Source organism: Hyperolius riggenbachi, chromosome 3, assembly GCF_040937935.1.
Source record: "Hyperolius riggenbachi isolate aHypRig1 chromosome 3, aHypRig1.pri, whole genome shotgun sequence".
Taxonomy (NCBI): Eukaryota; Metazoa; Chordata; class Amphibia; order Anura; family Hyperoliidae; genus Hyperolius; species Hyperolius riggenbachi.
The window spans coordinates 493,475,466-493,576,671 of record NC_090648.1 but is presented as its reverse complement, the minus strand read 5'-3'; the positions used below and the strand labels follow the sequence as shown (position 1 = coordinate 493,576,671).

The 101,206-nt window shown below is 45.9% G+C and overlaps 1 protein-coding gene across 2 annotated transcripts; it reads right to left on the bottom strand.

The window, feature by feature from the left end:
* Positions 1 to 10,383: 10,383 nt before the first annotated feature.
* On the bottom strand, positions 10,384 to 62,741 carry PPARA (peroxisome proliferator activated receptor alpha). 2 transcript variants are annotated; one of them, XM_068278213.1, is made up of 8 exons: positions 62,702 to 62,741; positions 56,609 to 56,696; positions 40,790 to 41,047; positions 37,568 to 37,725; positions 33,899 to 34,037; positions 30,701 to 30,900; positions 22,711 to 23,158; positions 10,384 to 13,685 (listed from the first exon to the last, which is right to left on the bottom strand). In XM_068278213.1, the coding sequence occupies exons 3-8, from the start codon at positions 41,019 to 41,021 to the stop codon at positions 13,438 to 13,440; spliced, it is 1,425 nt and encodes a 474-aa protein (XP_068134314.1). In that variant the 5' UTR covers positions 41,022 to 41,047; positions 56,609 to 56,696; positions 62,702 to 62,741; the 3' UTR covers positions 10,384 to 13,437. The 2 variants fall into 2 exon arrangements, with proteins under 2 accessions (XP_068134314.1, XP_068134313.1); XM_068278212.1 differs by lacking the exon at positions 62,702 to 62,741 and adding an exon at positions 57,249 to 57,331.
* Positions 62,742 to 101,206: the final 38,465 nt, after the last annotated feature.

The following is a 101,206-nucleotide window of genomic DNA, read 5'->3' as shown; positions in this document are numbered from 1 at the left end:
ACGGATTTATAGGTTAACATTGGATCTATTTGCATCTGTTCCAATCCAGAAACAGACCGTTTAACGCTACATGTGTACCATGCCTAAACTGTGGTCTCCTACAATGCATCATTAATGAATATGCAAATTGTCTCTTTATGCCTCTAAAGCCAGGCTTACATCCAGAACCTCTGGTGTATAGCAAGCCTATAGCTTATAAATCTCACATCAGCCACATCAACCCCTCATGCAGGCAGCCTGTTTCGGACGTTTAGTCCTCCTCAGTGCATAGTAGGGATTGATATGGCTCTATGGGATAGGGGCTTGGGCCAGAACCACTGAATATCCAAGCAGTTCAGGGTGACTTAGAACCACTAGCATTGTTGGTAACCACAGTTGCTCACTAAGGGCCCATTTCCACTAGCTGCATTGCTATGCGGAAACCTGCAACGCAAGGAAACTGCAACCAATTCACGTCAATGGAGTGGTTTCCATTGACACGAATTTACCTACGCAATGCGACGTGGGGGAAATTATGGATAGCACGCTGCTGTTTTCCGCAATATGCATCCGAGTCCCCATAGCCGCCGACGGGAAGCCGCATGACGCCACATCTGGTTGTACGGATGGTAACCGGTAGTACCTGCAGAAGGATGCAAGGCGATGGGGTGATTGCCTCACATCCTAAACGCTAGTGGAAACGGGCCTTTAAAGCTGAATTATCATCCAAAATCATATAAAAGATGGATACCACTTAGGTTTCTCATATACCATATTTTTCGGACTGTAAGACACAATTTTTCTCCACCAAAAGTGGGGAGAAAGTCAGTGCGTCTTATGGTCCGAATACAGGGTGTCCACAACATACAATCGCCTGCCATTACGAACCACCGATTTGCGATATCGGCGAATACCTGCACTCCCCAGTGTCCTCCTGCACTGTCTCTGTATTAGCGGCAGCTGCTGTCACCTCAACCTGGGAGCCGGCAGCGGCCAGCTGCTGTCCCCCTCGTATCGTCCTCCGAGGCCCTGGTGTCCTGCTCCACTCCCCCTTTGTGAATGTAAGTAGCGGTGGCACCACTCACCTGATCTTTGGAGCCCGCTTGATCAGGAAGTGCCGGCACTAGGGGAAAAAGTGAGAGACAAAAGCAGTAGATCCCACGGGCTCCAAGGATCAGATGAGTGATGCCCATGCCTGCCACCGCTACTTACATTAACAGAGGGATAGCAGCTGCAGCTAATTACATTTACACGAGGGGACACGAGACATGGAGGGAGACATTAGTAGGACACCAAGGGGGACAGGAGGACACAATAATTGGGGGAGAACATCTACAAGATGCCCCTGGACCATAGACGCATCAGGTTTAGTATATTTTTCCCCCAGGTTTTTGTCCTCTAAATGTGTCTTGTAGTCTGAAAAATAAGGTAATCACTTTGATAAAAAGGAAAACAAAAGTTTGCTTTCTTAAAACAGAAAGAATTTGCAATAATTCAGGTTGGAGTGAGCTTGAGAGGTCTCCCATGACTGCTGAATATATGCAAATTAACCATTGTACCCTTAGAAGCTAAACACACCTCCAGAACCTCTGGAATGCAATGATGTGTCAGCTTGTTAATTTGTACAGAGCAGTGTTGCATTGTGGGAGACATCTCAAGCTCACTCCAAACTTAGTATTTTAGTTAGGGGGCTTTTAGGACCATTGTAGTCCCTCACACACTCCAATGAGTTCTGGTTCACCATGAGCTTGCTGGTTAGTCTGTACTTCACTTTGATAAACTTCACAAAAAGCAGTAAAATGGCGATTGAACATGCTTGAGGTAATAATTTCCAACAGAAATCGGAGAGAATAATAGATACATGTACGATCAGCATTACCTAGATTTGACATGAAAAATCGAACCTTGTTTTAAGAATAAACTCCAAACACCGGATTCATTAGAAATGGATAATTTTACTAATGTAACTGAAATAAGATTTGAACTGATTGAAGGATTGGCCCCCCAATGATACTTGTGGTTCCCCCTCACATTTACAGTTACAAGTTTTAAACATGTGTTAAAGTTACAGATTTGTTTCTTACAGTTGGATGTTGACAAGACATTTGTAACCATAGAAATCTTTATTTTTAGTGTTATAGTTTAGAACTCACAAAAGCAGCATAAAGTCTTTGTTAGTTTACAATGAAACTTCTTAAACATAAATCTATATCGTCAGTAATAACAAATAACGAGAGTTGTCGTATTTTGTGGAAGACGGATAAGAATTCCATTCGCTACATAGAAATGAAGTCCTAACGCTGGAGGAGGAAGGATAGAGTAATGCCCAACGTGTCCAGCTTAGAGTATTTATACTCGCCTCATCCCTGGCGGGGGCGTGTCCAATCACTGCTCCGCCTCTCTGTTACATAGACATGAAGTTAAGTTGTCAGAGGTGGAAGCCTAGAGTAATGCCCAACATACACAGTTTAGAGTATTTATATTCACCTCATCCCTGAAACAGAGGGGCGGAGCAGTGATGGGACACACCCCGTGTCCATCACTGCTTCGCCTCTCCGTTACATAGACATGAAGTTATATTGTCAGAGGTGGAAGGATAAAGTAATGCCTAACATAAGAATTTAGAATATTTATACTTGAGAGAGAATAATGGTACTCACTAGACTTTCACCCGAAATGATCACACAGAATTGCTTGTGCAATCACATAAGATTCAACTCGATAAAGGTGGCCACTATTGATCCAATTTCTAGCGAAAAATCTTTTGAGCGATCAGAAATTCTGATCGGAAGTGAAATCGTTCACTACACCATCAACGAACCAATCTTTGCTTCCTATCTACCACAACCAACAAGAAAATTCAAATTTTGGTTCGTGGAAAATCCAATCGGACGACTGATCTATAATCGTCTGTAATTGATTGTGCCCATCAATGGAGATTATTTACAACCAATCCGATCAGAATTTGATCGCTCGAACGATTTTTTGCTAGAAATTGGACAGTTAGTGGCCACTTTTAGAGCAACATTTCCGGCCTTCCTTTTCTTGACAATCTAACTCCGTGCTGCCCATCTTCATGGGCGGGGGCGTGGCTAACCTCAGATTTTTCAGCTGGAGGGGGCAAAGCATCAATGTCCTGGCTTTGGGGGTGGAGACAATCACAAACCAGAGGTGAGCCTGCCAGAGGAGAGGGACGGACACAAAAAGTAGTCCCGGCAAGCAAGTCCGGCCCACAGGCTAGATTTGGCCTGCGGGCCACCAAATGAACGCCACTGATCTAACTAAAAAAACAATCAAATTTCTCAGATTACGCTTCTATATTTCCTATGTCCTTTTTCTCGAATTGAACACAACTTTTTGCTAGAACGATTGATTTAACAATTGAATCACAAAGAACATTTAAAGATTTTTTTTCGTTCATTGACATTGCACAAAATTTTAATAGATTGCACAATACATAATCAACATTTCCATTTGAAGAAGTGTGTTTCAGTATAAAAGCTCTTTTGCTTGTGATGACATATTCAATGGATTATAGTTTAACTTTTAACCATTCTGATTGAATCATTATCGTTTGAAGGATCACGGCACACATGGCTGCCTTTAGAGATCTGTGTATAAACACTCCTTGTTACCGGTAAATATATGTGTGTGTGTGGCCAGAGTTGACTGGTAGCTGAGATTAGGGGTGGTCAGTGATATGCAAATAATTTCGAGGAGGATTATGCAAATTTTGTATGCCAATTTGTGCAGCTTGAAAATGGACCAATGGAATATTACTTCAGCAGGATTTGATTGGTTCATCTTCAAGCTGCATACGTTTGCATAATGCTGCATCAACTTGAAATTATTTGCATGTAATTGACCATCCCTAGCTGCTATACTGACCTAGAATCATCACTGACTCATACCTGCCCATATCCTAAAGCTCTGTGTCACAAACAAAGAGATCTCCTAAGAAGCATCATCAACCTCCTGACAGTTCCAGCTGATCATCTGATCTGCACTGAGAATAGGCAGCGGGAGGGAGCTTTGTTGACAGAAAGCTGCAGCTGAATCCTCCAGCCTCGAGGGCGTAGGAATGCATTCACAAAGCTTTACCGCATACGGAAATGTTGACAACGTTTCGTATTTACCGATTTTTATGTTAAATAACAAGCGTGTGCATTCACAAAAGTCATTTCCTAAGAAACTTTGAATGTGATAAAGGTGTCACATTTCACAAAGCAGAAAGATAGACATGGAAGCAGTAACTACCGAATGACAATGCCGTCACCCTACATCTGCCATTATATAACGTTTGAGTGAGTTTGGTTGGTGGAAGAGTCGAGATGGAGCAGTTCGAGAGAAGGAATCCCGCCTCTCCGCAGGGTGCCGCCTTCAGTTTCTCCTCCTCCTGACATCCAGCGCCAAACTATGGCCATGTGACCGCAATGACGCCACCTGCATAAATTCCCACTATGCACGGGAACTTGTGTGCAAAATAAGGGCACGCTTGAATAATCAACGACTTTGATAAATAACTAAATCAGAATGAGCACCTGCCGAGCACAGTCCACATTTGTTGTTGTTTTTTTTTGGGGGGGGATGAATACTGCTTTCTCCTATGGACTTTGCTGAGCAAGAAGCTAATCGGTAATCTACTAAAACATTCATTATCTATACCATATGGTGATTGGCGGGAACCCCCTCCCCCCCGGTACAAGGACTTTTGCTGGCTGCAGAGTAGGGACAATGTAGGGTCACTGGTGGACATTTATCAAAAGTGTAAGTAAGAGACAAAATATTGGTAGGTTGTTAAAAATCCATGCAGAACGGTCTCAGGCATCTTAAGGAATAATTAGATAGTGCAGATTCCTTCTAAAACTGTTGTAAAATAGGAGCAGCTAGGAAGGTCTCTCAGACAGTGCAGAGTGTGAGGGAAATTGCTGTTGCTGAGGTAACCAATACACCTGCTGTATTGATAGCAGCAGGCTCTGAGGAGGAATTAAGCAGGGGAAGGAGCACCTCACAAATCATGCCTAGCCTGCACTCTGCACTATCCGTAGAACTGCTATCAAGCACCTCTTAATCTGCGAAAGTTTAGGGATGGCTTTGCACTTTTCTTAACTGTAGTGCAGCTCTAGAAATTCATGCTAAACTGCCACTATTACTAGGATTTAAAGAGACACTGAAGCGAAAAAAAATTATGATATTATAATTTGTATGTGTAGTACAGCTAAGAAATAAAACATTAAGATCAGATACATCAGTCTAATTGTTTCCAGTACAGGAAGAGTTAATAAACTCCAGTTGTTATCTCTATGCAAACAAGCCATTAAGCTCTACGACTTTCAAAGTCGTGGAGAGGGCTGTTTTCTGACTTTTATTATCTCAACTGTTCCTGGACTATATACTTTTTCTCTGCCAGAGGAGAGGTCATTAGTTCACAGACTGCTCTGAAATAATCATTTTGAATGCTGAGTGTTGTGTAATCTGCACATATTATAGAATGATGCAATGTTAGAAAAAACACTATATACCTGAAAATAAAAATATGAGAATATTTTCTTTGCTGCTAATCTTCTAGTAATTATTCATAGTACACAACCAATTCACTATATCATATATTTTTTTTTTCCGCTTTAGTGCCTCTTTAAGAAGGTTCTTATCATGCAGAACTGTCCTCCCTGCTGGTTGAAACAGATTAAGAAGAAAAAACTGTCGGTAATGTGTTGATAAATCTCCCCTACGGTGTCATTAGTTCCCGCTCTCCACATCTGCTGTAGTATGTGCATGAAGCTTCCCAGTCTGCAGACCTCCACAAAGGGAGATTGTCCTGGTCTGGGACACGCCCCCTATCCTCCGTCATGGCAGACAGGTCACTACTGTACAACCGCACCAAGGGGCAGAAAGAAGGACTAGAAGCTTAAAGTGTCAGTGTATTTATACTTAATGTAAACCCAAGGAGTTAATAAAAAAAAAAACACATACCTAAAGAGGGTGGCATGCCAGTATCTGAAATGGAGATAAAATAAATAACGCAGGGCCCGTTTTAGGACACTTTATGCACACTTACACACAAATACACACTTTAATTAAAGGACCACTATTGCAAAAATTGTCATATATAAAATACATATTTATAAAACGTAATCTTCTCTCAGGCCCAGTGCACACCAAAAACCTCTAGCAAATCTGCAAAACGCTAGAGGTTTTTGAAGCAGATTTCAGAGCGATTCCAGGCATGTTTGGAGAGGTTTTCTAAACATGCCTAGCGGTTTCTGGAGCGTTTTTGTGTAGCAGATTTTATATATTGTTACAGTAAAGCGGTTACTGAATAGCTTCTGCAACAAAAACGACTGGAAAACCGCTCTTATCTAGCGTTTTTCAGAGCCGTTTTCCACTTTCCTATACTTTAACATTGAGGCAGAAACGCATCTGCAAACCGCCAAAATTCTGCAGGAGCCACGTTTTTGGTTTGCTGAAAACCTCAAACCGCTGGTGTGCACCATCTCATTGAGATACATTAGTCAAGAGTTTTCACAGGCGGCAACGGTTTTGAAAACGCTACCAAAAACGCTTGGTGTGCACCAGGCCTTAGGCTGGTTTCACAGTGGGACGTTGCGTTTTAGGGGACGTTATGGTCGCATAACGTGCCCCTAATGCAACGCCTGGTGCTTTCTGATGTGGACGTCAGAGTGAGCCGCGTTGTGCAGCTCACTCTGGCGTCCGTGATGCGCACTCTTGGACGCATACGGCATCACGTGGTCCCGCCGGCCAATCGCCGCACAGAGCGGCCGCTCCAGGAAGTAAACACTGCACGTCACTGAGTGCAGTGAATATTAATTAGCCATGTGCCTGGCCGCTCTCCGCTCCTCCCCAACGTTACTGAGCATGTGCAAGCAGTCTAACGCGGCTGAGCCGCGTATAAAGTACTGCATGCAGTACGTTGTCTTATGGCGCAGCGTTACTAAGTAACGCAACGTCCGCACTGTGAACAGCCCATTGATTTTTCATTGCTGTGCGGTGGGGTGCGTTACAGGCTGCACTAACGTGCACCTGTAACGTCCCACTGTGAAAGCAGCCTTAGAGTGAAATGGAGTAGCAATTACTTTTTTCTTATGCTGCGATCATTTAAAGTAGCCAGTAAAAATATGACAGATTTGACAGGTTTTGGACTAGTCAATCTCCTCACAGGAAATTTCCTTTGTCTACTAGAAAAGCACTCCCTGGAAAGAATCTCTGTAGGGATGCCGACCAGCCTCCCTACTCACTTATACGCGACTGACAGTTGGTTTGAACAGCCCCATTTCAGTAAATGCTCTTAAAAGTAAAAAAAAGACAAAAAAAAAAAACTTGAGGATCACCCATGAAGAAATGGACTAGTCCAGAACATATCATATTGTTACTGTCTACTGTAAGCGACAGCGAGATGGAAAAAGTAACTTATAGTGCATTGTGCTCTGGAACAAATGTACAATTTATACATATTCATACACATGCGTTTTACATTTTTACAAATTTCCAGGATAGTGGTCCTTTAAGAAGTGTGTGTGTGGTGTGTGTGTGTGGGCTGGGGGGGACTGGGCAGGCAAGGGGGTTAGGGTGTAATGGAGGTCACAAGTTTGGGATAGAAGATGAACCCAAAGTTGAGCATTAACACTATTTTACCATTCTTGACATCTTTGCTATTCGGAGTCAGTGAGCTCATTATATATGTTACGGCCAGAACCCCAAGTCTGGCCACTTCTAGTTCTGGCCGGCCACTTCGGGTTCTGGCCGGCCAATGTGCGAAGTGGCCGCTGCGCTGCGGCCAATGTGAGAAATGGAATGAATTATGTAACATTAATGTATCTTCTGGCCCCAGCGCAGCATCCAAATGTATCGCAACTTAGTTATTTTAATGAAATTAAGCCGGCGGCAATGTAGCAGATAAAGCCGCCGGCTTTTTCTCTGCCTCTCCCCCCCCCCCATCTGGCGTGTCCCCTCCAGAGTCGTTCGTCGCGGCAGGGGAATCCTGCCGTTCTTGCAGAGCGGGTGCTGGCAGAAGCAATGTCTGCAGCCTCCCCGCTCTGCTTCCCAGGTGCGACGAACGACTCTGGAGGGGGACACGAGTGCTGCCCATAATAAGGGAAGGAGAGATAGGGGGGGGAGGCAGAGCAAAAGCCGGCGGCTTCATCTGTTTCATTGCCGCCGGCTTAATTTCATTAAAAATAACTAAGTTGGGATACATTTGGATGCTGTGCTGCGGCCAGAATATACATGAATGTTACATGATTCATGCCATTCCTCACATTGGCCGCAGCGCAGCGGCCACTTCGCACATTGGCTGGCCAGAACTAGAAGTGGCCAAACTTCGGGTTCTGGCCGAAACATATATATCGCACATATTAGCACCTCTCAGCCATCCTGTCCTGTGTTGTCTGTACAGGCTTCTGAAGTATAACACCACAGTCCCTCCCATCTCCCTACTGTCAGCTGTGACTCCTCCCAGTGTGGGGAGAGGGCATAGATCACAGGTGTGGAACTCCAGGCCTGGAGGGCCAGTTCCATGCCAGTGTTTAGGATGGACTGAGAAAGAGAGGAAAGTGTTCTACCTGATGGACCACACCTTTCCCGATTCAGACCCATCAATTAATTGGAGCTGTGTCAAAAATGTGTGAGGACCTCGGCCCTCAATGGACTGGTTTGACATCCCTGGCATAGATGGAGGACATACAGAGGAGCAAGGACAACAGGAAGCCCTCCTGAGAAGGCAAGTATAGATTGTGCATTTCAGACCAGAGAGGAGCCTTTACTGGAAAACCACTCAGCCAGTAAAAGGAGACCCAATGTGAGGAGGAGACCCAACTGAAAGGGGGAGACCCCAATGGGAGGACAGGACCCTACTGCAAGTAGAGGACCCCAAAGGGAGGTGGAGACCCAACCCGAAGGGTGAGAAACCAACGGAAGGAGACCCCAATGGGAGGACAGGACACAACTGGAAGAGGAAGACCTCCTAAGGGAAGGAGGAAGACCCCAGAGGGGAGAAGACCCAACTGGAAGGGGAGGACCCCAATGGAAGGACAGGACCCTACTGCAAGTAGAGGACCCCAAAGGGAGGAGGAGACCCAACCCGAAGGGTGAGAAACCAACGGAAGGAGACCCCAATGGGAGGACAGGACACAACTGGAAGAGGAAGACCTCCTAAGGGAAGGAGGAAGACCCCAGAGGGGAGAAGACCCAACTCAAAGGGGAGGACCCCATTGTAGAGATAAGGGATGATTTACTGTCTCAAAGTCTCGCATAAGTTGAGGCTGAAATCACTGGGCCACATTTATTAAAGGACAGCTAAAGCAAAAGGTATATGGAGGATGCCATATTTATTTCATTTTAATCAATACCAGTTGCCTGGCAGCCCTACTGTTCCTCTGCCTATACTAGTAGTGCGGGGTTTTTTTTTTTCTAACTGAAACGTTGTCATTTACACATCACTGTCTGAAGATATTGCTACTATTGGCTAAAACCATGGATGCGGGTGTGATTTGCTTGTACTGCCTTTATCTACAATCTACATGAAGGAGGGGCTGTACAGAGCCGACACCCACAAGGGAGGAACTTAACGGACTTCTGTGATTACAAAATAGAAGAGGAAAAAAAAAGTTTAAAACATCCCTGAGAAAATAAAAACATTTAAATCTAAATTACATGCGTCTTCTTCAGGGCGATGTCTACTGATTGTCAGTTTTGTTTTATTTTTATTAGGTTTGAAACTAAAAAGAAACAAATAAAAAAAAACAACAACACACAACTAAAAATAATTCTCCATTTTTTAAGTGAAGAAAATGTTGGTTTGTCTGACAAGTTATTGTGCCCAAATATTAGTGTTTTGTGAAATCTGCAGCTAAAAAAACCCCTGTGTTAAAATGCAATGGCCTGAAGCAGTGAGTTGAGGGAGCTAGCTGCAGGCATTTAAGGGTAAGGGCCTTTTCACATTGGGCGCTTGCCCGACGCTTCCCGGCGAGCATGATTTGCAATTTTCAGTGCAATTTCATCCGGCGATTAGCAAAACACTGCTACTAAGGTATCTTTATGGATACATTCACACGGCAGCGTTTGCGATTTCGATCAATCGCAAACGTGTTGCATGCAGCATCTTTGGGGCGATTGCGCGGTGATTGTCGCCTTATTGATGGGAATCACATCTATGGGGCGATTGTGCTGTGATTCTTGTTCTATTGACGGGACTCACAAGCGCCAATCATGCTGAAATCGCAAGATTTTTCTGCTGAATCTCGATCACGGACACGACCACCGGGAAGCGGCGGGAAAGTGCCCAATGTGAACCGGCCCTTAGGGGCTGCTGCTGACTGGATTGCATTGGCTGTCGCAGACTGAAATGTATAGAAAAAAACTGCAGCGTGTAACAATGAAAGTCTGTACTGGATAAATGTGGTTTATTTGACATCGGCTAATCAAGAAATTTCTACAAAAACATAGAGGGACATTTATCAAGAGTGTCTGAGACAAAACATTAGTAGGTTTCTAGAAATCCGTGCAGAACTGTCTCAGACATCCTTATACTGTTATGAATAGGAGGAGTTAGGAAGGTCTCTCAGGCAGTGCAGTGTGTGAGGGGAATTGCTGTTGCTGAGGTAACCAACACATCTGCTGTCAGCGAGCTCTGAGTGAGGGGGGAGGAGCCCTTCACAAATAACATCTAGCCTGCACTGCTGCACTATCTGGAGAACTGCTATGGAGCACTTCTTAATCTGCAGCAGGTTAGGGATGGTTTTGCACTTTTCTTAACTAGTGCAGCTCTAGAAATCCACGCTAAACTGCCGGTATTAGGTAGGATTTGAGAAGTTTCTTACTATCATGCAGAACAGTTCCTCTGCTGATTAGAATAGTTTTAGAAGAAAAAACTGCCGGTAATGCTTTGATAAATCTGGCCCATAGAAACTCTGCTACCTGTAACTAAGCAGAGCCAGCTTGTATGCAGTTCTGCTTTAATGTTCTTGCTTTACAGCTGCGTAGTAAAAGGGGGTCTGACTTGAAGGATGATGCTGAACGTCCGTATCAGAGTCCCGATATAGGTTCTTTGTCATTTCTAACCCTTATTTATTGTAAAGTGCTATTGTTGGTACTTTAGGAATTAAAAACATTATTCTGTAACTTGTCTTTTCTTACAAAAGCAGTGCAAAACAGAAGTTTTCCTTCTTAAAACAGAAGGTATTTGCCATTATTCAGGTTGGAGTGATCTTCTGAGGTGTCCCACAATGCATTACTGCTGAATATGCAAATCACCCTTTTGGTGTCCCTGAAAGCTAGACACTCCTCCACCCCAGAACCGCTGGAATGCAATGATGTGTCAGCTTGTTAACTGTACAAACCCACAATAATCCACTTCAACCAACCTGAATAATTGCAAATACCTTCTGGTATAAACAAATTCTGTTTGGCTTTTTAGTAAGAGGGCGTTTTGGTCTTTTGTAGCCCCTTACACACTCCTAAGCGTTCTGGTTCACCATGAGCTGGTTGGATATTTTGTAACTCTGGGTGTTTAAAGTCCTACCCCAAAGAGCCACATTAATCCATGCCATGCACTGATGAGGATCAACCAATCCCAAACAGACTGTACGCATGTTGGATTATTGGGGCTGTGTACAATTAACAAGCTGACATCATTGCATTCCAGCGGTTCTGGGGGCGTGGTTAGATTACAGGGACAACAAAGGACGATTTGCATATTCAGCAGTGATGCATTGTGGGAGACCTCATTTGCTTACTCCAACCTCAATCGCAAATACCTTCTGTTATAAGAAGGCAAATGTATTTCTGTTTTGCATTGCATTTTAATAAGAGGGCTTTTTGGTCCTTTGTAGCCCCTTACACTTACACACTCCTAGGAGTTCTGGTTCACCATGAGCTTGCTGTGCAATCTCTTACTAAAGCAGTAAAGATATTTTTTTCTGCTAAAAAAAAACTTGTCAGACAAACCAACAGATAAAACTAAAAAACAAAAAAACAAATTATCACCGTAAAATTACTATTTTTCCTACTTTGGTGATAAAGTATTAAAATAAAAATAATAATAATACAAAAAAAAACAAAACAAAATCAGTAGACTTCCCTCTGAACAAGCTCTAATACCGTCAAGGACAAAAGGAGTTTCATTCCTTTGTTATCGGGAAAAAAAAAATTACATCAGTTTTTTTTTTTAGTACATAAAAATCTTCTCTCTTTTCCTAAAATCTTCATTAAAAAGAATCTGTACTCTAAATATTGAGATTTCGGATGGTGAACGGACGGACTGATTATTTCGCAGTGAATTTGCCATTTCATTTTGAATTCCATCTATCATTATAAAAAAATAAAATTTACCCGACATATTGGTTGATCTTCTGGGAAACTCAGTGGTTGTGTTTGAGATGTCCGATAATTGGTGAGGAAGATTGCCTCGCCCACTTCTGTCCTGAAGGTTTTGTAGTGTTTAGGCTTTACATTTTGTTTTTGTTTTTCAATTTTATATATCAAAGTACCTTAGAAATATATTCCATAAACATTTTTAAACTATGTATCGAACATAAAATTTATAATAAAAATTTCTATTTTCGCTTAGGTTGGGGTAGGAGGCCTGAAATAAAATGCATAATAAAATGCATAATCAGGTCCGTGTGACAGTATATAGTGCCATAACCGGATCATCATCATCGTTCTCCATCGAAACTGAACAAATTTCCACCGGCGCTCCAGTAGACTATTGTCTGTACCCGTGTGCCAATTTTTGTATACCTCAGATTCCATTTTTAGGAGAAACTTCTTTACATCCTCTCTTCTTAGTCCGTCGTTGGACTGTTTACACCTCGATATCCAATGTGCTTTAAATTCTCCAATTTACGTTTCCAAAAGAGGACGGCAGTGAATTTTTTTTTTTTTTTTAGACTTTTTTGTTTTTTTGGAAAATAAATCTGTTTTTCCTATTCAGAAGGTTAAATACATCCAAAATGATATATTTTAGTCTTTACAATCCAAGACATCTGGTACCACTACCCAAATCTCCTTATTTTGACCAACAGAGACATGATAAAGTTAAAGGGTGTGTGGAGGTTGATGAGGTTGTGAGGGTTTGAGGAGTTGTACCACAATACCAAGGATGTCTCTCTCTCTCCTTGGGTTAACCTGAGATAAACCTGACTCAATATTGCTATAATTATCTTCGATGCCTACCAGAAGACTAAAATGGGTGACAAAAAAGAAAATTTCTTCATTTTGTAAGTTAAAAAGGAAGACAGAAAACCATGTAGATCCTTCCTAGACGTCATCCTTGTTTCAATTTAATACCGATGGAATATTTTTGTCTCGATGTACTGGCAATGTACAAGGCACAGACACATTCTGAAGAACTGATTGGAGGAAGATGATGTATATCACCAAGCTGCTATCCAAAAAGATGAAAATAAAACCAAACCCTTGAATATTTTCCACCCGCATCATTCAGTACATGTCCCTGTAGATCTCTTGCAGTAGTGGGTGTAGAGAGGCGTCCGTTTCAGTCTTTTTGATAGTCTGGACGAGGAGGGCGTGCTCCGTGACCAGCTGCCTCAGGTCGGCCATTTTTTGCAGGAGTTTGGGGAACAGGAAGCCGTCGTCAGGGTGGTTGGACTGGAGGTGAAGTTTCAGGACGTGGACAATGTTTTCTTGCATCCTCTCAATGCTCGGGACGTTGAGTAATCCAGGACGGTCTGTAAGAAAACAAAACAAAAAAAAAAAAAAATGAAGAAACTCAGCAATCTGGCCTTTATTAGAAATGGTCATCAACACTGAACAACCTTTTCTCCAGCTCCTGAAGGAACTAAACCATGCAAAGGTAAGTAATGCAAATAAAAATACAATGAACCATTCATCAAGTTCTAAACATTAGACCACGGGTGTCGAACTCCAGGCCTGGATGGCCAGATCCATGCCAGTGTTTATGATGGACTGAGAAAGAGAGGAATGTGTTCTCTACCTGATGGACCACACCTTTCCCGATTTAAACCTATCAATTAATTTGAGCTGTGTCAAAAATGTGTGAGGACCTCGGCCCTCAAAGGACAGGTTTGACATCCCTGCATTAGACAGAGTAACTTCATTAATGCATGGAGAATGTTTTACAAATTGGATTGGCTGTCTTGTGATGGAACTTGGGATGGAGAAAACAAAAAATACTCGGACTCAACCTGGCATATAATTTCAGGGAGATTGGAAATTAAAAAGAGATAAGGTACTAACAGGAACTGGTAACCTGACAAGTGACAAACCACAGCACTGGTGGGGAATATGATCCTAAACTCCCCCCCCCCCCCCCCCCCGAGGCAAACCTCCGACAAAAAGAGGCATACCTGCTGAAGAAGAGAGAAGCCTCTGGATGATGTAGCGGCTTCCTGCATCCTCTTCGTCGCTGCCCCAGTTTGTCTGGACCCTTCGAAAGATCCAGGCAATGCTCCGCTTCAGCCACGAGTGCTGCGTCTGCACGAGCATGACCCCCGAAGGCGTGCCTGAAGAGGAGCACCACCACCACACCTTCTTTCCAACAAGCCATTTGAAGTCGTAATTCCTCAAAGGGACTGCGCTCGGTAACCGGGACGGCATGGAAAGCCTCTATAGGATCCAGAGGCTTCCCTCTTAAAGGACAACTGAAGTGAGAGATATATGGAGGTTTCCATTTTAATTTCCTTTTAAGCAATACCAGTTGCCTGGCAAAATAGACCACCAGGACAGCCAGACAACTAGTAAAAGGAAACAAATATGACAGGCTCCTTATCCCTCTCACTTCAGATGTCCTTTAAAGAGAACCTGGGGTGTTTTTTAAGGGGCAGATGGGACACAGAGCATGTTCTCTGCCTCATGAAATGCCTTTTTGTCTCCAAACAGTCGATCTCTGCCCTCCACCCCGAGATTAGCGACAATATTTGCCCCTATTTTGGAGGTAAATATGTGGGAGAGGGATTCCCTGTTCAAAACAGGTGTTCCTGCGGGGTTTCCAGAGCTGCTATTGAGTACCTCTCTCTCCCTGGCCACGCCCCCTGCCGCTCCCCTGCACGCTGTGACAGAGAATGAATCTCTCATTCGAGCGGCGGGAAGCGGCGGTTTTGGAGTTTTTTTCCATGAGCCCACCTCGGGCTCTCTTTAAGTAGGTTATGTTTTTCAATCTGTCATGCTTCAAGAAGGAATGGATAAAAACCCAACCCACAACACCAAAGGTGGGTATATCACTGGAAGCATAAAATGCACCAAAAATGATGTATAAAAAGAAAACGTTTTAAATGAGGAAAATGGTGGAACTTCCTTCTAATGCCCACATGCGATTCTGTAGGAGTTAATCAAATCTCAAAAATTGTTCATTTCTGCAAAACAGAAAAACCATTTAGCTGCTGCACAGGTCCTAACCACCAATCTACTGGCTCCGCCTTGTTCCCTGTCCCCTCTGCAGCAGCTGAAACTCCGCCCTGTTCTGGTCATGTGATATCTGTAGTGACACAATCCATGTAGAAGGGAGGCAGGGTGTAGCCTCTCTAGCAACGGATAGCCTTATGGCGTCTGAGTCAAGGAGTAGGGGCAATTGGGGCAATTTTGGGTACCAACTCCACAGCCCTGGTAAGAATGAGAACAAGGAGTCTGAGTTATTTTGAATACATGGAGTCAGAGTCTGTGGTTTCATAAACTAAGGAGTCAGAGTTGGATGATTTTTGTACTGACCCTGCATTGGGGAGTTATTGGGAAGATATGGCTGCAGTCACAGGTACAGATGCTAAATCAGATGCTACATTTTTCTGAACTGATGCAAGTTCATCTTTAGCTTTTCTAGCAGAAGGGGCAGGAACAGGAAGACAAGTCTGAATGTAACTCTTCCTGCAAGTGGCATAGGCCAATTCCTGGGTATAAGTATTTTAAATGAAGTCCAGAATGGCAGTCCCCATATTCCCCTCACTTGAAGCTTTGTAGAATCTCCTGCAGTCACCTGGAATGACCCCATCAGCAGATGTTCCATCATACGCCAAACATCACGTCTCTGAATGTTTTCACACCAAACACTGCATATTCCATCACGTCACATGAAGCAGTCATTAAGGGGAACCTAAACTGAGAAGGATATGGATTTTTCCTTTTAAAATAATACCAGTTGCCTGACTCTCCTGCTGATCCTGTGTCTCTAATAATGCATTTCAGGTGCTCTGACTGACGTCAGACTGGACTAGCTGCATGCTTGTTTCAGGTGTGTGATTCAGCCACTAATGCAGCAAGTAGATCAGCAGAACTGCCAGGCAACTGGTATTGTTTAAAAAGAAACATCCTTATCCCTCTCAGTTTAGGTTCCCTTTAAGTATGAGGACACCGGGCATGCCTTTCGTAGGCAGTTTCCTCAAACCCCAATTAAAAACAAAAAGAAAAAACAAAACCGTTCTCCCATTATAGATTTGATTCAAGAAGGTCCAACTAGGCATTTTAAACACTTCTGGACTGTAATGCTCTGGATCTCATCACCCCTTCTCGCACTAAGTTGGAATTAAACGGTATAGACCAGGCTTTCTCAACCAGGGTTCCTTGAGGACTCTGCAGGGGTTCCTTGGCATTTTCCCCCATCGTGGGGGGGAAGTATAATAGAGCACACTATAATAGGTGGTACTGTAACAAGAAGCACTAAATCCGGGGCTCAGGAGACAGTATAATGAGTGGCAGTGTAATAGGGAGTAGTGCAATAAACAGCTACACATACTTTTAAGAACTTGCCGACCAGGGGATTTTTCAATGATCGGTGCTGCGTGGGGTCTACAGCCCGCAGCACCGATCAGGAGTGCAGCAGGGCGATCAGACTACCCCCCTTTTTTCCCCACTAGGGGGATGTCCTGCTGGGGGGGTCTGATCGCCGCTGGCTGCATTTGCTTAGCAGGGGGGCTCTTCAAAGCCCCCCTCCGCAGCGTTCTCCGCCGTCTCGCCGCTCCCTCCCTCTCCCTCCCCCTGTGAGCTGCGCAGGCATATGCCGGCGATCCCCGGCCAATCAGAGGCCGGGGATCGCCGATCTGCCTTACGGCGCTGCTGCGCAGCAGCGCCGTATGATGTAAACAGCGGGGATTTCTTCCCCGCCTGTTTACATTTTGCCGACGAGCCGCGATCGGCGGCTCTCCGGCTGTTCACGGAGACACCCTCCGTGAACTGCAGTTTCCATGGTAACCCGCAGACGACCAGTTTACGCCAATCGGCGTTAGCTGGTCGTCAAGAGGTTAAAGACCATGCCTCCTGCAAAATAACTGCAGGGGTTTCTCGAGATCAAACACTTGTTTGCAGGAGTTCCTTGAGATCCAAAAGTTATTTGCAGGGTTCCTCCAGGGTAGATAGGCTGAGAAAGGCTGGTATAGACCTTACGGATGAGGATTGGGAAGATGCATTGTCCATTAGCAGGGGGTTGATTAAGTGGACCTTGATAAGAGAATGCACAAGAGAAAGACAGGAGCCCAATATAATGTAGTAAGTTGTGACTTGGGGATAATTAAAGCGGCCCAGAACTCAGAACGTCCTCTTTGCTCTAAAAGATAAGCAACAGCATAATACCCTTTAAGATAAACCATTTCTTTGTTACAGTTGATATAAATCCTGCAATACATCTGCAGTGTGTCTGCTTCCTGCTTTCATGGAAGCAGACATAGGGTTAACATCCTGTGTTTGCAAATTAGCTGCTCTGCCGAGGTAGCCTGCTGACACAACTGAGTGATCAAATTACAGTTGTGTTTAGTCACAGATGAGGGGGGAATTAGACAGGCTAAACTCTCTAAATACATACAGGGTTCATTTCTCTGTTTTCCTTCTGTCTTGTGCAAGAGTTCAGGTCCACTTTAAATGTACGATAAAGGAGGTACTTACAAACCCAGGTTAACTACTCAGCAACCACCTTCATTTTTTTTTATAGTTACATAGTTATTTGGGTTGAAAAAGAAAAAAGGCATACGTCCATCAAGTTCAACCATTAACTTTGTGTTGATTTGTTCTATGCTTTCATTTCAATAAAAAAACCTGTAAGAAATGGGTTTTAACACACACACAGGCACGGAAAGACGCATTTACATCCTGTCATACCAATCTTCTTCTAAACAAAGCTTGTGGTGAGGAGAATAGATACTGTCACTACAGTCGACTTTAACCACTTCAGCCTCTACCGTGTTGTTTCACCTTATGCATCCGAGCAACTTTCACCTCCCATTCATTCGCCACAAACTTTATCACTACTTATCACACTGAAATGATCTAGATCTTGTTTTTTCTGCCACCAATTAGGCTTTCTTTGGGTGGTACATTTTGCTAAGAATTATTTTATTCTAAGTCTATTTTAACAGGAAGATTGAGAAAGAAATGGAAAAACTTCATTATTTCTCAGTTTTTGGCTATTATAGTTTGAAATCAATACATGCTACCATAATTAAAACCCATGTATTTTATTTGCCCATTTGTCCCGGTTATTACACCATTTAAATTATGTCCCTATCACAATGTATGGCGCCGATATTTTATTTGGAAATAAAGCTGCATTTTTTCAATTTGCGTCCATCACTATTTACAAGCTTATAATTTAAAAAATTATAGTAATATACTCTCTTGACATGCATATTAAAAAGTTCAGACCCTTAGGTAACTTTTTTTTAAATTGTATTTTTTATTTTATTTTAATAAAACATTTTATTTGGGTAATTTTTGGTGTGGGAGGTAAACAGTGAATTGTAAATGTAATAATATGTGTTTATTTACTAAAAAATGTATGTGGATGTAGTTTTACCATTTAGCCACAAGATGGCCACAGTGAAAAAACATTTTTTTTGTCCTGGGAGCAAACGCTCACGCTTCCAGGAACCATACGAGAGGACAGGAAACACTTTTTTTTGCGCAGAAAGACTACGGCCTCTGATAAGAGGCCGTCTGTTTTTCTGTCGGGGACTTAGATCAATGAATGGGAACCATGTTCCCATTCATTGATCTCGGGGCTAACGGAAGGCGGCAGGAGCGCGCGATCGGCGCAGCGGCAGCAGGTCCAGATAGACCTAAGTGGTTAAAGAAGAACTGTAGTGAGAGGTATATGGAGGCTTCCATATATATTTCCTTCGAATCAATACCAGTTGCCTGGCAGTCCTCCTGATCCTCTGCCTCTAATACTATTAGCCATAAACCCTGAACAGGCATACAGCAGATTAGGTACGCTGACTCAGGTTTTACTGTATTAGCCAACTGCTTGTTCCAGGGTTTTGACTAAGCTGCCAGGCAAATGGCATTGGAAATAAATATGGCAGCCTCCGTATAGCTCTCACCTTGGGTTTACTTTAAAGCAAATAAAAAAAACAAAAAACAAACAAAAGTTACCAACTCAATATGTAGAGGGAACGCTCTTAATCTCAGAGTCTTCCCGGTCCTTTCTCCGGGTCCTCCTTCCCCCGCTGTCCCCCATTCAAATTTGCCCCCTTCGGGGATCCTCACGAGCACTTGTGTCCGAAGCTTCCCGAAGACCGCTCCGCACTGCAAAATGAGTGAATGCATTGCTCGCGCATACGCAGTATGGAGCCGTCCATCTTTGGGCAACTCGGACACAAGTGCTTCCGAGGATCTCTGGAGGCATGTTTGACCACTTGGTTGGAAAACTTCAACGGGAGTGACAGCGCTGGAGCAAGGCTAGGGAGAGAGGTCCGGGATATGGGATCCAGAACCTTCCCTCTCCTTAGGCAAGTATGGGACTTTATGAACCCCAGCATACAAACTTGCAGGGACAACAATGTGCATACAAACCACAGAAATGTCAGTGACTTCCTGTAGCAGAGACATCAGACTGTAATCCTGTATCAGGGACACATACAGGGCAGAGGAGAGAGAGGCTCCAGCCTCGGGGCGCAGTGTAGGAGGGGGCGCACAACTCACTCAGCTATTATTCCCCTATTGTGGTTAAAGCAGAGAGAAATAAGAAAAGGGGATACATGGCAGTGACTGCAAGCCAGATAACTATGGATTATGGTGTTGGGGGGCCCTGGGGCACCTCTTAAGGTGGCCATACACTGGATGACTTGCCATCAGATCGACCAACAGATAGATCCCTCTCTGATCGAATCTCATCAGAGAGGGATCGTATGGCTGCCTTTACTGCAAACAGATTTTGAATCGATCTCAGCATGAAACGATCACAATCTGTGGAGCTGCCGCCGCCACACCCCCCGCATACATTACCTGTTCCGCCGGCGCAAGCCCCCCGGGTCTCCGCTGTCTTCTTCTCCGCACTGGGCTCCAGGTTTCGGACCGGCTGGCTTCACTTCACGTCCGGGGAAGTTTAAACAGTAGAGGGCGCTCTACTGTTTAAACTTCCTGTTGGCACAGAGAGTTCAGTGAAGCTGGAGCCCAGAGCGGAGAAGAAGACAGCACAGCAGAGACCGGGGGGGGGGGGGCAGGACTCGTGCCAGCTGGATCAGGTAATGTATTGCCGCTGTATTGCGTCGGTCGTCGGGCATTCGAACGCCGCTATCAATGCACTCCCGACCCGCCAGCGATCGAGCAAACTCTTCCGCACAGACGGATCGGCGGGAATTGACGGGAACGATTGATTTCGGACTGAAATCGATCGTTCTGTCAGCGTTTGCGCAACGATTTCACAGCAGATTCGATCACAGTGATCGAATCTGCTGTTTATCAGCAGGAAAATCGTTAGGTGTATGGGCCCCTTAAGTCTAATAGCACTCAGTGTGTGACGGCTGGGGTGGGAGGGATGGGGGGCACACTTTGGTGTCTCAGCCTTGGGTGCTGGCGGACCTTGTCCCGGCTCTGCACATACTCTGGGATGCAGAAACTACATCAATAATACATTCATGTGCAACAATAATACTAATAATAATACAGTATAATCTTGTTAGAATAAACTCGGGGATAGTAAACTACCTCTTCAGGTCCCGTCCATTCTCCATGAAAAGTCTATGGGATCAATGCCTGGTATAGTAAACCCAGATATAATAAAACTGTCACAGTAAACATTTTCCTTGGCCCCTACGTGACACTGACTCTTGATATAGTAAGCACTGGGCGGTGCATGTGTCATATGTCAGTGGGCGGTGCATGTGTCATATGTCAGTGGGCGGTGCATGCGTCATATGTCAGTGGGCGGTGCATGCGTCATATGTCAGTGGGCGGTGCATGCGTCATATGTCAGTGGGCGGTGCATGCGTCATATGTCAGTGGGCGGTGCATGCGTCATATGTCAGTGGGCGGTGCATGCGTCATATGTCAGTGGGCGGTGCATGCGTCATATGTCAGTGGGCGGTGCATGCGTCATATGTCAGTGGGCGGTGCATGCGTCATATGTCAGTGGGCGGTGCATGCGTCATATGTCAGTGGGCGGTGCATGCGTCATATGTCAGTGGGCGGTGCATGCGTCATATGTCAGTGGGCGGTGCATGCGTCATATGTCAGTGGGCGGTGCATGCGTCATATGTCAGTGGGCGGTGCATGCGTCATATGTCAGTGGGCGGTGCATGCGTCATATGTCAGTGGGCGGTGCATGCGTCATATGTCAGTGGGCGGTGCATGCGTCATATGTCAGTGGGCGGTGCATGCGTCATATGTCAGTGGGCGGTGCATGCGTCATATGTCAGTGGGCGGTGCATGCGTCATATGTCAGTGGGCGGTGCATGCGTCATATGTCAGTGGGCGGCGCATGCGTCATATGTCAGTGGGCGGCGCATGCGTCATATGTCAGTGGGCGGTGCATGCGTCATATGTCAGTGGGCGGTGCATGCGTCATATGTCAGTGGGCGGTGCATGCGTCATATGTCAGTGGGCGGTGCATGCGTCATATGTCAGTGGGCGGTGCATGCGTCATATGTCAGTGGGCGGTGCATGCGTCATATGTCAGTGGGCGGTGCATGCGTCATATGTCAGTGGGCGGTGCATGCGTCATATGTCAGTGGGCGGTGCATGCGTCATATGTCAGTGGGCGGTGCATGTGTCATGTCAGTGGGTGGTGCATGCGTCATATGTCAGTGGGCGGTGCATGCGTCATATGTCAGTGTGACACACAGGGTCAGCTGCTCTCTTCAGGCCGGTTGCCGGTGAGTTGATGCCTCATAACATTTGTAAGACAAGTAGAATGGCCCCGTCGCTGGATACACAGTACTGTACAAATAAGCAGCCTGGGGAAAATGAGGAATAATGTGAATGTAAACAAAAGAGGATGCAGCATTACCACTTCCACTTTGCAATCACCGATAAAAGTATCATTACAGTCCTCCCAGGGGATTGTACGCACTTCCAGGTATCTCTTTCCAGTGTGACACTTCTGGAAGTGTGTAGCGCTCAGAACAGGTTACTTTCACCTGTAGTGCAGAGCAGAGCAGGCCTACTTCTTGCTAAACTAAGGAGAGTGGAGAGTAAAGTGCTACGTCCCGTTATGGAGGTATCGGAGCCACTCACAGGAAGTGAGTGGTTGCCTCTATTCAGTGATGGCTGCAATTGTTAAGAAGCCCTGGATACTGTACCAGCAATTTGTCCAGCCAGGTTAGGCAGTCCTAAGTTATACTTAACCTTTTAGTACACCAAATGTGCAAGTGCTTGTACTGTACCTCTAATGGGAGGACAGAGCTGGTCCTTTGCAGCAGAGACTATACCAGGACATGCTGGGCCATTTCTAAGACAAATTCTGATATAGTAAACTTATTATATAGTAAACCCCTTTTCCTGGTGCCTTGGAGTTTACTATAAGGTACCTGGGCTTACCTCCACAGCAGATCAGCGTGGCCACAAACAGAGCGATGTCGCTGTCGTCCAGCTCCAGAGAGTTGAACTTCATGGCAAACTCAAACTTGGGTTCCATCATGTCTCCGATGGGCTTCCTCAGGCTCTTCAGGAATTCCCGCGTGATAAATCCGCTCCCGTAAGCCACCAGCATGCCGTCTTTGTTCATCACAGACGCCAGCATGGCAAACATGGCCTCGTAAACGCCGTACTTCAATAGTGTCACCTGGTCATTCAGGTCCAGTTCAGTGAAGCCCGGTATGGACTTGGCAAACTCCGTGAGCTCAGTCACTGTCTCCACAGAGGTGCACTGGCAGCAGTGGAAGATCCGCACCTCCGCCTCTTTGTTCTGGATACCGTTGGCCACCAGTTTGGCCACTAGTGTCTTCTCTGCCATGCACAGCGTCTCCATGTCGTGTATGACAAACGGCTGCAGGGAAGACACAAAGAGTATAGGTAGATCATGGCTATACCAGGTCTTATAGTCAGAGGGATATGGAAGCTGCCATATGTATTTCCCTTCTAAACAATGCAGGCCGCCCTGCTGAGACTCTGTCTCTAATACTTCTAGCCATAGCCCCTGAACAGGCATGCAGCAGATCAGGTGCTCTGACTGAAGTGTGACTAGATTATCCGCATGAAGAAAAGGAAACCAAGAGCCCGATATGGTGTAGTATGTTAGTAAAGTAATGAAAACCCCTCTCAGGTTTAAGAAGTCGCTCTCTGTAGATAGAAGAAAGTGGGGATGAACCCCTCCACCCAGGGTGGACTAGACATTTTTGTGATACAGAAACAGAGGCGCCAAGTAGAGTAAAATTAATTAAACCGTTAAAAAGGGGGAAGTGGGTGGACTCACCTCCCTTCTGGAAAAAAAAAATGGCCAGACAACGGGCAGGTTACTTATAATCTAAAGTAACATTTATTATAAGCTATAAAAGTGCAACGTGTTTCATGGGTAACAGTCCCGCTTCTTCAGGCAAACAATTTTTGGAGGGTGCAAAGTCGGGTCATAAGCCAGGTAGAGGGCCTCTGTAATCTCTACCTGGCTTATGACCCGACTTTGCACCCTCCCAAAAAATTTTTTACAGAAGGGAGGGGAGTCCACCCACTTACCCCTTAACGGTTTTAATACATTTTATTCTACTTGGCGCCTCTGTTGCTGTATCACAAATTAGATTATCTGCATGCTTGTTTCAAGTGTGTGATTCAGACAGTATCCATGCTTCAAAGGTCAGCAGGACTGCCAGGCAACTGATATTGTTTAACAGGGAATAAATATGGCAGCCTTCGTATGTCTCTCTCTCTCTCATTGGGTTCATTTGAAAGCAATCCTGCACCCTTCTTCCCTTATTATCGAATCGGATGAAAATCGGTGCCGCCGAGAGCATGCCCAATCGATGATGCAACCAATGTTGGGTTGTAATTGGTCACATGTATTGATCGCACATGCTGCGGTAGTCGAGGTCAATCGGGTGCACAGCGGTAACGGCAAGCGATATTGGGACGAGTGACGAACGCACCATGCGCTTAGCGATGGTGGAGTGTGAGACGCAAATGGAAGACAGATGGGCACCGGGGGGTGGGCGACATAGGTCAGGTAATGTAAAAATACACTGGAGGCACATTTGTACACTAGGGGTGCGGCGGTGAACTCCTGCATGCTGAAATCGATCAGGAATCGGCCTGCAGTGTATGAGCAGCCGACAGATCTCTCTCTTATCAGATTCGATTAGAGAGAGATCCGTCTCTTGGTCGAATCTGCCCATCATCGCTAGATGTATAGCTACTTGAAAGCACATCTGAAGTGGGGAGGTGGGAAGTTAGATGCCTCAGTAGTAGTGGGCAGGATTTGGATGACTGAAAGGTTTCCCAGGTCTTTGTAAAGCCCAGTTAAAGCCTAGGGAACCTCCCCATCTTCTGGCCACACCACTGGCCGTGTAAAAGCATCCGGACTGGGCATGTGTAAATAAGGTCCGCACATGCTGAGTCGTACGGAGCCACTTGTGCATTGCTATTTTTACTCCATTGAAGAGATAGAGACTCCGTGAGCTAGGAGGAGCCAAGAAGCCTGGGGACTATGTAGACAGTAGCTGAACAAGTTATTAAAAATGGGGGGGGGGGGGGGGGGAGCAGGCAACATTGGATGCAGTCCTCATGTCCACTGCTCCCCCCTTTGTCCTCCGTCCCCTCCTTTCTACTCTAAATCACCATTGCAGCTCAGCCCTGGTCCTCTGGGTCGGATGGTAGTGGGCAGGAGCCCGTGGCAAGGAGCGCTCTGTGCATGTGCACAACGGCACAATGATGTCAATGTGCAATTGTGCGCACACAGAGCGCTCCTGGCCAGGGGCGCCTGCGCACTACCAAGACTGAGCTGAGATGGTGATTTAGGGTAGAAATGAGGGGGACGGTGGAGAAAGGGGAGAGCGGTGGGCATGACTGCATTCAATACATGCCTTCTCTGCCATTTTTAATAACTCGTCCAGCTCTAGTAAAAATTATATAAAAATAAGTTAAAACTGGTACCCCCCCCCCTCCCCCCCCCCCCCCCCCCCACACACACACACAAAACACACACACACAAACACAAAACACACACACACACACACACACACACGCCAGGCTTCTCACTATACAGCCTCTTAAAGTAAATGGCAGCGGTGCTTGCTGGGTGTGCTTATCTTGCATAATGCTGCTGTCACGCTATGGTTGTACTTTGTGCTGCTTGTTGGATAATATTTGCCGTGCGGAGCTCTGCAGCCTATAGGTCGGCCTGAAGTGCTTGTGGGTCAGCGAGTGCATGCCGCGAGTGCATGCCTTCCACCTACTGAACTTTGTCTATTGACTCTCTGTATCCATTAACCAGTCGCTGACTGAGTACAGAGGCTCCACACAAGCGGGCGGATGTAACGCGAGTGTTCCAGAGCCTCGCTGATATCCTGCAGCCGCTCGTAAAACGATCACCTCTATACATCACAAGGGATATTTCACATGTTTTTAGTTTGTCACCCTGAGTTTACCTGCAGAAAGTGCCACACAGGGCCAGGTCACACCCAATAGCGTTTTTGAGATCATTTTTGTTCTTTTTTTTTTTTTTTTAAATGCCTCCATTGACTTACATTCAAATCGTAATAAAATTGCAGTGCCCGCAATTTTTCAAAAATCGCGAGCATGGCAATTTTACCACGAGTTTAACGCAAGTCAATGGAGGAGTTTTTAAAAAAACCGAAAACGACCTCAAAGACACTATTTTGTGTGATAGGGTCCTTCCTGCCAGCACAGTACTGGCTGTGTCAGCATTTCTCTAGATTACTACAGCACAGGCCCCTTTGTGAAGGACTGCTAGTACCCCCCCCCCTATTTTGGGTGACGCATCAAGTACCCCCTTAGCGCATTTGTGAAAAGATTTTCATCATGGTGTATAGAGGTATTTTAAGCATTATGTTATTCTTTTATATAAATACTTTGTTTATGTATCATTTAGTAGGTTTTTTTTTTGTAAATCTCAGAACATCCAATTACGTATTGACTACGACAGCTTCAAGTACCCCCTGACTTCAGCAAAAGTACCCAAATGCAGTGTCCTCTGCGCAGCAAATTACACATGCAGGAAGAGGGGAATGACTGGGCAAGCCTGGACTTTAAAAAGTACCTAAAGTAAAAAAAACAGAGCTTGCCATGCCAAGCTTTGTCTTAATGATAATGAAAAGGTACTCTTGGACCACACTTGTCTAAAGCACGTAGCTACCGGTGAGGGTTGTACCAAGGCAGCATTCCATTGCATTTTGCCATCATCCACGCATCGATACTGAGTGCCTACCCAACCTCTCCTGTTTTTTATCTTAATGATGCAGAACTTGGGGGTCTCAGGGTTGATTGCACTGCACACCCCCCGAACTGCGGCCATGGCAGGTCTTTAACAAAATTTCTGCTGAGGCTCTGGTCATGCAGTTTGTGTGGTCTTGACCCGCCTCCAGCTTGGTAGCCACACCCTAATTGGTGGCAGCACTGACAACGCAGGCGGAGGTGTCCGAAGAGCTTCAGCAGACTTCAGAAACATGGCCCTGACTACGTTCCCGAGGAGGCGGAGCATCGCATCCCAAAGACGTTGAATCAGGCAAGTATTTAACCCCTTAAACCCCATAAAGAATGAAATATGCATCCTCCCTATCCCTCTCACTACAGGTGTGCTTTAATAGTCCAATTCAAATGAGTCACAGGGCCAGATTTATCAAAGCATTACAGACAGTTTTTCTTCTAAAACTGTTCTAACCAGCAGGGGGGACTGTTCTGCACGATACTAAGAAACTTCTCAAATCCTATGTAATAGCTGCAGTTTATCGTGGATTTCTAGAGCTGCACTACAGTTAAAAAGAGTGCAAATCCATCCCTAAACTGCTGCAGATTAACCACGGTCTCTGCCCCCTTAAGGAGCAGAGACCACTGGTACAATATAGACGGAATACCGACAAATCGCCGCACATACCCGCCGCACACCGGGATCCTCTTGACATAGACTCTGCCGTCTCTATGACGACAGAGTCATGTGAGCCGGTCAGGAGCCGCTTTCATTGGCTTCTGACCGTGTCTATCAATGTAAGCCAATGGGAGTTTCTTACATTGAAAGACATGGCCAGGAGCCATTGAAATCGCCTCCTGACCAGCTCACATGACTCTGCCGTCATAGAGACAGGCAGAGCCAGTGAGCTGCAGCGAGAGACGTCAGGTTTGAGCGGTGCGATCTGTGGATAGCGATGGAAACGGCAATTGCGTACTGCGGACGGTGATTGAAATCTACACCCTGCCAGCCAGGGGACCACCAAATCAGGGCGTAGATTTCAATCACCTCGGTCCTTTAGTTAAGAAGTGCTCATTAGCAGTTCTCCCGATAGTGCAGGCAAGATGTGATTTGTGAAGGGCTCCTCCCCCCTCACTCAGAGCCTGCTGACAGCAGGTGTGTTGGTTACCTCAGCAACAGCAATTCCACTCACACACTGCACTGCCTGAGAGACCTTCCTAGGTCCTCCTATTCCTAACAGTTTAAGAAGGAATCTGCACTATTTAGTGATTTCTTAGGATGTCTGAGACAATTCTGCACGGATTTCTAAAAAAACTACCAATATTTTGCCTCTGACACTCTTGATAAATGTCCCCCAGAGAATCCTATTCCTATAAATAATAAATTAGCATTGTGGGTAGAGTCTCACTGCAGCAAGCATTTCATACTCTGGTGAGCGGGGCAGCGACCCATCTTATGCAGTTTAAACTGACTTAGACACTGAAGGGAAAAAAAAATATATGATATAGTGAATTGGTTGTGTAGTACGGATAATTACTAGAACATTAGTAGCAAAAAAATATTCTCATATTTGTATTTTCAGTTATATAGTTGTTGTTTTTTTGTTTTGTTTGTTTTTTACAACATTGCATCATTCTCTAACTCAGTGGTTTGCAAAAGTATTCGGCCTCCTTGAAGTTTTCCACATTTTGTCACATTACTGCCACAAACATGAATCAATTTTATTGGAATTCCACATGAAAGACCAATACAAAGTGGTGAACACGTGAGAAGTGGAATGAAAATCATACATGATTCCAAACATGTTTTACAAATAAATAACTGCAAAGTGGGGTGTGCGTAATTATTCAGCCCCCTTTGGTCTGAGTGCAGTCAGTTGCCCATAGACATTGCCTGATGAGTGCTAATGGTTAAATAGAGTGCACCTGTGTGTAATCTAATGTCAGAACAAATACAGCTGCTCTGTGATGGCCTCAGAGGTTGTCTAAGAGAATATTGGGAGCAACAACACCATGAAGTCCAAAGAACACACAAGACAGGTCAGGGATAAAGTTATTGAGAAATTTAAAGCAGGCTTAGGCTACAAAAAGATTTCCAAAACCTTGAACATCCCATGGAGCACTGTTCAAGCGATCATTCAGAAATGGAAGGAGTATGGCACAACTGTAAACCTACCAATACAAGGCCATCTACCTAAACTCACAGGCCGAACAAGGAGAGCGCTGATCAGAAATGCAGTCAAGAGGCCCATGGTGACTCTGGATGAGCTGCAGAGATCTACAGCTCAGGTGGGGGAATCTGTCCATAGGACAACTATTAGTCATGCACTGTACAAAGTTGGCCTTTATGGAAGAGTGGCAAGAAGAAAGTCATTGTTAACAGAAAAGCATAAGAAGTCCCGTTTGGAGTTGCCACAAGCCATGTGGGGGACACAGCAAACATGTGGAAGAAGGTGCTCTGGTCAGATGAGACCAACATGGAACTTTTTGGCCAAAATGCAAACCGCTAAAGGTGGCCATACACTCGTTAGATTAGCAGCAGATAGATCATCAGATAGATTTCTGATCTATCTGATGTGTTTAGGAACATTTTTTTACTAGGAACAGATTTCCAATAGATTTCAGTTTGAAATCTATTGAAAATCGATCTGATGGCATTTTTTTGCCATCAGATTTCCATTAGGGCCAATGCAAAATGATAAGCAAACTCAACAGATCGACCTAGATTTTCCAGCCTGCCAGATCGATTGAAATCGTTCGAAATCTGCCGCAAATCGGTCGATTGAAAATCGATTGACCAATCGATCAAAAATCGGCTGAGTGTATGGGCCCCTTTAGTGTGGCGGAAAACTAACACTGCACATCACTCTGAACACACCATCCCCACTGTCAAATATGGTGGGGCAGCATCATGCTCGGGGGGTGCATCTCTTCAGCAGGGACAGGGAAGCTGGTCAAAGTTGATAGGAAGGTGGATGGAGCCAAATACAGGGCAATCTTGGAAGAAAACCTCTTGGAGTCTGCAAAAGACTTGAGACTGGGGCGGAGGTTCACCTTCCAGCAGCACAACGACCCTAAATATAAAGCCATGGCAACAATGGAATGGTTTAAAACAAAACAAAACATATCCATGTGTTAGAATGGCCCAGCCAAAGTCCAGATCTAAATCCAACCGAGAATCTGTGGCAAGATCTGAAAACTACTGTTCACAAACACTGTCCATCTAATCTGACTGAGCTGGAGCTGTTTTGCAAAGAAGAATGGGCAAGGATTTCAGTCTCTAGATGTGCAAAGCTGGTAGAGACATACCCTAAAAGACTGGCAGCTGTAATTGCAGCAAAAGGTGGTTCTACAAAGTATTGACTCGGGGGGCTGAATAATTATGCACACCCCACTTTGCAGTTATTTTTTTTTAAATGTTTGGAATCATGTATGATTTTCGTTCCACTTCTCACGTGTACACCACTTTGTATTGGTCTTTCATGTGGAATTCCAATAAAATTGATTCATGTTTGTGGCAGTAATATGACAACATGTGGAAAACTTCAAGAGGGCCGAATACTTTTGCAAACCACTGTATTTGCAGTTTAAACACTACTCAACATTCTAAATGATTTTACAGAGCAGGCTATTGAACTATTGGCCTGTCCTCCTGGGAGAAAAAAAAAATACAGTGACTGTTGAGATAACAAGTTGAGATAACAAGCTTCAGAAGACAGAGCGCTCTGCGACTTTGAAAGTGGTGGAGCTCAATGGCTCTTTTGCATAGATAACAACTGGAGTTTCTTAACTCTTCCTGTACTGGAAACAATATTAGACTTATGTCCCTGCTCCTAATGTTTTATTTCTTAGTTGTACTACACATACAAATCATATCAATTTTTTTTTCACTTCAGGGTCTCTTTAAAAAGATGGCCACACACACACACACAATACACACAATGGGCACCGCTATAGCCGCAATGGTATACTGCGTGGCCCGTGTAGCTGTAATTTAGGGTTTGGCGATTGTAGGACCTTGAATTACTTCTCTCTGAGTTGATACGATAGTAATTAACACCGCCTGGAATTTCACCGGAAGCAGGGTGAACCGTCATTCGGCTCAGCCTGCGCCAAAGTGACCGGTCGGCAACTGACATGTACGCCTCTGGGACGATGTAACAAGCAGGACACTCACGGGGTTGTTGCCTCTTCCTGTGAGAATGGCCCGCGCTTTTGATTTGTTCATGTTGAAGTTTTTCTGATAGGCGTCATAGAGGAGTTTCGCCAGAGTCAGGAGGTCGGCCATCTTGGTGTCTTTCACGTCCTGCTCGCTGGTTTGTATCTCTGCCGTCAGCTTTGCTTTTTCTGACCGAGGCATCCTTCCAAACCGAATGGCTGAAAAGGTGACCAGAAACAATGTGAATATCGTCCATAGAACCAAAACATAAGTCATTTATCAAACCACCTGCAGTGCAAACTGCCCTACTGCTCATACTTCACAAGACATTTAAACAGGTCCTAAATTATAAATAAATTTGCTTTAAACCTAATAAGTTGCCAAGATATAGTAAATCGCACATAATAAAGTGTGATTTTCTCACCCCCAGGGTCCGTATTCCACATATGGTCTTAAAATCCCCACCCCCAGTGTGAAATTGCACCAGGGCAATTTTTTCCCCCCAAAACTATAGGTGAAAAGGATGCTGGGGTATTGCTGTCATAACTCCTCCCCCATGTCCTGCTCCTAGCCGACAACTACTGTGAAAAGAGATGTTATCTAATCCAGGCAGGCTGACAAGACTTCTGAAATAAGCAAAATTATAGCAAACATACATGGTAAGACAGGCTGCAGCTGTTCTGTCTCCTACACAAAGAAATGCAATTTGATCCAGGCAGGCAGAGGAGGGAGGGGCAGGGGCGGGCACCAGGCTGGAGAAGAGGGCACAATACTGAGGTGTACTTGCAAGGCATCAGCATGAGGAGAAATATGGAGGTGCTACTACAGATATAATAATGTTTATCTAACTGTACACAGTGCATAGACTACATACAAGTAATGCCAAAAAATTTTCGGCCAGAGGTTGTTTTAAGGTGCCCATTAAAAGAACAATATTTCCTCACATGCGATAACATTTGCGGGCTAGTAAGTAATCAGAAGGTAATTATTGATTAATTCCATAAACAGATCAATAAGGTAACCTTCTCATCTTCAACATTCCAATCGCCAAAAAACTATTTCAACAAACTATAGAATCCTTTCACGTTCAATTTCTCCACATACTGCATGTTGTTTTTTTGTACAATTTGATTGACAAAATCTGATCAAATGATGGCAGCTGTGGAAAATATTGTACTGATAATGGAGTGGGCAACGCAAAATGGAGGACACAGTGGAGGAACGGAGGGGCCCAGGAGAACGGGGATGAAGCCCATGGCTGGCATGAGGCTGCAGGAAGCCCCAGGTAAGTATAAAAGCTAGACGAAATCAGAGCGCTCCATAGTGTAATATTGTCCAGAAGCTTAAAGTAGAACTTTTAAAGCTTTGATTAAACTTCTTGACGATATTACACCATGGAGCGCTCTGATTTCATCTAGATTCTTACACCAAAAGCAAAAAAATGACCAGCACTTGCCGAATTGTTAAAAAGCAGATTATTTATTCACAAAAATTGTGAACAAAATGTAGCTATAACATCCGGTCTTCCAGAATGTAATTATAGCTCAGTAGTAGTGATAGCTCTTAGCTGCATACAGATGCATGAAGATCTCCTCAGGTAGCATGCTATGTCAAGTGATAGCATGCTATCACTTGACAAAGAACGGTTGGCGACAGTCCGTTGTGAGCAGAATTGGGCTACAATGAAGGCGTAACCTATACCGGAGGAGATTTTCATGCATCTGTATGCAGCTAAGAGCTATCACTACTACTGAGCTATAGTTACATTCCGGAAGTCCGGATGTCATGGCTATACTTTGTTCACATTTTTTTTGTGAATAAATCTGCTTTTTAAAGAATTTGGCAAGTGCTGGTCATTTTTTGCTTTTGGTCTATATCAAGTCTGTGCTAGCCACATGGACTAGACCTGGCACAGCCATTGAAGCAAGATAGGTGTGCTGTCCGAGAAGTTGAAATCTAGATTCTTACACACACTCCCAAGAGTTGAGGTGCACCAGAAAATAACGTCGGGAACGTTTTAGTTCTGTGGATTGTCCTGCTGGTTTGAGCGCAAGAAATGCTCTTTAAGTATAAAAGCTGGTAATTTAAACATCTCTGGTTTCCTTTAAAGCTGGCCATACAACGTATAGTTTTTTTTCTTGAGATCTTTAAAATTAATTAGTTTTCTTGATGGATTGTATGGTTTCAAAAATCTATCAAAATCCACCAATATTATCCATTTTTTTCCCCTAAAAAAATATCTATCTAAATTTTCAATCAAGGAAGTCGTTATGGCAAACTCTATACCTGCATTTAAAGGGGGCTTAGATGCTTTCCTTGCGTTGAAAGACATCCATGGCTACAATTACTAGGTAATGCCTAATGATGTTGATCCAGGGATTTTATCTGATTGCCATCTGGAGTCAGGAAGGAATTTTTCCCTTTTGGGGCTAATTGGACCATGCCTTGTGGGAGTTTTTTCGCCTTCCTCTGAATCAACAGGGATATGTGAGGGAGCAGGCTGGTGTTGTACTTTGTACTGGTTGAACTCGATGGACGTATGTCTTTTTTCAACCAAAATAACTATGTAACTATGTAACATACCGCAGGGAGATCTGCGGCAGCCCTGCACTTGGGTCCCTTTTATACCGGCTGCCTTCCATTTGGTTTTTGAAAAGGCTTGTGATTTTCCAAATGTAAGTACAGTATAGTTATAATTGGAAACGTGGGAATGCATTCATACTGAATGAAATTCCAATTTTCTAAAAATTCAATCGTAGTTCTGCTGCATTTTCCTGCGTTTTGATTGAGGCTAACAGTGAAACTCACAAAACGCAAAATGCGTTTGAAAGAAGCCACACTCACCTCTCTGGGATCCAACGCTGCAATTCTCTCTCCATCCCCCAGGTGGTGCTGTGACCCTATAGTGAGATCACGGTCTGTCATCATGATGACAAACGGCGATCTTACCAGAGGGATGCAGAGCCTTCAAGGACCAGAGGGAGAATGGCTGCCGGCATTTGGATCCCAGGGGAGGAGAGTTGAAACGCCCCGCTGCGCGCTATACTCTGCACAGACCTCCCGGCAGCTACTCCGAGTCAGGCTCGGTATTACTACTCCTGGCTTCTTTTTTCCACCCAGAGCTTGACTCAGGGTTACCGCCAAGAAGGTAAATAAGGCCAGCAATGGCAGCCTCCATGATTTTTATTCACTGAAAAACCTCGCTGGTAAGCTCACCATTATGCGACATTCCCACACTAAGGCACTTTTCAAACCGGCAAAATTGGCACTTGTTGCGATTCTTCTTCTGTATCTTACAGACCCGCTCACACTTGTCGTATGCCAGCTTCAGTCGTATCGTCCTGCGGAAAAAGCCCTGGAGAAACATCATAGGGTCAGAAACCGTCAGCACACACCATACTCCTGCCAATCACAGGGATCGATTATTACCCTACGCAGCAAGCTTCATTCCAGCAGAAATCTATCGAGCATCAAACTACAAGCGTTGTACGTAATGCAATACAGCACTAAGGCTTTAATTCATTAAAACCTGATACACATCCAATTTTGATTGGCCAAGCACTGACCTATTTTACCCCCTCCATGTTGTATGAGGGCCAACAAATAATTAATGCTGTGAACAGATTGCATAAGCGCTCATATTACATGGAGGGGGTGAAATTGGCCAAACAAAAGTGGCTGTGTGTATGCACCCTTACACATTTTTGGTAAAAAATAAACAGCATTCTGTGTTTTTCCCCAAATCCATTAAGATTTTCCCACATGCTGTAACAGTTTAGTGATTTATCCAAAAATTGCGGGACAATTCACTAAGACACCTGATGAAGTATTTCACTTGGCTTACCTCATGAAGTATTTCACTTGGCTTACCTCATGAAGTATTTCACTTGGCTTACCTCATGAAGTATTTCACTTGGCTTACCTCATGAAGTATTTCACTTGGCTTACCTCATGAAGTATTTCACTTGGCTTACCTCATGAAGTATTTCACTTGGCTTACCTCATGAAGTATTTCACTTGGCTTACCTCATGAAGTATTTCACTTGGCTTACCTCATGAAGTATTTCACTTGGCTTACCTCATGAAGTATTTCACTTGGTTTACCTCATGAAGTATCTCACTTGGTATTTCAAGGAATCACACGGCATTTCATGCTGTATTTGATGAATTATTGCAGTGCAGGAAAACTGGATGAAAGATGTGATGCAGGCAGCATTGTTTTATCATACTGATAAGAGCCCATACACACGCCTGACTTAAGTCGGCCGAAGCGGCCATGATAATCAGGGCTGAATACGGCAGCCAGCAACACCGACTCGCAAGCGATCTGACAGGCGGATCTACTCACGCCCATTAACGGTGATCATCTCACCCCCAGTGACACTGATCCCACTGTTCGTGCCGCTCCCCCTCGCCCGCCCACCGCCATGCATGTGCCCAGGCCCGGATTTACGTTACAGGAGCCTATAGGCACAGATGTCCTGGCACCCTAGACTTCCTCCTACATGGACCCCCGCCGCACCAAACCCCCCGCCGCACCGCAAGTGTGCTGGCTGACTCAGCTGCGACTTCATTCTTACTTCCCTTGCCCATCATAGGTAGTTACAGGAGTCCCTTAGCATTAGGTAGCTAGAAGTACCCTCAATATTAATAGCTAGAGGTGCCCTTGACTGAAGGGAGCCAAGTGAGTAACTTCTCATTTACACTCAGCTCAGGACTCTGTATAGGGAAGGAGGGAGAGAGACGTTCGGGGAGGGAAGCGAGCCACCTTTCCATCAGGCGTCTGTAGGCACATGCCTACAGTGCCTTATGGTAAATTCAGCCCTGCATGTGCCACTCGAGAGCCCCCGCATAGCAACACAGCGCATCGTAAGCTACACAGCCGACTTGTATGTGTGCAGCCTGGCCCAGCAATGTTGCCCAAGGGGATCAGGTCCTGCTTCCCGACAGGCAACATCTGTCAAAGGTGTTTACGCACCTTAAAGGACAACTGAAGTGAGAGGTATATGGAGGCAGCCATATTTATTTTCTTATAAACAATACCAGTTGCCTGGCTGTCCTGCTGATTTATTTGGCTGCAGTAGTGTCTGAATCACACCAGAAACAAGCATGCAGCTAATCTGGTCAGATCTGACAATAATGTCAGAAACATCTGATCTGCTGCATGCTTGTTCAGGGTCTGTGGCTAAAAGTATTAGAGGCAGAGGATCAACAGGATAGCCAGGCAACTGGTATTGTCTAAAAGGAAATAAATACGCCAGCCTCCATATTTTCCTTGATTCAGTTGTCCTTTAAGTGCAAGTCCAAGCTGCGTAGTGCAAGTCCAAACATAACATTTGTATCACCTCAAAACCATTATCTTATTAACTATGTTTAATGCCTACATAATAATATAGTGAAATTAGGGAATTCTTTTTCATTATTAACCCTCCTGGCGGTTTGTCGAAATCCGCCAGGGGGCAGCAAATACGTTTAAAAAAAAAAAAAAGAACGGGATCTCCTGGAGGGCTTCCCCCGTCGCCATGGCGATGGGGCAGGATGACGTCATTGACGTCGTGACGTCAAAGGGGACTCCGATCCACCCCACAGCGCTGCCTGGCACTGATTGGCCAGGCAGCGCACGGGGTCTGGGGGGGGGGGGAGGCGGCCCGCGCGACGCGTATAGCCGCGGATCGGCGGGTAGCGGAAGCGATCGGGCACTGCACGCAGCTAGCAAAGTGCTAGCTGCGTGCAGCAAAAAAAAAATTATGCAAATCGGCCCAGCGGGGCCTGAGCGGTGCCTCCCGGCGGCATAGCCCGTGCTCAGCACGGGCTTACCGCCAGGGAGGTTAATCTTCTTATTTTCCTGACTAGTGTAATTAGTTTTCCCCTTTTCTCTGCTCTGTTTCCTCCCTTCTATAACCTTCTGAATGGCTGTTTATTACTGACAGCTGCAGGCTGGAGACCACGAACATCTCACTTGTGTTACCGCGTGTGATAATCTCTGCGATTTTACATTTATTGAGGCATTTACCTCACAAGTCAGTAAATTACCTCACAATATACGCATATAATTCCACAGCGCTTGGTGCTTTAAATCAGCATCTGCAGTATCACCACAGTGCTCAGAGACAATATTGCATAGTGACCATCACCAGAAACAAATCCAACAGGTCACTTCTCCATCCAATAAAATGTAAGCATTTATTTAAAACTGGAATACATCACATATACAAGGACTTACTTCCAGGGTCCTTTTGACCCTTAGTAGTTAAAAGCATGTAGTCTATCAAAATACACATATAGGATCTCATACAGATTGCCCAATCTCCAGTTCCAACTGGTTTCGGCATTGCGCCGTCAGGGAACACTGGAGATTGAGCTGTGGGCAAAATATATAAAGATTACCTATGAATTGCATGTGAGGGAATACAGTCCAAGATCCACACTTCACAAGGAAATGTAGTGCACATTTATCAGCTTGAAGATGGGCTGATGCCAGAAACGGCATTAGGCCAGTGTCTGTTGCCATGTTTTGAGACACATTCTTCCAGGGAAGTGTGGATCTTGGACTCTCTTGGACTCTATTCCCTTACGGACTCTCTTTACAAGTTGGCCAGCATGCATTTGATGGACTTTGGGTGTCTTTGGTGCCTATCTACTGCAAGTTGCTGGTCCTTGTTGAACACAGTGTATTTATGGAAACTTTTTTTGTATTAAAAGAGCTTAAAGTTTTGCAACATACTACTGAGTGTGCTGATCCTTTTGCTATACAACTTTTTTTGTTTTAGGACATTAATGAGTAAACAGTTCTCCTTTAAATGACTGCCTAGATAGCCTTCTGTTGCCCCAAGGCCACCGCATGGCCCCCTTCAGTATTGGTAATTCATGTGTGGTGTGCCATACCTTGCAACCCTCGCAGGCGTGCACCCCGTAGTGGAATCCAGACGCTTTGTCGCCGCACACCCGGCATTCCAGGCTCAGCGACTTGCAGATCACCTCTTCGGAGCCGGCGGGTGCTGGGTAGGTGACGGAACATGGACTGGATGCTGGGGACAGCGTATCTACAACAAAGATGCTGAAATCAGGGAGACGAAGTGATCACAGAACCGCACAGATCGGTACTCATTAAAGTGGTCTGAAAGCCAGCATTTCTACATTGCTCTAAAGCCCCATCTACACCATACATTTTTTTGTCCGATTCGATTTGATTCATTGATTCGATTCAATCAGACATGTCCGATCGGGATTCGATTCGATTCAATTTGCCATTGTTTTGAAATGACAACTTGAATTGAATCAAATCCCGATCGGACATGTCGGATTGAATTGAATCGAATCAATGAATCGAACAAAAAAATTGAATGGTGGAGATAGGGCTTAAAAGATTCCTCACAGCTTGAAAGCTACTATCCCAGAAAACTATTCTAACAGAACATCACAGAAATGGTTAAAGAGACACTTAAGCCAGAAAAAAAAAAAAAAAAAGAATTTTACTCACCTGGGGCTTCTACCAGCCCCCTGCAGCAGTCCTGTGCCCTCGCAGCCACTCACTAATCCTCTGGTCCCCCGCTGCCAGTTAGTTTAGTTTTTGCCGACAGGCCCGTCAGGACTGGCCACGCGTAGCTTTTTCCGCATTCCCGACTGTAATTAGCGCTATTGCGGGCCGCAACGTAAATTCGCGTTGCCGCATTACGAACGCATACATATGCAGCAACGCATATTTTTGTACGCGTTGCGGCCCACAATAGCGCTAATTACAGTCGGGAATGCGGAAAAAGCTACGCGTGGCCAGTCCTGACGGGCCTGTCGGCAAAAACGAAACTAGCTGGCAGCGGGGGACCAGAGGATTAGTGAGTGGCTGCGAGGGCACAGGACGGCTGCAGGGGGCTGGTAGAAGCCCCAGGTGAGTAAAATTCTTTTTTTTTTTTCTGGCTTAAGGTTCACTTTAAACACAACATTTTCGCCTGCTATTCAGCTTCAAATCTGCATCCAAACTGTAGATAACAGTATCTCTTTTACTTGTTAAACACAAATGTATCAACTCTGGAATGTAAGCAAACACTCTCTGAGAAACTGTCTCTGCTTCAGGCACACACAGTGTTCAGCATAGCTCATTAGAAGGTTTTAATATATAATAAAAAAGTTATAATAGAAAAATAATAAAATGCAATGCCAGCTTTCAGGGCAAGAAAAACTACTTTGGAAACTTGTAATTTGAAAACAGATAATATTAGGTGTGCACAAAAGCAAATATGATAACTGTATGAGTAATAATAAGTAGGAAAACACATTTTTATTGAATGTTATGTCAGAGTTTCAGATCACTTCAATCCCTACCACAGCCAAAGCCAACTCCCTCTCATGGTTATTGCGGAAATACATTCACAACGAATGACATGTTTGTGATTTCGCAAATCTGAACCTGAGAAAATTCAGAATTCTATGCAAAATAGAATGAGAGACCCTCCAGGTGTGCAGCATGGCTGGTGACCTCCGCACAGCCTTAGTGAATGAGGCCCACTGTCCGTGTCGCCCTGTGTGACGTCAACTGTCTGGTCACTGCTGGAGCAGCCTTGGTGAATAAGACCCCCTGCCCCGGACGCTGTACTGTGGTCCTGTGTGACGAGTCACCTGTCTGGTCACTGCTGGCAGAGCCATTGGAGCCGGGGCTGTGTCCCCCTCTAGTGATAGACCTCCCCCCGCCAGGCATACCTATGAAATAGCCGCTGGGACACTTGGGTGCAGGATACAGCCAATATACAGCCTATCCTGCTCCTGCACAAGTCCCGGCGGCGTTAATTACTATTCCCCCTCCAGGTCCGTGTGGATGGTGGGTGATGATGTAATTCAGCTATTGCTGGCGGCCGAATTATAGTGTTTTAAAAGTAATTTAAGCTCAGTCTTCTGACGGGGCCGATGTTGCTCACTGAGCGCCACTACAGCCATAATTCAGATCTGTTAAAATAGCACCCAAATCGCCTGTGCTGTTTTAGCAGCGCTCGCCCCCCAGGGGTGCAGCCTTAGAGAATGAGCCACCCGCCAGTGACGCTGTACTGCAGTCCTCTCTGATGGCTTACATGTCTGGTCGGCACTGGAGCTGCATTCTCTGATGAGAGACCCTCAGAGGTGCAGGCTTAGTGCCTCCACCGCCCGTGATGCTGTACCGCAGCCTTGTGTGACGGCTCACCTGTCCAATCACTGCTGGTGGAGCCACTGGAGCCAGGGCTGTGCCTGACTCTAATGAGAGACCCCCCCAGGGATGCAGCCTTAGGCCAGGTGCACACTTCGTAGAAACGCTAGCGTTGTGGAAAATGCTGCATTTTTGGTGCATAAAACGCAATTGTAAAACACGTGAAAAACGCATATGCGTTTTGGATATGCGAACCACAAACGCATTAAAAACACACGCATGCTGCAGATTCTCGGACCCTACGCAATGGAAACTGTTCCATTGCCGTGCATTGGGTTCAGGTTACCCGCAGTGCGATGCGGCTATGTAGCCGCATTTGCACCGCTTCTAATGGAAATGGGCCCTAAGTGAATGAGCACCCCGCTCGTGACCCTGTACCGTGGGGTCCTTTGAGATGGCTAACCTGTCTGGTCAGTGCTGACATTGGAGCCGGAGCTGTGTCCCCCTCTAGTGACAGACCTCAGGGGTGCAGCATTAGTGAATGAGCCCCTCCCCACACCTGTGATGCTGCACCCCAGTCCCGTCTGATGGCTCACCTGTCTGGTCAGTGCTGACATTGGAGCCGGAGCTGTGTCCCCCTCTAGTGACAGACCTCAGGGGTGCAGCATTAATAAATGAGCCCCTCCCCACACCTGTGATGCTGCACCCCAGTCCCGTCTGATGGCTCACCTGTCTGGTCAGTGCTGACATTGGAGCCGGAGCTGTGTCCCCCTCTAGTGACAGACCTCAGGGGTGCAGCATTAATGAATGAGCCCCTCCCCACACCTGTGACGCTGCACCCCAGTCCCGTCTGATGGCTCACCTGTCTGGTCAGTGCTGACATTGGAGCCGGAGCTGTGTCCCCCTCTAGTGACAGACCTCAGGGGTGCAGCATTAATGAATGAGCCCCTCCCCACACCTGTGACGCTGCACCCCAGTCCCGTCTGATGGCTCACCTGTCTGGTCAGTGCTGACATTGGAGCCATTGGAGCCGGGGCTGTGTCCCAGGTACTGGTACTCCGCAGTGCTGAACGAGGTGGAGCCGTCCTCTCCGATGTTCTCAGAGATGTCCTGGATGTCCCCCAAGTCCTGGAAGAACTCCCGAGGCAATGGGCTGCCGATCTCGTCATCCTGCAGGGGGGTGATGGTGCAGAACTCCACGTCAGTGTCTACCGAGATGGCGGACATGGCAGGCCGGGTCTGTAACCATCACACTGCGGAAAACACAAACGCACCTCAAATACCGATCTTTTGCCACAAAATCTCTACACCAATTATACAGAAAACAGACATAGAACTGTAAATGTGGCCACTAATGCTCCAACTTCCCAAACAATCGACCGGCTTATCTGATGAATGCAATTGGTTGTTAACGATCGATAAGGTCCACTAACGGGAAGTGAAGACGTACCCAAATCAATAGAATCGTTCAGAAATGGATCAACTCCATTGATCTGATCAAAGTGGAATTGATTTCCCTTCCCGTTAGTGGACCTGATCAATCATTTCCGACTGATCTAATTAATCAGATCTGGTTGATCAATTGGGAAATTGGGCTGGGAGCCAATCAATAATTCAATAGCCCATTTTTACATGTAACAGTTTTCATCAGACTCCAAAAACTGCTGTACACAAATTCTATATCATGCAGTCTGACTCTCACTACTTATTTTTCTACAACAGGCTGTGAACACAGCAGGCCAGAGGAACACCTCTCTAGCATCATCTGCGATACCATCTGATTGTGTTTACCAAATTCTGATACCCCCTGATTTTGTTTACTGATACCCCAATTCCCTCTGACCGTGTTTACAAAACTCCCTTGTGAAGAACAATAAACACAACTAGACTGCTAAATAGTACTTGATTGCAAACAAAGGATATAAGCTTCTAAAATGTATTGCATTCAACATTATCCTGTACTAAACCCTTTTACCAGCGATGAGGTTTCCTCTGTAGATAGAGTCCCTACTTGGTGATTGCTGTAGGTAAAGTAGGGACTCCTTCTATGGAGAAAACCTCAATGCTGGTGAAAGGGTCCAGTACAGAATGTTGTTGCTTGCAATCCATTTTGGAAACTCGTATCATTCACTTTGCAACTCAATACAATTTTGTAATCTAGTTGTCTTTATCACTACTAGTGTTCAAGCAGATCCGAGATGAAAAATAAACTATAACAAGTAACTTGTCTATATATATATATCTTATCTAAAATTTAGATGGTTTACACAGCAAATCTAGCTGCAAACAGTTTTAATAGAATATGATTATTTATTCCTGTGATACAATGACAGCAGCCATGTTGTTTGTAAACATTACACACAGGCAGGCTTATCTGTATCTTGAGCCATCTGCCTAATCCCCTCTCCTCCTCCCCTCTGCCTCTGAAATCAATGGCTAGTAATACCTCCCCCTCCTCCTGCCCAGACTGAGCTACCATGAGCCTTTGCTACTGCCAAGGCTCTCTGAAAACCCGTGGGCGTGGCTTTTTTAGTTTATAGGGATTTAGAGTATTAAAACAAAAAAAAAAGTATTTGGCTTGAGGAATGCTCTATAAACAATAGGAAAGGAACACAATTATGCAATGTGTAAAAGTTCACCTCGGATCCACTTTAAGGTGCCCATACATCTAGCGATTTTGCTGTACGGTCAACCATTCAAGTCGATAATTTTATCCAATCGAGAGAGAAACTAGTGTGTTCCAGTGTGCCCAATCGATGAAAAGTGGCTGATATTTCAAACCGATCAGCTTAGTCGACTTAGCAGGATGCAAGTTATCGGTCGTGCGCACAGGAATTGCCTACTGTTTACGTATCATTTAATCAACTGAAGTGATTTTTGCATTCAGAGCAGGGAGACACAACATCTGTCAGATCGATTAGTGAAGGTCAGTCGCATAGGATATCACTTGTAGTGTGAGGGTCACTAGAAGTTCGAGTTTTGATCAACCATACTGAAGTCGATTTCCCAATAAAGTTGATCGTTTTGTCGACTGAATCAGAATCGCTAGATGTATGGCTACCTTAAAGGATACCCGAAGTGACATGTGACATGATGAGATAGATATGTGTATGTACAGTGCCTAGCACACAAAACTATGCTGTGGTTCTTTTTTTTTTTTTTTTCCCTTTCTCTGCCTTAAAGAGTAAGTGGCTGACTCAGTCCTGACTCAGACAGGAAGTGACTGCAGTGTGACCCTCACTGATGAGAAATTCCAAATATAAAACACTTTCCTAGCAGAAAAATGGCTTCTAAGAGCAAGAAAGAGATAAAAAGGGGAATTTCTTATCAGTGAGGGTCACACTGTAGTCACTTCCTGTCTGAGTCAGGACTGAGTCAGCCACTTGCATACCTGATATTTCACTCTTTCAGGCAGAGAAAGAAAAAAAGGAACACAGCCTAGTTATTTGTGTGCTAGGCACTGTACATACACATGTCTATTTCATCATGTCACATGTCACTTCGGGTATCCTTTAAGTGTCTTGAGTGCAGAGCGTTAATGACTGTTTGTATGTAAACTGACCACTCCCCTCATCACCTGCTGTCCTTTTAAAATCATAGTCCCAAGGATGAGCATAGCAGAGGACTGATAAGGCACTTTTCCTTCAATGACTTTAGGTTGCTGGAGAGGGAATTCTGAGCGGAAGGGGAGCAGAGGATATAACCTGCTGTGCTTCCTTGTGTGCTACTATGACCATCATTTTGGGTTTATAAAATGTTAATGGACTTTTTTAAGTTTGACAAATCTAAACTGTTGACTGTTTTGCAAAAGTAAGGACTAGATGTTTGGAAAAAATCTGCTGCAGCAATACTGTGAATTCTTCCCCAATCTGTACAATGCGGTCATGCTGCCTGCAGGTGTAACTATACGTCACTGTTCCTAGAATCATTCCAGTCATTATACAAAATGTCATATTCCTCAACTCCCGATACACAGTTGTGATCCTGGAAATCCTACTCTAAGCCACCAGTGCCAGGGACTGCACCATGACTCCCAGAGACAGTGTATGAGATCGCAATGGGTGTATCAGAGACTGAACATTCCATACGGTACGTTGTATTGTACAGACTGGACACTCCATACAGTACGTGGTAGTGTACAGACTGGACATTCCGTACGGTACGTTGTATTGTACAAACTGGACACTGCGTACGGTACGTTGTATTGTATAGACTGGACATTGCATACAGTACCTTGTACTGTAGGGACTGGACACTGCGTATGGTACGTTGTATTGTACAGACTGGACATTCCGAATGGACTGGACACTGTGTACGGTATGCTGTATTGTACAGACTGGACATTGCGTACGATACTTTGTATTGTACAGACTGGACATTGCGTACGGTACTTTGTATTGTACAGACTGGACATTGCATACGGTACGTAGTATTGTACAGACTGGACACTGCGTACGGTACATTGTATTGTACAGACTGGACATTCCGTATCGTATGTAGTATTGTACAGACTAGACATTCCGTATGGTACGTAGTATTGTACAGACTGGACATTCCGTACGGTACGTTGTATTGTACAGACTGGACACTGCGTATGGTACGTTGTATTGTACAGATTGGACACTGCGTACGGTACATTGTATTGTACAGACTGGACATTCCGTATCGTATGTAGTATTGTACAGACTAGACATTCCGTATGGTACGTAGTATTGTACAGACTGGACATTCCGTACGGTACGTTGTATTGTACAGACTGGACACTGCGTATGGTACATTGTATTGTACAGAATGGACATTCCGTATGGTACGTTTTATTGTACAGACTGGACACTGCGTACGGTACATTGTACTGTATAGACTGGATATCGCGTACGGTACGTTGTATTGTACAGCTTGGACAGTGTACAGTACGTTGTATTGTACAGACTGGGCATTGCGTACGGTACGTTGTATTGTATGGACTAAACATTGCGTTTGGCACATTGTATTGTACAGACTGGACATTCCGTATGGTACGTTTTGTTGTACAGACTGGACACTGTGTACGGTACATTGTACTGTATAGACTGAATATTGCGTATGGTACATTGTATTGTACAGAATGGACATTCCGTATGGTACGTTTTATTGTACAGACTGGACACTGCGTACGGTACATTGTACTGTATAGACTGGATATCGCGTACGGTACGTTGTATTGTACAGCTTGGACAGTGTACAGTACGTTGTATTGTACAGACTGGGCATTGCGTACGGTACGTTGTATTGTATGGACTAAACATTGCGTTTGGCACATTGTATTGTACAGACTGGACATTCCGTATGGTACGTTTTGTTGTACAGACTGGACACTGCGTACGGTACATTGTACTGTATAGACTGAATATTGCGTATGGTACATTGTATTGTACAGCTTGGACAGTGTACGGTACGTTGTATTGTACAGACTGGGCATTGCGTACAGTCCGTTGTATTGTACAGCTTGGACATTGTGTATGGTAAGTAGTATTGTACAGACTGGACATTGCGTACGGTACGTTTTATTGTACAGATTGGACATTGTGTACGGCACATTGAATTTTACAGAATGGACACCGTGTACGGTACGTTGCATTGTATAGACTGGACATTCTGTGCAGTACGTTGTATTGTCCCTAGTGCTGGTGACATAAAACATGTGACATGAATGACTTGCGGTTCTACTATAGTTGTGTAAACGGAACGTGGAGCGATAACAGCCCTCAAGGTCACATATGCTCCACGCAACTACAAACCAGCATTACTGCACATTATTCCCTGCTGTCATCTGTCACCAGTCACTACTCAGAAGGGACAACTTCACAACTCCCTGAAGTGTCCCTGTCACATGCAGGACAGGTCTTCCTGCATGTCACCAACACATAATTACACAGGCAGGTACAGAAACAGTAATGTTTCCCTTGAAGTGTGCAGACACTGCCTGGGGAAGAGGTCTCTGATCAGCTGATGCCAAAGAAAACCCTTTTAAATGACTTGATCAGGAGACCAGGCCCCAGCCACATCTGTGCACCCCCTCCTTGTTGTGTGAACAGCAGGATGATACAATCCAAGCAGCAGCCACGCCCACAGAAACTGAAACACTCCCTGGAGTCTGTTGACGCTGGCCATGTGATCAAAACGTCAAGACAGGATTCTTGGCTCCAGAACCTTTATTCCATGCAAGAAAATGTAACATTTGAGAACTCTTAACTACTAAGCTATCCGATATAACATTACATGTGTGTCTAGGGATGGCATTGAATTGAAATCTCCAGGTAAAATATGCTTACTTTAGTTTCCAAGAGGGTAGAAAGGGGGGTAAGAGCATATATGGGGTTTCCACAGTTCTCTGTGTGCTATTGGAGTTCCCTTTCGTCAAGGAAACACGAGGTGAAAATAAACTGATGAGAAACAATTGCATCTATCCTCCTAATAAATGGCTGTTTTATTGAAATCTGCTCATAAGTTTTTACTATTTAGTCGCCTCTGCTAGTGTGATGGGCTCACGAGTAGTTACCTACTCGAATTTGTGATTCAAATGAGGATGAATTGCCTCAGCTGTGTGCATGAGAGATGAGGGGCTAATCACCCAGAATTCCGTTGGCTTCTATGCGACCCAAACGTCTTGCATGCGGCTTTTGGGATGCGTTGCAAGACTCAATACCATGCACTTCCTCCTTCAAGCCAACGGAATTCTGGGTAAATTAACTATGCACACAGCTGAGGCAATTAAGCCTCATTTGAATCACAAATTCGAGTAGGTAACTATTCGTAACTACCTGTGAGCCCATCACTAGCCTTCACTCAATGACACATTCAATTAAGTATGCCAGAGCTAAAATCTATGAAATGTTGATACTTTTAATCTCTTCCTTGCTATCAGAAGCCATTTTCTGCCAGAAAAGTGTTTTATGGCTGTAATTCCTTGTCGGCGATGTGTAGTTGTCTCACTAGTAGGATTGGTCAATGAGATGCAAATAATTCTGCATTGACGCAGGTTTATGCAAATTTTGTATGCAAATTTAAGCACGCCCCTTGCCTATGAAATCCATTAATTTGATAAAGTGTTAAAATTGGGTTTTGGTTACTATGAATTAATTAACACAGTAGCACATATGCACTCCCCGCAGAGCTGTTGTGAATGCACTGAGAATGTTGTGCGCACTAATCGCAGAGGTGTTGTCTATCTCCCGTAAACCTGGTTCAGATTGTACATGAGGAATGTGTAATAGAGGAAGAATCTCCTCATTCTCCTGCAGAGTACCTGCACATCACTCTTACATGTACCCACAGTTACATTAGTAGGACTAGTAGAGATAAAAAACACAGGGACACTGGGAGCCCGATATCGTGTATTACCGTTGCGTAAGATGATCTAGTGTAGAAAAAATATACTCACAATTCTGGGTTGCTATCTAGGCAACCACCATCAGAACGTGTGGAGAAGTACCGTCTCCACTCGGCCTTGTCGGTCGCCGCTCCCGGAAAAAGATACTACTATAATGAACTTACAGTAAGTATAAACCCACGTAGTGGGGTATTAAAAAGTAATAACCACTGTGGGAGGCGCCCTTAAGTCTCATAATATACGGATCATATAGAGTTTATTAATAGCACTATGGACTGGACAACGCGTTTCGCGACCGCAAGTTGCTTCCTCAGGTCAAATAAAGTGCTGTATGCCAGAGATGTGCAGCGTGGGCGCCATCAACGAAATGCGTTGTCCAGTCCATAGTGCTATTAATAAACTCGATTTATATGATCCATATGTGTACGAGCCTTCATAACAGGTAAGACGCACTATGCTTATCTGTGTTCAATTGATATTTATATATTATGAGACTTAAGGGTGCCTCCCACAGTGTTTACCACAGTTACATTGCCTAGGGCCTGATAGATGTTCAGATTGTGCATGAAGAATGCATAATAGAGGAAGAATCTCCTTATTCCCCTGCAAAGTACCTGCACATCACTCTTACATGTACCCACAGTTACAGTACCTAGGGCCTGATCAATGTTCAGATTGTGCATGAAGAATGTGTAATAGAGGAAGAATCCCCCTATTCTCCTGCAGAGTACCTGCACATCACTCTTACATATACCCACAGTCACATTGCCTAGGGCCAGATAGATGTTCAGATTGTGCATGAAGAATGTGTAATAGAGGAAGAATCCACCTATTCTCCTGCAGAGTACCTGCACATCACTCTTACATATACCCACAGCTACATTGCCTAGGGCCTGATCCATGTTCAGATTGTACATGAAGAATGTGTAATAGAGGAAGAATCTCCTCATTCCCCTGCAGAGTACCTGCACATCACTCTTACATGTACCCACAGTTACAGTGCCTAGGGCCTGATAGATGTTCTTTGTTTCTGTCTGCACCTTCTACAAGTACTCTTACCAAGGACTAGGTTTTGGTTTATATTTAACAGCTTCTCTACAGCATAATCCTAAGTTTACTTAAAATGCATTTCAGGTGTACATAAAAAACACAGAGGTACACTATTGCTTTAAGAGACTCTGTAAGGAAAAAAAACCCTCTGGGAGATACCTCGGAAGTGGGAAGCCTCATTGGGACTCTGACCTGTCCTCTGAAGCTTGGGGGAATCCAGCGCTGGCTCCCCCGAAAGTCCCTTGACAAATACTGACAAGGGTGCGCAGGCGCATGTAATATTTACCTACCACGATCCTGCGCAGGCGCTCTAGCGGCTCTACGTTTGGACTAAGGCGGAAATAGCAGAGCCCGATCGATCCGCTCTACTGCGCAGGTGCAAAGGATTAGCGTGTGCGAAGTAGAGCGAACACGATCAGGCTCGGCTATTTTCGCCAAGCCCGAATGAAGAGCCGCTAGTGCACCTGCGCAGGATCGCGGTAGGTAAATAATTACCTCGCCGCTGTTTGGGGGCTGCAGCGCTGGATTGCAGGGACACCGCAGGAGAGGAATCATCGTTAGGATCCAGAGGCAAGTATTCCCCAGAGGGGTTATTTATGTTACAGGTTAACTTTAAAAGTTTGAGCATCCCAACACATTAATAGGTGGCTGGATGGTGTAATGGTTAAGGGCTCTGCCTCTGACACAGGAGACCAGGGTTCGAATCTCGGCTCTGCCTGTTCAGTAAGCCAGCACCTATTCAGTAGGAGACCTTAGGCAAGTCTCCCTAACACTGCTACTGCCTATAGAGCGCGTCCTAGTGGCTGCAGCTCTGGCGCTTTGAGTCCGCCAGGAGAAAAGCGCGATATAAATGTTATTTGTCTGGTCTAATATTGTCTGTTTAATAAGTGTCAATTCTATATGGGTTGTGAGCTCCTGCTCACTTAATCACAATCCTTCCAACATTTTCAAATTAGACATTGGGAAACTTAACACACCCCCTAGTCACGCCTACCATGAAGTTTTTTTAAAGAATTTTGTTTTTTAATTAATATTTTATCCCTTTATATTTAAAAAATAACTGTCAGGCTACAAAAGCTAATTTAAACCTCTATTCTCCTGTGTTAAACAGTTTAGAAGGAAGCCAAAAAGGCATTACTGAAGATAAAAATCTCTCTTACATTTGATGTGTGCTTATCAGCAAAGCTGTTATTCCCAAGCTCTTAAGAAGATGCAAGCCGCATACCATACTGCAAAGCATTCTGGGGCTCTCCCCTCGGCTGCTAATGAGAAGTTATAGGGTCAAGTAACAATAGCATGTAACTCAGTCCAGCGCACAGCACTGATAAATCTCCCGAGTACACTGCAGGAGTCAGCTATTGTTCCTAGCCACATGGCTAATTAACCACTTCACCACTGAGGGGTTTTACCCCCTGACCACCAGAGCAATTTTCACCTTTCAGCGCTCCTTCCATTCATTCGTCTATAACTTTATCATTACTTATCGCAATGAAATGAACTATATCTTGTTTTTTTCGCCACCAATTAGGCTTTCTTTAGGTGGGACATTATGCCAAGAATTATTTTTTTCTAAATGTGTTTTAATGGGAAAATAGGAAAAATGTGGGGAAAAAAAAAATTATTTTTCAGTTTTCGGCCATTATAGTTTTTAAATAATGCATGCTACTGTAATTAAAACCCATGAAATTTATGTGCCCTTTTGTCCCGGTTATAAAACCGTTTAAATTATGTCCCTATCACAATGTTTGGCGCCAATATTTCATTTGGAAATAAAGGTGCATTTTTTTCAGTTTTGCGTCCATCCCTAATTACAAGCCCATAGTTTATAAAGTAACAGTGTTATACCTTCTTGACTTAAATATTTAAAAAGTTCAGTCCCTAAGGTAACTAATTATGTATTTTTTTTAATTGTAAATTTTTGAATTTTTTTTTAATTACAAAAAAAAAAAAAAATGGGGAGTGTGGGAGGTAATGAGTTAATTTTTTGTGTAAAAGTCATTTATTTGTATGTGAAAAATGTGTAGGGTGTAGTTTACTATTTGGCCACAAGATGGCCACAGTAACTTTTTGCTTTATTGCGACCTCCAAGCCTCCTTCCGGAAGCTTGGAGGAAGAATAAGGAAGCTGGACACGTGAGTTTCTTCTCACAATGATCGCGCTGCCCATAGGAGAGCAGCGGGTCATTGTGGGGCTTAGATCAACGAACGGGAATGGATTTTCCCGTTCATTGATCTCCGGGCGAGCGGGCGGCGGCGGTTTTACTAGCGGCGGGCGGCGTGTTTACGAGCGGGAGCGCGGACAGCGTCGGGAACGCGGAAAGTACGTGTTTCACCGTCCCTGGTTTTTAAAGGATGGAAAAAGGGGCGGAGAAATACGTACGCGCGGGGGTAAAGTGGTTAATATTCACTGCACACTAGTGTTATTCAGTACGAGCTTTTCTGTGATCAGGAAGCAGGCAGGACATGACGACACATTTGGCTTCATAGGAGACAGACAAACATGGAACCTGCCATGAGCTGTCAGGAGCATCATTCTCTGCATATACTATATAAAAATTCTGTAAATATGTAATGTAAGTACAGCCTATATTTAGCTACTGATATATGTGTTTATTTTCTCTGAGACCTTATACCTAACAGCTCCTCTTTAATAAATATTTCCCTCATATACCCTGCCTGTGGGTGGGGAGGAGGGTAAGGGTGCCCGTGGGTGGGGAGGAGGGTAAGGGTGCCCGTGGGTGGGGAGGAGGGCGCCTGGAGAAGGCAAAAAAAAAAAAAAAAAAAAATGATCGAGGCGCCAGCCGCGCCGAAGCGGGATGCGGAATGCCGGCATGACATTTCTTCCTACCTCCCTCGGAATCTGCCCGTGTCCCCCCCCCAGAGTAAAGTGCGCAGCGGAGCGGGCTGTAATCTTACCGGCGTCCATCCATGCGTACAGACATCTGGCTTCACTCAGCTTCCTGTGACGTCACAGGAAGCAGAGTGAAGTCGGATGCCGGTGTAATGTCTGATCACGCTGCCCGGAAGCTTCCTTCCACACTGAGTAGCACGCATGCGCAGTGTGAAGTGATTTATGCTGCTGATGGTAACATAATAAATATCTCCGCTTCCACACATCCTACACTCCTCAAATTTTCAGGGAAGGGAGGGGATCCCCCAAACTACCTATATGCCAAATTGCAGTCCCCGAGCCCCGCTGGTTCAGGAGATAGATTAGAAAAACCTATCTCGGGAACCAGTGGGGCTCGGGGGCTGCAGTTTGGCATATAGGTAGTTCGGGGGATCCTCTCCCTACCCTGAAAATTTGAGGAGTGTAGGATGTGTGGAAGCGGAAATATTTATTATGTCACCATCAGCAGCATTCTGAAATAGGAAATGTGACCACACAGTCTCCTACTGCGCATGCGGGGCAGCGCAAATCCACAGGCAGCGTAATCAGACACAACACCGGTACGCATGGATGGACGCCGGTAAGATTACAGCCTGCTCCGCACTCTGCCTCCAGGGGGGACACGGGGGGCAGATTCCGAGAGAGGGAGGTAGAAATGTAATGCCAACATCCGCCATCCCCCTTCGGCGCGGTTGGCGCCTCGATCATTTTTTTCATTCTCTCTGCCCACTGCCACCCGGGACTTGGGGGTGGTCATACCGGGATAGCGGGAGAGCCCCCCAAATCTGGACATTCCCGCAGGATTCTGGACAGTTGGGGGCATGTAATCACTCTTAGGAGAGCAATATGCCAGTGCACTCCTACTGGCAGGTACAACACCCCCTGCACCACACAGTGTACAGTAAAATCTAAGTTGTAGAAGGAGGCACACCACGGGCCAGAACTTTCATTCTTGTTAATTCTTGTTAATTTGCTGTGTCAGCACACACTACATGTTACGGGCTCCGTCCTTCATCAGGTGATGAAGAGAGGAGCCCATAAAATGTAGTGTGTGCCGACAAAGTAAATAAACAAGAACGAAATTTCTGGCCTGTGGTGTGCCTCCTTCTACAACTTAGATTTTTTATAAGATTCACTGGAACCCCGAATGCTGGAACTCAGATCTGTCCTCTTGCAGTAAAAGGCCCTGTCCTTCCCTATATCAGATATAGAAAAGGCAGAGGGCTTCTTGTGCAAGGTGGTGGGCTACACACTGGAACACCCAGCTGATACAGGGCTCCACTGAATCTTTATTCACCCATACGAAAGGGCACACCCTGGATCTTATATTTCATTCCGGACTTTTAATATCACACATGGATATAAACCCAGTGGTATGGTCAGACCACCACACCATCCACTTCTCTCTGACAGCACCAGCGATAAAACACAGAGGGAAAGAACTCATAAAATACCGTTCACTGAAAGATGTCTCACCCCAGCACGTTCAGAATATCCTCAACTTCGACGCATTAACCAATCATTGCGCAGACCCAGACTCCATGGTCCTGATTTACAACCATGCAGTGTCATCTGCCTATGACGCCCTCGCTCCAGTTCGCATCAAACGATCTACACCACCTCACCATGCACGGTGGTTTGACAGCTCACTAAAGGACCTAAAGAAAGAAGTGCGCAGACTAGAAAGGAAGTGGCGAAAATCTCAGAATTCAAAAGATAAACACACCCTTGTCTCTCACCGGGAAAGCTACCAAAATGCGTTTACCAAGAAAAAATCCTCCTACCTATCACAGGAGATCGCAAAGGCCGCCAACAGACCAGCCCAACTATTCCGCACAGTTGATAGACTATGTAATCCATCCTGTCTAAAACCCACTATAACTCCCTCAAAGGAGCTATGTGAGAAATTTGCCTGCTACTTTGCTGACAAAGTATCTTCTATTCGGTCTCTCATTCAGTCCACAGCACCCAAGACTCATGCAACTAATGGAAATAGCTGCAAAAACAACCTAACACCCTGGACTGATTTCAAAAGTATTAGCGAGGAAGAGATCTCAGACACCCTCTGTCGTCTCCGCCAGACAACCTGCGACCTGGACCCTGGGCCAACTAAACATATGCTGAAATGCCCTGACCTGCTTGGTCCAGCATTTCACAAAATAGTAAATTGCTCTCTGCAAGCAGGGAGGTTTCCTACCTCTCTAAAAGAAGGAATCATCAAGCCCCTTCTCAAAAAACCTTCCATGGATCCAGATGCTATGAGCAGCTACAGACCTGTCTCCAACCTCCCCTTCTTAGGTAAAGTTATTGAAAAGGCTGTCTATCTGCAACTTGAAACCAGGCTGTCAGTAAACAACATCCTGGACCCTCTACAATCTGGCTTTAAGAAACACCACAGCTGTGAAACAGCCCTCATCCAAGTCTGCAACGATCTGCTCATGGCAAGGGACAGAGGGGAATGCTCCATCCTAATCCTGTTGGATCTCTCAGCTGCTTTTGATACAGTTGACCATGAAATCCTGCTTAACAGACTGCAGGAGTACTGTGGCATCAGTGGATCAGTCCTCCAGTGGTTCAGATCATTCCTGACTGACAGAACACAGAGAGTATCCCTAGGACCTATAATGTCCAAACCTGCACCTCTACAATTCGGAGTGCCACAAGGATCAATCCTATCCCCTCTGCTGTTTGCAATCTACATGTTGCCACTCGGTACACTTATCCAACGACATGGCCTGACGTACCACTGCTACGCCGATGACACACAGCTATACCTGTCCTTCAAACCTGGTGGAACAGACCCTACCCCAAAAATAAACTCTTGCTTAGCTGAGCTTCAGGCATGGATGAATGATAACTGGTTGAAACTGAATGCTGACAAAACTGAGGTCCTGTTTGTCCAAAGCCAGTGCTCGCCATCAAAACAGCTCTATCCTAAAGCAACACCAATCAGGATTGGGAATTCAGACATAAACAGCTCCAACCTTGTGCGCAGCCTTGGCGTACTAATCGATGGGGAATTGAGTTTCAGAAACCAAATTTCATCTGTAGTTAAATCTTCCTTCTTTCATCTGAAGAACATTGCAAAGATTAAACATCTGATTCCCCCAGAGGATCTTCAAACCCTAGTCCACGCCTTCATCACATCACGGCTGGACTACTGCAATGCCCTTTATGCTGGCCTCCCCAAAAAAGACCTGCGTCGCCTGCAATTAGTGCAGAATGCTGCTGCCAGATTGCTAACAAACCAGCCTCGCCACTGTCACATTACACCGATCCTTCGCTCACTGCACTGGCTACCAGTAGAATGGAGAATACTCTTCAAGATTGGACTGCTGACATTCAAATCCCTGCACAATCTGGGCCCTGGATACATGAAGGACTTGCTGAAGCTGCACCACACCTCTCACAACCTCAGATCAGCAAGTTCTATAAACTTGGTCACTCCCAGAGTGCACCTCAAAAAATCTGGAGACAGAGCCTTCTGTCATGCTGCCCCTACTCTTTGGAACTCCCTACCACACCCAGTAAAGACAGCACCATCCCTGGAGCTATTCAAATCCAGACTGAAAAGCCACCTGTTTAGCCTGGCATTTCCAGATTTATAAAATTCTTCCCCTGTACCACGATGGTCGGAGCCATGCTTATGCGCTTTGAGTCCCACGGGAGAAAAGCGCTTTACAAATGTTATTTGTTGTTGTTGTTGTTGTTTATTATACAGACAACATTCTTGGGCATTCATGTTGGCAATGACAATCTTGGATGGGTACACTGTCAGCTTCCTGGTCAGGAGCTTTGTTTTGTTCCCAAAAGCCGATGCCATCTTAAAAGAGCTTTAAAAATTCCTAAGCGTTGGCAGTGACGAGATGCCTTTTATCTTACATACTTTCAATCGGCAAGATTGATATATGCAAATCAGAGGAGTCGGTGGAATCCTAAACTGAGAAGTCGGAGGATTTTTGTACCGACTCCACAGCCCTGAAGCTACCGTGTTTCCCCGAAAATAAGACACTGTCTTATATTTATTTTATCTTCAAAATATGTGCTAGGGCTTATTTTCGGGGAGGTCTTGTATTTTGTTGGGGTAGCCAGATCTTCTTTAGTCTATATATAGTCAGATCGCCCCTGTATAGCCAGTGTATATATAGTCAGACCCCCCCTGCGTAGCCAGTGTATATAGTCAGATCGCACCTGTATAGCCAGTGTATATAGTCAGTCCCCCCCGTGAACAGCGTATGTATGTATGTATGTATGTATGTATGTATGTATGTATGTATGTATGTATGTATGTATGTATGTATGTATGTATGTAATATATATATATATATATTTTTTTTTTTTTTTTTTTTTTTTATGCAATTCTATGCAAGGCATGCACGCAGCGCTGGAGGTCCCCAGACTCCATAAGAAATATATAAGTACAGAGGGGCTGCAGCCCCTCTGTGTGTGTGTATATATATATATATATATACCACCCTTTATAGCCAGTGTATATAGTCAGACATCCCCTGTTCAGCCAGTGTATATATAGTCAGAGCCCCCCATGCTCGCCTGTTCGCTCAGCCGCTCACCTTACCTAATCTGCTCCCGCTCCTGGCCCCCACCTTTAAAGTCTGGATCCCCCTGCAGTTTATGCTGGCATAGCAGTGCGCACATCAGCAAAGACTTGTGGCGAAAGCAGCTATGGTAATGTATCCAGTAACAGCGCTGACAGGAAGTAAACAGAGGTCACTTCCTGTATAGGGCAACACTGTTACTGGATACATTACCGTAGCTGCTTTTGCCGCAAGTCTTCGCTGATGTGCGCACTGCTATGCCAGCATAAGCTGCAGGGGGATCCAGACTTTAAAGGGGAACTGAAGAGAGAGCTATATGGCGGCTGTCATGTTTATTTCCTTTTAAGCAATACCAGTTGCCTGGCAGCCCTGCTTGTCTATTTCTCTGCAGTAGTATCTGAATGAAACCAGAAACAAGCATGCAGCTAGTCTTGTCAGATCTGACTTTAAAGTCTGAAACACCTGATCTGCTGAATGCTTGTTCAGGGGCTATGGTTAATAGTATTAGAGGCAGAGGATCAGTAGGGCTGCCAGGCAACTGGTATTGCTTAAAAGGAAATACACATGACAGCCTCCATATACCTCTCTCTTCAGTTCCCCTTTAAGGTGGGGGCCAGGAGCGGGAGCAGATTAGGTAAAGCGGGCGGCTGAGCGAGCAGGCGAGCATGGGGGGACTGTCACTAGGTCTTATTTTCGGAGGATGTCTTATTTTAGGGGAAAGACTGTATTGGATGATATTTATACAGGTGTGCCAGGAGATGGGCTATAAATAGTTTATATTTTCTTAAGATTTTTTTTTTTAATTTGGTAGAATTCATGAACTTTGGTTGGTTTCATTTACAAATAGACCACATCCTGTTCACCTGATGTTATCTCAGCAAAAGCGAATTGTACTTTCCATTTAGGGTTCACATAAGCAACAACCAACATCCCAGAATAAATCCTCTCACCATTCTAGGTTCTGCGGAGCATGGAAGACCTGGAGGCCTCTGGCGCTCTGTCATAAAATCCCCATGTCTGGCCAGGAGTCGTGATCTTCTGCAGAGAAAGCAAAAACAAACGGAAGCATTAGCAAAGTCACAGATACATCCAGAAGACAAAGTTCCAGAGTTGTGCAAGAGGGGCGGACCCCAGACACCAGATGAGACACCTGGCAGCAAAGGACAGAGGGGCGGAGCCAGACACCAAAGGAGAGACACCTGGCAGCAAAGGACAGAGAGGCGGAGCCCCAGACCCCAGAGGAGAGACATCTGGCAGCAGAGGACAGAGGGGCGGAGCCAGACACCAGAGGAGAGACACCAGGCAGCAAAGGATAGAGGGGCAGAGCCAGACACCAGAGGAGAGACATGGCAGCAAAGTACAGAGGGGTGTAGCCCCGATATCAGAGGAGAGACTCCCGGCAACGGAGGACAGAGAGGCGGAGCAAAGACACTATAGGCGAGAGACTTGGCAGCAGAGGAGGGCAGGTACCTGGCAGCAGAGGAGGGCAGGTACCTGGCAGTAGAGGAGGGCAGGCACCTGGCAGCAGAGGAGGGCAGGCACCTGGCAGCAGAGGAGGGCAGGCACCTGGCAGCAGAGGAGGGCAGGCACCTGGCAGCAGAGGAGTGGGGTCAGTCAGCAGCTCATGGACGGACAAGAGGCTCAGTTCTCCTCCAGCCGTTCTCTGTCTCTCTCTCAGCGATTAGCAGCAGCTAATGGATTAATCATTACAGCTCTGTGTGAAATGATTAACCAGATAACACACAGCTCGACCTGGCTGATGCTCTGCAATGCTCCCGCCTGTTCCCAGGCATCACTCAGCACTTTTCCAAGATAAGCAGCCACACATACAATTCTGGTAAGAGTCAGAATGCCCACTATGACTGGGAAGTTGGACTGCTATGGGGCAGTTTCCTGTCTGGTGGGGCAGTAGGCAGTGTGAGAGCAGAGGTGTCCTGCAGTACAGGTGCTTATCTGGGGCAGTTTCCTGTCTGGTGGGGCAGTAGGCAGTGCGAGAGCAGAGGCGTCCTGCAGTACAGGTGCTTATCTGGGGCAGTTTCCTGTCTGGTGGGGCAGTCCCTTGCCTTGGTGGGGCAGTAGGCAGTGTGAGAGCAGAGGCGTCCTGCAGTACAGGTGATTATCTGGGGCAGTCCCTTGCCTTGGTGGGGCAGTAGGCACTGTGAGAGCAGAGGTGTCCTGCAGTACAGGTGCTTATCTGGGGCAGTTTCCTGTCTGGTGGGGCAGTCCCTTGCCTTGGTGGGGCAGTAGGCACTGTGAGAGCAGAGGTGTCCTGCAGTACAGGTGCTTATCTGGGGCAGTTTCCTGTCTGGTGGGGCAGTCCCTTGCCTTGGTGGGGCAGTAGGCAGTGTGAGAGCAGAGGCGTCCTGCAGTACAGGTGCTTATCTGGGGCAGTTTCCTGTCTGGTGGGGCAGTCCCTTGCCTTGGTGGGGCAGAAGGCAGTGTGAGAGCAGAGGTGTCCTGCAGTACAGGTGCTTATCTGGGGCAGTTTCCTGTCTGGTGGGGCAGTAGGCAGTGTGAGAGCAGTACTGCTAACTGACAGTAATGCCCTCCATCACTAAAACTGCATGGCGGGCCAGTCGTACACATAGAAGATCCTCAGCAGGGACTTTGCAGATCGATCGTCTAGCTCAAGTTTCCTCTAGCGTGTACAAGGTATATTAGCTGCTGATTACCATTGCGGAGTAATTGTGGTATAATAAAAACCCAAACTATCCCTAAAGAATTGAGCCTGATCCCTGGGAGCAATTGTGTGAGCACAGCCATCAGTGGGGAGGGGGTAGAGGGGATCCTGGGAGAGGACTCCAAACAGTCTTGTGAACTCTGCTAGAGAAATACAACAGTGAATTGGGTCACAGACAACAATGGTCAGATCTGGTTCTTCTTACACTACAAATATATTCAGAGATATAACTTCAGCATAGAGAATATGACAGGGAAACAGCCTGCAGCTATGAAAACACAACTACACACATTACCGATAAATGATACTTTGTCACAGAGATAAACACTTATCGTTCAGGCTCCACGATAATAAATACACAGGAATTTATGGGCAGAGATAGGTGACATTCACAGAGGTGAGACTGAAGGTGTTGTCTCAGGCAGCCAATCAGTTGTCAGCTATATAGAATAAAGTCTGTTATAGTAAACAGCAGTCTGTTGTATGCAAGAACTCTGCAATAATGATGCACACAAGTGACTAAGGCTACATCTCCCCCCACTGGCAGGGGTCTCATCATAGCCTCTGCAACGTATGACAGACATTACCAATCTATGCATGTCAGACATGACCAATCTATGCATGACAGACATTACCACCTATGTATGCCAGACATTACCAATCTCTGCATGCCAGACATTACCAATCTATGCACACCAGACATTACCAAGCTATAACAAGGTTCATCGCAGCCTCTGCGGCGCATGCCAGACATTACCAATCTGTGCATGCCAGACATTACCAAATGATAACAATGGTTCATCACAGCATCTGTGGCACATGCCAGATATTTCTAATCTATGATGATAGTTAAAGGAGTTATCAGGCACAAAAAAAAAATGGAGTTTCACTTACCTGGGGCTTCTACCAGCCCCATGAAGCCAACCTGTGCCCTCACCGTCACTCACTGCTGCTCCAGTCCCCCGCCGTACATTTTTACACATTCCCGCTGTGGTAAGATTGTTTCATTACTCAAGTTTGCTGATTGGGCCGCCTCCTCCCATTTTGTGTACAGTCATTCCCAGCGAGAAGATAAAGTACAGTAATTACACAACTGAGTCACTGTCACTCTGTACAGGTCATTGTACTCTTTAGCACTGAGATACAGCACCAATACAGGGCAAAGACCTCCACATAATAGCAGCATGGCCTCCAGCTAATGACACAAGCAGCAGGCATGAGACAGTCATCCCTATACCCCTCTCTCTGATCCGGGACACAGACCTCCATAACAACAGCACGGCTTCCAGCTAATGACAGAAGTAGCAGGCGTAGGGCAGTTACCACTATACTCTCTCTGATCCAGGACACAGACCTCCATAACAACAGCACAGCCTTCAGCTAATAACACAAGCAGCAGGCATGAGACAGTCATCCCTATACCCATCTCTCGCTCTGATCCGGGATACAGACCTCCATAACAGCAGCACGGCCTCTGGCTAGTGACACAAGCAGCAGGCGTGAGACAGTCCCCCTATACCCCTCCCTCTGATCTGGGACACAGACCTCCATAACAGCAGCACAGCCTCCAGCTAATGACACAAGCAGCAGGCATGAGACAGTGCCCCCTATACCCCCCTCTCTCTCTGATCCGAGACACAGACCTCCATAACAGCAGCATGGCCTTTGTCTCATGCCTGATGCTTGTCTCACTAGCCAGTCACTCCTATACTCCTCTCTCTGATCCGGGACACAGACCTCCATAACAGCAGCACAGTTTCCAGCTAATGACACAAGCAGCAGGCGTAGGGCAGTCACCACTATACTCCTCTCTCTGATCCAGGACACAGACCTCCATAACAGCACAGCCTCCAGCTAATGACACAAGCAGCAGGCGTGGGGTAGTCACTCCTATACTCTTTTCTCTCTCTCTATATTTATTTATTTATTTTTTTCTCCTTACACACCAGCTACAATAATACTCTTCTTTAGTATTTGCACATTTGCACAGTGGTGAGTGACTTTAGGAACGCCTGTGAAGATAAGGCGGCGGTTGCTTACAACAATCAGAGTGACAGATTGCAGTACGTGACGGCCGCAGGTAAGCGCAGACAATGCCCACTGCCCCCTCTCACCTCTATAAATACGGCTTACTCAGCACTGAGGCCCCGCAGGATGAAACCAGCCAACAGCCACCGAGAAGTGACTTTTCCTGCTGTGCAGGGTGAGGGAGCCATCATTACTGCTAAACCGCTCTATTATTACAGCAGTTACACAACGCCCCAAGACAAGGATCCAGTCTCAGCCAGACACCCGGCTATCATGTCAAACGGCAGAACGCTGCGGAAACAACTAATCACTCATGTCTCTACAGACTGCGTCAATCAACCAACCAATCAATCAATCAAGTTTCTACAGACCGCACAAAACAACCATTTTTTTTTTATTTTTTATTTTTTTTAAACAGGTGCTTTATCTTGGTAACTTTAAGGGAAGGGGGATGAAGCAGATCACTTTGGTGCCCGGTGTACAGAGTATCGAAGTGCTATGCTGTGCGCAGGACCGGGCCGAGGCAGAGGCGAGAGAGGCTCCTGCCTCAGGGCGCAGTGTAGGAGGGAGCACACAACTCACTCAGCTATCATTCCCCTATTGTGTTTGAAGCAGAGAGAAATAAGAAAAGGGGATACAGGGCAGTGACTGCAAATCAGATAGAGATTAAAGGAGAACTGTAGTGAGAGGGATATGGAGGCTGCCATATTTATTTCCTTTTAAGCAATACCAGTTGCCTGGCAGCCCTGATGGTCTATTTGCCTAAAGAAGTGTCTGAATCACACCAGAAACCAGCATGCAGCTAATCTTGTCATATCTGTCTAAATTTGTCAGAAACACCTGATCTGCTGCATGCTTGTTCAGGGCCTATGGCTGAAAGTATTAGAGGCAGAGGATTAGCTGAATAGCCAGGCAACTGGTATTGCTTAAAAGGAAATAAATATGGCAGCCTCCATATACCTCTCACTACAGTTCTCCTTTAAGGGCTCTTTTCCACTATGAAATGCGATCGTAATCGTGTTTCAATTTCCACCATGCGATTGAGCTACTATACTCATAGTCCAGCTCAATCGCATACAAAACGCAGCTGGATGACGATTGCGCTTTGACCAAAATCGCATCGCAATCGGATCGCACTAATGGAAATTGCTGCTGCAGTTTCCATTAGTTTAATGTACCTTGCGATTTGCAATCAGAAGCAAATCTCAAATCGCAGGCTAGTGGAAAAAGGCCCTAAAACCACTTAACGACCGCCTAGCACCGATAGGCGTCGGCAGGTCGCAGTGGTGTTTCCATGTCAGTTCACGGAGGGTGTCTCCGTGAACAGCCTGCGAGCCTCCGATCGTGGCTCGCAGGCGAAAAGTAAACACACGGGAAAGAAATCCCCGGTGTTTATGTCGCACGGCGCTGCTGTTGCAGCAGCGCCGTAAAGGAGATCGTCTAAAGCCTATCAGAGGCGGTACAGGACGGATCGCCGTCCTGTGCCGCCCACAGACAATAGGAGAGGGAGGGGGAATAGCGCTGCGGAGGGGGGCTTTGAGGAGCCCCCGCCCCCCCCCCCCCCCGCTAGGCACACGTGAGCAGCGGCGATTAGACCCCCCCAGCAGGACATCCCTCTAGTGGAGAAAAAAGGGGGAAGTCTGATCGCACTGCCTAAAACCGGATCTGTGATGGGGGCTGAAGAGCCCACACAGCACAGATCAACCAAAGCACCCCTGGTCCTTAAGTGGTTAAGGTGTTGGGGGGGGGCTGGAGCGCCTCTTAGTCTAATAGCAATCAGTGTGTGACGGCTGGGGTGGGAGGGATGGAGGGGCGCACTTTGGTGTCTCAGCCTTGGGTGCTGGAGGACCTTGTCCCGCCTCTGGCTGTCCGCCCTGCGCAAAAGTAATTTGGGGATCCAACGATCGTCAGACCCCAAATTACACCTCCCTCCGAGTTGCTACAACTAGGAGGGGGAATAGTATTTAGGATGGCCATGGATTTGAGCAGCAGCAGGGTGAGGTGTCATTTGGCTCTCCCTGCGCCTAGCTCACCAGCGGCGCCATAATACGTATGCGTGGGGGAGGGGGAAGAAGGGGTAAATGGCTGCAGGAGATGTATTTTTAATTGTTATCCACTAGCTGTCTCCACACTTTATCCTGTCTACTTAGAACAGTGTTCTGAGTTAACAGGAAGGGAGGGTTTTTTTGTGTTTACATTTGTGTTCGGCTCTCGCAATTAAGACAACGGATGCATTAAAGATGGACAGTTATGATCCTATAGATAACGCTGGATCCATCTGTACGTTTTTGTGTGAACCTATCAAAGAAACAGTCCTTCTGTAAACTCCACATACCTAGAGAGTTTTAAGCCAGCAACAGTAGAAAGCTTTTCGGACGTTTCCATTCACAGCCTGTGTTAAAAAAAATGCATGGTTTAGAACCTTTGGTAACAGTTTGTGTCGGCATCAGGGGAATGATTTACGGTTTGTTTCTGCCATACTTGCATACATGGCTTTCTCACATGACCTCCTCCACCCAAAACACAAAGGGATCATGCTGCAAAAAGCAGCATTTGGAGTAGACTTATACAGGAGGTCGATTTGTATTCAAGTATATACTGTACTTTTTCAGTCATATTGTTGGAGAGTGCTGGTCTCTACGCAAAAAAATAATTTTAGCCTGCCTGTGCTCTGGTGGGCCGACCGTGCTTGCACCTCGATTTGCTGCCAGAGGAGTGTGTCAGGGGACACGTCTGCCGCTTTCTCCTCCTGTAATTTGCGCTCTCCAGGTGTGATACTTTGACCCGCGCCGTACATTGGGAACATGATGTGAGGCCAGTTCAGAAGCACACAGTGAACCCTGGGCTGAATCACAGCTGAAGGTCCGGTATTAAAGGGTGAAGTCCAGCCAGCGAATCACGTTCACAGAACAAATAAACACGGAACCAGATGCAGACGCGCATCTATCACACGCTCCAATCAGAGATCCCCCAGTACATGACTCTTCCATATAAAGGTGAATTCTTACTCCTGTCTAAATAATAATATAAAGATGGGGCGATAAAAGTAGGAACCAGCAGCTACACACACACACACACACACACACACACACACACACACACACACACACACACACACACACACACCTAAATTGTATAGCTTCAGTCATTTTTCACCTTATGCATACAGGCAATTTTTACCTCCCATTCATTAGCCAATAACTTTAACACTATTTATCACAATGAATTGATCTTTATCTTGTTTTTTCAACCACCAATCAGGCTTTCTTTGGGTGGTACATTTTGCTAAGAATTATTTTTTTCTAAATGCATTTTAAACGGAATTATTAAGAACAAATGGAAGAAAAAAAAATATTATTTCTCAGTTTTCTGCCATTATAGCGTTAAAATAATACATGCTACCATAATTAAAACCTATGTATTTAATTTGCCCATTTGTCCCGGTTATTACACCATTTAAATTATGTCCCTATCACAATGTATGGCGCCAATATTTTATTTGGAAATAAAGGTGCATTTTTTTCAGTTTTGCTTCTATCACTATTTACAAGCTTATAATTTTAAAAATATTAGTAATATAACCTCTTCACATGCATATTAAAAAGTTCAGACCCTTAGGTAACTTTTTTTATTGCAAATTTTTTTTTATTTTACCATTAAAAATTTTATTTTGGTAATTTTTGGTGTGGGAGGTAAACCATTAATTTGAAATGTAATGTGTGTTTATTTAATTAAAAACTGCATTTAGATGTAGTTTTACTATTTGGCCACAAGATGGCCACAGTTTTTTTTTTTTTGTTTGTTTTTTTTGTTGTTTTTGTTTTAGTCCTAGAAGTCAGCGAGCACTCTCGCTTCCAGTATAGGGAGGAAGGGGAAACACTTTTTTTCTTCAGAAAGATCGCAGATTCTCAAAGAAGCCGTCAGTCTTTCTACCGCAAACTTAGATCAATGGATGCGAAAAATAAACTAATGAAATCTGATGCTGATCCCCTGCCTCTAATATTTTCAGCCATAGCTAATGAACAAGCATGCAGATTAGATGTTTCTCACTGAAGTGTGACTGGATTAGCTGTATGCTTGTTGCAAGTGTGTGATACAGGCACTACTGCAGCCAAAGATATAATCAGGACAGCCAGGCAACTGGTATTGTCTAAACGAAAATATATATGGCAACAGGGCTGTGGAGTCAGTACAAAAATCATCCGACTCCTCAGTTTATTGAAACCACTGACTCAGGTACCCAAACTTGCTCAGACTCCACAGCCCTGTATGGCAGCCTCTGTATACCCATCACTTCAGGTGTCCTTTAACTCAAAACACCACATTTACACTTCAATGCAAACATGGAGGCCCCTGTAATTCTTAAAGAGAACTAGAGATGAAGCACCCTCTAGTATTTTACCTTATAAATCAGTGGGGACATGACAGTAAACACCCAATCTGCTCTTTGTTTCATTGTTCTCTGTATAATCTGACTGTTATCACTTCTGATAAGAATCCTCGACTGAGCACTCAGTCTAGCTTTGCTACGGTAAGATTGTAGCTGAGTCTGTCTTCTCTGGTGTCTTTTCAAGCTCAAGCCTGCCCCTTTGTGGCTCTGCTATAATGACTCAGCTATAATTATTCCCTGCAAAGCCAGACTGAATGCTCAGTCCGGGATTCTTATCACAGCTGAGAACAGACACTTTTAGCAGTGAGGATGAAACAGAGAGCATGGTAAGTGTTTTCTCTAATGTTCTTACTGATATATATGGAAAATACACAAGGGTGCTTCGTCTCTGGTTCCCTTTAAAGAGGAACTGTAACATGAAAAGATCCCTTGGGGGGTACTCACCTCGGGTGGGGGAAGCCTCCGGATCCTAATGAGGCTTCCCACGCCGTCCTCCATCTGTCAGGGGTCTCGCTGCAGCCCTCCGTGGAGTCCGTGCAGCGGTGACGTCAATATTTACCTTCCTGGCTCCTGCGCAGGCGCTCTGACGGCTGTCGGCTCCGAACTACACGGAAATACCCAATCGCCGTCGGGTCCGCTCTACTGCGCAGGCGCAAGTGTCCTGCGCCTGCGCAGTAGAGCGGACCCGAATGAGATCGGGTATTTCCGTGTAGTTCGGAACGGAAAGCCGCCACAGCGCCCCCGCTGGAGCCAGCAAAGGTAAATATTGAACTGAGAGTCGGCACAGTCGCCGGCTGTTCGGAGGGCTGCGGCGAGACCCCCGTGGGACAGAGGACGGCGTGGGAAGCCTCATTAGGATCCGGAGGCTTCACCCACCCGAGGTGAGTACCCCCCCAGGGGATCTTTTTAATGTTACAGAGTCTCTTTAATAACACTGGTATGGATTACTCTCTTAATTAGATTAGTGTAACATATTCCAGATATATAAGGTACAGGCTTAGCGGATGTAAAAATCGGCCAAAGTGAACTACATGACCATGAACATGAGCATTTCTTTCCCGACAAAACGATAACATCTGCACAGGGTTTCTGTTACTGGTGTACCTAGATTATCTGTACATAAAATGTTACATAAATGAGCATTAGTTCACCTGATTTGTTATGAAGAAGGCACTACCATAGAGGCAAAAGGGCAACTTCCCCAGGGCCCCAGAACGTGTAGCCTCCAAGCTGTTTTCCCCAACTTAAAGAGGAACTCCAGTGAAAATAACGTAACAAAAGTGCTTCATTTTTACGATAATTAAGTATAAATGATTTAGACAGTGTTTGCCCGTTGTAAAATATTTCCTCTCCCTGATTTACAGTCTGACATTTATCACATGGTGACATTTTTACTGCTGGCAGGTGATGTAACTGGAAGGAGATGCTGCTTTTTGGCAGATGGAAACAGCTGTTATTTCCCACAATGCAACAAGGCTCCCACAGTGTGAGGTCAGTACCTCAGTGCTGTGAGGCACTGACATCACACAGTGGCAGGGGTTTCACCACGATATCAGCCACACAGAGCACCCTGATGATCCGTTTGAGAAAAGGAAAAGATTTCTCTTGGGAAAGGGGGTATCAGCTACTGACTGGGATGAAGTTCACTTCTTGGTCACGGTTTCTCTTTAAAGTAAGGCTGAGACGGAGGAAATTAAAAAAAAAAAACGGATACCTACCTGGGACTTCCTCCAGCCCCCTTCAGCCTGATTGCTCCCTCGCCTCGGTCCTCGCCTGCCTGCAGCCTCCGTAAATTGCCCCAGGAAGTCCTGTGTAGTAGGCCTCTCGGCCACAGGAGCAAGGTTGCAGGCAGCAGAGGAGCGATTAGGCCAGAGGGGGCTGGAGGAAGCTACAGGTATGTATACATTTTTTAAACCCCCTGTCTCAGGTACACTTTAAACCTACTGGCACAAAAAATATTGTAGCAGAACAGCATTCAAACAGTTTAACACAGCACTTTGTTGTGCAGTGAAAAGTCCCTTCAGCTGAGCAGATCAGGTAGTCTCCAAAACCACCTCTCCGCTGCTCCCTGCCACTCCTATGGGCCGCAATGGCCTTCTTTAACTTTGGTGACCTCTGGGTCACGACACTGGACTGAGAGAACGATTCCCTGTCATCCAGCGTGCAGGGAGGCAGGGGGCGTGGCCAGGGAGAGAGAGTTGCCCAATGGCAGCTCTGGAAACCCTGCAGGAATGCCCCTGGTGGGAGTTTTGAACAGGGAATCCTTCTCCCAAGTTTACCTCCAAGCTGAGGACAAAAATTGTCGCTAATTTCGGGGGCTATAGCGTAGCGGTGGTGGGGAGGCAGAGATCGGCCGGGGGGACACACACAGGGGCATGTCATGAGGCAGAGAGCATGCCTCGGTGTCCCATCTGCCTGCCAAAAAAGGGTTCTCTTCAAGTATTTATATAGCGCTGCACAGAGTATGTTGTCTGGTCACATAACTGTCCCTCATAACTAATCCCTACCATAGTCATGTGTCTATGTATGTATCGTGTAATGTATGTATCGTAGTCTAGGGCCAATTTTTGGGGGAAGCCAATTAACTTATCTGCATGTTTTTAGGATGTGGGAGGAAAACATAGTGCCTGGAGGAAGCCCACACAGACACGGGGAGTACATACAAACCCCCTGAAGATAGTGCCCTTGTTGGGATTCGAACCAGGGACCAATCGCTGCAAGGCGAGAGCGCTAACCACTACGCCACCATGCTCTACCGAACCGTAATGTTGCAGGGCTCAATGCAGTGAAACAATATGGGCTGTTAAGCAACAGAAAATGCAAGCAGCTCGGGGTGACCCAAAACCACAAGGAAAGTATAGGGGACTGAGAGACTGAAAAGGCCTCCTACTAAAAAGCAATGCTCAGTGTGGTTTGCCTTCTTAAAACAGAAGGTATTTGCGATAACTCAGCTTTATATGAGCGACTGTGGTCTCCCACAATGCACTGCTACTGAATATGCAAATTATCTCTTTATAAGCTAAACGCCTGCTATACACCAGCAGTTCTGGATGTAAGCTTGGCTGCAGGGGCATAAAGAGATCATTTGCATATTCAGTAGCAGTGCATTGTGGAAGACCACAATCACTCAAAGCTGAATTATTGCAGATACCTTCTGTTTTAAGAAGGTAAATCACACTAAGCATTGATTTTTAGTAGGAGGGCTTTTCAGTCTCTTTCAGTCCCCTATAAAACTTTCCTAATAGTTTTGGGTCTCCCCGAGCTGCTTGGTTACTCTGTTGTACTGATCCAAGCCCTATCCCATAGAGTCATATCAATCCCTGCCATGCACTGAGGAGGACCAAAAGTCCAAAACAGGCTGTATGTGGGGTTGGTGTGGATCTGTAAAATGTATAAGCTATAGGCTTGCTATACACCAGCAGTTCTGGATGCAAGCCTGGCTTCAGGGGCATAAAGAGATGATTTGCATATTCAGTAGTGATGCATTGTGGGAGACCACAGTTGCTCACTTAACTACCTAAAGACCGCCCCACGCCAATGGGCGTGGACGCGGCGGCAGCCCCAGGACCGCCTAACGCCAATTGGCGTCAAGTCCTGGGGCTCTGATTTGCAGGAGATCATGCGCACAGGCTGCGCGCGCATCTCCTGCTCGGGGGGGGGGGGGGGGGGGGGGGAAGCTCCGCCCCCTCTTCAGTCTCCAAGCGACGATTGCCGCTCAGGAGACTGTTAGATGGCGTGATCGCCGTCTATTTACATAGTACAGCGCTGCGATCAGCGCTGTGTGACACGGCTGTCCCCTGCATAGGCTAGGCAGTGATCGGCTGTCATAGGCTGAAGCCGATCGCAGGATTGGCCGGCTGCAGGGAGGGAGGGGAACGGGGGGGGGGGGGAACGAACATTTTGTTTCAAAAAGGACATAAATATGTATTCAAAAAACAAAAACACCTGGGGAGCGATCAGACCCCACCAACAGAGAGCTCTGTTGGTGGGGGGAAAAGGGGAGGGGGGGGGAATCACTCGTGTGCTGAGTTGAGTGGCCCTGCAGCTTGGCCTTAAAGCTGCAGTGGCCATTTTAGCTTAAATTGGCCTGGTCTTTAGGGGGGTTTACCACTGTGGTCCTTAAGTGGTTAAATTCATTGGGATTCAATTTAAAAAAAAAAAAAAGCCAGATACTTACCTAAGGAGAGGGAAGGCACTGGGTCCTATAGAGCTTTCCCTCTCCTCTGCCGGTGCCCTCGGTGCCGTGCTGGCTCCCACATTTGAATCCCCCGCCGCAGGTGACTTCGGAAAGTTTTCGGAAGCAGAGCCTCCCGAAGACAGGTGGCCCCATACTGTGCACACGGGAGTGCGCGAGAGAGGGCGTGCGTGGTATGGAGTGGCCCGTCTCCGGGAGCGCTCGGGCTCACAAAGTCTTTGAAGTTTCTATTCGGCTGCAGACACAGCAGTATTTGAACAAATACTGCTTCGGGGGATCCTGCGCTGGAACAAGCACTGGGTGAGGAAAGGGAAGGCTCATTAGGACCCAGAGCCTTCCCTCTCCTTAGGCAAGCATCTGGCTTTTTTTTAATCCAGGTTCCCATTGACTTTAAAGCTGAATTATCGCAAACCACACTAAGAAATGCTTTTTAGTAGGAGGGCTTTTTGGTCTTTTTAGTCCCCTATATACATTCTTAGGTACTCTGGTATACTGGTCCAAGCACTATCCCATAGAGCCATATCAATCCCTTAATAGAACAGATAATTTGCATATTCAGTAGTGATGTATTGTGGGTAACCACAGTCGCTCACTTAAAGCTGAATTAGCGCAAATACCTTCTGTTCTATGAAGGCAAACTACATTGTACAGAAGCACGTGACAGAATCTCAGGCGACTGCTGCTTGCAGCAAGTAATCCAGTTTTTATTCTATCAGTGAGCGTCGCAGGGTGAGAAACATTTTTGAGACCTGATATTTGGGCAGTGCAGTCCTTCCTCTCCATATAGACAGATGCTCCCTGGCAGGAGAAGTGCTATGCTGGGAATACACGGCTCGATTCTGAGCCATTTAGATGTCTCGATAGACAATTTCCGACATGTCCGATCTTCCACCCAATCGTTTCCAACAGGGCTGTGGAGTCGGTACAAAAATCTTCCAACTCCTCAGTTTATGGAACCACGACTCCAACTCCGGGTACCCGAAATAGCCCCAACTCCGACTCCTTAGTCTAATACTTAACAGAGCTGTGGATTTTTTACAAAAATCATCCGACTCAGACTCCTGACTCCGACTCCTCAGTTTATGAAATCAACGACTCAGACTCCAACTCCGGGTGCCCAAAATTGCCCCGACTCCAACTCCACAGCCCTGGTTTCCACGCTCGATTCTGCATGGAGGACAATGGAAAAAGATAAGAAAAACGAGCGGAAGAGAATCGCCTACAGAATTGAGCGTGGAAAATAATCGGGCGCGGAATCGAGCGGCAAAATTGAGCCGTGTATGCCCAGCATAAGGGTGCGGACTTGCCATTCTGTATCATACATGAGCAGAATACACGTGCGGAACACATTTGCCTTTCCTTCTTGGCATCCACATATATTTATAACGTAGCAAATTAACTATCTTTGGGTGCAGAACATGGTAAGTATAATTAGTATGTGAAGTACGTACTGGATGACTATGCAGGAAAAGGAGGGAATAAGTGCTGAGTGACTATGCAGGAAGAGGAGGGGATAAGAGCTGAGTGACTATGCAGGAAGGGGAGGGGATAAGTGCTGAGTGACTACGCAGGAAGAGGAGGGGATAAGAGCTGAGTGACTATGCAGGAAGGGGAGGGAATAAGTGCTGAGTGACTACGCAGGAAGAGGAGGGGATAAGAGCTGAGTGACTATGCAGGAAGAGGAGGGGATAAGACCCGAGTGACTATGCAGAAAGGGGAGGGGATAAGTGCCAAGTGTCTATGCAGGAAGAGGAGGGGATAAGTGCTTAGTGTCTATGCAGGAAGAGGGAATAAGTGCTGAGTGTCTATGTAGGAAGAGGAGGGAGTAAGTGCTGAGTGACTATGCAGGAAGGGGAGGGGATAAGTGCTGAGTGACTATGCAGGAAGGGGAGGGAATAAATGCCAAGTGTCTGTGCAGGAAGAGGGAATAAGTGCTGAGTATCTATATAGGAAGAGGAGGGGATAAGTGCTGAGCGACTATGCAGGAAGGGAGGGGAGAAGTGCTGAGTGACTATGCAGGAAGGGAGGGGAGAAGTGCTGAGCGACTATGCAGGAAGGGAGGGGATAAGTGCTGAGCGACTATGAAGGAAGGGGAGGGGATAAGTGCTGAGTGACTATGCAGGAAGGGAGGGGATAAGTGCTGAGCGTCTATGCAGGAAGGGAGGGGATAAGTGCTGAGCGACTATGCAGGAAGAGGAGGGGATAAGTGCTGAGCGTCTATGCAGGAAGGGAGGGGATAAGTGCTGAGCGTCTATGCAGGAAGGGAGGGGATAAGTGCTGAGCGACTATGAAGGGAGGGGATAAGTGCTGAGTGTTTCTGCAGGACAAGGAGGAGATAAGTGCTGAGTGTTTCTGCAGGACAAGGAAGAGATAAGTGCTGAGTGTCTATGCAGGAAGAGGAGGGGATAAGTGCTGAGTGACTATGCAGGAAGGGGAGGGGATAAGTGCTGAGTGACTATGCAGGAAGGGGAGGGAATAAATGCCAAGTGTCTGTGCAGGAAGAGGGAATAAGTGCTGAGTATCTATATAGGAAGAGGGGATAAGTGCTGAGCGACTATGCAGAAAGGGAGGGGAGAAGTGCTGAGTGTCTATGCAGGAAGGGAGGGGATAAGTGCTGAGTATCTATGCAGGAAGGGAGGGGATAAGTGCTGAGTGACTATGCAGGAAGAGGAGGAGATAAGTGCTGAGCGACTATGAAGGGAGGGGATAAGTGCTGAGTGACTAGGCAGGCAGGGGAGGGGATAAGTGCTGAGTGTTTCTGCAGGACAAGGAAGAGATAAGTGCTGAGTGTCTATGCAGGAAGAGGAGGGGATAAGTGCTGAGTGACTATGCAGGAAGGGGAGGGGATAAATGCCAAGTGTCTATGCATGAAGAGGGAATAAGTGCTGAGTATCTATGCAGGAAGAAGAGGGGATAAGGGCTGAGCGACTATGCAGGAAGGGAGGGGAGAAGTGCTGAGCGACTATGAAGGAAGAGGAGGGGATAAGTGCTGAGTGCCTATGTGGGAAGAGGAGGGGAAAAGTGCTGAGTGACCATGCAGGAAGAGGAGGGGATATGTGTTGAGTACAAAAGAAGGTGGGACTAAGTGATCATGAAGGCAAGCAGAGGAGGTGATAAGTGCTGAGTTACTAGAGAAGCATGTGGGTAGTATGCTAGCACTGAATGTACAAGAAAACCAGCGCTGCACTTTTAGCATCCGTGTCGGGGTGCTGGACTACAAACAGCAACACTGGGCAAAGGGAAAATGTCCGCACTAACAAGTAGCTTCCATACACTTTATTAGACATCCATAAAACAGCAAAGAAAGGCTGACATGTTTCGGACAACTGTGTCCTTATTCATAGCCCAGTATGCTAGCACTGGTTATACAGTAGGCTGGGATGACACTGGCACTGGTTATATGCTGGTGTGACACTGGCACTGGTTATATGCTGGTGTGCCCCTTGCACTGGTTGGACAGGAGGCAGTGTGCAGGTGTTGAGTAGAAATGTGTCACATTATCGGCAGTAAATCTCTGGTCATAGCTGGATGAGTGAATGAACTCAGCAGAGGTGACAGTTGCTGCGTCACAGTGGAGTCAGGTCCTAAGGTCTTTCTGTGACCCGGTGAAAATCCCGTAGCAAACATTAACCCATCAATAAACATCTTCGCACGCTGACAGCATGCTCCCCACATCACACAGTCTCCTCCACCAAAAACTATTCAAACAGATGCCTGTGAAAACAGACATTTGTAGAAGTCCAAAGCTCTAAGTAAGTTAGCCATACATAAGCCAATTTGATCACAATGATAAAATCTGTGAGACCTCTATTGTAGCTGCACTGAGTGGATGGTGGGGGAGGGGCCTCATTCACAAGGGCTGTACAAGTCCACATAAAAGGCGGAGTCACAAAGCTCACATGGGCCACAAACTACGCACCAGATACAATCACCACCAGATAAAACTGTCCAGATGGAAATACTTTATTTATTGGAGAATAAGAACCGTGCCATAGAGCAGCACATTTCAGGCACCGCACCTTTTGTAGTGACTCGGCTGAGAACATTGTGTTGTTCTGCGATCATTACTAGACAATAGATGGCAGATTTGTATGTGCAGCTTGGGGGCAGTCCCCGATTGTGTCCAGCCTCTCATATGCCACAATATAAAAAGAGTGAAATCTGGTAACTCCAGTATCTGAATGGGAGGTACACAGGGCCCCGGCACTGAAACAGATAAGTCTTCAGACCTTAGGAAAACTCTACCCAGTTATAGGACATCCAAAGGGGAAAATAAACTGATTATAAAATCAATTGTATCAGTTCTCCTGAAAAATGACTTTCAGATACCCCACAGTTTTATGTTACATTTAAATCTAGTTTATGTTTTTATTGTTTCACTGTCTCTGCTCAACGTCACCTTCATTGAAGTATGTCAGAGCTCAAATCTATGAACCATTGACTTTTTTCTTTTTATCTCCTTTCTGCTCTCAGAAGTCATTTACTGACAGGAAAGTGTTTTATGGCCGTAATTACCTATCAGTGAGGGTTATGCTATAGTCTGCTAATTACAACAGAGAGAGAAAATGTGTGCATCAACCAAGTGAACCTGACAAATCTGGCTTTGCAAATTTGGCCTATTGGCTAATCACGAGACATTGCTCATGCAAATAAGCATTTGCTTTCGCATGCCTAAATATGCAGGGTCAAAACCAAAAACCGCAAAACAATCGCCCTGCGGGAATTAGTTCATGCTATATAGCACTATCCAGGGGCGCCACGAGGAGGCTTCCCATTGCCCCCATACAACCGGGGGGCCGTGGGGGTCCCAGGCACTCTCACCGCCTGCAACCCACACAGTGGCACCCCGGAGGTGGAGGCTGGGGGGTGCGTGAGCATGTCTCATGATAAGCCATTTTAGCCAGATTTGCACAGCTAGACTTGAAAGGGTTAAGCTTGGTGTAGAGCACACATACATTTTCTTGTGATTGAGCATATTTGCATTCTGTCCTTTGGAGGCAGGTGGTGGATGGTTTGCTCTATAAGTGGGCTGTCTGTGCCTGTCCTCCCCCCCCCCCTTCTGGAGTGATGTGTGTGAGCCAGCCCTGAGCCCCACAGCTCGGGGTGACCCATGCGTCACTCCTTTCCCATGCAGTGCCCCGAGTCGATGCGCAGCAGCAGAACGCAATGGACGTTCAGGTAAGTGCCTGTTTTTAAATTTTTGGGAGATGGGTGCGGATGGCCCCCCCCGGCGCCGGCCACGCTTGGGGGGGTCGTCTGCGCTACCCAGCCTCCACCTCCGGGGTGTTGCTGTGGTCCCTAGGCAGTGAGAGAGCCTGGGGCCCCACAGCCCCCCCGGTTGTATGGGGGCAATGGGAAGCCTCCCCGAGGCGCTCCTGGATAGTGCTGTATAGCATGAACTAATTCCCGCAGGGCAACCGCTTTGCGGTATTGGTTTTTGACCCTGCAAAGTTTGGCATGCGAAAGCAGATGCATTTCTGCGTGAGCATGTCTCATGATAAGCCATTTTAGCCAGATTTGCACAGCTAGACTTGAAAGGGTTAAGCTTGGTGTAGAGCACGCATACATTTTCTTGTGATTGAGCATTATGCTATAGTCTGACCCAGTCCGACCCAGACAGAAACTGTCACTTGCATACCTGATGTTTAACTCTTACAGGCAGAGAAACAAACAAAACAAAAAAACAGCCTAGTTATTTGTGTGCTAGGCACTGTACATACACGTCTATTTCATTAAGTCACGTCACCTCGGTTGTCCTTTAAGAAGAATGGGTGTCGATGCATTCAAGACAGTGCACCACTCTTGTCACCACACAGCAAACAAAGAGCATAAGCGGCACTATATAGACTGCGGAATGATGATTATTTTCCATTTTTTCTTATTTTAATTTCCAATTAAAAGCGCATATAGAATAAAATAATTCTTACCAAAATGTACCACCCAAAGAAAGCATAATTGGTTGTGAAAAAAACAAAACAAGATATAGATCATTTCGGGGTGATAAGTAGTGATAAAGTTACCGGCAAATGAATGGGAATAGTGCTGAAATGTGAAAATTCCTCTGATCCATAAGGGGAACACCACCTGTAGAGGTCAAGTGGTTATGATAAGGTCACTAATGAACTAACAGATGAGGGAAAAAACAAGATTACCCAACAGGGACAGGCATCCAGCTAATGCTTAGAGCATAGATGTCAAACTCTGGCCCGTGGGCCAAATGTGGCCCTCGGAGTCATCAGATTTGGCCCTCAGGTGGTTTCTCTAGTTTGCATTATGTTTGGCCCACTTGAGACCACCAAAGAAGCTATACTAGAGGGTAAGCCCTAGATCACCAGGGAAGCCATATGGGGAGGAGGAAAGCACTAGATACCAGGGAACTGCATATGAGAGAGAAGGGGGCCACTAGGCACCAGGAAACTGTAGAGGGGAGGGAGGACCACTAAACACCAGGGAACTGTATGAGGGATGGAAGGGGCCATTAGACACCAGGGGACTTTATAAGGGAGAGCGGTGGCCACTAGACATTGAGGTTGGCCCATAACTTGGTCCCAGAGCTCAATTTCGGCCCACTTTGTTATAGTTTGATACCCCTGGTTTAGAACAAGAATGCCAGTCCAGCAACTGGCAACTTGAATGAAGTAGAAGCGGAGAAGGAATGTATAGCATCTAGTGGGACTAGGATTTAAAGCGAACTTGGGACTTGGACGAAAAAGCTGCAAGCCTGCTGCACAGGACGACGCCACACCACAATTCGCATATGAGAATATGATTTTGGTGGGGAAAGCCCATTTACAGCAAAGTCCCCATTATCCGACAAGCAGGCACCTGGAAGTCTCAACTAACCGGCATGCCGGGGGAAGGGGGGGTGGTAACGGGGACTGAGCTTTGGGGGGTTTGCAGGGCATTAAAGTGAACCAGAGATGAAGCACCCTCATGTATTTTACCATATATATCAGTGGGAACATTAGAGAAAACACCTACCCTGCTCTCTGTTTCATTCTTAACTGCTCAGCCTGCGTGTTATCAGCCCTGATAAAATCCCCGACTGAGCATTTAGTCTGGCTTTGCTATAATGATTCCTGAGCAGAGCCAGAAGGGGGCAGGCTTGGTCTTGAAAAGACATCACAGAAGGCAGACTCCGCTATAATGATTCCTGAGCAAAGCCAGACAATGCTCAGTCGGGGATTTTATCAGAGGTGATAACAAGCAAGCTGAGCAGTGAAGAATGAAAGAGCAGGGTAGGTGTTTTCTCTAATGTTCCCACTGATATATATGGTGAAATACATGAGGGTGCTTCGTCTCTGGTTCACTTTAAAGGATAGAAAATACTTAGAGAGCCCCCAGACCAGTCTTCTACCCTTCCTGAAGCTCCCTTGTGTCCATTCACGGCTCCTAGAATGTCACCTGACCTGATGAGCTGCGCACAGGGGATGCCAGCAAGCAGTTAGAAGCTACAGGTGGGGTAAAAGATGGTGCCTGCAGGCTCAGTATGTATTTTCTGCAGCAGACAATACTTACTGAGCCTCCAGGTGCTCTTTTGGAAGGAGGTTTGTGCTTTTTCAGCTGAATGCTCAAGCGCCCGACAAGCACACGTATCCAGCATCAGGCTATCCCCGTCTGTGCCGCATACAGGGGACTTTGTTGTATGCGGGATATAAAGAAGAAACCGTGACCAAGAATTGACCTTCATCCCAATCAGTAGCTGATACCCCCTTTCCCATAAGAAATCTTTTCCTTTTCACAAACGGAAGGAACATCAGGGGAGGTCTGTATGGTTGATATTGTGGTGAAACCCCTCCCACAGGAAACTGTGAGGACCATGGTCCTGGTAGTTTCCTGTCTGTGAACCTTGTTGCATTGTGGGAAATAGCCGTTTACAGCTTTCCCCTACTGCCAAAAAAAAAAAGCAAGCAGCAGCTACTTCCAGTGACATCACCTGCCAGCAGTAAAAATGTCACCATGTGGTAAATGTCAGAATGTAAATCAGGGAGAGGAAATATTTTACAATGGGCAAACACTGACTAAATCATTTACACATAGTGAATGTAAAAATGAAGCACTTTTTATACATTATTTTCACTGGAGTTCCTCTTTAACCACTTGAGGACCGTGGGCTTTACCCCCCTTAAAGTGGACCCAAATTAAAAATATAAGATTTCAGAAATAAAATCTATTTTCTAAATTATAATAATAAATAGCAGCCTTTTTTCAGCTGCATGATGACAAATATAAAATATTTTACATTTATTCGAGGAACCCCTCCCCTTCCTTTCAAATTGCCGGGATTTTTCCGGCAAACTGGTGGAGTAGATGGTGTCCGGCAATGGAGGAATTACTAATGGCTGCCCCCAGTATAACTCTAGCTATGAAAAGAGAAGGGTGAAAAGCATGCACTGAAATTATCATAGGTTTGAAGGAGTGTTTATTTATCTTTGTATGTGTCAGAGTGGTGCAACTAAATATTTTTAATTAAAAAAATGTGTGGTTTGGGTCCGCTTTAAGGACCAGGCACTTTTTTTCCCATTCAGACCACTGCAGCTTTCACGGTTTATTGCTCGGTCATACAACCTACCACCTAAATGAATTTTGGCTCCTTTTATTGTCACGAATAAAGCTTTCTTTTGGTGCTATTTGATTGCTGCTGCGATTTTTACTTTTTATTATATTCATCAAAAAAGACATGAATTTTGGCAAAAAAATGATTTTTTTAACTTTCTGTGCTGACACTTTTCAAATTAAGTAAAATTTCTGTATACATGCAGCGTGAAAAATGTGGACAAACATGCTTTTGATTAAAAAAAACAAAAACATTCAGCCTATATTTATTGGTTTGGGTAAAAGTTATAGCGTTTACAAACTATGGTGCAAAAAGTGAATTTTCCCATTTTCCAGCATCTCTGACTTTTCTGCGCACCTGTCAGGTTTCATGAGGGGCTAGAATTCCAGGATAGTATAAATACCCCCCAAATGACCCCATTTTGGAAAGAAGACATCCCAAAGTCTTCACTGAGGAGGCATAGTGAGTTCATAAAAGATATTTTTTGTCACAAGTAAGCGGAAAATGACACTTTGTGACAAAAAAAAAAAAAGTTTCCATTTCTTCTAACTTGCGACAAAAAAAAAAATGAAATCTGCCACGGACTCACTATGCTCCTTTCTGAATACCTTGAAGTGTCTACTTTCCAAAATGGGGTCATTTGTGGGGTGTGTTTACTGTCCTGACATTTTGGGGGGTGCTAAATTGTAAGCACCCCTGTAAAGCCTAAAGGTGCTCATTGGACTTTGGGCCCCTTAGCGCAGTTAGGCTGCAAAAAAGTGCCACACGTGGTATTGCCGTACTCAGGAGAAGTAGTATAATGTGTTTCGGGGTTTATTTTTACACATACCCATGCTGGGTGGGAGAAATATCTCTGTAAATGACATTTGTTTGATTTTTTTTTTTTTTTTTACACACAACTGTCCATTTGCAGAGATATTTCTCCCACTCAGCATGGGTATGTGTAAAAATACACCCCAAAACACATTATACTACTTCTCCTGAGTACGGCGATACCACGTGTGGCACTTTTTTGCACTCTAACTGCGCTAAGGGGCCCAAAGTCCAATGAGTACCTTTAGGATTTCACAGGTCATTTTTGTTTCAACACTACTCCTCACGGTTTAGGGCCCCTAAAATGCCAGGGCAGTATAGGAACCCCACTCTTTAGAAAGAAGACACCCCAAGGTATTCTGTTAGGTGTATGATGAGTTCATAGAAGATTTTATTTTTCTGTCACAAGTTAGCGGAAATTGATTTTAATTGTTTTCTTTCACAAAGTGTCATTTTCCGCTAACTTGAGACAGAAAAAAAAAAATCTTCTATGAACTTACCATACTCCTAACAGAATACCTTGGGGTGTCTTCTTTCTAAAATGGGGTCATTAGTGGGGTTCCTATACTGCCCTGGCATTTTAGGGGCCCTAAACCGTGAGGAGTAGTCTTGAAACAAAAATGACCTGTGAAATCCTAAATCTACTCATTGGATTTTGGGCCCCTTAGCACAGTTAGGGTGCAAAAAAGTGCCAGACATGTGGTACCGCCGTACTCAGGAGAAGTAGTATAATGTGTTTTGGGGTGTATTTTTACACATACCCATGCTGGGTGGGAGAAATATCTCTGTAAATGACAATTGTTTGATTTTTTTTACACACAATTGTCCATTTACAGAGAGATTTCTCCCACCCAGCATGGGTATGTGTAAAAATACACCCCAAAACACATTATACTACTTTTCCTGAGTACGGCGGTACCACGTGTGACACTTTTTTGCAGCCTAGGTGCGCTCAGGGGCCCAACGTCCTATTGACAGGTCATTTTGAGGCATTTGTTTTCTAGACTACTCCTCACGGTTTAGGGCCCCTAAAATGCCAGTGCAGTATAGGAACCCCACAAGTGACCCCATTTTAGAAAGAAGACACCCCAAGGTATTCCGTAAGGTGTATGGCGAGTTCATAGAAGATTTTATTTTTTATCACAAGTTGGTAAAAAATGACACTTTGTGAAAAAAAAAAAACAATAAAAATCAATTTTCGCTAAATTTTGACAAAAAATAAAATCTTCTATGAACTTGACATACACCTACACAGAATACCTTGGGGTGTCTTTTGCTAAAATGGAGTCACTTGTGGGGTTCCTATACCGCCCTGGCATTTTAGGGGCCCAAAACCGTGAGTAGTCTGGAAACCAAATGTCTCAAAATGACTGTTCAGGGGTATAAGCATCTGCAAATTTTGATGACAGGTGGTCTATGAGGGGGCGAATTTTGTGGAACCGGTCATAAGCAGGGTGGCCTTTTAGATGGCAGGTTGTATTGGGCCTGATCTGATGGATAGGAGTGCTAGAGGGGTGACAGGAGGTGATTGATGGGTGTCTCAGGGGGTGGTTAGAGGGGAAAATAGATGCAATCAATGCACTGGGGAGGTGATCGGAAGGGGGTCTGAGGGTTTGGCCGAGTGATCAGGAGCCCACACGGGGCAAATTAGGGCCTGATCTAATCGGTAGGTGTGCTAGGGGGTGACAGGAGGTGTTGATGGGTGTCTCAAGGTGTGATTAGAGGGGGGAATAGATGCAAGCAATGCACTGGCGAGGTGATCAGGGCTGGGGTCTGAGGGCATTCTGAGGGTGTGGGCGGGTGATTGAGTGCCCTGGGGGCAGATAGGGGTCTAATCTAATGGGTAGCAGTGACAGGGGGTGATTGGTGGGTAATTAGTGGGTGTTTAGGGTATAGAACAGATGTAAACACTGCACTTGGGAGGTGATCGGACGTCGGATCTGCGGGCGATCTATTGGTGTGGGTGGGTGATCAGATTGCCCGCAAGGGGCAGGTTAGGGGCTGATTGATGGGTGGCAGCGACAGGGGGTGATTGACAGGTGATCAGTGGGTTATTACAGGGAAGAACAGATGTAAATATTGCACTGGCGAATTGATAAGGGGGGGGGTCTGAGGGCAATCTGAGCGTGTAGGCGGGTGATTGGGTGCCCGCAAGGGGCAGATTAGGGTCTGATCTGATGGGTAACAGTGGGTGTTTAGGGTAGAGAACAGATGTAAACACCACACTTGGGAGGTGATCTGACGTCGGATCTGCGGGCGATCTATTGGTGTGGGTGGGTGATCAGATTGCCCGCAAGGGGCAGGTTAGGGGCTGATTGATGGGTGGCAGTGACAGGGGGTGATTGATGGGTGATTGACAGGTGATCAGGGGGGATAGATGCATACAGTACACGGGGGGGGGGGGGGGTTCTGGGGAGAATCTGAGGGGTGGGGGGGGTGATCAGGAGGGGGCAGGGTGGGGGATAAAAAAAAATAGCATTGACAGATAGTGACAGGGAGTGATTGATGGGTGATTCGGGGGGTGATTGGGTGCAAACAGGGGTCTGGGGGGTGGGCAGGGGGGGGGTCTGAGGGGTGCTGTGGGCGATCTGGGGCAGGGGGGGGGGGGGGAATCAGTGTGCTTGGGTGCGACATAGGGTGGCTGCAGCCTGCCCTGGTGGTCCCTTGGACATTGGGACCACCAGGGCAGGAGGCAGCCTGTATAATACACTTTGTAAACACTACAAAGTGTATTATACACTTTGTATGCGGCGATCCGGGTGCTAGTAACCCGCCAGCGCCTCCGAACGGCCGGCGGGTTACAGCGCGAGGTGGGCGGAGCCAGTCCACACCGCCCATGCCCCTACAAGGACCGCCGCCATTTGTCAATACGGCGGTCTTTGCGGGGTCCACTTCCTGGCCGCCAATTGTCTATACGGCGGTCGGGAAGTGGTTAAAGCGACCGGAGCACTTTGGCTAGAGGTTGAAGCTCTCTGCGGAGCTGCAGTGTGCTCTGAGATAGGTCTGTATACAGGTGAATTTCAGAAAATGGTTCTCTGGCAAATGCCCCGACTTAAGGTGCATACACACATCAGACTATAGTCTTTCGAAAATGAAAGATCACAGACCAATTTTACCACCTTCCATGTAGTATGAGAGCCATACATACGTAATCTATTCTATGGAGCTGAACTCCCCATCAGAAAAAAATCTTTGCAAGATGCTGCACACACAGATGCTGTACAGACACAAAAGATCAGTATCTGCAAAAGATCTGTTCCTACAAAAGATCTGTTCCTGCAAATTGCATTCATAGTCTGATATCTGCAGATCCTCATACACACCTTGTTTAAATGACATTCATCTGCAGATCAGATCCACCAGGATGGATTTTCAGATCTGCAGATAATTGTCAGATATGCAGATGAATGTCTGTCAAACAAGGTGTGTATAAGGATCTGCAGATATCAGACTATGAATGCAATTTGCAGGAACGGATCTTTTGCAGAAACCGGATCTTTTGCAGATACTGAACTTTTGTGTCTGTGCAGCATCTGTGTGTGCAGCATCTTGCAAAGATTTCTATCTGATGTGGAGTTCAGCTCCATAGAATAGACTGTGTAGGTATGGCTCTCATACTACATGAAGGGTGGTAAGATTGGTCTGTGATCTTTCATTTTCCAAAGACTATAGTCTGATGTGTGTATGCACCTTTACACACTGCTGCCCCAGTGGCGTAGCAATAGCCAAAAGCAGCTGCTATGGGGCCCTGGAGCAGAGGGGGCCGAGTTGGTACTTAATGTATTCACCATTAACTTTCTTGTGTTTCTCTACCCTCTGTCTTCGTCTCAGTGCTCATGAACTATGTGCAGTGTTAATTGAATGAGAATGTAAATTGCCCAATTATCTCTTATTCATAGGGCAGGGGCAGGTGGCATAAGAGGGAACCTAAACTGAGAAGGATATGGATTTTACCTTTTAATATTATACCAGTTGTCAGACTCTCCTGCTGATCCTGTGTCTCTAATACTTTTAGCCACAGCCCCTGAACAAGCATGCAGCAGATCAGGTGCTCTGACTGAAGTCAGACTGGATTAGCTGCATGCATGTTTCAGGTCTGGGATTCAGCCACTAGAGATCAGCAGGAGAGTCAGGCAACTGGTATTGTTTAAAGAAGAACTCCAGTGAAAATAATGTAATAAAAAAGTGCTTCATTTTTACAATAATGGCCGCCTCTAACAATTTTCCATGCAGTTCACATTAATGCGTACGCGTTTACACATGTGGAAGTCAATAGTAATGAATGGCGACGGTAAAATAATTTTAAAAATGCATAAGCAAGATCATTGGGGGGGGGGGGGGGGGGGTGATAGATTCCGGAATTCTGAAATCCCCTGAATCTCATTGTTTTGACAACTTCTGTCCTCTCAGTCCGCAGCTTTAAAGAGAACCTGCACTGAAAATAAAAAGCTAAGGTAACCATACACAGGTCATACTTACCTCCCATGTAGTCTGCTCATCAATCTCTCCTCTCCCATTTGTCCACTGTGGTGAATGGAATTCTCCGTCCTCCATTTGGAAAATGGCCATTACCTCATAACAGCTTCCTGGTAAGCACACTGTTAAACTGTAATACCACCCACTTGAGCCATAGGGAAACATGGACATTACCTTGCACATTCAGTTGTAACTGACAGCTGCTGATATATACTGTAACTCACAGCAACTGGTATATTTCAGTTCTGGTAAAATATTGTCAGAACTGGAAGGGATCACTGTAAGAAGAAAATGGTAAGCTTCTGAGAGGAACTGACTGTGAGGTTAGTATGTGAAATTAATTTGCAGCTACGTCATGTGTTAAATAATTTCTCGCTTCAGGATCCCTTTAAGCTTGAGCCAGGTAATGTTAGTAGTGTGGGTGTCAGCGATATCCAAAGTATTGTGTTCTCTGATAAGCTAGGAGGACTTGGAGTCAACTATGTCAACCCTTTCACCCTACGCAGCAATATCTTCATGCAGGGAATTGGTCAAGGATAGGAAATATTAGCTAATAATGCAGTCTTAAAGGACACTGGAATGTCTTTTACACATCGTATACCTTTCAGCAGGGACAAGTAGATGGGCAGCAGGGTGGCATAGTGGTTTGCACTCTCGCCTTGCAGCACTGGGACCCTGGTTCATATCCCAGCCAGGAAACTATCTGCACGGAGTTTGTATGTTCTCCCCGAGTCAGTGCGGGTTTCCCCCTAGCACTCCAGTTTCCTCCCACATCCCAAAAACAAAGATAAGATAAAGCGGAATATAACCCTGCATTTCAACTTTGCTCTAAAACATTATTTACAGCATATTATATGCAACCAGCATTTTTTTTTTTACTAGACCAGCATTGGAAGGGTTAAACACAGAGGTTTAAAGTTCCGTGGAGAGATATGCAGATGTTCAGATGGATACATTTAACTAAATAGAATGTAACAAGTGATAAATGTTACACACTCTTTGGCTGTCCTCCAGCTCCTTCTCAGTCAGAGAGAGTGAGTCACATGCCACACTTAGATACATTTTGTTTACATAAATGTATCTATGTCAGCTTCAGATGCGTCTGCAGTTCTGTCCAGGAACTTTAAAGCTCTGTGTAACCCTTCCAATGCTGGTCTAGTAAAAAAAAAATGCTGGTTGCATATAATATACTGTAAATAATGTTTTAGAGCAAAGTTGAAATGCAGGGTTATATTCCGCTTTAATTGGCTTCCCCCTTAAATTGGCCCTAGACTACGATACATACACTACATGATACATACATAGATATAGTACTATGGTAGGAATTAGATTGTAAGCCCCTGTGAAAAACAGTAAAGTGCACAAACTTTCTTCGCTCTGCAGAACCCACAGCACAATCAATGTCTGTGTTTTGTGGCAGCACTTGTCTGACAGATTGGAGCTTGACCTGAGGCTTTTTATGCCTGCATATTGCTGTATATTGCGCAGAAAAAGTGGGATCAGCGCATCACCAGTCCGCCTCCGAATGGCCTCAGCTCAGAGATGCGCTGAGCCCCCCCAGAGACTACAAACGCACCTTGTACCCAAACAGAGGCTCTGCATATACACCAAAGAAAAACTAACAAGTGGGGGCAGCTGACCAGAATTAAATCAAACATAGCAAAGAAATGAACAGCGCTACTTAAAAACAGATGAATGCTTACCTGCAAAAAAGTGCAGACCCCACTCATGGGATACAAATACACAATGAGCACACATACAACCTGTCTACCACTTGGAGGATGTTAGTTTCCACTAACAGCTTGCATGCAATTTGTTAGGTACTCGTCCCTCCCACTGTCGAAGAAGTCTTTCCTCCATGGGAGGGGACTTAACACTAACTAAATCCTACCTATGCATATGCATAGCCTGGGCGCGCTACCAGTAAAATTAAGAATTGCGCAGAAAAAGTGGAATCAGCGCATCACCAGGCCGCCTCCGAATGGCCTCAGCTCAGAGATGCGCTGAGCCCCCCCCCCCCCCCCCCCCAGAGACTACAAACGCACCTTGAACCCAAACAGAGGCTCTGCATATACACCAAAGAAAAACTCACAAGTGGGAGCAGCTGACCAGAATTAAATCAAACATAGCAAAGAAATGAACAGCGCTACTTAAAAACAGATGAATGCTTACCTGCAAAAAAGTGCACACCCCACTCATGGGATACAAATACACAATGAGCAAGCTTGTTAGTGGAAACTAACATCCTCCAAGTGGTAGACAGGTTGTATGTGTGCTCATTGCTGTATATTGTCACGTGACTGCTTGCAGAAGAGGCAAGCAATGATCGCATAGGTTTAGTGAATAGGCTTTATTGGCTGCACTTGTCAGATTGGGGATCTGAGGCTTCTTATACTTGCATATTGCTGTACATTGCCACGTGACTGCCTGCAGAAGATGCATAGATGATCACAGAGGGGTCACACATAGGTTTAGTGGCTGCACTTGTCAGATTGGGGATCTGAGGCTTCTTATACCTGCATATTGCTGTACATTGCCACGTGACTGCCTGCAGAAGATGCATAGATGATCACAGAGGGGTCACACATGGGTTTAGTGGCTGCACTTGTCAGATTGGGGATCTGAGGCTTCTTATACCTGCATATTGCTGTACATTGCCATGTGACTGCCTGCAGAAGATGCATAGATGAGCGCAGAGGGGTCACACATGGGTTTAGTGGCTGCACTTGTCAGATTGGAGATCTGAGGCTTCTTATACCTGCATATTGCTGTACATTGCCATGTGACTGCCTGCAGAAGATGCATAGATGAGCGCAGAGGGGTCACACATTGGTTTAGTGGCTGCACTTGTCAGATTGGACATCTGAGGCTCCTGTACCTGCATATTGCTGTACATTGCCATGTGACTGCCTGCAGAAGATGCATAGATGATCACAGAGGGGTCACACATGGGTTTAGTGGCTGCACTTGTCAGATTGGGGATCTGAGGCTTCTTATACCTGCATATTGCTGTACATTGCCATGTGACTGCCTGCAGAAGATGCATAGATGAGCGCAGAGGGGTCACACATGGGTTTATTGGCTGCACTTGTCAGATTGGAGATCTGAGGCTTCTTATACCTGCATATTGCTGTACATTGCCACGTGACTGCCTGCAGAAGATGCATAGATGAGCACAGATGGGTCACACATAGGTTTAGTGGCTGCACTTGTCAGATTGGAGATCTGAGGCTTCTTATACCTGCATATTGCTGTACATTGCCACGTGACTGCCTGCAGAAGATGCATAGATGAGCACAGATGGGTCACACATAGGTTTAGTGGCTGCACTTGTCAGATTGGACATCTGAGGCTCCTGTACCTGCATATTGCTGTACATTGCCATGTGACTGCCTGCAGAAGATGCATAGATGATCACAGAGGGGTCACACATGGGTTTAGTGGCTGCACTTGTCAGATTGGAGATCTGAGGCTCCTCATACCTGCATATTGCTGTACATTGCCATGTGACTGCTTGCAGAAGATGCATAGATGAGCGCAGAGGGGTCACACATGGGTTTAGTGGCTGCACTTGTCTGGTTGGGGATCTGAGGCTTCTTATACCTGCATATTGCTGTACATTGCCACGTGACTGCCTGCAGAAGATGCATAGATGAGTGCAGAGGGGTCACACATAGGTTTAGTGGCTGCACTTGTCAGATTGGGGATCTGAGGCTTCTTATACCTGCATATTGCTGTACATTGCCACGTGACTGCCTGCAGAAGATGCATAGATGATCACAGAGGGGTCACACATGGGTTTAGTGGCTGCACTTGTCAGATTGGAGATCTGAGGCTCCTCATACCTGCATATTGCTGTACATTGCCATGTGACTGCTTGCAGAAGATGCATAGATGAGCGCAGAGGGGTCACACATAGGTTTAGTGGCTGCACTTGTCAGATTGGAGATCTGAGGCTCCTCATACCTGCATATTGCTGTACATTGCCACGTGACTGCCTGCAGAAGATGCATAGATGAGCGCAGAGGGGTCACACATAGGTTTAGTGGCTGCACTTGTCAGATTGGAGATCTGAGGCTCCTCATACCTGCATATTGCTGTACATTGCCACGTGACTGCCTGCAGAAGATGCATAGATGAGCGCAGAGGGGTCACACATAGGTTTAGTGGCTGCACTTGTCAGATTGGACATCTGAGGCTCCTTATACCTGCATATTGCTGTACATTGCCACGTGACTGCCTGCAGAAGATGCATAGATGATCACAGAGGGGTCACATATAGGTTTAGTGGCTGCACTTGGCTGGCAGACTGGAGATTGTCCTGAGGCTTCTCGTTTGTCAGCAATCTCCCTTCTGCAGCAACCAGAAATGTCAGCAGTTCGTCAGAGAGGGAGTCTCCGCGGTACTGTGCCAGCAGCACCGCACGCCATGACCTGGCATGACTCGGCACATATTGCCAGGCTGTGTGTATGCCACCCGAGGGAGGGGGTGATTTAGACACTACTGATACCAAAGATCAGCAGGACTGCCAGGAAAGTGGTAGCCACAACATACCTCACTTCAGGTGTCCTCTTACAGTACCCATGAAAGGTGCAAATTTTAGAGAACAATTCTATTTTCGATACCATCATTCATATTGAAAGAAAAGATCTCTCTCAATGGAGCCACAGCTGTAAACAATCCTTACTAAAAATCCTAACTATTCCCGATATGACAAGCAGTTGTGGTTGTATCTAGAGGCCACACACTATACAATAAAACTATTTTACAGCAATTCTATAAAAGCGATTTTTTCCCAAAAATCGAAAGCTTTTTTTTTTTTTTAGACCACCACCCCTAACTACTATTATTAAAGTGAAAATTGCAATTGGATTTCTTTTTTTTTTTTTCAATTTTTTTCCAGCAGGAGTGGCAGAAATTTCTGATCAATTTTTTGCAAGATTGTACAGTGTGTGATAGATTGACAATTTTGTAATGTAGAGACGCAAGCGATTTTTTCAGAGTTTTTAATTTTTTTTTCATAATTGGGGAAATTTTAACACGTGTGATACATTGATCAGATTTTTCAAAAGTATCAATCAGAAAAATGAATTCTAAATTTTGAATGTAAAAGAAATGTAAAAAATTATATGGTGTGTGGCCACCGTTAAGGTGCCTATTAATGGTACAATTTTTCCTTCAGATTTGATCTTTCAACGCAATTTTCATGATCAAATTGTATAAAAAACTGTGCCATGTGTGGTGCAAATCAGTGTGAGATGATTCTTTGGTCGTTTGGAAAAGGAAAACCTATTGATCCGAAAGTTAGGATTTACAATTGAATAAAAATGTAAAGCCTTCTTAACTTATTTGGTTAATGGAAACAATCGATAATTGCCTTCTGATTAGTTCTGATCATTGAAATCACGTCGAAAGATCGAATTTGAAGGAGACATTGTACCGTTAATGGTCACCCTAAAAATGATTGATAATGGGATCATTCTGAAGGGAGTGGGCCTGCCACGTTCTCAGTTTTCATATAAAATATACGATCTGAATAATCTGATTCAGTGGCGCAGCTAAGGAGCTATGGGCCCCGGTGCAAGTTTTACATTGGGCCCCCCCCCCTCAAGCACTCCATACATAGTAATTGATACGGCGCACCAAAACCTGCCAATGGCAACTACAGTGTCAGAGGTGCAAGAGGGGGATGGGGATTGGGGAACAGAGTGTTAAGGATTACTACTATTCAAAGCATCTATAGAAGTGATTATTATGAGCACTGGACCAATAGAGAGCTAATACTGCAGCTGAGGGGGGCCCCAGTGTGGCCGCAACCTCTGCACCCCCTATTGCTACGCCACTGATCTGATTGAAAATATCACCAGGCAGGGGTCCCACTTGTCTTTCAGTTTTCTACGCTTTTCGGTCCCTTTTATCCCCCTATACATTCCTAGTGGTTTGGGTCACCCCGAGCTGCTTGGTTACTCTGTTGTACTGGTCCAAGCCCAATCCCATACAGCCATATCAATTCCTGCCATGTACTGATGAGGGCCAAAAGCCCGAAACAGGCTGTCTACATGTGGGGTTGGTGTGGCTGTGTAATATTTAAAGCTATAGGCTTGCTATACACCAGCGGTTCTGGATGCTTGTCTGGCTTACAGGGGCGAAGAGATAATTTGCATACTCAGTAGTGGTGCATTGTGGCTAACCACAAATATTCACTCATAGCTGAACTATTGCACATTTCCTTCTGTTTTAACCACTTAACGACCGCCTAACGCCTTTCCATGCCAGTTCACGGAGGGTGTCTCCGTGAACAGCCGGAGAGCCGCCGGTCGCGGCTCGCCGGCAACATGTAAACACGCGGGGAAGAAATCCCCGCTGTTTACATCATACGGCGCTGCTGCGCAGCAGCGCCGTGACGTAGATCGGCGATCCTCGGCCTCTGATTGGCCGGGGATTGCCGGCATCTGATAGGCAGAAGCCTATCCTATCAGGCGCAGGACGGATATCCGTCCTGCGCCGCTCAGAAGGTAAGGGAGAGGGAGGGAAAGCTGGAGAGGGCGGAAAGCGCTGCCGAGGGGGGCTTTGAAGAGCTCCCCCCTGGAAAGTGCAGCAAGCCGGCGGCGATCAGACCCCCCCAGCAGGACAACCCCCTAGTGGTGAAAAAAAAAGGGGGGGGGGGGGGGGGGGAGTCTGATCGCCCTGGCTATTTCCTAATCGGTGCTGCGGGCTGGAGAGTCCACGCAGCACCGATCAGAAGAAAATCCCCTGGTCCTTTGAAGGCACATTTCACCAAGCACTGCTTATTGGTAGGAGGGCTTTTCGGTCTCTTTTATCCCCCTATACATTCCTAGTGGTTTGGGTCACCCCGAGCTGCTTGGTTACTCTGTTACACTTTTCAGAAAACTAAAAGACAAGACAAGTGTGACCCCTGCCTTACAGCAGCTAGTGTCATTTATAGAGAAAACTGACAAATTGCGCAAGAGGTCTTTTTTTTTTCTGAGCGCAAAATCTGCATTCAAGTGTGACCTAGCCCATTGATTAACATGAGTTCTCAGCTAAAATCAGTTTTTCTGTGAAGAAAACGCACACGAAAGCCAACAAGTGTGACGCCTGCCTCAGTCACTGGAAATGTTCCCGTTAATGGTGAGCAGAACGTATTGCTGCCCTGACAGACGCATCTCTGCTTGGTTGCCATGGGTTACAGCACTGCACAACAGAGGCTGCAGGACTTTCCGTTGGGTCCCGGGACTCTCTCACGTCAGGATCTACACAGATGACATATTGTCAGCTGCCTGGCAGAGACTCCGGAGGTGCCAGGACTGTGACGGCAACGCCACTGGAAAGTGACACTCAGGACTATTTATACAAGCGAGGAGGACAAAATATGCATTTACAGTTTTTGGCGGTTATCTTCCGTTTAAAACCTGGAAGGTTCTTTTTATAAGACCAAACAAAGAGGGCGACGCTTGTCCAGGATGAGAACCTGACGTGCATGACATCACATGGCGTCCGGGTGGGGGGGGGGGGGGCAATCGGTGTCGCTAGGGGCGGATAGATCCGCCGGGTGGATCGCTCGCGGGTTGTGGGTTGCTGTGCACATGGCCTGATTATCAGCTGAGAGTCGTTCTCAGCCGACTATGTAAGGCCCAGTGCACACCAAAAAGCGCTAGTGTAATCACAACGCTCAGCGCTTTTTGAAGTGATTTTTCAGAGTGATTCTAGGCATGATTAGAGCGATTTTCTAATCATTCCTGGCTATTTTTGGAACGTTTTGAGGTAGCTCCGATCTAGCGCTTTTCAGAGCGATTTTCCACTTTCCTATACTTGAGGCAGAATCGCCTCAGAAATCCGCAAAAATGCTGCAGGCCCCTGTGTTTGCATTTGGGGAAAAAACGAATCGCTCTGCTGTGCTCCATCCCATTCAAATACATTAGCCAAACGCTTTTCAAAGCGCAAGCGTTTCTAAAAATGCTCAGAACCGCTCTTGGTGTGCACCAGCCCTCAGGCATGTGTACAGGTCTGACCGTGAACAAGCATGCAGCAGGTCAGGTGCTCTGACTGAAGTCAAGTCTGACTGGATTAGCTGCATGCTTATTTGTGGTGTTATTCAGCCACTACTGCAGTTAAAATGTATGGGGTGATTTGGCACCTAAAAAAAGGGAGAACGGGAGCCCAAATAGCACAATATGTGAGGTTCAAATAAAAGAATATAAGTAAAATGTCGAACTACTCACAAAGGTGGGTTGCATGAGGGGCAACCAACCACTTGAGGCAGGAGAGAGATTTACCCGGCACCACTCTGGGTGTCCAATAGCCTGGTCGCTCTCTTAGGAAAAGAACACTTGCTCGCCTCCACAATGGTAACCACCACATGGGGCTTGGATGGACCCCTCCAAAATCGAAAGTTGGGGGGTGTAAACAGCACAATTGGGGAAAGAGGCACCCAGGTGTATAAAACTAGGTTAAAAACCATTAAAAATCGAGAAAGGAGGAGATGGCTTACCTCAATAACAACAGTCACATATATCAGTAAAATGTATTAGCAAGGGCAATGCATTTCATGGGTCTAAGCTCGCTTCCTCAGGCCAATACAGTGCCCAAGGGATTGATGGCCAAGGTTTTGAACGGCTCGCATTGCCCGTGCTAATACATTTTACCGATATATGTGACTGTCGTTATTGAGGTAAGTTGCCACCTCCTTTCTCGATTTTAGTGATTTTTTTTACTCAATTTTTATACATCTCTGGGTGCCTCTTACCCCAACTGTGCTCTCACCTCAGTTGGCCTTTAAGGGATAAAACTTCATGTTTAAAGGGAACCTTAACTGCCGTGGAAAAATAAATTCACTTACCTGGGGGCTTTCCCAAGCCTCCTGCAGCCGTCCGGTGCCCGCGCCGGTCCTTCGGTGCCCTCCGGTCTCCCTCCGCCGCTAAGTTTCGATTTCGGACGACTGCCAGTCATCCTCGGGCCTCTTCCGCATTCCTCGTCGTAAACTGCAGTAAAGCGCGTCTGCATGACGCCAAACGCGTCATCGCATGACGCCAAACGCGTCATGCGGACGCGCTTTACTGCAGTTTACGACGAGGAATGCGGAAGAGGCCCGAGGACGACTGGCAGTCGTCCGAAATCGAAACTTAGCGGCGGAGGGAGACCGGAGGGCACCGAAGGATCGGCGCGGGCACAGGACGGCTGCAGGAGGCTTGGGAAAGCCCTGAGGTAAGTGAATTTATTTTTCCACGGCAGTTAAGGTTCCCTTTAAAGACTATACTATCACATTGGTATCTGCTGCTTCTCTTTACATTTATCCAGCTCCCACACAGAGTAACAACAACCTATTGAACCCTTCTCAGTTCTCTGCTGTCAGGGCTGTTTGTTACAGCCACAGGCAAGTTTTAAAACCCTTTTATCAACTATCAGTGAGGATAAAGGTGGCCATACACTTATAGATTTGAAGCAGATTCGACTATCAGATAGATTTCTGTCAGATGCCTGTCAAGTCGAATTTGACAGGAATCTATCTGCTGTGTGCCACACACTAGGAACAGATTACCAATAGATTTCACAATGACATCTATTGGAATTGATCTAAATGCATTATTGGACCATTAGATCAAATGCAACTCTATGGGCCATCGATCTGCTGCCAGCAGCAGACCGACCCAGATCTTCAATCCTGTCAGATCAAATCCATCGAAATCAGCCGCAAATCGATTGATCGATTTGATAGAACCAATTTCTGATAGATCAATACCATCGAATCGATCAATTGATCGATGGCTGAAATTGACAAGTGTATGGGCCCCCTTAAGACCTTGTGGACTGTCAGGCACCGGGACTTGATTACTCTGAGGACAGTTTGGGGCCTGCAGGCTAGAGAGGTGTCTTGTTGCTATGGAGGTGGGCGGAGGGAGCACAGTACAGCACACACAGTGGGAGAGTTGGAGGGAGCCATGGCCTCGGGCTGCACTCAGACTAATGATCTGGTCACTATTTACATTACGGTCATCATACACAGACGTGGGGGGGGGGGAGCCAGACCCTCCCTTCCTTCCTGTGGTCATCATCTTCCTCCTATCACTGACGGCAGAATAAACATCACACAAGCCAAACTCAAGACAAGCTAACCTTATAATAAATAATTGCAGCATTCTGTCTCCTGGCCCAGCAGAGATAAATATCATTATGGTATTTTATTCTATTACTTTGCTAATTATAGATGGTCAGGGCTGCTGTGCGTCCGATGACACATACAGCTCGCCTCGCACACTGATCACAGGAAGTCACATGATCAGCGCTCCCCATTCTGTACACATGGCCCACATGCTAACCTGCAGCTGGTTCACACGGACAGGAAACGCGATGTGTTGTGACAGCTACTTCGCGGAAAAGCGTTTATCATCAATTACCATTCAGTCGTTATTTTGAGCCCTTCGGGGGAACCAAACACTTAGGGCCTATTTCCACTCATTCAGCATCAGTTTTTCTGCATCCAGATTTCTGGATGTAGCCATTTAGCGCCTGTTTCCAACACACGCGGATTCTGAATGCAGAAAAACTGACTCCAATGAATGCCTATGGGCCTGTTTCCTCTAGACGCGATTTTTCTAACACAGATTTCTGCATCATGCTTACGTCTTCCCATACAATGAAAACACTAGTAGTGGAAACAGGCCCATAGGCATTCAGAATCTGATGCAGAAAACTACAACATGTCATCCATAATTTTTCTGCATCAGAAAAATCGCGGTTAGTGGAAAGAGGCCCATAGACATTAATTGGAGTCAGTTTTTCTGCATCCAGAACAAGAGTGTAGTGGAAACAGGCCCTTCGGCCAAGCTGGACGCTACATGTGGTATCTACGACAACGGGCCCTACCATGATGTTCACAGGAGTGCCAACTGCTATCACTGGCATTTGAAAAATGCTTCCATCCCCTTGAATGGAACAGTGGTAGCTCCCTTTTAACCTCCGCGGCGTTTAATTTTCACAAGATTTTGTACCAAAAGAGGTACTTTTTTATATTGTAAGCGTTTTTTGCAGACTGCTTGCAAGTTGCAGTCTTCCTGTGCCCTCGGAGCCGCTCTGGAATCCTCCGGTCCCCCGCTGTCACTTAGTTTCGTTTTTGATGACTCACTAGTCGGCCGGCCGCCATGCGTATTATTGGACGCATTCCCTACTGCAATTAGCAGATTAGCAACGCATACAAAAATATGCGTTGCCACATTCCGCATGCGTAGATATGCGGCAACGCGTATTTTGATACGCGTTGAGGTCCGCAACAGCGCTAATTGCAGTAGGGAATGCGTCCAATAATACGCATGGCGGCCGGCCGACTGGTGAGTTGTCAAAAATGAAACTAAGTGACAGCGGGGGACCGGAGGATTCCAGAGCGGTTCCGAGGGCACAGGACTGCTGCAGGGGGCAGTTCCCTTTAAAGTATACCTGAGATGAAATAAGACATCTCAGGTACCATACTTACCTAAGGCTTCACTTAAGCCCCCTTGAGGCCACTCTGACTCTCAACATCTCCCTGGGTGGCTCCTGTCCCCTGCAATGGAGCCAGAAAGCCTGGCCACGCTTCATCGCACAAGCGCAGCCCTTCCCCCATCGCTCATCCGGGGACAGGAGCCACCCGGGGAGACAGTGAGTGACTGGGCGGCCTCAAGGGAGCTTAAGGAAGCACCAGGAAGGTATAGAACCTGAAACAGCTTTCATCTCAGGTTCACTTTAAAGAGGAGCTGTCAGCCATACTATCTCAGAAAAATAAAACATATATAAGTATGCACTGGCCACGTTTTTATTTTATTGATTTTTTTTTTTTTTAATAGCAAAAAAAAAAAAGAAAATCCTTCTTAGGGTTTTCCATTTTGACTGTGTCTGTCTTGAAGCCAATCCTGACATCATTTCCTCCTTTACTCTGTCTGTGTATCATTGCTCGCCCCCTTCCAATCTTCAGACACTCCTACCCAGTTCTACAGTAGAAAGTGCATTGAGAAATATTGGCCAATCAGAGAGGAACAGAGGTGTGGGAGGGAAAACAGGAGGGAAAGAGGCTTCAACCAATCAGGCTGCATTAGTTAAATCTTATGGGAAAGTAAAGAAGAAAAAAAAAAAAAAAAAAAAGAAAACCCAGCATGCCCTGCAACTTCCTTTGTGTGGCAATGTACCAAATGAGAGCCAGGAAACTGGGGAATGAGGTTTTATGGAGAAGAAAAATAAAAGTGATTTTTAACTTTTGGATTGCCTGGTTAGCATCCTTATTACTTGTTCACCAGATAAAAATAAAGAATTGATCTTTGATTTTATGCTCGAGGTCAGTAGGAAGGTTATCAACCCCACAACAATCCCCCCCTTCCCAGGGTAAGAGACACAGAGGGGCTTTCCTGGGGGGGTGCAGCAATGTGGGGTGTTCTGGAGTATACAGTCTGCTGTCTGCAGCTTTTACACCCACCATGCAGCCCTAAACTGACCCCTTCAGACTGCCAGCAGGCTGCACACTGATAGAGGAGGCTGTAAAACTGGCTGTGGATAATAGGAGGGTGGGGGGAGAGATGCTGAGTCAGCAAGGGCTCAGCACAAGGGTTATTGTACAGTCATGGTCAAAAGTTTTGAGAATGGCCTGAATACTGGTTTTCACAGAGTTTGTGGTTTCAGTTTCTTAAGATGACAATCTGCACATTCTCCAGAATGTTCTAAAGAGCGATCACATGAATTGCAAAGTCCTTCTTTGCCCTTAAAGGGAACCAGAGAGGATTCAATATACATACCTGGGGCTTCCTCCAGCCCCATACGCACGGATCGCTCCCACGCCGCCGTCCTCCGCTGCCTGGATCCGCCGCCACCGGGTCCCGTCATTGCTGCGAGTCGGCAAGTCGGCCGGCGGACGCGGCCAGTTCTCCGCATTACAGGGTGCTCTCTCTCCATAAAGATACCCATGTGGCTGCTTACTGCGCTGCCGCATGCGTACATGTATGGAGGGAGCCCCTGTGATGCGGACAATTGGCCGCGTCCGCCCGAAGTGACGGGCCTGGTACCGGCGGATACAGGAAGTGGAGGATGGCGGTGTGGGAGCGATTCAGGCTTATGGGGCTGGAAGAAGCCCCAGGTATGTATAAAATCATTTTCTTTTTTCAACCCCCCGTTCCTCTCTGGTTCCCTTTAAAATAAACGTAATAAACTTAAACCTCCCAACAAAACATTTCCACTGCAGCTTCGCCCCGCCACAAAAAGGACCTGCTGAGACGATTTCAGTCATATTCTCAATTAGGGCTCGTACCCATTACATGACCTTTTGCGTAATTTTTCCGACAACCTGCAATTTTTGGATCGTTTCCATAATCTCTCAACATGATGAAATTGTAGGTTTGGAGTGTCACTCCTTCCCGTAGTTCTAGATGGGTGCATAACCTGGGTGTCAAGACACACCCTGTGTAATATATGTGGGTGACACCTGTACATTGACCAATATTTGGCTGTATATGCATAATCTTGTAATATTGTCCATACACATTCACATTCCCATTCCCTATAGATTGTAAGCTCACAAGGGCAGGGCTCTCTCCCCCTTCTGTGTCTTGGAAATCATTACCAATTAATTTTGTATTCTGTATTTTGTCACTAATTATGTATCTTGTATATTGGTGTACACCATTGTATTATGTACCCCGTGTTCGTTTCTTACTTTGTACAGTGCCACAGAATATGTTGGCGCTTTATAAATCAATAATGATTTACTCTCCATGTAGAGTCTAATTAGCATATGTATGAGGGGGAGGTCCTGTTGAGCCATGGGTGGTTTCATTTGACATTTTTTGTATTTAAGTGTTGTGCACAGAGGTATGTGGTTGTATTTGTCTGCACTGATGAAGGGGACCCTCCATGGCCCCGGAAAAAAATTGTCATTTGTGTTGACTTATGATGTGAAGAATAAACACTTCAGCTACAAACGGTGCTACAATATCCCAACGGGGGTACATGCGCGTGATTACACAAACGACATTTTGCAAGGCGGAGATTACAACCATCACGACAGATCGGATCTTCAATCCCTCAGATTGTAAGCCTTTGGCAGGGTCCTCCCTTCCCTACCTAACCAGCCCAAATCACATGATCATGTCTCTTGTACCCTCTCCCTTCCCTAGTGTATTCTACATGACCGTGTGCTCCTTTCCTATGACAGCCTCGTACTTGTATTACTGGGCCTACCTAACCAGCCCAAATCACATGATCATGTCTCTTGTACCCTCTCCCTTCCCTAGTGTATTCTACATGACCGTGTGCTCCTTTCCTATGACAGCCTTGTACTTGTATTACTGGGCCTACCTAACCAGCCCAAATCACATGATCATGTCTCTTGTACCCTCTCCCTTCCCTAGTGTATTCTACATGACCGTGTGCTCCTTTCCTATGACAGCCTCGTACTTGTATTACTGGGCCTACCTAACCAGCCCAAATCACATGATCATGTCTCTTGTACCCTCTCCCTTCCCTAGTGTATTCTACATGACCGTGTGCTCCTTTCCTATGACAGCCTCGTACTTGTATTACTGGGCCTACCTAACCAGCCCAAATCACATGATCATGTCTCTTGTACCCTCTCCCTTCCCTAGTGTATTCTACATGACCGTGTGCTCCTTTCCTATGACAGCCTTGTACTTGTATTACTGGGCCTACCTAACCAGCCCAAATCACATGATCATGTACCTTGTACCCCGTTTGCCTTGCATAGCTTCCTCCTATGCTGTACAGCAGACTTTCTCAACCAGGGTTCTTGAGTACTCTGCTGGGGTTCCCTGGCATCCCCCCCCCCCCCATCGTGGGGGAAGTGTAATAAAGCACTCTATAATAGGTGGTACTTTAACAAGAAGCACTATATTAGGGTCTCAGGAGACAGTATAATGAGAGGCAGTGTAATAGGGGGTAGTAAAATAAACAGCCACACCTGCTTTTAAAGTCCATGCCTCCTGCAAAATTATATGCTGGGATTCCTCTAGATCCAAAAGTTATTTGCAGGGTTCCTCCAGGGTAAAAAGGTTGAGAAAGGCTGCTGTATAGCATTGTTACATATGTAATCCTTTGTATCATTGGATATTGTCCAGCGCTGCGTAATAAGTTGGTGCTTCATAAATACAATAAAAAAATAGTAAATCTTTAAGATCCCTGACGATTCCCGAGCATCCCCATAGTACTGCGACCATTTAACCTCATCCGCTCCCGTCGCCTGTTCCCGCGGGTAGGGAGATGGATCGGGGAACGCTTTTCGTTGGGTAGCGTCGCTGTGAGGTTCCGCAATCCATCTTCAGGTGAGTATTCAGTTTTAGGCCTGGAACCCACTACAAATCGCAAAAATCTAACGCAATCGCTAGCGTTTTTTAATGAGCATTATGCAAACAATTTCATGAGCGGTTTCCGGTGCTTTTGGGAGCGATTTTAAAAAGTGTAAGCTTTTCGCCAGCGATTGTGCAGTGATTTGCGATTAGCGATTTTAATTCTGATTGGTCCTTTCAATGTATCAATTTTTTTTTACAGTTTTCAGTAATTTAAAAATCGCTCTCAAATCGCTATGTATAGCGATTCATGAGCAGTTACGCCAGCCTTTATATTCTTTACATTTGCGGAAACGCAAACACCACCAAAATGCTGCATGTCCTGCGATAGCGATTTTGCCAATACTAATCGCTACTGTGTAATTTGGCCCATCCATTAACCACTTGCCGACCAGGGCTTTCTGCACTGATCGGTGCTGCGTGGGCTCTCCAGCCCGCAGCACCGATCAGGAGTGAGCCAGGGCAATCAGACTACCCCCCTTTTTTCCCCACTAGGGGGATGTCCTGCTGGGGGGGTCTGATCGCCGCCGGCTGCATTTGCTTAGCGGGGGGGGGGCTCTTCAAAGCCCCCCTCCGCATCGTTCGCCGCCGTCTTGCCCGCTCCCTCCCTCTCCCTCCCCCTGTGAGCTGCGCATGACGGATTTCCGTCCTGCACATTGAAGGATAGGCTTCAGCCTATCATATGCCGGCGATCCCCAGCCAATCAGAGGCCGGGGATCGCCGATGTGCCTTACGGCGCTGCTGCGCAGCAGCAATGTATGATGTAAACAGCGGGAATTTCTTCCCCACCTGTTTACATTTTGACGGCGAGCCGCGATCGGCGGCTCTCCGGCTGTTCACGGAAACACCCTCCGTGAACTGACATGGAAAGGCCGCTCGATCGAGCGGCCGTTTCCATGGTAACCCGCAGACGACCAGTTTACGCCAATCGGCGTTAGCTGGTTGTCAAGAGGTTAACATTAGCTGAGCGTTTAGGGAAATAGTTTTTGAATCGCTCCAAAAAAAAAAAAAAAAAAATTTCGCTCTAGTGGGTTCCAACCCTAATGCTGGGCATACACGGTACGTTTTCTACCGTGTAATCGAGCCACTGATGGCTCAATCGATAATTTCCGACGTGTCCGATACCGGCGGGCAGGACAAAAGAAGAAACGTGCGGAAGACAAGGAAGCGCCCATGGGGACGAGCGGGAATCAATCCGGGGACACGCCGGAATTAGAGCCAGCGGCTCGATTACACGGTAGAAAACGTACCATGTATGCCCAGCATAACACAGGTGAGAGTACTGAGCAACACAAAGCTGGGGATCATTCTATCATGCTGATTGAGTTACAATAATAGGTGGGATGCTTTAACCTTTCTGGCGGTAACCCCAAACGTAGTTCAGGGTAAGCCACGCAGGAGGATTTCTCAGGCCCTGCTGGGCCGATTTGCATAATTTTTTTTTTTGCTGCACGCAGCTAGCACTTCGCCGCTATCCGCCACGCCGCGTCGCCCCCCCCTAGACCCCTTGCGCAGCCTAGCTCGTCAGCGCCAGGCAGCGCTGAGGGGTGGATCGGGACTCCTGATGAAGTCATGACGTTCGTGACGTCATCCCGCCCGTCACCATGGCGATGGGGGAAGCCCTCCAGGAAATCCTGTACTTTGAATAGGATTTCCTGATCGCAGGAGGCGATTGAAGCGGGTGGGGGGATGCCGCTGCACAGCAGCTATCATGTAGCGATTTAAAAAAAAACAAAACTGCTGCGATTCCCCCTGGCGGTTTTTAATAGACCGCCGGGAGGGTTAAAAGGAGGGCAATACTTGAAATCATTGTTCGTCCTCTGTTTACCATGGTTATCTGCAAGGAAACACATGCAGTCATTGCATAAAAAATAAAAAAAGGGGGGGGGCTTTACAGGCAAGGATATTGCGGCTACTGAAGACAGTAGAACAAAGCACTTGGCACGCAGAGACAATGTGGCATAAAGCATTGGCAAGATAGCTTATCCCGAAAATAATTGTGCAGATATATAACAAATTGGCAGTAAACAGAGACAGAGAACAGAGAATGGGCACAGGGTGTGATTAGACTGGCCTTTAGTCACAAGAATAGCAGCAGTGATCCATCCAAGGGGACAGTACCCCCTTATCCTTATAGCAGCTACTGTGCTAAGATTGCACCAAAATCAACCACTTATTGGTTAAAAAAAAAAAAAAATTTAAAGGAAAGGAGGATAAATTGTTGTGAAGAAGGCTTCAGGGCACCCAAGAAAGTCCAGCAAGCGCCAGGACAAGCTTTTGAAGACGATTTACCTGCGGGATCAGTGTGCCACCAGTGCAGAGCTTGTCAGGAGTGGCAGCAGGCAGGTGTGAGTGCGTCTGTACACACAGTGAGGCGCAGACATTTAGAGGATGGCCTGGTGTAAAGGACAGCAAAGAAGACGCTTCTCTCCAAGAAAAACATCAGAGACAGGCTAATATTCTGCAAAAAGTACAGGGATTGGACTGCTGAGGACTGGGGTTGTCTTTTTTTCTGACAAAGCCCCTTTACAAATGTTTGGGGCTTCTGGCAAAATTATTGTATGGAGAAGAAAAGGTGATTGCTACCCTCAGTCCTGTCTCATGCCAATAGTAAAGCATCCTGATACCATCCATGTGTGGGGCTGCTTCTCACCCCAGGGAGTGGACTCATCATTCATGCTTGATATATTTACCTTCCCTGGCTCCAGAGGGGGCGCTGTTGCAGCTCTCAGCACACCTCTAACCATTTCCCAACCACACCTCCAGCCACCACACCTCTAGTCCCGCCATACGTTTAGCCACTCCACTCACAACATCTCCAGCCACTTCCCAATCACACTTCCAGCCACTCCACAACCGACACCTACAGTCACACCCCCACCACACCTCCAGCCACTCCCCCATACCTCCAAATAGGCACAAGGTGAAACATTTTTCAGATCACTCCTTTATCACCAATTTCTTTACACCGTGTCTTTTTATTGAGTATATATACGGTAAATATATTATATATAGTATTACATGGGTAATGATAATGGGTACAAGAGTCCTATATGCCTGCATCCTAGTATGCAAAGGAGCATAATAGAATATCT

Excerpts from the sequence above, each read along its gene's own strand:
- PPARA (XM_068278213.1), bottom strand. The coding sequence starts at position 41,021 with ATGTCCGCCATCTCGGTAGACACTGACGTGGAGTTCTGCACCATCACC. Across the intron at positions 34,038-37,567 it reads ACGCCTGCGAGGGTTGCAAG|GGCTTTTTCCGCAGGACGAT; the intron begins GTATGGCACACC and ends ATGTTTCTCCAG. Across the intron at positions 13,686-22,710 it reads CACGCTGATCTGCTGTGGAG|ACCGTCCTGGATTACTCAAC; the intron begins GTAAGCCCAGGT and ends GTTTTCTTACAG.